General features: G+C 38.2%; 8 protein-coding genes, 2 long non-coding RNA genes and 1 other non-coding gene across 13 annotated transcripts; 9 read left to right on the top strand and 2 right to left on the bottom strand.

Moving 5' to 3' along the window:
- Positions 1–17548: 17548 nt before the first annotated feature.
- Positions 17549–19298, bottom strand: LOC131022627 (uncharacterized). The gene is made up of 2 exons (XR_009101367.1): positions 19186–19298; positions 17549–18112 (listed from the first exon to the last, which is right to left on the bottom strand). It is a non-coding gene; the product is annotated as an uncharacterized LOC131022627 (long non-coding RNA).
- Positions 19299–36840: 17542 nt separating this feature from the next.
- Positions 36841–42916, top strand: LOC131022626 (RNA polymerase II C-terminal domain phosphatase-like 2). 2 transcript variants are annotated; one of them, XM_057952131.1, is made up of 16 exons: positions 36841–37326; positions 37707–38177; positions 38476–38686; positions 39022–39179; positions 39262–39332; positions 39441–39546; positions 39619–39708; positions 39815–39953; positions 40128–40402; positions 40490–40547; positions 40619–40749; positions 40831–40884; positions 41340–41436; positions 41563–41969; positions 42227–42305; positions 42510–42916. In XM_057952131.1, the coding sequence occupies exons 1-14, from the start codon at positions 37042–37044 to the stop codon at positions 41754–41756; spliced, it is 2340 nt and encodes a 779-aa protein (XP_057808114.1). In that variant the 5' UTR covers positions 36841–37041; the 3' UTR covers positions 41757–41969; positions 42227–42305; positions 42510–42916. The 2 variants fall into 2 exon arrangements, with proteins under 2 accessions (XP_057808114.1, XP_057808115.1); XM_057952132.1 differs by having other exon boundaries at positions 36847–37326; positions 42251–42305.
- Positions 42917–45600: 2684 nt separating this feature from the next.
- On the top strand, positions 45601–49371 carry LOC131022966 (protein FAR1-RELATED SEQUENCE 5-like). Its single transcript, XM_057952506.1, has 6 exons — positions 45601–46384; positions 46503–47312; positions 48017–48165; positions 48850–48949; positions 49052–49218; positions 49318–49371. The coding sequence occupies exons 1-6, from the start codon at positions 45601–45603 to the stop codon at positions 49369–49371; spliced, it is 2064 nt and encodes a 687-aa protein (XP_057808489.1).
- A 6203-nt stretch (positions 49372–55574) lies between these two features.
- On the top strand, positions 55575–57618 carry LOC131022625 (uncharacterized). Its single transcript, XM_057952130.1, has 3 exons — positions 55575–55871; positions 57036–57213; positions 57320–57618. Exons 2-3 carry the CDS (start codon positions 57043–57045, stop codon positions 57392–57394), a joined length of 246 nt encoding a protein of 81 aa, XP_057808113.1. The 5' UTR covers positions 55575–55871; positions 57036–57042; the 3' UTR covers positions 57395–57618.
- A 4202-nt stretch (positions 57619–61820) lies between these two features.
- On the top strand, positions 61821–76029 carry LOC131022624 (uncharacterized protein At4g19900-like). 2 transcript variants are annotated; one of them, XR_009101366.1, is made up of 3 exons: positions 61821–63001; positions 75580–75859; positions 75926–76029. XR_009101366.1 is itself a non-coding variant. In XM_057952128.1 (2 exons), the coding sequence occupies exons 1-2, from the start codon at positions 61991–61993 to the stop codon at positions 75631–75633; spliced, it is 1065 nt and encodes a 354-aa protein (XP_057808111.1). In that variant the 5' UTR covers positions 61821–61990; the 3' UTR covers positions 75634–76029. The 2 variants fall into 2 exon arrangements, 1 of the variants encoding a protein (XP_057808111.1); XM_057952128.1 differs by having other exon boundaries at positions 75580–76029.
- Positions 76030–77698: 1669 nt separating this feature from the next.
- Positions 77699–79756, top strand: LOC131022965 (uncharacterized). Its single transcript, XM_057952505.1, has one exon. The coding sequence runs from the start codon at positions 77699–77701 to the stop codon at positions 79754–79756; it is 2058 nt and encodes a 685-aa protein (XP_057808488.1).
- LOC131024024 (small nucleolar RNA R71) lies at positions 78071–78177 on the bottom strand. The gene has a single exon (XR_009101620.1). It is a non-coding gene; the product is annotated as a small nucleolar RNA R71 (small nucleolar RNA).
- LOC131022964 (uncharacterized) lies at positions 79757–82928 on the top strand. The gene is made up of 3 exons (XM_057952504.1): positions 79757–80699; positions 80768–82187; positions 82316–82928. Exons 1-3 carry the CDS (start codon positions 79757–79759, stop codon positions 82926–82928), a joined length of 2976 nt encoding a protein of 991 aa, XP_057808487.1.
- A 4751-nt stretch (positions 82929–87679) lies between these two features.
- Positions 87680–88864, top strand: LOC131022963 (uncharacterized). Its single transcript, XM_057952503.1, has one exon. It carries the CDS (start codon positions 87680–87682, stop codon positions 88862–88864), a length of 1185 nt encoding a protein of 394 aa, XP_057808486.1.
- A 1807-nt stretch (positions 88865–90671) lies between these two features.
- On the top strand, positions 90672–96026 carry LOC131022962 (uncharacterized). Its single transcript, XM_057952501.1, has 3 exons — positions 90672–92221; positions 93936–94526; positions 95540–96026. Exons 1-3 carry the CDS (start codon positions 90672–90674, stop codon positions 96024–96026), a joined length of 2628 nt encoding a protein of 875 aa, XP_057808484.1.
- A 13624-nt stretch (positions 96027–109650) lies between these two features.
- LOC131022623 (uncharacterized) lies at positions 109651–110266 on the top strand. The gene is made up of 3 exons (XR_009101365.1): positions 109651–109764; positions 109877–109949; positions 110136–110266. It is a non-coding gene; the product is annotated as an uncharacterized LOC131022623 (long non-coding RNA).
- The last annotated feature ends 14366 nt before the right edge of the window (positions 110267–124632 follow it).

The raw sequence follows: 124632 nt of genomic DNA, 5'->3' as shown, positions 1-124632 counted from the left end.
ATCGGCATGCGTCAACTCAAAGATATTCAATGATCTCAAGTTCAGGGGAAGCAGTTGTACTCTTTTTCCTTCGACTAGGTTTTGTCCCATTGGGTTTTCCTAGCAAGGTTTTAATGAGGCAACATTTTGTTTTAGGGATTGGTCAATCAAGGGAAATTGTTGTAAATATATCTTCTAGATATATCTTATGTGTGTTGACCAAGAAATCTCCCTAAAATCCTAGCTTCCTACTTGTATAAATAGAGGCATTTGGCCCTCATATTGAATACGCTTAATACATATTCTCTTCTCTATTCTCTCATTTCTCTCTAGTTTATAACACCATTGAATATAAACAAATAATTACAACGTAAATATTTTTCGATTATTGGATAAATGATATCATCTAGAATACTACAAGTTTATATACACACAATTTTATAGGAGAAAATTAAAAAAGTTAATATCTTTTATATAATTGTACAGGCGAATAAATACTAAAAATATAACCACTTATCAGTTGATGAGAGTTTAGTACAGATTATATATTCACTGCAAGCTACATGAAGTGTATAATACAAGCAGAAAATATTAAAGTCGATGGTATAATAATATGCGAAGATGATAGCAAATGGAGTATTAAATTCGATGATATAATAATATGTGAAGATGATAACAAAATTGAAAAGGAAAATAGCCATAAAACCCATAATGGTGGTATCAACTATCAAGAAATTAATCAAATAACCCAAATTTGACAAAACAAAACGATGGGATAAAAGTTATACGAGGCTTTTTCATAATTTTTTTTTTCTTGGGAACGTTGGAGCATCTTTCACAGCAACTGATGTTGATGGATAAAACCTTGGTCTGCATCACACAAGATTAAGAGAAAATTTTATGATGTGCGAGGAATTAAAATTAAGGAATCGTGTACAAGTAAATAAATAAATTACGTGATAAGGGAGGTGATTTTTCATTGAATGAAATATGAAATTCAGTAGTCTGTGCAGAACAAAATCTCAATAGAAATAAAAGGTTGGTTCTATTATGACCAAAAAGGAAGGTTCTTTTCTTTCCTTATTTTTCAGTAAATTTTAATAACTTTCCTTATATTCCTCGCAAGATTGTAGGTTCAAATTTCATAGAATTTTTCTCTGCTTATACACATACATCACGGTATATAAGGAAACTCTCGTATTAATTGCCAACAAAATCATTGTCATATGTATTAATTTTAGAAACAATAGGGCCATCAGGGCCGGATGGCCCTATTGAGCTTACAAACTCAATTTTTAGCCCTCAATTGAAAAAAATTAAAATTTGGCCATTTTTTGGGTGGTATGACTAACTTACCCTTTTAACTTGAATCCATCTCCAACCCATCTCCAACCCACGTGTGATCCAAGCTTCCCTCCACTCTCTCTCGCGCTCTCTCTTTCGCGCTCTCTCTCTCTTCCGCGCCAATGATGAACGGTAGAAATCGGTCGTGATTCTAATTCCGGCGGCGTGCTTCTCTCTTCTCTCTCTCTCTTCCGCGTCGATGAAGAGCAGAAATCGGTAGAAATCGATCGTGACTCTAATTTTGGCGGCGTGCTTTCCTCCTCCCTCGGCGGCGGCGGTGGATCTGATCTGATGAGGCCGCGACGGTGGATCTAATCTGATCGTTGCGCCGCCCCCTCCCTCGGCAGATCTGATCTCCGTCTCCTTCGATTTCAACCATCGATAGATCTGATTTGATCTGATCTGTCGATGGTTGAAATCGAAGGAGGCGGAGATCAGATCTGCCGAGGAAGGAGGCGGCGCAACGATCAGATTAGATCCACCGTCTATTGCCATAAGTGCCATACGTGCACACTTCCCCCTAGGGTTTAGATATTTCATTTATGGTTTAGATTATCCATTTGGGGTTTAGATGTTCCATTTAGGGTTTAAATGATGTTGTTGTTTCTGTATTTGTGCTGCACGTATGGCACTATTAGTGCCATAAGTGCCCAAATGACCATTTTACTTGGTTTTATTTTGGATTTCCGTTGGTACTTATGGCACTAATAGTGCCATAAGTGCCAACGGAAATCCAAAATAAAATCAAAGTAAAATCTTGGCACTTATGGCACTAATAGTGCCATAAGTGCCTAACCCGACCCGGCACGCGACCCGCGTGCCTGATCCTACCCGGTCCGCCTCATTAAGGGTAAAAACGTCCAAATCAATAAAAATGACCAAATTTTGTGTTTTTTCAATGCGTAGCCATAAATTGTGTTTTATGATTCATTTTGGCTACTTCAAAATTTTACTCTTAATTTTAACTAGGAATCCCTCAAAACAAAAATATCCCCAGAAATCAAACATAATCGAGAGAAAATCGACCTGCAAAACGTTGTTGCAATAGCATGTGTTGCCGAAATATCTTTCACCTTCGGGAAAATGGTCGCCCATTTATAGGTTGTTTACGTTTTTTTAATTTGAATTAAGTTAGGATTTTCCTTTTATTGTAATGTAATTTTAAATTTCAATCAATGTAGGATTAACTTTTAATTTATATGAAATTTATGTTGTTTAATTCAATGTTAATTTTAATAAAAAAAATAACATTAAAAATAAAGGAAAAATAAAAATAAAATTAGAGAATCAGGTAGGAGGCTGTAGTGTCCCAATCCCTTGCGAATCGGAGATGCTACCAAATATTCATTCATTTCATTTCTTTAATATTAATTTAAGTATAGACTATAATGAAATTATAGAAAAAGAATTTCCTTTTTGATATTATAGCAATATTATATAATAAATATTATTATTAAAAATAATAATACTTAACCAACGAGCCATTATAAATATATATATATATATATATATATATATATATTTCAAAGGCAACGAAACTATAAGTTAAATAAACGACATTTAATAAATAACTCATCTAAGTATCATATTTATATATATATATATAAAGGTGGGGTACGTACAAAATATAACCATAAAGTTTTATGGTATAATTGACCTATTCGAGGCACAACTCATAACTACATATAGGGCTGGGAATCGGGTCGGGATTGGGTACCCTACCCGAAAAAATCGGGTACCCGATCCCGAATAAGGCCAAACCCTATACTCGATCCTGAACCCGAAAATAAATCGGGTACCCTAATACCCGACTCGGGTACCCTAAATTACCCGGTCAAAATTGCAACTTTCAAGTCAAACTGTGAAATCTGGTATTTCGGGTATTAGGGTACCCGAATTACCAGATTTGGCTTAATCGGGTATTAGGGTATTTCGGGTATTAGGATACCCGAATTACCCCGATTTGGCTTAATCGGGTAATAGGGTACCCTAATACCCAAAAATAGGGGTGGAGCAAAATACCGAAAAATCGATATACCGCACTTACCGTACCGAAAATACCGAAATTTTGGTATACCGAAAATTTCGGTACGGTATTGTGCCGTACCGAAAATTTTCGGTACGGCAACGGTATCAATTTTCATCATACCGCGGTATACCGATATATACCGATACCGCGGTATATGCCGAAAAGCCGGTATATACTATTGTTCCGGTATATACCGAAAAAACTCGTATACCGTCAGAATAAATTATATATATATATATATATATATAATTAGTGGTAAATTATTAAAAAGTTTTTTTTCATAATTACTAAAAAATTAATGACAACTTATAAAATATATATTTATTAATAATTAAAAACATGTAAATAAATTGAATAAATATAAAATAAATTGCATCTATGTTATTTAACTAAAGGACTTTGAAAAGTATACAAGTATATTACATAACTATACAATTATGAGCTACATATATATCTATATTTATATGTCTACATACTATAATTCTAATTCTAGAATAACTATATCTCTAGAATAAGTTACATTCGTGTTATATATAAAAAAATAACTAATAGATAATAATAAGTCATAAGTAAAATTTGAAAAGTAAATAAATTGAGTAAATATAAAACTCAAACAATAATTATAAGATTTACTAGGTTATTGATGAAATTAGAATATCAATATATAGTCAATTATAATATATAACTATATAAGTGTGAGCTATATAGTTATATTGTATATGTAGACTATAATTTTAGAATAAGTTAATTCTACATATGTAAAGTAAACAAATCAAATTGAAGCGAATATTATTGGATTCGATTCACATTCGTAAAAATAATTGCATATTTCAATGGTTACTTGAATATCTTTCAAATTTTATTTGCTATTCATATTCGATTCGTACACTGATTCGTGAATATTAGAATCGAATCAAATATTCGTTTCATTTTTTTACAAGTTTATTTTAAACAATATAAATCGAAATACTTCCTACTATTTCATTTGACTTCTTACTATTTAACTCAAAATATGAAATACTTTCGTATGAATTGAATTTGAAATCAATGTTTTTAATACTTTGATTAATATTATTTTTAAGAGTAAATATATAAAACTATCCACTTTCATATTGTAAAGATAAAAAATGTCCACTAAGATAAAAATAATAAAAACTATCCACTTTGTGGTTGAAAGGACGGAAATGCCCCTCAACCTAAAATAGCCCTTTCATGTCCTCTCCCTCTTTCACGGTTTCACGGTTTCACTCTCTCTCTATATCTCTTCCTCTCAGATCGCCGGTGAAGCGCCGCTGCCCCGACCTCGGCCTCGTCGCCTCCGCCATCTCCTGCATCACCCCCCGCCGCGACTTTAGCCTCCCATGTAGAAGAGCATACCAGAGATGTAGAGAAGAGGCGCGAAGAGAAAAATCCCCTGGCGCTTGAGGAGGAAAGAGAGCAGGATCCAGACGAGGCGCTGCGTGGGGAGTTTAGAGAGAGAGAGAGATAGCTGAGGGAGGCGGCCGTTCCTCGCTGTCGCCAAGGTGAAGGTCAGTGCTGGGATTTTTGATCTGAGAGAGAGCTATAAGGAGAAGGAGGGGTGAAAGGCGGCGATTGGCCTTATCGGCTGATGCGATCGCCGGGGGGAGTCCTGGTGTCGGTGTTTGCGGAGGGTAGATAGAGCAGGGAAGGCAAGGCACGCGGCGGTGCCGTTGCTGCCCGGCCACAATCAGGCGGAGGCGGCAGTGCGGCTGGTGTCGTGTCACCGCCGGAGTCAGAGGGTGGCCGGCGCGCCATTGGAATCAGAGAATTAGGGTTTTTTTATGGTTGATGGATTGGGGAGGAAATGAAGAGGTGAGATAATACGAATTTAATTTCTGATTCTTCTGAATCTTCAGCGCGCGCCGGCGGCGAGCTGGTCGTAGATGGAAAGGTTTTGGCACTGGGCGACGGGGCGGCTGATGAAGGGGATGCCGATTTTGTTGGTGGTGGAGTCGTGCGTGCCCGTCCACACGATCTGGTTGATGCGGAGCTTGTCCGGGTTGAGGGCGGACATCCAGTTCTCCAGGTCGGTGGCGCGGTAGTTGCAGCAGAGGAAATCGCAGCCGCAGCCAATTGAGATTACCGCCGCCGCCGCCACCGAGCTCTGCCCTCAATAGTTCGTCGTCGAATAGATTTTTGGTGAGATCTGCAGAGTAGATTAGACTCGTTTTTGTTAATTCTATGGAGGAACAAATATTGCGGAGGGAGAAGGTGGTTTCGAAATATGGTGAATTTTTAGCTGCGGATGGGAACTCTTTGTCGTGAATCTATCTCTTAGCATCTGAGACTTCTTCGCCAACAGCTAGCTAATTGATATTACTCTCTGTTGATCATGAATCTAGAGGGAAAGAATGTTGGGAAATTGCATAGCTAATTGGGATTTCCTATCTCTTGATCATTAATTTTAAAAAAATAGCTTTAAAATTTTAAATTCAAAACTAGATCTATGAATTCACAATTTAATGTTCTTAAATTCACAACTATAACTATGAATTCATAACTTAATGTTGTATTTTAATTGTAGATTGAATTGATTCGAATAATATTTTGTTGTATTTTGATTGTTGATTTAGAGGAATTGATGTATTTTGATGGTAGATTGAGTTGTTGTATTTTGGTGTTGTACAGCAATTTGATTGAGCTATATAATTATTTTTTTAATGTTCTTAAATTCACAACCAAATTTATGAATTCACAGCAGCTTAATGTTTTTGAATTCACGACCACATCTATGAATTCACAACTTAATATTCTTGAATTCACAACCAGATCTATTAATTCACAACTAAAACTCGAATTCACAATCAAAATAAATTACAGTTTTAATTGTGAATTCAAACTTTAAAAACTCAAATTCACAACTACTTGAATTCACAACCAAAATAAATTCTAGTTGTGAATTAAATTCAGGTTGTGAATTCGACTGATTGTGAATTCACAACCAACATAAATATGGTTGTGAATTAAATTTTGGTTGTGAATTCGTTTGGTGTGAATTCACAACCAAAAAATTCTAGTTGTGAATTAAATTTTGGTTGTGAATTCGACTGATTGTGAATTAAATTTTGGCTGTGAATTCGACTAGTTGTGAATTCACAAACAAAAAATTCTGGTTGTGAATTCGACTGGTTGTGAAATCTCAATTCACAACTAGTGTAAATTCACAACCAAAAAATTTTGGTTGTGAATTCACACGGGTTGTGAATTGCGAGATTTTTTAAAGGGGTGATGTAAAGTGGACATTTTTTTAATTTTTAATGTGAAGGGTATTTTGGTAACAGTGGACATTTTTTAAGTTTTTTATCTTAGTGGACATTTTTTATCTTTACAATATGAAAGTGGCCATTTTAAAAATTCACTCTATTTTTAATTTAAGTAAATATTAATTTTTTGTTTATTTTACTTTTTATCTATTTTATTCTTTATTTTTAAATACTGAATCGAGCATTATGATTTTTTAATCATATTTGATAACTAATCAAATCAAACAAAATATTCATATTTGTATTCGAGTTAATCATAAAATTTCGTATTCGAATATCAAAAATTTGAATTTAATACCAAACTAAACCAAAAATATTTGATTCATTTAATTAAGGGAAAAAATATAATTATGTTATTTTTCTAATATAAATAAAAGCAATTAATATCAAACAATGAAATACTTACTATATTTTCGTTAAATTATTATTCAATACTCATTAAATCCTTGAATATAAATAAAAACAATATAATGCATTATTTAACAATATATCTCATAAAAAGATAAATAATAATATAACTATATATTAAGTATTAGATACATAATATATATAATTTCATTGTTATCTAAGTTGATAATTTAACTTAATTATAGGGTACTAAAATATTTTAAAAGTTATAGGGTTACGTATATATTATGTCTAAAAACTATATACGTATTTGTAATTAAACACAAATTTTATTGTATTCAATTTAATGAAATACAAAAATGTGTACAAATCCAAAATATATGGATTGGGGTGAATTTGTTGCGGGTTGCGAATCTCTACTTGATCCTCTGATTATCCTCTTCGAAGTTTCTTGAAATCTTTGGAGGGAAGTACGCCTTCTTGATTTCCTTGGATTTGTATTTGATTTGATGACTTGACTTTGGCTTTGATAACGTCGATCCAGAGGGCTTCCACCTTATTTCTGAATCAAACGTTGACTTGATGAATTTGATGAAGACCTTGTTGACTTGCTTGTAGAGCGCCTTGATTGTTGGAGATGACTTCGTTGTGATGAATTACTCCTTCAATGCTTGAGCTCTCAAAATGATTTGTGTGTCTCCTAATGAGCTTCCTACATCTCATATTTATAGTTGTAGGAAAAGCTAATTAAGGAAGTTTAGGGTTGGGCTTCAAAGCCTGAGCCCGTAAATCTTGGGCCTAGGGCTGAGGTGGCACAATATGATTGGATCTTCTTGATTTATTTCCTTTTATGCAGAATTTGACACATGGAAGCTTATGATTGGCCAATAAATCCACATAATTAAATACCAATTATATATCTATTTAATCTTGAAATTATATTTAATTTAATTCCAAAATATAAAATAAAATATATAATTTAATATTTAATTTATAATTTCCACATGGCACAATTTAATTGGCCATAAATTTTAATTGCCTACAGTATTATATATTCTATATTATATATATTAATATTAATATACCAATAATTTCGATATACCGTATGGTATGGTATACCGACTTTCGGTATGGTATACCGCATTATCGGTACGACAACGGTATGGAAATTGTCATACTGAAATTTTCGGTATGCCGATCTTCGGTATACCGAAAAGTACGGTACGGCAACGGTATGAAAATTTTCATACCGCAATTTACGGTATGGTATACGGTATGACGAAAAATTTTTGGCATACCGTACCGATCCACCCCTACCCAAAAATACCCTTTTTTAAAAAAAAAATCAAAAATAATTTTAAAATATATATATTAAAATTTTGGGTAGGACTACTAGACTAGGGTTTGAAAAATTGAAAGTTGTGATTCAAACTTAATTTCAGCTTTTATTTTTAATTAAATTAATTAAATAATTTTAAAATATATATATTAAAATTTCGGGTATTCGGGTATACCCGATACCCGATTTTTTGCACCCTAAACTATCCGATCCCGATCCCGAACCCGACCCCAAAATTTTCGGGTATAAGGTTGTAAACACAAATTTTATTGTATTCAATAAATGAAATACAAAAATGTCTACAAATCCAAAATATATGGATTGAAATGAATTTGATGCGGGTTGCGATTCTCTATTTGATCCTCTGATTATCATCTTCGAATTTCTTCAAATCTTTGGAGGGAAGTATGCCTTCTTGATCTCCTTTGATTTGAATGTTGGCTTGAATTTGATTTGATAACGTCAATCCAGGGGCTTGCACCTTATTTCTGAATCAAACGTTGACTTTGATGAATTTGATGAAGAACTCGTTGACTTCCTTGTAGAACGCCTTGATTGTTGGAGATGACTTCGTCGTAGAGAATTACTCCTTCAATGCTTGAGCTCTCAAAATGATTTCTCTCTCTTTTGACTCCACAAATGACCCATATTTATGGGTGAACAATGGAGTGGGCTATGGGCTTTGGCCTGTCATATTGGGCTTTTAGGGCTGAGGTGGCGCGATTTGATTGGTTCCTCAATATTTGTATTTATCTACATAAAATATTTAATATTTTATGTAGATATTCCACATGTCAATTTCTGATTGGTCAATAAATCCACATAATCAAATATTAATTATATATTTATTTAATCTTGGAATTATATTTAATTTAATTCCAAAATATAAAATAAAATATATAATTTCATATTTAATAATAGGCTATAAATTTAATTGCCTACAAATTGCCCCATCGAGACTTGTTCATGGACATCTTGTCTTTGCAAATGGACGAGTCTCGAACTTATTTAATAGTTTAAACTCATATTAAGGAGTTATTGAATTTGAATTTGAATTTAACTTTGTAAATAGTTTATACTCATATTTAGGAGTTCTTGAATTTGAATTTGAACTTGACTTTGTAAATAGTTTATATTCATATTTAGGAGTTCTTGAATTTGGATTTCACTTTGACTTTGGAAATAGTTTATACTCGTATTTTGGAGTTTTTGAATTTGGTTTTGACTTAGTAAATAGTTTATACTCGTATTTAGGAGTTGGCACGAATTTTGAATTTAATAACGAGACCATTAGTTTTAATAGTCCATTTCAAAGTCAATATAATCATTTTCGAAGGCCACCCTTTACTCCAAAATAATTAAAGAAATAACCTTATTTCTATTAATCAATTTCTTTATGTTTCGAATGCCATCCTTCATGAATCAAAGTCAAATATGACTTGTACTAAATTTGGGCCATGTAAAGCTTAATGGTCGAAAAAAATCGAAGGCCCAATAAAGCTACATAGCTTATTTAATACTCCCTCCGTCCCACGAGTCTTGACACGTTTTCCTTTTTGGGTCGTCCCACGAATCTTGACACGTTTCCCTTTTTGGCAATAATTATTACCTTCTCTCTCCTACTTTATCACCTTTATTATATTCTCTCTACTACTTTATCACTTTTATTACCTTCTCTCTCCTACTTTATCAATTTTATACTTTATTAATTACATACTTAAAACACTAATCTACAACTCCTTAATTTCCGTGCCGAACCCAAACGTGTCAAGACTCGCGGGACGGAGGGAGTACAAGTAGTTCTTAAAGTAATTTGGAGACACGATTTATGTCTATCAGTTTGCTACATCCTCCATCTTTATCTCTTCGCAAATATACAGACCTGCAGCTTGCAAAGTCTTTCGCTTTAAGGCTTTGCCATGGGGACGATTCCATTCCATCTTTCATTTAGATAACCATTTAACATGATCTTATGAGAATAATAACATCTCGTATTTATCCAAAGCGAATGCACCTATGCAGCAATGACCAACTCATGATTATCCATAAATATGAAATCATCGAGCAAATCCTCACTCCGAATTTCAGTGTATTTGGAGTTATCAGCTATTAATTCTGATAAGAATTCGTAGGTTACCTCCAAGTAATTCAGTAGAAAGAGACTTCTATTCAACATAAGAAACCACCACTATATAAAGGGTGCTAAAACTCAAAATTTTTCTTCAAACTCAAGCTTGGATCGCAGAAATCCTCTTCCTCTTTCAATTTTCTTTCATTGACAACGTTGAGGTTGAATTTTGGTGAGTTCTTCTTCCCATAACTGTGACAAATCGTTTCTTGGATTCTGCCCGCCAAGTGTTCGATGAATTTTCTGAGAGAAGAAATTTCTCATCTTCAAGCTTCCTTCTTTTATTTCTTATTGCGTTTCTGACCAAGCTTTTTTTACAGAACTGTAATTTCTTTTGCAGGGGTTATTGGACTCGACCATCATCGGCTGTCAAATTTAGGAGGAACATCGCAGGTTGACTATCGAGGCAACTTGAGTGCCGATATGCTTGTCGCTGGTGACCGTTTTTTTTTTGTCTTCTCAGGAATTTGACTTTATTGCTGCTGTTTAATATTTTCGATCAAATTCTGATAAGTTGTGCGCTCCAAGACGTGCAAGAAATTAAGCAGCAGACAGACGAGGCTCTAGATATGAGGCCTTGATATGCAAATATGTTAGCTATATAAGTTTGGGGTCCTTATATAAGCCTTCCAGATATTATTTGTTAAGTAATTGCCATCCTCATGTTTTTTATTCGAGTCCTTCGTGGAAAGGAATTTTTTTTTTTTTTTTGCTCTGTTCGATTTTGTGCAGGAATGATTTGACTGTAATTGAATTGGCTTTAGAAGAAACTTAACCCTCCCATTGAGATGAGTTATCATCGCAAATTGGAATCTTCAATTCTTCATTGGATCTTTTGCCGGTGAATTTTATATTGCCCCAACTTCAATTCTTGATCGACGCCATTTAATCGAGGAGTTTCGCTTGGACACACTTTTCTTCTTGCACCCATCAATCAATGAGTTTTGCTTGGCGTTTTTGGAGACTTTGCACCCATCAATCAAGGAGTTTTGCTTGGCACATTGGAGCTTTGCACCCTTCAATCAAGGAGTTTTGCTTAGCGCTTTGGAGCTTTACACTCATCAATCAAGGAGTTTTGCTTGACACTTTGGAGCTTTGCACCCATCAATCAAGGAGTTTTGTTTGGCGCTTTGGAGCTTTGCACCCATCAATCCAGGAGTTTTGCTTGGCGTTTTTGGAGACTTTGAACCCATCAATCAAGGAGTTTTGCTTGGCGCTTTTGGAGCTTTGCACCCATCAATCCAGGAGTTTTGTTTGGCACTTTTGCACCCATCAATCCAGGAGTTTTTGGAGCTTTGCACCCATCAATCCAGGAGTTTTGCTTGGCGCTTTTGCACCCATCAATCAAGGAGTTTTGCTTGGAGTTTTTGGAGTTTTGCACTCATCAATCAAGGAGCTTTGCTTGGAGTTTTTGGAACTTTTCTTCTTGAGAGCCATGGATATTTTGCTGGTTTATTCCGTATAGGAGTTTTATATTGCCCCAATTTCAATTATTGATCGAGTGCATTAAATCGAGGAATTTTGCTGATACAAATTGATCGAGTGCATTCAATCGAAAGATTTTGCTGATTCAAATTCGAGTGCATTCTTGGAAGCGTGGATATTTTGCTTTTGTATGGGCTATCTCGTCTACTCCAATATGGTTTGGGTGATGTTTAACTTGCACTTTAAGCGGCTCAATTGGTTTTTATTCAGATTCTGGGTGCGCTCGGATCTGGGCCACTGCGAGTTCGACCTTTAAAGATTACTTGTTACATTTTCTCTTGCCGTGATTCCATGTGGACTAGATGACTCAATTCTTTAATAGGTCTTGGGTGCGCTCGAACCTAGGATTGCTCGAGTCTAGTTCCAATGGAGTTGTTACTTTTGGTGAGCGCATGCTTCTACTCTGCTGCTAGGTGTTATAAAGCTCGAAGTTCGGTGTATATTTTGGAAGCAAGGCGAAGGTCTGCATCAACGTTCCCTTTGCATCAACATTATATATAAAGTCCAAAGTTCAAGCCAGATCCAACATTTGAACAAAGCGAAGACCCTCCACGTCAACGTCATGAAGCTCAAAGATCAAGTCCAAGAAGATCGGATGCATATTTCTTCAACAAATCTCAAGGACTACTCAAAGATCGTCCAAGAATCAACTTGAATATTGGAGAGAGCTCTTTCAAAGTGTGTTGAAGAGATGTGGAGACGCGGAGTTTAAGTTTGATCAAGAACGCTTTGAAGGTTTGGACCCGTTTTATTGAAGTTTTGTCAACTATTGACTCTCTTATTGTTTTGTTTCTTCACTTGCCTTCTTTCATAACTTTCGCGCAACATTTTTTGTTTCTTTTGGATTAATGCACCATTTGACTTCAATCATCCAAGCATAACAATCAATATGCCCACCATTCATTTTACTCACCAAATTTAAAGGATGGACAACTCCAAATCATGACTGAACTCAGAAATATCTAAGCTGCCTACGTACCCTTTTGAAAGGGATCAAGTCAAAACGTAGTTCAATGATCAACTTGAATTTTGGTTGGAGGGGGGGCCGTACACAGTTTATACTCTTGCGGGCCAGGAGTGACTATTTATTTTACCACTATATAGACAAAGTGGGGCATATAATAGTTTAACCACATAATTTACCTTTTGGTGGGAGAAGTTTAGCAGTTTAACCACATACACTTTCTTTGGTGGGTGAAGCTTAGCAGTTTAACCACATACACTTTCTTTGGTGGGTGCCGTACATAGTTTATACTCATATGGGCCAGGAGTAACATGTAGTTTAGGCTCATGCGTCACGGAGCTGTCTTTTTTTTGTGTTTTCAGGGATAGTATCGCTTCAAGAACTTCCCGTTTATGGGTCCAACTCTCACATTGTCTTCCGAGAGCAGCTTGTATACCCCATTGGTGTTGACTTCTTTGACGATATATGGGTCATCCCATCTTGATACAAACTTGTTTCCAACACGATGAGTGGTCATGATTGGCCTTCTTACCGCAAACACTAAATCTCCAACTTGGAAAGAGCATGGTCGTATCTTCTTATTGAAGACTTTTGAAAGGTGAGCTTGATAACACTCCAATCTTTGTTGAGCTTCTAATCTCTTCTCATCCAAAGCTTCCAATTCTTTGAGGTGCAAGCGTGCATTCTCCTTTTCAACTAGTATTTCTTCGCAAGAGGTGATATGGTTTGATGTGGCAACATATTCCTCTTGCTGGCGAGGACCCTTGAAATCAACACACATCCTTATTCTTCCATTTCTCTGGTGTATGAAGACTATATTCTCTGTAACGCTTGTTGTGATAACCCCACTTCTAATGAGACTTGCAATTTCTCGACGCACTTGACTTTGAGCAATATAAGGAACTGGATTACTAGCACTATTAGTAGTGTAGTAAGATGAAGCCACGCTTTCTCTATCTTCTTCGTCTTCGAGCATCTTTGAATCGGAAGAAGCTATACTTTCTCTCTCTTCTTCATCTTCGACCGTCTTTGTAAGGATAACAGTCTTCATTCTGGCTTTCAATTCTCTCCCACATGTCACAAGTAAAGTGGTACATCTTTTCATACGAGAAGGGATCGAGCTCCTTAGCTTCTTTGTCATGTGCAGTCCATAACTCCCTTTTGTCTTGCCTCTTTTCCATGATTTGCCTTTGCCAAGTCTTTTAAAGACAGATGCTCGCTGAACTTCTCTTGTACCTATCCTTTTGAAAACAGAAACTCTTTGAATGCTTGAATATTCCTGGATTTGTTGGGTGTTGGCATAGTTACTAGTAGCTTTTTTAATTGCAATACGAATGGGACTCTGCACTGCATACCCCAAGCCTGCTTTAGGGTTTTGGCTTGTGTTACTGGTCTTTGACTTTGACATAGAGCTTTCTTGAGGATTGTATCCAGCATTCACAAGAAGTGTATATGCCTTCGGACCAAAGTGCTTTGACAGTTCTTTGTCTGAGAGATCCTCGTGCTCTGTGGTGCCATTTTTCTTTGGTCGGACAAACTCTTCAAGCGGTTGGAGAATTGACTTCTTGGCATCAATCTTCGTTAAAGGCATTGTGAATCCTTCCATCTCCAAAAATGATTCTACCTTCTTCTTCTCCTGGCAAGATCCCGACTCATCATGCGGTGTATCATCTTTCACCATTGTGACTTTGGTTCTCTCCAAATAAAATTTTGCATCAGCAAAGTGTGACTCTGCTTCCGTAAACGGCATTTGATCACCAACCACTTTTCTTACAACACCATTTTGATAATACTTGAAGCATTGATGCAATGTTGAAGGAATAACACCATTCTCATGAAGCCATGGTCGACCGAGAAGCATGTTGTAGGAGGTCTTAGCGTCAATCACGTGAAGCAGCGTCGTCGAATCCATATCTTGCATTAGCAATCGCAGCTTTATAGTGCCAAGAGCTCTCTGTCCTTCATGGTTGAAACTTTGAATCATTAATCGACTATTTGATAGTTCGTCCACTTGAATCCCCAATTGCTTCAAAGTCCTTAGCGGCAAACTGTTGACCGCCGAGCCTCCATCGATGAGAATTCGATTGACCTTCTGCTCCTGGGTGTAGCAACTCACGAACAATGGTCTGTTATGGGGTTCAAATCCAAGCTGCAAATCTTCATCGGAGAATGTGATTGCCAAGACATCATCATCTTCATTCGTATTTAGCTTGAATTCTTCATCTACTTGATTGGATGTATCATACAGAGCTCCAACACCTTCTATTATGTCACTCAAGTCATTGGTGGCGACATTTGCAGCAGCACAATCTTCTTCAAGGGTTATCTTTCCTTCTCGAGCCAATCGCATGACTTTGTCTTTGAAGATAAAGCAATCATGTATGGGATGTCCAACCAATCGATGGTATTTGCAATATTTTGGGTCATCCGTTCGTCCTGCTTCATTTGGTCGCTTCATTTCTGGCAAATCGATAAGTCCTTCTTTGATCAAGTCATAAAAAATTCCTGAAACATCAGAGTCTAAGAATGGGTATTGTTTTTGCTGCATTTCCTTCAAAGTAAGCTTTCTTTGCCCCATATCTCGGGAAGAATTTTGGTTGCCTTCCTGACTCGCTTCTTTCTTTAGAAATTTCACAGACGTTGCCTTCACTGCCATAGATTATTTTGTTGGTTCTTTGGCTTTGAATTCTTGCTTGAATTTACGAGGCTCTTGGATTGGTGGCCCTTCGATTCCGCTTACCGCCATACTCAATTCCATGTCATGAGCTCTAGTGGCCAGTTCTTCGAATGTTCTAGGTTGAATTCCTCGCAAGATGTATTGTAAACCCCAATGCATCCCTTGAATACACATCTCAATAGCAGATGATTCAGATAATCGGTCTTTGCAGTTGAGGCAAAGGTTTCTCCATCTATTGATATAATCAATCACCGGCTCTTCCTTGAATTGACGAGAACTTGTGAGTTCCACCATGCTGACAGTTCTTCTGGTGCTGTAAAAGCGGTTAAGGAACTCGTGCTCCAACTGTTCCCAACTATCGATCGCGTTCGACTCCAAATCTGTATACCAGTCAAAAGCATTTTCCTTGAGTGAGCGAACAAACTGCTTGACCAAATGATCTCCGTAGGTGCCAGCATTATTGCACGTCTCAACAAAATGAGCCACATGTTGTCTAGGATTGCCTTTTCCATCGAATTGTTGGAATTTGGGAGGTTGATAACCAATAGGCATCTTTAATTGATCAATCCTTTTAGTATAAGGTTTGGAGTAGATCATGGATGACTTGGAGCTACCACTAGCCTTCATAGTTCCTTCGATGAATTCTTTGAGTTGGTCGATTTGAATGAAACCATCGGAAGAGACTTGGATGTTCTTTGAAGACGTTTTTTCTTCATGGTGTTTCTCGGGCGACTCTGAATCATCGCTTTCTTCATCTTTCTCATCATTCACTCGACTTCCTTCTCCTTTCTCTAAGATGAGCTTTGAGATCTTAGCGTCTTGCTCCAATATATGCTTGTTCATGTTTTCAACAAGCTTAGCTAGGCCAGCAATTTGTTCCTCCAGAGTAGAAGCGTTTGTCACCATGACGGGAGCTTCAAGAGAGTAGCTTGCGGTTGAATACTCCTCCCTTGCTGAAGCAGACTTGGAAATTTCCTCCAATAACCTAGCTTTGCCTCGAGTGATAACACCAATGTTCTCCAAAGTGATGTTTAGAGCAGCACTTGAAGCTTTGTTCTCCATTTGAATTTGCTTGAGTTATTGTTGGTGAAGAAGAGAGATGAGAGGTAGAGAAGTCCCACCGGGCGTGCCAAAATTTGTAAACACAAATTTTATTGTATTCAATAAATGAAATATAAAAATATGTACAAATCCAAAATATATGGATTGAAATGAATTTGATGCGGGTTGCGATTCTCTATTTGATCCTCTGATTATCCTCTTCGGATTTCTTCAAATCTTTGGAGGGAAGTATGCCTTCTTGATCTCCTTTGATTTGAATGTTTGCTTGAATTTGATTTGATAACGTCAATCCAGGGGCTTGCACCTTATTTCTGAATCAAACGTTGACTTGGATGAATTTGATGAAGAACTCGTTGACTTCCTTGTAGAACGCCTTGATTGTTGGAGATGACTTCGTCGTAGAGAATTACTCCTTCAATGCTTGAGCTCTCAAAATGATTTCTCTCTCTTTTGACTCCACAAATGACCCATATTTATAGGTGAACAATGGAGTGGGCTATGGGCTTTGGCCTGTCATATTGGGCTTTTAGGGCTGAGGTGGCGCGATTTGATTGGTTTCTCAATATTTATATTTATCTACATAAAATATTTAATATTTTATGTAGATATTCCACATGTCAATTTCTGATTGGTCAATAAATCCACATAATCAAATATTAATTATATATTTATTTAATCTTGGAATTATATTTAATTTAATTCCAAAATATAAAATAAAATATATAATTTCATATTTAATTTGTAATTTCCATATGGTAGGATTTAATAGGCTATAAATTTAATTGCCTACAAAGGTACCCGATACCCGATTTTTTCGGGTCGGATAATCGGGTACCCTATACCCGAACCCTATCTTCCTACCCCTAACTACACATACGATAAGCAAAACATATATATATTCGGTCACAGTTGTCATCAAAATGCATAATCATAAACCAATATATATAAGGTCTCGACCACCAAAATTAGAAGAGACTAAGTTAGCCAGTAGCAAAATATATTTACCAAAAATAGCAATATATAATACTTCATCATATAATAGAACGGGAGAGTGTGGAGCTCCATGTCTATCGTCTCGCCGCTAACTCTTTAACCGGAGAAAGAAACATAAACAATAGGGTATGAGTATGCAAACACACTCAGTGGGGTAAACGCTGCAAGCAGTTATAACCAATTGTATAATGAATCATAACATATTGAATTCTTCTTTTCACTTAGCTGACATTTTGTGAGACTAGTCTCGGTCCCTTGTGGACCTGACCCCTTGTGGGCCGTTAAGCTCTTTGATCCCTTGTGGATCTGACTCTTTGTGGGCCCATCAGTTCATATGAATGACGCACGACACAACAATGATTATAATCATGAAACAATTTATGCTTACAGATAAAAACCTCATCTTAAGCGATTAAATTCAAACCTCTTCAAGTTTGCTTCGGTTGTCCTCCTGAAGCCTTGGATGCGCCGCTCCTAGCACTTGAAAAAATTTTAGACTTAGTTGTTACTTTTTTCTTGAATAAGTGTGATGGCGTTAAACTCAATTTCACAACATCTCTATAAATTTAGATCGTTTTAAAACAATACATTTAAAGCTTTAAGATGCCCAAATCTTAGAAACATAAGGAATTTCTACTCTAATATAATTAAACCGTTATAATATAACAATTCAATTACTAGCAATACTATGTTAAACTAAACTTATCAAATACATCTACACCAATTATCAAGTGAAAAAGATTTTAGACTTTCATATAATCTTACAATTATTCCATATCCTAGTTAAGAACATTATGAGCTAACGATTTAATTATTTACTTAGAGCTTAGAGACGAGCTTCTTATACAATTTACTCGAGTATTAAGTCTTAATAAAATAATATCAGGTTCAGCAAGTTAATCATAAAAAATCATAAGTAAAAATCAAAATAAGCATACGTTAGATCTCATATTCAACACCTATGGAGCTACTTCTCGATGTCCATTCCGGCCAAATCGACCTTCGATTTTCGGAAGAGAAACTATGGTTTGAAACTCTACGACATGAACTACAAAACACCTAAACTCTTTCTTCCTTACGGCGTCGATTTGACGCCGGAAAATAGTCTCAAACTCGCGCGGAGACAATCCTGCACAGACTCGACACCCTGACTTGATTGGCTCATAACTCCGTCGTCTGGTGTCGGATTGACGATCCGAAGGTACCGTTGGAAAGCCAACGACGATAGCTTTCCAATGGTACCTATATTGATGGGGTTTGATGAAAGAAAACAGATGAAAAACGGTCCACAAGATACGATCCTGCTGCTGTAAAAAAAACAGGGAGACAAAACATAAAAAAAAAAAAATGGCGGCAGCTACCACGCCACCGCCGCCGGTGATGCACGCCGGCGACCTCTCCTCCTCCCTCACACAACTAAACCTCAGCCCATCAACCTCCATATATAATGCCCATAGCCATCAAACAAGAACGAGAATGGAAGAGAAGTGCAAAACCTTACGAACTCCAACAATCAAAATTGAAGAAACAAGAAAAAGATTAGGAGAAATTACCTTAGTTTGCTACTGGGATTCGAAGACAAAGAGAGGGATGAGAGAAAAGTGAAGAACGCACAGAAATTGGAGAGAGAGAGAGAGAGTTTTCTGCACTATTTTCTTTTTAGCTTAGGAATGATTAAACCCCCCATCTATATTTATATTTAAGTATTACAATTAAAATAATCTAGATATTTAAATTGTTAATTATTTAAGAAAAAATCTTAGATATTCAAATTCTTTATTCCTATTTTTCACTAATAAATCTTAGATATTTCTTAAAAGCAAATTCTAGAATATCAATTTATTGATATTATTTATTACAAAATAAATCTTAGATATTTTCATTTTTTAAAGGGTTAATGCCGTGAAGAACCATAAACTTTGGCCCCATTTCCAAATTTTCCATGAACTTAAGGGGTTGAACAATTTTTCCATGCTTTTTGCTCCGGTGAAGCTCCGAGCTGACGTGTCGCTTACGTGGTAATACCAAGTTGACCTGTCGCCTACGTGGTAATACCGAGCTGATGTGGCACGTAGTGGGGGGTCGGCATAGCTGAGTTGTAGAGTCGGGGCAGAGCTGAGTCGGCAGAGCTGCCTCTGGCAGCTCTGCACTCTGGCAAGGCTTAGTCAGCTCTGGAACTCTTCATCATCTTCAATTTTAGGCTCGCATCAATCCAGTCTCCTCCACCACCATTAACGGCAGTGCAACCATCTGCCCGCCCCTCCACTGCCTTCCCCCCCACCACACCAGATTCGCCGACTTCTTCTTCCCCCAACAACCTCCGCAGATTCGCCGCACCCCTCCGTTGTCCTCCCCCAAAAATCAGATCTGCCATCCTCTTCCCCCAAATTAGAGATTTATTGTATGGGTATGCTCCTAAATTGAGAAATTGAGAAGAGAGATCGAGATATGGATGTATAACTTTACGAATTCTGTCATTGAGAAATTATGTGAGTGTGCTCCTGAATTGAGAAATTGAGAAAAGAGAGAGATCGAGAGATGGGAGTAGAAGCTGTAACGGCGGCGCAGCCATCTGCCCGCCCCTCCGCTGCCTTCCCCCACCACCACACCAGACCTGCCCCTCCAGCGAAAATCTGCACTCGTTTGCTTCGTTTGGACTCTGGCGAGTTTGCTTCATTTAGACTCCGGCGAAAATCTGCACTTCGGCGAGCTCGGCCACCACCTGAGAGAGAGAGAGGGGGGGTTCAGATTCAAAACGACGTCGTTTTACTCCTAACTAAACAACGTCGTTTTGATTCACCGCCGGTGACGCCATGTCACTTTTCAGGTCACTTAAAAATGCCATGTCAGCATTCAATTTGGGGATTTTTGAAAATCATGGAAAAATTGTTCGAGTGTTTAAGTTCATGGAAAATTTGATAAAAAAAATAGTTCATGGAAAGTTTGGAAATCGCTCCAAAGTTCATGGTTTTTCACGGCATTAACCCTTTTTTAAATAAGACTTAATTCCTTTAATCTAACCTAGCATATTCTAGAATTATCAAGAATTTCATTTCATCAATCTTACTGTTCTAGAATTTATTTATACGCAAAATTAAATTTTTCTAGGGGCGGATCCTCGCTCTAAGTCGGACAACCTGTAAAACATTTAAAAATCAAATCCGTTAATTTTAGTGAAGTCATAAAATAATTAATTTAAGTATAAACATTTTTAATATATAATAAGCAAATTATAAATAAATTAAAAAGGTTCGGTGTATTACAGAGGCTTTCCCACTATTGGGAGTGGGCTCTTAAATGGTCTTAAATGGCGGGGACCAGTTTTAAGAGCCCAGGTTGACTCTCTATTACGGATGCTCTTAGTGTGTAAGTTTTGGTGAAAGAAATAAACACACTTCTCTTTTCTTAGCTCTGCTATTTCTTCTTCTTCACGATACACACAAATTTGACAAGATGCGTGGAGGAAAGAGAAAGCAAGAGGGATAGAGAAACGCCAACTCGTCGGCATTCATTTGGGATGTATCTTTACCCAAGAGCATGCTATCCACAATGTCGCGCTAGGTTTGGGAGAAAATGGCCATAACCGTGACCATATTTTCCATGGCTTCCACTGCGCGGATTTGCTCCGACGACGATTCCACATTTTTGCCTTTTCCCTTGTCCTTTTTCGTCACCTTTTGGCCTTGGGGCCGTGTAGAGATGTTTGGCTCGCTCGGTGGTTGTGTAGCCTCCGGCTGAGCCCTTTGAACGCTTTGAGGAGTGGACATCCTCGCCAATGGACGCGAACTTTGGAGTTTCGCGCAGCACCATCCAAGCATGTTGATACTTGAACATTTACCATGCTCGGCAGAGTACATCGTCTCGGCTTGAGCAATGATTTGTTCATCGCTCATGCCGAAGCTCCTTCAGCACTTGTCATATGCTGACTCCCACAGCTTTACATCTTTTTGAACTCGTTGGAAATGAGACTTTATTTGCCTAACGTCGCGTGGAATGGTATTGAATGGTCGTTGCATGTTGTACTTTTTAACGATTGCACTCCAATACATAGCTCCACTTTGGTCGTCTCCTTTGACGGAGTCGCATGTTACCTCCGCATATAGTTGAAAAATGAGTGTCGTCTCGGCCGGAGTGTATCCACCTCGTTGTTTGGTGGACGATGGCACCGATATCTCCTTCACTTTGGGATCCCCTGCTGTTGCCCTAGCTGCCGGAGCTTCCGCTGTCTCGTCCAAATTCAAATTGATGCCTTCAAGACCCGTGCAAGGAGCCGAGAAAGATTCTTGCGAGAAAGGCGAGAATGCTCCGCCCGAAAAATTGCCGGAGGATGGATTTTGTGGGTGAGTGTTCCATCATTGCGAGAAATTTTCATCCATATTTGAGGTGAAAGAACTTTTACAAACAAAAGTAGGAAAAAAGTGTAGAGAATTGTTTGAAAATGAAATAAAATGAGTTGTTGTTTATAGAGGTAGAAAGTGAAATATTTTTTTTTTAAAATAGAAAAGGGCTCAAAAAGTCGTTTGAACGGTTCAAATTTTATTACCGTTTTTTTATTTTTTATTTTTTTTAATGGTGGAATTTTCTGATTGGGCGGTGCAAAGCACGCGCCTAACCATTTCCTTGTCCAAGCCGGGTGCATGGGGGGATGCGGGTGCATCTCATGTTTATCTCTAACATGCTATGCATACTTTCCTTTCCTTCACCCTGCCCTTCTTCATCTCTCAGTCTCCATCGCTTCTCCGTCTTTCTTCTCATCTCTCCACCTCTCCACTGGCGTCCTCTTCCTTCTGCATCTCGGGATCAATTCTCCATTTCCAAGCTCTCCCACAAATGCTTGGGAATCGGAGCTGAAGTCCCATCCGATCATAGCCTCCATCGTCAGCTCTCTTTTTGATGTTGCCAAAAAGGGGGAAAGTCAGAAGTCAGAGAGAAACCTTCCCTAAGGTTACTCCTGTCACGACCGGCCCTTAATTAAGGATAATTAAGCAGGAAAAACCGTGACTAAGGAAGGGAGATTAGAAGCGGGGTAGAAAGGGGAATAATTAAACAAGGAAGGGTAGTATCTAACCATTGTTAACAGAAGGAATATTTATAATATAATGGTGGTTTAGTCGTATTGACTCAAATATACTAGTAAGTTCGGATAATTCCGACTTAGCCAAAATAACATAAAACTTCTGAGTACGCAGCGGAATAAGGTTCTGATTACATGTATGAAGACATGTATCCCCAGAGTTCATTAATACATAAGAATAAGACAAAAGAATTTCCGCTCGTCACTTCATCACCACCGGCAGCTGCTCAACCTGCACATTTAGAAATATATGCAGGGCTGAGTACAAAAGTACTCAGTGGGCACGTATGCCTAAGTATAAAAATACATGCTTCAAAACTGTAAATTGTCATGCCATCATAAACAGTACAGCAAGGGAGTTTTTCGCTAAAAAGGCCCAAGCTTACTAAATTCATTTGTGATTCTTAAAGTTCGTCTGCAGACTAAGTTCTCATAATCTGTCATATCTGAAGCTGTGTGCCGGAGAGGTGGCCACCTCTCACGGACACTTGACCGGCCAACCCGCTCGATGACTCACGGTCACTGGTGTACACTAGCCCTGGCAGGATAGCTATCAACTGCTCAGGACCCGAATTCGATTACATAACTTGGCAAAGCCACATCAGATAGATATCATACTGAAATTGAAACATTTTATGGCAAGACAATACTTGAAATAACTTTCAGTTCAAGGATTTTGCAATGAAATAACTGTTCAACTGTTATTTGAAACTCATTTGATATATATGAAAGTAATGCCCACCTGATAGCAACTCTTGCTGTGGTGTAGCGGCTCTTAATCTATTTATTGCCTTACCCGACCAGAACTTAGTTGAGACATTGCTCATAGCGATGAGAGTGACTTATGCAATTAGCTAGCGGTTGTGTGATGAGCTAATACTCATTTCTAACCTTCGATTATCACCAACTACGGCATGAAGAGAACCTTCATGATTTATGTTCGAATTTCAGAGCTAGGCTCACGTGGGGTTATAACGCTTTGTATATGATTCTTTAATATTACGATTAGAACTATCAACTTACAATTTTAGATTCGGAAGCTTTTTATTAGAGTTACCTATTACATTACACGTGAGCATAATTTAGAACCCCTATTAATTACGATCACCTACTACGAATCGGAAAGATGAGATGTGACATGGGTAACTATTAAACACAAGCCCAATCTATCAAAAGGTAAAGGCCCAACCCTTCCTTATCTCTCCCACTCGGTCTCTCTCTCTTCTCAACAGACGCCCCTCTCTTTCTCTTTCTCCCTCTCGCTCCGCCTCCAGCCGGCTCCGCCGCGAACGGCCCCGGCGCGGCCGCGCTGGCCGAGGCCGTCGATCGTCGGCCGCTTCTTCCCCTCCTGAATCCCTTTCTTCCAAATCGACAAAGACAACGAAAGCCCTAGATTTCCTTTTTCGAAATTGAATCTGCCTCCGCCGCCGCCACCATGCAATCGGCGATCGGGGCCGCTGCTGCAGTCCCAGCGACTTCTAGTCGCCGTTCTCCTTCTCAATTCGACGGCGCCGATGTAGAGCCTGAGCCCGACGCCATTCCCCATCTCTTCCCCGAAAATACGCACATACACATCTGAGGCAGAGGTCGAGTCCTTATAATTAAACAACAATTATTTATAAATTTCCCTTCATTAACAATGAGTTGAGTCCGATCCTTCATTAATTATTCACTCCCTTTCTAACCCCGCTTCTAATTTCCCTCCCTCGGTCACGGTTTCACAGCTTAGTTATCCTTAATTAAGTCCGGTCGTGACAACTCCTGTCCTCTAACTCTTGACTGATGATGGGACAGCAAAGGATCACCAGAAGTTGTAAGGATGACGTTCCAGTAAAGACCTCAAATCAACGGAACACAAGTGAGAGTGGAACAAGCTTAGGAACATGAAGACACGAAGACAGAAGATAAAGATCAAGAAATTCAAGGCGCAGCCAAGCAGACTGCTGGAGTCCATGGGTTTCCCATGATGTTTTTGTTTTTCTTTTTACTCAAATGTAAGTCTTGCTCTGTACCTCGACTGATGACTTATCAGTCTTTTATTAATGAAAAGAACTTCTTTATTGATCTCAACCTGAAGACAATGACTCTTTGTCCAGGCTCTGATTATGTTTTTCTGTCTTCTCCTTGTTCTGTTTTAGAACTGTTTCGTTCTTAACTCTAAGTACAAGTTTTTAGGTTCTATTGTTAAGGGGGAACTGTTTTCACCCCAGGTTTAGAACTTGTACTGTGAGTTCAGTCTTTTTGTTGTCTAGAACTGCTGTGTGGTTTTGGCATCATCAAAAAGGGGGAAATTGTTGGGAACCTTGTGGAATATTCTAATCCTTGTTTTGATGATACCAAAATTCATAGGACTTTATTGTAATAGACTAGAATTGTTTTGAACTCAAATGTTAGAGTTCGTTTCTAGTTTAGCTTGCGGTGTCGAAGACTGAAGACTGAAGAACGAAGGACTGAAGACTGAAGAAGACTGCAGATACCAACTGAAGTATCAGTTGAAGAATCAGTTGAAGACTGATTACTTAATGCGCGCAATGGACTGATACTAAAGTCAAGTATCAGTTGAATATTCCTCCTCGGACTGATCTTCCAATGTTCAGAGGAAGCCACGTACGCACAAGTACAGCCGCATTAAATGCAGAGATCTCAGGATCTTATCTCTGCATAGGTCATTCCTATCTGGTGGTTACTTTTCAGAGATGTCACATCTCCTGTCCATCAAAGAGAACCGTTTCCACTCAGACAAGGAACCTCGAAGATTGAAAGCCTCAGCCCAAATTCGAATTGCTCTCCAACGGAAGAAATCTTGAGGACGATTTACGCCAACGGATCTATTCAAGAGTTCTCCTACAAATAGGCGCTCGAGGATCACTTCAACCTTCACCGATTCAACAACATAAGCTGAAGCTCTGCCGAAATTGCTACTCATCCTTAAGCTTAAACTCCCCAAAGCTTGAATGAAGAAGAGAATTGCAAAGCCAAAATCAGTCACTGCTGATTACATACATTCTCTTAGACCTTAGGCAAAACTCTGTTCACCCAGAAGCCAAAGGTCAAACTTGCTTCAAAGAACTTGTTCTTTGTAAGTATAGTTGGCACTCGTTCAAACCTCCCCCCCATAAGAGTGTTTTGAGTGATTCGGAGGTCAGAAGGGTTTTCTGTCTCTGAGAGTCTTAGCACGGGTTGTGTTAAGCAAGAGAAATCCGACGCGAGTGAAGCGTGGGTACTGAAGAAGGGTTTTCTTCAGTGTACGGTTGTGTGCACCCGGCAAGCACACGGTTTGGTTTGCAGTGCACCTGTTAAGCACTTGCGGAGTGGATTGTTGGTCTGATCAACCAACCGTGGATGTAGGAAAGGGTTTTTCCGAACCACGTAAAAGTCTCTGTGTTGTTTACAGCTTTCAGTTTTACATTCCTACTTGTGTTATTTCAATTGATAAATTGAATATTGATTAACGGTAAAGAGCAACCTAATAACCAACAACGTGCTCCACCGAGGCTATTGCGAAACTAAGTTTAATTTCCGCTGCGTATGATATCAGTCTGACTGATCTATTCTCTAATAGTCAGAAAGCGTGATATCATCTCTGTTTTAGCAAACACGACTGATGCCCTTACTTGCATCAGTTAAGTTCCAGCAACTTAACTGATGAACTCTTTATTGAAGAGCTTTCAGTATCAGTCGTCAACCCTGTTTGGTCAAAACTGATTTCAGTAAAACAGGCGGCTTTGTTTGCATGCAAAGTTTCGTTTTGATCTCTGACTGAGATCCCTCTTATTGAGGATTGTTGAAAAATAGCCTATAGGTGTATTCCCCCCCCCATACACCTATTCGAGACCCTCTGGACCTAACAATTGCAAATTTAATAATTTATTCAAACTTTTAAAGTTTAAGTCATTAATGATATTATTTAATTTATTTTTTTTTCTTATTTTTTAATTATTGGTTCCAACTACCGACATCTAATTAATATAGATACGTTTCAAATAATTATTTTAATTTCTTTTTTAATATTTTTTGGAACGAAACTCTGCTTACATATAACTTTTATAAGACATTTAAATTAGGTCAATTTCAAATAAATATTATAAATTTTTTATTTTAAAATAATTTTATTAAATTCTCTGTTTTTGTAAAAAAATAATTCATAAAATAAAAAATACATTAATAATTTCATAAATTTATATTTTAATAGACCCGTCGAATTTTCGACGGGTCACTTACAAATAGCAGTATCTACATAACATAATTTGGATAAAAGTGGACACCAACAACTCAAAAAAAATGACCGCCGACTAATTTAGAATGAGCAATTTAAAAGATAATTTAAAAAAAAATCACGAATCTTTACATATTACTTTCTTTTCGTAACAGAAATCATATATAAATCTATAGTTTTGAAAAATATCCTCATTTTTATTGTTTAATAAAATATCATTATTACTTTTTTTAAAAAAATACTATTTTTACCTTCTATGATCATACACCCTAGAAAGTGCAGAGTTGAAAAATACATGTGTGTTGGTGTAATAATAAAGTTTTTAATGATTGACGTTGAAGATCTCAAATTCGAGTTCACCGTCACACAATTTTTAAAAAATATTTAATTTAAAATTTAAAGTTTTACGTAAAATTAATACTATAATAAATGAAATAAATTATTAGACCAATCCAAACACATGACAAAATGTATGGAAACAATAGGTACTCTACAAAATGGGGGAGAAAACTACATAATATTGATGAAAAAATAAATCATAAATTAAGTGGAAAAAATAATGCAGATACTTTAATAACTAAAATTACACACTATTTTTCTATAGCGATCGTGCGTAAAAAACTGTGCGATTTTTTTTTTGAAAAAAAAGAAATGCAACAATTAAATAAAATCAAAAGAAAAAAGGAAATAAACAAATGATAAAAAAGTAAAATGACATCGTAATGAAAATAGATAATTGAAGATAAACAAATAAAATAAGAGAAATAATAGAGAAAAGAATTTGTTTGAAACTTTTAATTTGTGATAACTTTCTTATTTTAAATTAGTTTGTACATTATATATCAAATTAAATAAACATAAATAAAATAAGAGAGATAAGAGAGAAAATAATTTTGTTTAAAACTTTTAATTTGTGATAACTTTATTATTTTAAATCTATTTTTTATATACTTTATATAAAATTAAAGCTCTTGTTATAATCTTTAAATTGATATACATATTGAATATATTATAGAAGAAACAATTAAAAAATAAGAGGTAAACGAAAAAGGGAAAAATAATAAATAAATAAAGTGTGCCTCGTAAGTATAACAGAATTGAGCTAAATGAGTGGAAATGAAAGCTGAATTCTCGTTTAATCTCCTACAACTGATGTTTTAAATAATGGGGGCAATTTTTTAACGTTGGAAACTGCCTTCTTATATTATATATAGATATATAGATATGATAAAAAAAAGGAAGAAAAAATAACATGTTTTCATATTTTTTTTATCTAATCTATTTTCAATAAAAATGTTATAACCAAAATAGACGAACCCTAAAAGTAAATCATATATGGGACTCAAAACCCTCCCATCAGGGGACTGCCTAATTTACAAATTTGGATATTTTATGACAATGACTTTCAACAATACTCCTAAATTTACAAATGGTAGCATGTCTAGACACATTAATATAAGAATAATATTAATAATATTATAACAATATACATTGTCATGTGATTGATACTTTGTAGTTTGTTCATAGGGAATTTATATTTTATTCGTAACAAATAACAATGCATACTGACACCGCCGGAGAGGAGCATTTTTCCACCTAAATATGATCAAAATTAAGTTCACCTAATATGTGTCATATAATTTTTGTGGGAATAGGGTTTCTATTTTATGTTTGGTTTTGACATTTATAAATAAAAATACTGTTGTTTCAATTGTTTGTGTAAAAATACATAGTCCAGTTTAATTCAATATTATAATTTTAGAAAATTTTATACTCCCTCCGTCCCACCATTTTAGTCCCTTATTCCATTTTGAGATGTCCCAAAAAGATAGTCCACTTTATTAATTAATACTATATAAAAATGTTATGTTTACTAAATTAACCTTATTTAATGCTTCACTTAAATGTGAAAAGGATGTGTGAAAATAATAAATAAGGGTATAAAAGATAAAAATATAAAAATTAAATGCATTTTCTTAATATGTGTGAAAAGTGGGAGGGGACTAAAATGGTGGGACGGAGGGAGTATGAACTTTTCAGCATTTAGCTAACCGATGCACGAATATGATACTTCTAAAAGTTGAGTTGTCATGTATATACAATAATTGAATGCCACATTTGTATCAATTACAATTTGTAAATATGATGTTTTGAGATTTAGTTTCTAGATTATAATTTTTAGATTATATTGCAAAATATGACAAAGGCATTTTAAACTTTTTCAAAATATCATATCGTACAAATTTGTAATTAAATAAGCTACTCGCACGCAGACGAGATCACTACTTACATACAGGTGAAAAAACTATACCTGCGAGACCTCTACATGCACCACACGCACGCAGACAAGATTGAATCCAAGATCTCTCACAAAAAAAAGTATTCGGATGCCTCCGCTTTACCACTTGAGCTAGACTTCATTGACCTATAAAAATAGTAGTTATTAATTGCACACATTTGGAGCCATAATTAATTGATAGAGTACAAAAACAAGAATCGAATTATCAACAAGTTTATAAAATACAATTACTTGTTACCTACTCCATATTATTAGCATAATGCAAAGGATGTTTCCCATTTTTATTTTGTCAAGTATAATGAGGTAGTACATTAGCTTCCAAAAACGTGGGAGTCAAATTCAAGCGAATTGTTTGGAAAAATGTATCCAATATAAGACATGTTGTAATAATTACTCTATATGCCTCATAAAATTCTAGATCATTTTACTATAGCAAAGATAAATTCTACAATATATTCTAATTATAAAATACACATGATACAAAAATAAATATGCTCATGCACTAACTAATGTATTGGTTCGCTTTTGAACAAATAAACGAGAAATCTACTCATGCACTCAAACCCCAACCATCGTTCTGAGGCGGTGAAGTGACATTCACCTAAAAATTAATGTATCTTTTATACTACATTTTTATATTTATGATTGTTTTATATTTATTAAACAAAATAGATATATTCACTATTAACTCAAACATATTATAAATCATATAAATATTGTTTCTGTGGGATAACAAAGGAGACGGGTTTGGAATGTTTTTTTTTGTCGAATTTGAGATTTATATCACGATAACCTTCAAGAATACATAAATAAATTTGTGGATCTAAAATCCAAATCATCATTCACATCACAAATTTGATGAGTAATAATTAGGGGTGAGCAAAATCGGACCAAAACCGACGGACCGAACCGAACCGATCGGTTTTTTCGGTCCGGGTCGGTTTTGGTCCATGTATTGGTCCGGTCCGGTCCTATTTTCTTGGACCGAAAATATTTTGGTTCGATCCTGGTCCAGGAGAGGCCAAAACCGACGAAAATCGAACCGAACCGAATATATATATTTTAAATATATATTTAATATTTTTATTAATATATTAATATTTTTTATTAATTTCTAGTATTTTTATTAATTTCTAATGTTTTTATTAATATTTTTATTAATTTTTAATATTTTAAAAATGGTCGGTTTTGGACAGAACCAGACCGAGAACCGATGGCGGTTTTGGTTCGGTTTCGATTCGGTCCTAGGGTTTCAGTTGGTCCGGTTTGGTCCAAAAAATATTGAAAATTCGGTCCTTCGTTTCGTCGGTTCGGTCCGGTCCGGACCGACTGCTCACCCTACTAATAATTACATTGCCATTTTCCATCAAGAGAACATTTTTTTTATTAGATAAACAAATAATTTAAAGATTGTACATTCAACTTTGAAATTTTGGCTCAAATATTAATCACTTTATTTATTTAAAAATATTAATTACCAATAAAAAAAATATTATGCACATCTCTTTGGGTCAGGTCTAATGAATAGAAAATATGAATCAGGGCAAGAAGTCAAACTTGATGAAGATAAATTATCAAAGAAAAAAGTCAAGACACTTGCATCACCCATCACGGACCAAGGTCACCCCTGACAGGTCAGCTCTACCGAAGTCACCCTTGACGTATCAGCTGTGCTATACTCGACAACTCAACTCTACTCCAAACTTGGCAGCTCGGCTCTGCCATACTCAACTCTGGTTTATACTTAACAATTAAGCTCCAAAACAAAGACTATTGTAATGAGGCGTATGCCTAATTGCCTTAATGAATGAGTCTTTAAAACTAGAGTTTCATTCTAAACCATAAATATGACATTCACTTGAAAACTTAGATTCAGTCTCTATTCATCAGGTGAAAACTTGTAAATGTAAACTCTCATCAACAATAGTGAAATTCTCCAGCGATCTCCAATGGACATAGATCATTTGATCGAATCACGTAAAAAATTATAATGTTCTTTTTTATTTTAATTAAAGGTGTTGATATACATCTCATCAATTATGTACTTTATCATCAGACCACCACCGGCAGAGTTAAGAAAAAACTATTTTATGTAAATTTTTGTCACTTATATATATGCACATCTATTGAGAGAAGATCACATAATTTCACTATCCGTGTACTTTGCAAAAAAACGTGTTAAATAAATTAACGAGATAATGTTGTGAACCTATACTATATCTAACAAAAGAAAATACTTTTTTGTACATGAAAAAAGAAAGAAATGCATAACTTAAGAATATGAGTATTTGATAGTCGGAAATTTTTTTCCTTTGAAACCCTAGCCGCCTTGGGTTTTAGGAGCGGTGCTTTCCTCTTCTTCAGGAATGGTGTTTTCATCCAAAGTTTGGGATCGGTGTTTGGTTGTCTGTTGTTTTTTCTACTTCTGTTTGTTTCTTTCGTGATCATGGATCCAAACGAAATTGCTAAAAGAGTGGAGGAGCTTCGCCTCTCTTCAATGGAACAATCTAAATCAGTAACGATCTCAGCCACAGAGGCTTTACGGGGCCAATCTCGAGCAACAAGGATGGTCATGGGCAAAATATTTTCAGATCGACAAGTGAACAGAGAGGCACTACGTGAATCCCTTCCGGCGCTGCTTAAACCACGAGGAACGATGGATATTGAGGTGGTCGGCCGCAATATTTTTGCTATCTCACTGGATTTGGAAGCGGATAGAGAGAGAATAACATCTGATGGTCCGTGGCACTATTTCAATGAACTAATGATTTTACAGAAGGTAGACTCATCGAATACGGCAATGAACACTATCTTTGACCAAATTCAGATCTGGGTCCAATTGCATAATATGCCCATTGCTTTTATGGACCCCCAAGTTATATGTCGAATCGGGGAACAAATCGGGACGGTTCTTGAGATCGATGACAACAGGGGAGGCTCTTATGTGGGAAGGTATGCCAGGGTGAAAGTGCACAGATCCATAAAGGTTCCCCTCATCCGCTGCATCCCTCTAAAGATTGAAGTGCAACTGAGGATGGCATGATCCTTGTTTTATACGAAAAATTGCCGGATCACTTTTGCTTTGCGTGCAGACGGCTCGGTCATTTTCTGAGGCAATGCGAGGGAGGAGATGAGATCAAGGCCAAGCCAGTGTTCGGAAACTGGCTAAAGGCGGGGAGGGAACTTGACTACAGAAAGAATACATATCATCATATCCCTTCTCCTCTTGAGAAGAGAGGATCCCCAAAAGGCTTCCTCGACAAAACCTTAATGGTCCACGGCCTCCCCCTAGAGGACTCATTGAGGAGATGAACATGAATACGAAAAACTCTGATGGGCAAAGGGGAGACGACCATAACCCCCATTCTGGGAAGGATAAAGAGGTGGAAACTGAGACCACACGGACAGATATGATTGAGGTTTTGAGACCAAACAACAACACCACGATGGATGGGGAAAATGTGTGTTTAACCCCCCCTCCTACTAAACTCTTACTTCCTTTTAATGAAATAAAAATTACAAGTGAGGAGAGTGGTGATAATTTGATGATTGAGGCGGGTTTGCTTAGCGGTACGATGGTCGCCGAGAAAAGATCTTCTTGCTCCCCTAAACCAAGCCAAAAATCTTCATTGAATCTGAACTCCATATCTCCTGCTAAGCCTAAGATGATTCCCAAAGGGAAAGGATGGAAGAGAAGGGCTCGTTTTACAGCAACAACCTCTGTTTCGGGACATGGCGTTGGGTGTCTTCTCGAGGGTTCGTTGACTGGACAAAAACGACAAGAAGGCGAGGGAGTATTGGAGTTAGGAAAAAATCCAATTTGATTCTCATGGATGGAGGTTTGGAGGCGAAGGCTGTTACAACTTATATCCCAACGGCGGCGGCTTGAGCATTCCACGAGCTACGCCGGCTTGTATCCGGCTACTCCCCAAGTGTGATGTTCATCTCTGAAACGAAAGTTACCATGCGAAAGGCTTCTTGGTGGCGGTCTACTCTTCAGTTCGATGGGCAATTTACTGTTGGCTCTAAAGGAGCAAGTGGAGGTTTGATGTTATTTTGGAAAGACATGTGCTCTATTTCAGTGTCTAATTTCTCCGATGGACATATTGATTGTGTGATTAAGACCAATGAAACATTGTGGAGATTTACTGGCTTTTATGGCAATCCCGAGGCTAAAAAACGGCAACACTCATGGGCACTTATGAGACGTTTGGCTTGTAGTGGTACCATGGACATCCCATGCTTATTTGGTGGGGATTTTAATGAGATTACTACAAGAGCCGAAAGCTGTGAGAAAAGTAAGCGGCCCTGGGCTCAAATGAGGGAATTTAACAATGCCATCCAGTATTGTGGCCTTAAAACTATCCAATGCAATGCGACATTCTATTGGTATAACCAACGGAAGGGTGATGAAGCACGCCTTCTTTGGTTGGATTGATTTCTCGGAAATCGTTTGTTGGACGATGTTTTTGATTTCAAGGAGGTCCAAATTCTTGATACACATGGGTCTGACCACAACCCGCTCCTTCTCCGTTTGCTTCCCAGGGTTGAAACACTTGAGCGTGACTCCGGAGGTAAACGGTTTTCTTTGAACAAAAATGGCTGCTTGAGAAAACTTTTGCTGCAGATTTGCTGATGAACTGGAATAGGAATGGTGGCTTTGACCTCCATGATCGACTGGCAGGGTGTCAACATTACTTGGAGGTTTGGTCTCGGGACAGATTCAACAAGATTGCCAAAATTCTTGTTGAGCTTCGGAAAAAAGGGTGAATCTCATTAAGAACCATCACTCCATGAAGAACTTTGAAGTTGAAATGAAAAAACTCACCAAGGAAATTGAGAAATATAACGAGGCGGACGAGATACACTGGAAACAACGATCCCGAGCCAATTGGCTGGGATTAAGGGATAGAAACACAAAGTACTTCCATGTTTTTGCTAGCCACTGTAAGAAAAAGAATACCATTTCCCGCCTGCTGACGGTCGAAGGGGTGGAGGTATAAAAAACTAAGGAAATTGCTATTGTGGTGGAGGCTTTTTTCGGGGAACTGTTCCAGTGCAGTTCGCCCTCTCCGGAAATTATGGAGGAAGTTTCCAATTCATGCTCCCGTTTTCTTGGTGAAAGTGCGCGATCAGTGCTTGAAGAGGACTTCACAGTGGACGAGGTCAGAAAAGCATTATTTCAGATGCACCCACATAAGGCGCCCGACCCTGATGGCTTTCCTCCGTTCTTTTTTCAAAAATTCTGGGGCGAGATTGGTGAGACGGTTACAGTAGATGTTCTTCAGGTGCTTAATAGGGGCACTAGCATTCGAAATTGGAATAAAACGCTAGTTGTTTTAATCCCAAAGATAAAAAAAACCAAGGGAGGTGAAAGATTTCCGCCCCATTAGTCTTTGTAACACAACTTACAAGATTGTGGCGAAGGTTCTCGCGAATAGACTGCGCTCAGTCCTGGACTTTGTTATTGATGAGTCTCAAAGTGCTTTTATCCCGGGACGGCTTATCTCCGACAATATTATCTTGGGTTATGAATGTATGCACTGGATCCGTAATAAGAAGCAGGGAAACGAGGGATTTGCTGCTGCAAAACTCGATATGAGTAAGGCATATGATAGGGTGGAATGGAGGTTCTTGAGGGCTATGTTGGTGCATGGTTCTTCGTTTTCCCCTTCACTTGGTTGATTTAGTGATGCAGTGCGTGACCACTGTTGAGTTCTCGTTCGTGATTAATTCCAAGGTTTTTGGGAGCCTCGTTCCTTCTAGAGGCCTTAGACAGGGCTGCCCTCTATCCCCCTTTTTATTTGTTGTGTGTGCATAGGGATTCTCATCACTTATCCGAAGCTACGAAAATCAGGGTTTGTTTGGGGGCATCTTTCTTGCTCGGTACTGTCCTTCCATAACAAATCTTTTCTTTGCCGATGATAGCTTGATTTTTTTTCGAACATCAGAGGTGGTGACAAGGACCTTCAGTGAGGTCCTTAAGAAATACGAGGAAGCATCCGGGCAGACAATAAACTTTGACAAATCAACCATCACTTTTAGCCCGAATGTGAAGGATGGGGATGTGAAGATGGTTACAGATACTTTGGGGATTAAAGAGACGGCTGGGCACTCCTTTTATTTGGGGCTGCCCACTTTTATTCCAAAGCAAAAGAAGATGCAATTTGAGTACTTAAGAGACCGCGTCGTTAAAAAAATTAATAGCTGGGACCGGAAACTCTTCTCAGGCAAAAATTAATTTGCTGAGCTGTTTTCAGCGGGCGAGAGAGTAGGTTTCTCTCGATCAATGTCTCATCCCGATGGAAGGTTCTCGACAATGGTGTCCCCCACCAGAGGGTCTGCTGCGTGTGGATATTGACGTCGCTTTCCAGGATGAAGGTTAAAGAATCGGTTTGGGTTTTGTTGCTCGTGATTCTACAGGTTGCATCAAGATGGCGGGGTGCCGAACTGCTGGATCCACGGCCATTGTGTTGATGGGGAAATTACATGCACTTTTGAATACGATTGGTTTTTGCCTTGAACACGACATCGGCCCGGTGATTATGTACACCGACTCTCTTCTTGCTGTCCATGTTCTCTCGGATAAGAATCATGGCTCGGACTGTCTCTGTGATGACCTTTGGAATGCTTTCAATCACGCTAGACAATTCGTGGTCGTGGATTTTCGTCACATGCGCCGCGAGGCAAACCGAGCAGCTCATGAGTTGGCTCGTCGCTCTTTTCTCTTTTCTGATGTAATGCTCTGGAAGGCCGATTTTCCGGATTGGCTTCTAGAGATTGTTTTCTCTGACTTGTCGTAATATATATGCTCTTCTTTCAAAAAAAGAATATGAGTATTTTTAGTACCACTACAAAAAAAAAGAATATTGTTTAGTAAATTGATGAAATAATCATAGGGCCTGTTTGATATGGGTTTATAGGTAGGATAAATTAAATTAATACAGGTTAGTGTGATGTTTGATATCATGTTCTATTAATGTGGTCAACTCCTACTTAATCCTACTTCTACATGCTATTTTGTGGGAATAACCCATACTAATAATCCGGCCCCCCTCGGATAACTTTAATACTGCGAAGTTGGATAAAAATTCTGCTACCATTCCTCACGCATATCGATGCAAATGCCCAAGTAATGGTGGACACACATGATATTTTTAAAATTATATGAGGATAGTTTTGGTATTAGATAATATAATCCAACATAATCCTATGGATATCAAACACAATATAGGATTAAGTAGCCATGATATCAAACACTCATGAAATAATATAAATCCACACTAATTTCTCAAGATAATTTTAATCCTAATCAATCATAAACTGCAAATCAAACGGCCCCATATTATGTATATATATAAAAAGTCGACATAATAGTAACATCGAATCGACGGCTAAAAATGTCATCTAAATCGATGGCTATTAGAATCACGCAGCCCCATCGCTTGCCACGTGTACAGTATATGTATGACCTCCCTACTTTACCTACTTTACCCCCAAACCCTCCGCATGGACAAAGCGTGGCACATGCGTAAATTCACTCAACACCAGGGGTATTTCTGGAACCGGCACCTCCCCTCTCTCCTATATAAAGCCACCGCACCCCATTGTTTGAAACCGCTTGTTGAGGAGGGAGTGTGAGAGAGAGTCTCTAGAGAGAGAAAAAAGGTAGTTTTAGTGTAGAGAGAGGAGAGAGAGGGAAGAGAGCAAAATCATGCAGGGTGGGAGGAATTTTACCCAGAATTAATATTTTTTTGTAAAATTGTTGTTGTTGCTTTCGGAATTGGCACAATTCGCGCTTGTTTTTTTGGCAGAAAATAATGAGTCGATTAGGGTTTAAATCAGTGGTTTATCATGGAGATGTGTATCTAGGGGAGCTGGAAGCAGTTCCAGTGAAGGTTGGGAATTTCCAGTTCCCCAATAATGAGATTCGAATTCATCACATCTCGCATAACAGCGAGAGATGCCATCCCCTCTCTGTTTTGCAGACGATTTCATATGGCTCTGTTGTATGCAAACTCGAGCCCTGCTCTAATGGCAATATAAATCCCAACGAGCAGTCTCCGTTGATCAATCTCCACGCTTCATGCTTCTACGAGCTTAAGGTTTCGTATTTGATCCTTCCGTTTATTGTAGCAGTTAATGTTGCTTTACTTTTGAGCGACAATGTCTTTTGCTCATTTGAATTAATTTTTGTTTGCGTTTGAAATTGGCGTTGATGGTGATATTGTATGAATTTTGTCCGGATGATGTGATTTGTGTGGATATGATGGCGATAGTTTATGATTATTTATAAATGCTTAGCTATGTGTTTGCTAACTCCTAACGATGCAAAATGATTAGATCCTGCAATTACACGTGTATAGCCACACTCAGAAATGAACATATCTTGTTTATTCTTTATTTACGTGAATAGATATGTCTCTTGCTACATTTACTTTATTTCTCTTACTCATAACATTGTAACTTTATTTACTTTTTGTAGACGGCAGTTGTATTGCTCGGAACTGAGGAAATTCATTTAGTGGCAATGCCTAGCAAGCAGAAGAAATTTCCATGTTTTTGGTGCTACTCGGTGCCATGTGGTTTGTATAACGCTTGCTTATGGATGTTGAATACCCGTTGTTTAGCGATAGTATTTGATCTAGACGAAACTCTTATTGTTGCGAACACTATGAAGTCATTTGAAGATAGAATTGAGGCTTTGGTGGGTTGGATTGCACGTGAAAGTGACCCTATTCGGGAATCTGGGATGACAGCAGAGATGAAGAGATACGTTGAGGATCGTGCATTACTGAAGCAGTATGCCGAGACTGACAGTGTTGTGGATGGTGGTAAAGCATATAAGATGCAACACGAGGAAGTTCCTCTTCTATCTGATGGAGTTCATCGTGTTGTTCGGCCTGTAGTAAGATTGCCTGAGAAAAATATTGTGCTTACTCGCATTAATCCTGAGGTTAGAAGAGATCTTCAAAGCTTATTCATTCATGGGTTGCTTACTCTGTTTTTTTGGTAATGTACTCACCAATTTGTTGACACTACAGTAACCTGTAACGTATTGTTGTCAGCCTTTCCAACTGTCGGACCCTTTTTACCTATGTGTCGTTTAAAAACTATTGTACTTATTTTCCGATTCAGAAAGACCTGCAGGTTTTCCTGCACAATAATTCATATTCTGTTATGACTGCATTTCTCTAGTGACATCCAATTTGATTAGTTTTCCTGCTTTCTTATTTTGGATGTCTTTTCTACAGAATCGTGATACCAGTGTGTTGGTCAGGTTACGACCTGCATGGGAAGATTTAAAAAATTATCTAACTGCAAAAGGCCGGAAAAGATTTGAAGTTTATGTTTGTACCATGGCCGAGAGAGATTATGCCCTGGAAATGTGGCGGCTGCTTGATCCAGAAGCACACTTAATTAGCTCAAAGCAGCTACTTGACCGTGTTGTATGTGTCAGATCCGGTAAATTCCTTATTATCGTGAGCATGAACTCCAATGTTAATCTACTAGTACCCATTTGAGGTCTTTAAATACTTCTAGTCAATTGATGGAGCATTTGGAGTTGTGAACAATAATAATCCACTGGTACTTGGTACACTTGGGAAATTTTTATTAGTGATATTGCAGGATTTTGTGAATATCTTTGGGAAGAAGTGCTCTCTTGGACTAGATCACCTGTTTGTAATCATCTAATGTATCTCGTAATGAGTGCTTCGTTTCTATCATGATGAGTTGAGTTCCATCCTTTATATTCTTGCTACACCCGATTTTTAACACTATTTAGATCTTTATTTTAGGCGCTAGGAAATCTTTGCTCAATGTCTTCCAGAATGGAAATTGTCATCCAAAAATGGCGATGGTTATAGATGACCGGTTGAAGGTGTGGGAGGACAAGGATCAGCCTCGTGTTCATGTAGTTCCTGCATTCACTCCATATTATGCTCCACAGGCTGAGGTACTCCATTTTTGTTATAATTTTCTTGATTACTTACTACTTGACTGAGACTGTATTGATCTAAAATTCTTTTCTCATATAGACTGCCAATGCTGTTCCTGTCCTTTGTGTAGCAAGGAATGTAGCATGCAATGTTAGAGGTGGTTTTTTCAAGTGAGTTTCCTGTTAGAGTTTTAGGTCAGTAGATAATTTTAGTCCTTCTAGCATTTTACTGGAGCGATATTTAATGATATCTCTGGATTTTTGTTTTTCAACAAACAGAGAGTTTGATGAGAGTGTCTTGAGAAGAATATCTGACATATTCTATGAAAATGAGGTTTTCAACTTACCCTGTGCACCGGACGTGAGCAACTATCTGATTTCAGAGGTATGGGAGAATATCTTTTGTAGCTCAATTTTCTGTCCTGGACAATTAATTATGTCGAGATAACTTTGTCAGGATGCTAATTTGATACCAAATGGGAATTTAAATGCTCCAGTTGCTGATGGAATGAATGGACCTGAAGTTGCACAAAGATTGCTTTCTGTGGTAGTTTCTTTTTTCTATTCTTTGTTTGCCATGTAATACATATCTTCTGCACTTGATTCAGGAGTATTCTCACCATGTCCATGTTTTCCTATCCAATTCTGTCCAGGATGAGAAGAATGGCACCCATGCTGTTTCCCTTCCCATTGCTAATAACCTTGAGTTGAAGTTTGAAATCTCAAAGACTCCTGTAATGTCTGTTGCAAATGCTACTGCTCCACTTACCAGGGCAATTTTACCTTCTGAAAGTATGATTTTGTTTTGAAATGTTTTGTTTCCGAGATATGGAAATATTGAAATATTGTAATAGTGGCCATGTGCCCATTTAAAATAATTCAATGTAGTTTTATTTGTCTCCTCATACTTCTAATGCATATTTGGTTTTTTCAAATTGACATTTGTGAATATATATTTCATTGCAGAACCTAGTTTGCTTGGTGATCCATTTCGAAGAGATAGCCGGTTTTCAGCTTCATCTGAACCACCTTTGTTGTCTAGGTTTCCTTGGCAGGCGCCACACCTGCAGCCACAAGGTGGCTGGATAGCTGAAAATGATTCTAGTAGAGGGAATTTTAGCAATCGGACCCCAGGAATAGTTTCAGAAGGTCAACGAGGTCTTCAGAACTCACTCAGTCATGGTACATCATCATCAGTTCCTCCTGAACTTTCACATATAAATCCAGTGAAAGCCGAAGAGGTTAAAACAAGCCATTTGCCTTCTTTCATATCATTATGTGCCCCGCTTTTAACATTTGTTTCATGGGTGATTTTTAATATTGTTCAGGCTAACTCGGTCTGTGACAGCCTGAAGCAGGGCCCTTTATTATCAAATCAGTTTGCAGGTACTTAAACTACTGTTTGTATTTGGGAGTCCATAACATTCTTGCTCAATTTTGTTTGTATTTCTTGGTAGATGTTGCTGTGTCAAACAATCAACCTCCAACTACTAGTAAAGAGTTAAAAAATGAAGGTGATAAAATGAACCTGTTGCCATCTATGTCTATTAATGTGCTCCAAGAGATTGGAAGAAGATGTAGATCAAAGGTAGTTCTAATGCTTTAGAACTGTGTTTTTCTATCATCCCTTCCGACTGGGTATCTTCTCATATGCATTGCTTCTGCTCAGGTTGAATTCAGGCCTGTTGTCAGTACCAGCAATGATTTACAGTTCTCAGTAGAGGTTAGTATCATGAACATTCTACTCATATATTGGTCTTTTTTGAGTGCATGTGAACTTGCTCTTGAAGCTTTCTTTAACTGCCATTCTTCCATTTTTAGGGTTGTGTATTTATACATGGTTTGTAATTTACACATTTTTCAAGTAGTCATTTGTAGTCCGGTATTGCTTATTTCAGCATAACTGCTTTGGTATCACCAATAGGAATGAATTGTTTGCTTTCTTAATCTGTGGTGATACGTTATTTACAAGGACAAACTCTTGTTGGCACTTGTTTCAAATCTTTTGCATGTTTTATCATTTGTCCCCATATCTGAGGGTTTGAAGGTCTTGCCAGCTTCTGCAGTTCTGCCTCAATAATTCTTGAACTGTTGAACGTTATCTGAAATATTCCGAGCTTTTCTAATGTTTTATGAGTTGCTTGGAATTCGAGACTTATGAGCTGAGTCGATATGTAGGTATTCTTTACAGGTGAGAAAATTGGTGTTGGAATGGGGAAAACGAGGAAAGATGCCCAGCAACAGGCTGCAGACAATGCTCTTCGTAGCTTAGCTGGTAAGGCCAGTCATTTGCCACTCTCCTCTGTATCTTGTACGAACAAACAGCATATGCACCTAGATAAACTGACATACTATCTATTGTGATTGTAGTATTTCATCATATCTTCTTTTGCTGTTGCAGAAAATTATATATCTTATATTGAACCTCATTCTACCGCTGTGGATAATGATTTTGATAGACTCATTTTGGAAAAAGAAAATGGGTTTCTTTGGGACGTTGCCAAGCCTGGACCAGAAGAACTACCAGTTAGAAATGGATTTCCCAAACAAAATAGCTCTGAAGTGGGGAATTTTGAGAATACTTCCCATGGCTGATCTGATTTTTTTTTTTTTTTCTTACGACATCTGGGATGCTTGCTTATGAGCTCTGTGGATGTACGACAGTAGGAGTTGTGATTGTCTTTAGATAAACCACTCCTTTGAATTTATACCACTTGGTTTGGGAGCAGAAAACAAAAAAAGCGAGATTTATTGCCTTGTTTCTCAGCCGGTTCTCCTCAATGTTTAACAATGTGTTCCATCTTGGAGGTAAGAAATTTTAAGTGTTGAGCACTACTTGTTAAATGCTGTTCAGAATAGGTGTGTTCAATTCCACCAAGTAATATATAATTTTATTCCACTAGGCTGTTCTTTTTGTTATTTTCGGGAAAATATTTGGTCATGCTGGCTTGTCTGTTATTTGGTGGCAACTTTTTTGTGTTAAATAACCTCTTCAAGATTTGTAGCTGTTATTTCACAGTGGATTTAAGAGTGTTTCGTGTTCTTTCTTTGATGTTTGCTCATAGATTACTTGACTGGGTCATGAGCAGTGCTTCCTTAAGTGAGCAAATCCTCGGAGCATAAAAGCGTTCCAGTTTTCCCAAGGTAAAAATCTTTTCGAGTATTCATTTTATGGTCAGTTTTATGAATCTTTCTCGAGCAGTTAATTTTTTTGGTACGCAAAATTAGTTTTTAATTCTTTTTTTTTTTTTTTGCTTTTAAATGGGAAGAACACCCTACTGTGGAAAATCTGAAATCAACATTTCTGATGTGTGAATTGTGTTTGATTGAGAAAATTTTCACCTGCAGAGAAATAGCCATGAGGTTGTGTTCGGTCGGCAGTTTCTCTATATCAAACAAGAAGACTGCATTGATTACGAGGCAAATGACAACTACATGAAGCCCAAAGGGAAACATGTAATTTTTCAAAAATAATAACCAAATTAAAGATTCACACCCACCACAAAGGAAAGTGGATGTGAAAAATGTTATGATTCGTACATACTTGTTGAATGTAGAAGTGAATTCTAACAGCATAGTGGCTTTGAGTTTGAAGGACAATCGTTGGCGGCGACCACTGAAGAGGCCGGGTCTGCAATTGCGTGCGTGTCTTACTATTTACGGTGTATTCTTTTAATCTTATTAGTAGTATGATTTTAGTATTAGTATTCTTAAGAAACAATCCTTATATATCTTCATCTATTCTTTATCTATTATTATAATGTGTATCACATTTTTCGCGTAGGGGATAAAAGTATAACCTCTCTATTAAATGTACTAAGTATCAACATGGGATAGTTTATAGTTGGATCACAAGTTTGATTTTTAGCGGAGACTTGAGTAGAGCTGAAGATTATGTCAAATTGGTATGATTTCGACTTTTGGGTCCAGGAATATCTATTTTTGTAATAAAGATGGAAACTTATTCTCAATTATTCTTTTAATCGATTTACATAATAATTATAAATAAATGAACATATGATTTGTCCAATTTACAAGTTCCTGGCTTGACAAAGGACCCAATAATTTTGACGATTTTTTCCACTTAACCATATTCCTAGAGATTGATAGAGAAATGTTATGCTACATAGTTTAGTGATCATTGTTTACTTTTAATTTTTGTTAGTATTATTTTTTTATTTTATATATTTATTTTAATATTTTATAAATTGTTACTGACATCAGTAAATTATTAATTTAAAAATGATAGAGAAATGTTATGCTACATAGTTTAGTGATCATTGTTTACTTTTAATTTTTGTTAGTATTATTTTTTTATTTTATATATTTATTTTAATATTTTATAAATTGTTACTGACATCAGTAAATTATTAATTTAAAAATTATATAAAAATCAAAGTTTAATTGTTCATTGTTCATATCTTCTTTTAACTTCAAATAACTATTAAAAGAACAAATTGAATTTTAATTGTTATATAAATTATAAAATTAATGATCTCAATAATAATTTATGAGGTATTAGAATAAAAATAAATATATAAAATAATGCTAACGATGGTTATAAATAATAGAGGCGTGTAGCATAATATTTTCATAAATAGGTGATAGGTGTCGAGAGCAAATGAATCGTTAGATTGATTTTCTCAAAGAAGAAATTGATAAAATTCATTTTTTTGAGAGGGAAGAAAATAAATAATTAGATCGAAAGAATCACAGCCATGTGCTTCTACAAGGCCATGCGCTTCTGGTCTATATTTCACTAGTATTAAAATGCTCTTCTCTTATTGCATCTCCACCTTCAGTGTCTCTCTCAGCTCCTCTTCATTTTCCAAGTTCAAAGATGGGTCAACAACATGCATAGTATGCTTGGGCAAGGGCCATGGCTACATATTTATGCATGCTTACACCAAAATGTTGATCTTTTGGAATGACTCCACCCGTCTTTAATAAACTAAGGCTTTTATTAGGAAAAGAAAAAAAACAAACCTAAAAGAACTCTTGACAGCACAACAAACGTAGACTAAGGGTCGAGCCTCATTAAAACCCCTTTACAGAAAATCCAGAGGGAAAAACCGTAAAGGGAAAAATATGAGAAAATACGTCCATAACATAAAATATGAGAAAATAAATTAAATTGCTAGAAAAATATAAATTTAATAACTAAAAATGACACATTTAAAAAATATATAATAAAAAAATAATTACAAAAAATAGTAATGGTGAAATTACATCACAATGAAATTCATAATTTTTTTTTTGTTTCTATTCATCAAAAAATTTAGGTCCCACGTCAAACATTTAGTAGACATAATCATTTAGATAACTTAAACAAAAAAAAATAATAAAATTCAATTTCGATATCACAAGATAATATATTTGTTTGAGGGTAAATTCTACCCCGCACAGAGGTGCCCGACACCCTCATACTTTGATTGTCGACACGTGTCCCTACCCTATCCCTATCCTATTTATCAATTTTGAATTTTCTTTTTCAGAGTTGAGTTAACGCTGTTAACTCTCCTTCTGTCAAGCATCATTACGTTCTTGGGGACTGGTATGTCTTGGCATCAGAATTCTGCAACTTATGTTGGCCAAACCTTCGGACAACTAAAAATTATCCATTTTTGGCGCTCTTTTTCGAATGACACTTTTTTGTTGATGAATTTACGAGACTCTTCGACTACTTTCGTCTCTACGAATCTATTAGCTCATTTTAAAGCTCTTCATTGTTTTCATATCAAAACAAAATCGTAAGTTCTGTAAGCTCGAATTTTCAAATTAAAATCGTGAGGTTGTTCTATCATTTGTAAGGACCGCTTTATCACCTTTTTGGTCGCGAAATTTTTTGTTCTTAATCCATGTTTGAAGTTTCAGTTTTTATTTTCCATTTTTTCGGTTGTTGTTGCTCATTTTATCTTTTGCAAATTAGATTCGTCCAATTTTATTCATGATTATTATATTATGATGTTCGTAAATTTTCTTTTTAAAACTCAATATGATGATGTTCTTATCTTGTTTCATGTTTCATGGTTTTTCCTAATTTCGGCAGCTTTTTTTATTGAATATGGGCGTGGAGTATCCCGTTTAATTTATTATTGACAGCTTTTCAAGTCTGCCAATTTTTCTTTGAATTGCCTATAATTTTTTAATATATAATATAATCATGCCGAGCAAACCTGCCGATATATGATTTGTATATAATAATTAAAGCATTTGAATTATTCCAGCAATATTTGAAATGTTTCGGCAGTTATTGAAAGTTTGGGCACTTTTTAAAAGTTTCGGCATATTTTGAAAAGTTTCGTCGTTTGTTGTTATTTCGAAAATTTTGAAACTTTTCGGCAGCTTTTTTGTATTATTTCGGCAATTGCCTTGTTATAATGATATCAATTAATTTTGTTCGTATTGCGAATGACTTTTGTTTCATTATAGGTTAATGATGGATTTTGATTTGAACGAGTATCCATCTAATGATGTTGGCGATGAAAATGGAAATGAAGATTGTGATGATAATGCAGATGTTGGATACGGAGATAAGGATCAAAGTTTTGAAGTAGTTGAGGAAAATGTTGAAGATGAGCAAGATGTTGAGCATGATTATCAAGATATTGCCGATCTACTTAATAGGATTGATGTACTTGAGATGGTATTAGAGGTTGGAAAACCTGTGAAAGATCCCGAAGCAGCCCATATTTTATATTCCGAGTATGCAAGACTGATGGGATTTAGTGTGACAAAAGATAACCAAGGTTACTTTGTTGGCACTAGAATATGGCGCTACAAAACTTTTCTTTGCGCTTGCCATGGTAAGAGTGAAACGAAAACATCATTGGATAGCGGGATGGCTACTTACAAGAAGCAAGATCGGAAGACCATGTGTAAGGCAAAGCTAAGGGTGTCACGCAGACGTAATCAGCCATGGAAAGTGAGGTCTTGGTACAAAGAGCACAATCATGAATTATTCCCCTCTGACCAGTCCTATTTGTTACGCTCAGTCCGTTCTTTGTCTGGATCGAAGAAAGCTTTGATAGAAGCAATGAATTCAGCAGGCATTAGCATCTCTCGTGCTTGTGCATTCATGGAGAAGGAGTCAGGCGGGGCACAAAATTGTGGTTTTACACGGAAGGATGCATATAATCACATTAATGGCATAAAGATGAAGATAAAAGTGGAAAACAGTGATGCAAATAGCCTTATTCAATATTTCAGTAAGATGTCGAATAGTGAGGCATTCTTTTATTCTGACTTTCAAGTAGATGATGAAGGGCGACTTATGAATTTTTTCTCCAGAGACTTGCAGTTCTTTGTATTACGATTATTTCAGAGATGTGTTGTCTGTAGATAGTACATATCGGACCAACATATACAAGCTTGTTTGTGTTCATTTTGTTGGTGTCAACCATAATTTGAAGAATGTTATGTTTGGAATGAGTTTCCTATCTGATGAAGCCACCCGATCTTACGAATGGTTACTTTCCACTTTCTTGGAGTCTATGCATTCGAAACAATCGGACATAATTTTTACGGATCAATGCCAATCGCTTATGAATGCAATTGATTTCGTATTCCCGAGCGCTAGTCATCGTCTATGTCAGTGGCATATCAACCAAAACGCGCCATCGCATTTTGGAAAATTGAATGGAAATACACTCTTCAAGAATGCTTGGTTTCATTGTATGAACGGATGTGACACTGAGGATGAATTTGAAGTAGCGTGGATGTGTATGATTGATGAATACGGGCTTGGCGAGAATAGATGGTTTAATACGATGTACGGGCTGAAAAGGAGGTGGTCCTCTGTCTTTACAAATCAGCGATTTTGTGCCGGCCTACATGCAACATCGTGTAGTGAGGTAACAAACAAAGTTATTAAGAACCTTTGTAGCGTAAGCACATCATTACATGATTTTGTGCTTAAGTTTGAAGAAGTACAAATTCAATGGAGGCGAAAAGAAGCAGGAGATGATGCACTTTGTATAGGAATGTTAGGTCTATTTGTGCAAAATAATGAACTTTTAAATAGTGCAGCTAAATTCTTGACAAGTGTCTTTAAAAAATTGGAGCATGAGGCTAGTTATTCAATGAATGTTGATTTAATCAAAGGCCCATCAAGTTATGTTTCGGATGACATAGAATTCACTGTGTCGTCTGGTAGGTCAGGTGGGAACCCGAGGCTTGTTAAATTCAATAGGGCAAGTGACCTTGCTACCTGCACTTGTTGCCGTCTTGAAACAACGGGATATTTGTGTTATCACATTTTCAAGATTTATTATCTTATGAATGTGAAAAGCATTCCAAAAGAATATTTGTTGACGAAACTTTCTCGGTTGGCGAAGAATAGAATTTCGATGAATCTAAGTTTCGTCAACCTTGTAGAGAATGATCCGGAACTACATATCTCTAGTTTGACATTTGTGAATCACTTGATGCGGTCGATATATGATCTTGCCGAATATGCAAAACTGCATAGTGATAAGCGTGGCCTTATTATGAACCGCCTAGCATCATTCCGTAAGGAGATTTATGTTTCGAAAGAACCGGCAAATCCTCGACAAGTAAAAAAATTGACTTGCCGAAAGGAGGTGTTGCATTTCGAAATCCAAAAGTGGCAAAAACACGTGGTGAAACGAATGCAAGAATTAAAAGGCATTGTGATAGATCTAAAGGCAAGGGCAAACAAAAAATACCGAACAAGAAAGCAGGTGAGGTTGCCGAAACAGTTTGCCGCTGATCGAAAACTTTTGGCACTGGCCGAAAAATATCGAACAAGAAAGCCGAATACATCTAGAAGAATATATTGTACTATTATTCTCATCTTTTATACTAATATTTATACCATCAATTATATGTAACAGGTTGTCAAACTCGTGCATATCAGAAACGTAAGTTGCCCCACTCCGACGATGTTAGTAACCGTGCATCCTTTGATATGCCATGTGGTTCTCAGGGTAATGCTAACCCTAATGACACACCTACTTCTCCATGGACTCATTCTGATTCTATGGTATTTTTTCTCTACTTTGTGATATTCAAATACTTACTTATTACTACTTATATATTCGGGGTAATTTTTGACTTAATTTATATAGGGGTGTGCAGCGGGTCGGACCCGGACCGACCCGGACCGACCCGCCGGGTTTGTAGACCCGAAATTTTTTAAAAAAGGGACCGACCCGGACCGAAAGTAGCGAGTGGGCCGACCCGGGACCGGACCGAACCCGAGCAACGGGTTCGGTTCGGTCCGGGTCAGACCCGCTAAAAACCTGATTTTTTTTATTTATTTTTTTTCCTATTTTTCACCTATTTTTCAGATCTAAAACATTAAAAATATGATACCAAAACACATATCATAGTCTCAAATTCAAGCAATCCACAATCACAAAAAACAAAACATAAAAAACAATCAAACTATAAGTTAGATTAATATTATATTATTATTATAAATATTAAATATAAATATTAAATATTAAATTTTAAATGGCATGGGTCGGTTCCGGGTTCGCCGGGTTTCGACCGGGTTCGACCCGGACCGACCCGAAAATCTCTCGGTCCTGAAAATAGGACCCAACCCGGACCAAACACCTATACTGGGCCGGTTCGGTTCGGACCGAACCCGTCGGTCCGGGCGGGTTCGGCGGGTCCGGGTTGGGTTTGCACACCCCTAAATTTATATTTGACATAATTGTAGGCATATGCGAATATTATTAATAATGAAGAAGCAGTAAACCCCACTCCAGCTGACATCTCTAAAGGCAAGGCTAACCAACAAATACCCGTCAAGAAAGCATGTTGGGTTAAATATATTTTACATATTTTGTGTCAGAAAAATATATTGTACTATTATTCTCATCTTTTATACTCATATTTATACTATCGATTCTATGTAGCAGGTTGCCAAGCTCGTGCATCTCACAAACGTAAGTTGCCCCACTCCGATGATGTTAGTAACCGTGCACCCTTTGCTATGCCATCGGGTTCTCATGAAAATGATGTCTCATATGACACAACATATGGCACTTGGGATGATACTTTTGGTTGGATTCATGCTGATTCTAGGGTTTGTTTCTTGTACTTTCTGAGCTTTAATTTTTCAGTTAATACTAGTTATATATATTCGGATAATTTCTGAACTAATTTATATTTTACATAATTGTAGACATATGTGAATATTATTGATAATGAAGAACCGGTAATACCCAATCTGGAGTGACACAATGGGTGTTTGGCTGAGTGGCGGGTGTTTGGTGAGAAGTATTGAATGAGCGGCGGGTGTTTGGTGGATGAGCCTTTTCAACTTACAATAGGAAAATCCTAAGGTTTGGTGAGAAGAATTTCATGAAGCATGATGATTTGATACGTTTGAAAGAAAATATAGGAGAGAGAGACAAAATCAGATTTTGTGGGCCAAATTTAAGGAATAAAATGAATTATCTTTTTCAAATAAAAGTGATGTTGCTGCGATTTTAGAGAGAGAGAGAGAGAGAGAGAGAAAGAGAAGAGAAGATAAGAGAGAGGGAAGAGAGATGAGAGAATAAATCGAGAGAGAGGGAGAAGAGAAGAGAAGAGAGAGAGAGAGAAAGAGAGAGAGAGAGAGCAGAGAGGAGATAGTAGAATTTGGTGGGTTGTCCGTTTCTATTTATTGAATCAATTCCGTTTTTAATTTTTTTAATGTGTTGTTATATTATTTGTGGGCCCCATTGAGGATACAATTGTCTTTTCATGTCAAATTAGCTACTTTTGTTATAGTTTTATACTTGTGGCTTTATATGCTAATTATGCATTTTCCCCTTAATTGAATGTTTTGCAGAAATTGGTCAGGTTGGTCTGGAAGGCCGACTAAGATTGTTAGTCTGAATTTGTTAGGCCCTTGAGGGTCTCGAATAGGTGTATGGAGGGAGGGGGGAGTACACCTATAGGCTATTTTAAATCGAAAACAAACTGACACAACCTTTTTCAGTAAAAAGAGTTTAGCAAAACTTAGGTTGACGACTGATATTGAATATTCTTCAGTACAGAGTTATCAGTTAAGTCAAAGACTTTAACAGATACCCGTTAGGCTTCAGTCGGGTTTGTAAAACAGAGGAGTGTTATGAATCTTACTGACTATCCGAAGATTTATCAGTTAGACTAATAACACTGGCAGCGAAAAACTTTTCTTTCGAAATAGCCTTTATGATTTAAACAAGTTGTCAAGATTTATATTTCACTTTGCTATTAATCAGTTTCAGTTATCAAAAGGTTTGTGCAGAGACAAGGAAAGTAAATACTGAAAGCGATAAACAACAAGAGGATTTTTACGTGGTTCGGAAAACACTTCCTACATTCACGGTCAGTTGATCACACTGACAACTTCACTGGGCTTGTGCTTACAGGTGCACATCAAACCTAAACAACCGAAGATCCAATCTTCAGTAACAATACACTGGGTTGGATTTCTCACTTTTAGCTTCATTGAGATAAAACTATGCCTTTCCGCAAAGACTAAGATCTCTTCGGAGTCAGAACACTGGTCTGAACTCCTCTCGGCTCAAACTCTCGATTCGGTCGGTTGAAAAGAGGTTCGAAAACTTGCCAACTAGATTACAAAGAATAGATTCTCTGTAATCAGTTATGCCTATGCTTTGGATATACAATATTTGCCTAAGTTTTAAGAGAATGTATGTAATCAGCAGTGACTGATTTTTGGCTTTGTAATTCTCTTCTTCAATTCAAACTTTGGAATGACTTTGAATTGCTGAGTGACGAATTCGGCAACGTTTCAGCTTGTGTAGTTGAATCGGTGAAGATTGAACTGATCATCGAGCTCTATTTATAGGAGAGGTCTTGAATAGATCCGTTGGCTGAAATGGTCTTCAAGAATTCATCCGTTGGGGATAAATTTGAACTTTACTGAGGCTTCAATCTTCGAGGTTCCTTGTTTGGTGAGAACGGCTACAAATGAGCAGGAGATAGGACATATCTGAAAAGGTAATCACCAAAAAGGAAGGCTCTACAGAGAAAGGACGATCCTTGAGATCTCTGCATTTAATGCGGCTGTACTCTGGGAGTGCGTGGCTTCCTTTTAATTATGGAGGTTCAGTCCGAGGAAGAATGTTTAACCGATACTTGACTTTAGTATCAGTCCGTTGAATCCACGTGGCCCGTATTAAGTAATCAGTCGTAACTGATTCTTGGATTGTTCAGTCAAATATCAGTAGTTGACCTGCCTTAATTCGTTACATTAGTCGGCAACTTCAGTCTTCAGTCTTCAATCCTCCGATCTTCAGTCTTCAGTCTTCAGAACACTAACTAAACTAGAAAAGAACTCTAACACTTGAGTTCGCACAGTTCTAGTCTATTATAAGGAAAACCTAAGGATTTTGGTATCATCAAAACAAGGATTAGGATATTTCATTAAGTTCCCAACATAATTATTTAAGGATTATTTATTTGTATTCAAATAAAGCTATCAAGGCTTATGTAGTTGTTTGGTATTCAACATAAAGAAAACGCAAGGCCCATACAAAAAATATTGTTTATCTTTAGTAAAGGTGTCCAACAAAGACCTTCGGATGCATTTTCTAGTTCAAACAGTAATGTCATCTTCTTTTTGCATAGACAAGTTTACCCTCTTCTCTTAATATGCTCATTATCATCCTTCTTTGAAAGATCCAGAGATCCATCCATAGTCTTTGATACGCCGGACTGTTGCGACAAGCGAGAAGATGATGGCCAAACCAATGCCATTTTAGAACAATTCATGGATTCTTGGTTTTAAGCCAATTGCGTTCAAATTGAGCAGACATGCAATTGCGTTCGAATTAAAGAATTTGAAGCGTTACTTCAAATTGAAGAACCCATTCTCGCCCAAATTGCTATGATCGCTAAGACACATTCAAAGAGAGGAATGACAAAAGAACATTGAGTTCTTGCGTGTTTGAGAAAAATAGGAGAAACCCAACTGTAATGTTAAAGAAATGGAGAATGAGTGGTGATAGATTCATACCGAGCATGTATATATAGCTAGAGAGAGGGGTCAGGGCAAGCTTACCAGGGAAAGACGTACGTGTTCAACTGGGCCGCGATAGCGATGGGGAGAAAGGAGCAGTGCGACGAGATTCCATGGCAGAGGGGGCAGCGAGTTTGTTTAGGCTAGGGGTCGAAGGTTTTGATGCTGAGGAATTTTCGGTTCAGTCAAGGAATGAATGTTGGGGAAGAAAGGGAAAGGCGGTGTGTGTGGGGTGATGGAATATTAAATTGAATTAACGTTCCGCTTTGCCCAACGATCGTTTCTTGGTTATTATTAATTTATCATACAACGATTAATCCTAACATGCTCCTATGAATTTAACAGCTGCACATAGGTGTTAGGAATTACTTACTTGTAAAGCGGATGCAGAGGCTGTTGATGATCGTGTCGAAAGACTCCAGTTCTGATCTTCTGAACTGTATCCCGCTCAGCTTTCACCGTTGGATGGACAACGTTCTATGAAAGTCCCAAGAGAGAATGCTCCACACGATTTCCTGCGCCCCACACAGCTCTCAAAACCCTAATTTTATCAGTGTGTATTTCCTGAGAGCTGACAGCTGTATTTATAATAAAATAAATACGTAGGAGGGGCAGATTAGGTGTAGGAGGCGTGTTTTCTCTCTTCTTGGGCTAGGAGACATTGGGCCAGTCCAGGGACCAGATACAAGGAATAAAGATGGGCCTCAAATAAATTAATTTATCTATGGTCAGCCCAGACCATAATTAATTTATAAATATCAATTCATTCCACTAGAGAACCAATATTGACTTACCCCTTTATTGCCGGTGTTGAGTCGGGGCTTGTATTTAGACTTTTTAAATCCTCGTATTTAAAATATCCGACATCCATTAATTAATTAGAGCTCTGACAGCCTAAATTAATTAATCTCTTTGTAATCCTTAAGCAGTACCACTCAAACCTTATTATTGCGCCTGAACTTAATCAACCTGCAGGGTTTAGCGCAATAAACATTATTGAGCTCCTTAAGGGGATGTCATTATCCTATACCGGATACGAGTACTAATATAGATAATCAAATATCATATATTAACCGTTATCACCCAAGATACATAGTACTCAAGTTACTATATAACTCTCGCTCATAGTAAGTCAAAGTGATAAACGAATCAACATATATATCTGAAATCTTATTAGTATTAAGATCTTATAAGTCACCGAGATCTTTAATTCTTCACTTAAGTCAGATAGAAGAATATATCTCACTGTGGTCCTATCAATACGTATAACGTACCAGTATAGATAAGTAGTCAAGACAAACTACTTCCATCTATACCGCAACCTAAACCAATAACTTGTCCTAGAGTTATTTCGGCTGTGATCATATTATATCTCTTAAGGTTAATCCAATTATATGGTCTTCTGTGATCTACAACACACCATATAATCTACTTATATAGAGATAAAGAACATACATATGCAATCATGAACACAATCAGATAGGAGATTAGATAGTGAACTTAGGTAACATTGTATACAAGCATAAAACGTTCTTGCTTTCAGTATACAAATCTAACATGGGGTGAGGGAAGGGGAAGATGGGGAGACAAAGAAAGGGGTTGGGGTTTGGGAGACTTAGCGGTGAGCCAGTAAGGCAACAATTAGGGATGTCAATTCAGCCCGAAATCCGTGGGCCGACCCGAATAACCCGACAAAATTAGAGGGTTAGGGTTGAAAAATTGCAACTCGATTATAAATCGGGCTGGCGGGCCAGCCCGTTGGGCTACTGATTTTTTTTAATTGAATTTTAAAATACATTAGAGTTTAGGCTTTTAGGGTTTGAGATTTTTTTAGATGCTTTTTTTCTTTAATTTCAAACTAATGTTGAATATTTTTTTTTATTTTTTTTTATCAAAGTTGAACATTTTATTGTTATTTTATATAGTCTAAAAAAAAACTTATTTTATATGTTATGTAATCTTGAATATATTATATTTTTGCATTTCATGCTTTGCATTATACATTAGATAATTAAGAATAATAAAATACAAATGAATTTTATTTTTACGCCTTTAACTTGATTAGCCCGATGGGCTAGCCCGAAACCCAAACGTTTAGGGTTAGGGTTAAATATTTACAATCCGAAGCCCGATTAGCCCGCACTCGATTAACCCGAAACCCGATAGGGCTAGCCCGAAAATCCGATGGACTGACCCGATTGACATCCCTAGCAATAATGTAGAATTAGATTTTTTATTTATTAATTAATTTAAGGTTAAAATAGTAATTTGTTAATTTAGTTTATAATTATATTTTATCTACCAAACAAGAATATTAGTTATCTTGAGGTTATTGCTTATCTTTTTTTTTTTTTTTTGATCAGGAGGTTATTGCTTATCTACCAAACATATCTAAAAGAATAATAATCTCACCCAATCTATATTATTTTATCTATTGCTCTTTATCCCAACTTAGATATCAAACGAGGCATAGTGCCCATAATAGGAAAGCAAGATCACATAAGCATCACAATGTCTTCAAAAGATGGAGAGAGAGCTGGAAATTAATAACAACCAATTGCTGCAGTGATACCATTTTCAACATTCTTTTTTGATATATTCACATAAAATAGTACATGAAGAATAGGAGTGCTTAAACAGCTTCGGTATAACAGTATTTATGTAATCGAATAATATTCAAATTGGTTTCGATTTATTAATACCGATTTTTTAGATGTTGGGTCAATAATGATAAAACTTAGATTTTTGTTTTTGTTTTTGGATTAATCGAAATCGATCTGTAAAAAGTTGATTTTTTATTAATGATATATTATAATTAACTAATTATTTAAATTTTGAAAACAACCCCAAACCCATGACCTAACCACACATTACTGCTTATACAATACACAACACAACCAGTACATAAATTGAAAGTTTCAATTTGAAATGGGAGTCAATTTATTTATTTAAATTAATTTAATTAAATATTGAAAATGATACTAACTACTTATTGAAAATTATATTAACTAGGATTCGTTGATTTGTTGATGCATGACTTGATGGTATAATTGTGAATTTAATTTATTTGTTGATTTATTGGTTGATGGTTTGATGGTATGATTTTTATGTTAATTAGGATTTGTTGATTGATGAAAGTATAATTTATTGATTACTTAGGACTTAACTAATGATGATATTTTTTTTATGGCATTTTTGTTGTGTTAAATATTGATTTTTTTAGAATTTCATATTGAATAAAAAAAATTCAAAACAATCATTAATTTTTTAAAATATTTAGTTTTTTTATTTATCGAAAACCGAAATCGGTTAACCAAGTGATAAATTGGCAATTGAGATAATTTTGGGATGGATAACGATTTACCGATCGATACCTCTAAGAAAGAGCTTATAAATCAATCATTACAACCCATTTTCGTAACAGAAGCCCAAGCTTTTTGGGCTAAATCAGCTCTTTGAATTTCCAATTTCTTTTTTGTTTGCGGGCTTTTTTACCCTTCACCTGCAAAAATCAGAAACCAAACTCCTCACCCTAAAGCAGAAACCTATCCACACGCCGCCGTCGAGGCGCCACTTCCAACCACCACCGCGGCGCCGCCGCCAGCTACCAATCTTCACTGTCTACCAGCTTTTTCCCGAACTCGCGCCGGAGTCCCCATCGAGGTGCCGCAACCTTCTGATTACCACCGTTTTTGCGTACCAGCAATCCGCCTCCGCATCGTGTAATTTCTACTCTCTATCTGTTCGTGTAGTTTAAATTAGACTGTTTTCTTTTGTTCTGTCATGTTTTTGGGGATCGGTTGCTTCTTGTTTGGGGTTTAGGGTTTTTAGATTTGATGTAATTGCATCTTCGTCTGATCCATTCAAATCTGAGCTGTTCCATTCGTTTGGTATATCATTTTGTGACTTTTTTTTTGGATTCGTATATCTGAGAGGGTTAGGTTTGGAGTAGCTAATTGAGTTCAAAGCCCATCAATATTGAATCTTAATGAAGATTTGGGAATAGAAATGGAGGGGTATTTTCTCTATTGGGCTTATAATGCTTCTGTTCACAGATACAAGTCTTGAGTAATATGTAGATAGATTGATGTGTACATTACCTACTACGAATGTTTCTGTTGCTTGTCTCAAAAAAAAAAAAAAAAAAAAAAAAAAAAAGAAGAAGAAGAAGAATGATTCTATCCCTTTCTTTAAAGGGATTAGGGTTGAAACTTGAAATTAAGTTTGGTTGGCTTCTTTGACGGCTGGTTATGCACCTTTAGAATGATGCCAAAGTGATTTTTTGAACATTTATTTCATCAGCAATATGGTTGATATTGCAAGGCATCTTAACTCTTCTTTAGTCATACTGTCATATTTTGGCTATGCGGAATTGAGTTTTTCCTTCCTCATTTTGTTATCTAGAGATGATATCTATGAGATCACATGTTAAACTTTTCATAGGTTATAACACATTTAATATCACAAATTCATGGTTCCGCAATAATTAGCCCTAGATGTTTTATGTTATTCTATACGAGTGTTAAAACATTTCTATACTTCAATTAAAATTATACATACTTCTTAAGAAAATCGATCTGAGACATAGAAATTGTTTTTATAGATCATACTAATCTTTCAGTTGTGGTTCCAAAGTAACATTTTCTGGTGACTAAATTGTTTGAACTTTTCTGGTCCGAATGTGAGTTAAGAAGCTCAACATCTAATGATTTCTTTGGACTGTACCTTCATCCAAGCGCCTGAATAGCTAGTTGGCTAGTTAACTTATATGGTGCATGATCTCTAACACTTGTGATATTTATCTGTATATTGCTGCTCGTATTTCTGGAGCAATGCATGCATTATAACATTGTCTTACCCGTGTATTATGTGTGGGGTTTCACCAGTGAATAAATGGGCAGACAAGCTTCTCAGCTGAAAATCAATCCAAAGAAATTTGGGAACCTTCAGAAACCTTGCATGAGAGAAATGATGCAGTTTCTCAGTTGTTTGGCTTTAACTCAAGGCGATGATAAAAGATGTAGCCGACAGAAGTCTTTGTTGAGCTCGTGCATGGATGCTCAGGTCTGGCAGAAATGTTGAAATGATTTTGTATTCCATTCTATTTTTCTCAACTTCTGTTCATCTCTACTGAAAAAACGGCTATTTTCTTTTCTTTTCTTTTCTGCAGGCTACCAATACCAATAAGCGAAAACCTTGGGGCAGCATTAACTATCACCTTCAAAAGGGCAGGGTTAAGAAGTAATGACTTTTACTTTAGAGTTTTTCTTGTTTTTTGGCTCTTGACTTAAACAAATGGTATCCTGATTGAGAGTTCTGTGTAATTTTGTTTATGGGTTTGGATTTTTGGTGGGAGAGAATGAATAAGAAAAAAACTGGGGTAAGTATTTTACTAGGAAATAGCTGTTACCACCTCATATTATTTCTTTGGAATCCATTTGATGAAACATAAAGTTCAGTTTCTCAAAATGTTGTGTTTAGTTACTACAACATGCTTTCAACCTTCAAATACAACATTATATCGCAGTGGAAATTTGTAGTTATCGAGTTTGTTTAATTTTTTGGTTGATTGTGTTACCTAATAATTAAAATATTTATAAAATAAAAATAAAATAATAGTATATCTATATATAATTAATTTCGATAATCAGTTATAACCTAACCATCCTTTCGATAATCGAATCGAAATTGATGGGGTCCATTATTATGCACATCTAATACTTGAATATTCCCCCTCAAAAAAAAAAACCTTGGAATAATCGATACCAATTTTCCACTCCCAGGAGTAAGTAGGCCCAGTTCTAATTATGGCCTGTTAATATACGGTTTGAAATTTATTTGGGGCGGGGTTAGATTATTGAGACGGGTTTGTGCTTCTCCTTTCCGTAAACTCCCAAGGGGGCATTTATTATTAAAGATTACTCTTATTTTATAAAATTAGTAAAGCTAATTTTATGTTTAATTAGATGAATGGAACTTCATATTTACTTAACTGAATTGGGATAAAAAATAATCAATCTAAACGTACTTAAAAAAATGTTAAAAATCCCTAAATTAAGTGGGGTAGTAAGGTTTACATTTCTCCTTCGTTTCATCAGCACCCATTTCGTCGAGTGATTTGGTACGTTAACGATGTTTAATCATGTTTTATTTGCACATTATTTATGGTTTCGTCATTGTTTGTTTTTGTTTATTCAACGGATCTTCTGAATCTCGTTCTTCGTTTATTTTTTCTGCCTCGTTAATAAAAAAAAGAAAAGGAAAAAATAAAAAGAAAATAAAAAAAAAAATAATCAAATATTAGTTAATATTTTAAATATGTATTTAAATTTCCAAATGTTAAGCTTGATTAAACTTGAATAAGTCAAGATATTCGATAAACAAAGTTCGAGACTTGACTCGATACTAAACGAATCAATTTGACTCTATCACTGTCAGGGACGGATCTAGAAATCTTTTGTTATGGGGGCACAAAATAACTATAAATATAAAATACATTAAAAAAATTACTAAATAATAATCCAAGTCTATTATAATTGAAACCAACGAGTTTTCATTGACTAAAATATTTATATAATTGACTCGTTATCAACACTATCAAAAACCTCTTTATCAATATATACAATGAAAATATATATCATTTATCTATTAATCTTCCATTCGACCGCGTAGACGAGTCTTTATGATATTCATTGCAAAAAATACCTTTCAAGATTAAAAGGAGGAGAGTTTCGATTTTATTGGACTACACCTTTATTCAGCTCGCTAACAAATAAAACCCTCCTAACAATGTGTGTGTGTGTTGGCCAAGTGGTGCCTAAGGCCAAAGGTCTCGGGTTCGAGTCCATGTGACGCTGCTTTTAAATTTCTATATTTAATACTATTAATTTATCAAAAAAAAAAAAAAATCTCATAACAATCACTTACACACATATTGATTATTTAATTAGGAATTTTTTTATCTTTATTAACTGAAAATGGGAATTTGGCTCAGGCTCTACGTTAGTCGTTGGATTGGGAATTTAGCCTTATGCTGAATTGGAAAATAGGGGATATATATAGTAATATATTTTTGGGATTGAAATGTAATACTGGGAGTACTATATAATTAATAAAAATAAAAATAGAAGTTGTGGGGGCACGTGCCCCCATACCGGAGAGGGTGCGTCATACCTCGCCATAATCCAAAATATCCATCACCAACCCAACATACATTTGTAAACATCATTAATAATTTTCAATAATCAATCTTAAAGAATTAAAGTACTAAAAACTAGATTGCTTCCATACATACTCTTTTCTTTCAACAGTTAATTAGTCGATTTAATGATGTAATAAATACACGGAACGCTAATTAGAGGGTAAAGTGAAAACTAAAAATTTAAAACATTTTGGATAATGGAGGAATAAAAAAGTGAATAGATAATTCTTTATATATTTTTAATGTAGTATTTGAAAATGAAAGCTTAATTAGCCAGTGCAAAAGAAAGCGAAACCACCGACGATTGATTATAAGAAAGTCATGAATTTTCTTTTTTGGAAGCATTATAGTAAATCATAGATGAAATTAATGTTGCAATAAATTATTACATCAATATCACGAAAGTGATTTTTCGGACACATGGAATGCCAACATCATAATTGTGGCTTGGTTATGAATTTAAGTAGGGGATTGATTGGGTATAATATTGAAAAGAAAAAAAAAGCATACATCATATAAATAAGTATATAATTTTTTTTGAATTGATAAAATTCATATATGACTTTATTACATAAATACATCTAAACTATATTTACTCATTGTAGCCTAGTAGGCATTATATTGAGTTTTACAACGCCTAGTTTCACTGGATGCATGTATCACTAATTCACTATTATTTAAATTCTATATGTTCAAAAGTTTAAACATTTGAAATTCGAATAGGAGACGACTGTTAAATTATATTGAATGAGGCGTTTATTATATATAAACAGATATATGAGAGCGTTTAAATAAATTTGCAAGAATTGAATGATCAAAGTTCGCTCTAACACACATTATACATGTACAGGTGCATTGAAAGTGTCAAAGCAAAATAGTGGTGATTTTTTTTTTTTGGAAAAGTAAATAGTGACCGGTGATCTTTATATGAGCATAATATTTAATTTAATTGCCCTATATATAACCCAACTAATTCTGTTTTTATGTGTTAGGTAACATTTATTATTATTATTATTATTATTATTATTATTATTATTATTATTATTATTATTATTATTATTATTGTTGTTGTTGTTGTTGTTGTTGTTGTTGTTGTTGTTGTCGTTGTTGTTGTTGTTGTTGTCGCCGTCGTTGTTAATCATCATCATTACAATATCTACACGAGGATTAATTGCGCCCTAATTTTCATCTACAAATGCATAATATATCAATCTCCAAGACGAAAACAACAAGGCGCGCGCCTCTCATTATTCAGATGAGATCCTCTGTCCTACTATTTTAGGGATAAGAGTTGATTTATGTGAAATTATCATTATATTTTATTGTTTAAAAACCAACTAAATATCAGTTACATCATCCCAAAGGGCAAACAGGTAAAAGTCCCAAACTCAAATAAAAAGAAATAAATAAACAGATAGAGGGAGAGAGTAGAGGCATACACACTTTCTAAATAAATAAATAAAAAGTTAGTAAACGTCACAAACTTATTAAATAAAAAGTTTTCATCCCACGGGTGGCTCGCTTATCATATATTACTATTAGTCCCTTCGTTCACAAAAATTGCACGTTTATATTATTTTCGTATATGTTTACAAAAATTACATATTTTTATTGTTTAAAAATTATTTTTTATAAATTAACCTCATTCACACTTAATATTTATAAAACACTTAATCATTTAACACATCAATTTTAATGGTCCCTTTCCCCACTTAATTTGGATCAATTCTCTTCTACACTTTATACACATCTTCCAATTATTTATTAAAATATTTGTCCTCTACTCCACCATAAAATCTTTGATTATTTTACTATTTTCAATCCAAAAATATCTGTTTGGTTTGATGAATTTGAAATTAAAACTTCTTAATTTGTAATAAAACTCAAATTCCTATCTCTTAATCTCTTATTCGTACTAACTATAACAAATTGGGATAATTGCGTGAAAATACACAAACTTTGCCAAAAATCCATATTTGACGTGAAGTTAGGATTTTACATTTTAATACACCAATTTTCGTTGTTGTCCAAATTTGACACGACTTAATTCTTAAAAATCCAAAAAACAACCCCTTTTTGTAAATAATTATACAAAGACCCACTTTTGTTATTATTTGGGACATTTAAACCAAAACAAGATATTTCCTAATGATGTTTTCTTTTAATCTTTGATCCGCGCCTAAAATGGTTTAAAAGAAAACATCATAAGGAAATATCTTGTTTTGGTTTAAATGTCCCAAATTATAACATAAGTGGGCCTTTGTATAATTATTTACAAAAAGGGGTTGTTTTTTGAATTTTTAAGAATTAAGTCGTGTCAAATTTGGACAACAACGAAAGTTGGTGTATTAAAATGTAAAATCCTAACTTCGCGTCAAATATGAATTTTTGACAAAGTTTGTGTATTTAGGTGCAATTTTCCCTCACAAATTTAAAATCCACTTTTTTATCCTTTTCTCAAAATCAATTTAACACCAAACAACATTAAAAAAAATACAAATTCACTTCCTCTCCTTAACCTTAACCCTTCCTCTTCCCTCATCCCAATCCATCCACTTTAAAAAAACAAATTCACTCAATTTTCTACGAATCAAGAAAGCAATTCTCTGTCTCTCCTCCCCTCCTAGCTAGTGAGATAAAATGTTGGAATCTTGGAGATTCTCCCACATGAAATTCAACTTGTTCACCACCATCACCCTCGCATCGATCATCTTGGTCCTAATCTTCGCCGACAGCATCTTCTCGAAGGTTCCAATCCAGTTCGAGAATCTCAGCGATCATCCCAATCTGCTGCAGACTCATCAAGCTGCCAGAATGCTCAAAATCACATCAGCAGCAGGCTTCGAGAAGATTCCGCTCCGGCCCGAACGGAATCTCCTCAAGCCCGAGGAGCTGAGAATCTTCTCGGAATCTGATCCCACCGGAAGATTCGATTCCCGAGTCCGAGGATTCCTCCGCGGGAATCAATGCAGATTCCAAGCATTCATGACGTGGATTTCGCCGCTGGATTCCTACGGAGAGAGGGAGTTTTCCGGATTGGAAACGTTGTTCGAAACAAATCCCTCCATTTGTCTCATCATCCTGTCCGAGACCATGGATTCCGACAAGGGTCTCAAGATTCTTGAGCCGTTGCTCGAACGCGGCTTTCGCGTTCGAGCAATGGCTCCGGACTTGTGGGATTTGATCAGAAACACTCCCGCTGAGATTTGGTTTAACGAGATCAAGAATGGAATCAGGAATCCCGGTGAGATTCCCCTCCCACAGAATCTATCAAATTTGATCAGGCTTGCAGTTTTGTACAAGTATGGAGGAATCTATTTAGACACGGATTTCATAATCTTGAAGAGTTTGGAGGGTTTGAGGAATTCGATTGGTGCACAGAGTGTTGACCTGTTTGGGAATTGGACAAGATTGAACAATGCAGTTCTTGTTTTTGACAGAAATCATCCACTTGTTTACAAGTTCTTGGAGGAATTTGCTTCAAATTTTGATGGGAATGTGTGGGGTCATAATGGGCCATATTTGGTCTCTAGAGTGGTGGAGAAATTGGATAGGGCAGAGGAGTTTAATTTGACGATTTTGCCCCCGATGGCGTTCTACCCGGTCTCCTGGACGAGGGTGACCGGGTATTTCGCCAGGCCTAGTGGTCGAGTGGGTGAGAGATGGGTCGAGGCAAAGATCCGACAGTTCGGCGGGTCAACTTATGGGGTCCACTTGTGGAATAGCAAGAGTAGTAGTGTAGAGATTGAAGAAGGGAGCATTATAGAGAGATTGATTTCTCATGTGGTATGCAACAAGCTTACTTCTTGGAGTTCTTAAAGAGGAAAATGGATACATAGGTATTTATCTCATGAGCATCCAAATGTGCAGAATTTTTAATTAATACTTAATTAGGGATACATAATCCAATCTTTTTGTTACAATATTTATTTCATGTTTATTTCTGTAAATTTCTAAGCTATTTGCTTTTTGCAAGGATTTAATTTCCTTTCTTGTCTCTAGCTTTCTTTACTTGAGAATTGAGAAACACTACTATTTTAATTCTTATTCTAGTATTCATTTCTGCTTCCTCTAAGTGACTAATATAAAGATATAAAAGACCAAACCTTGGTGCTAAAATAAAAAATAGCCTTAATTAAACTCTGTTGCATAAAGAGTTCATCATTAAAACTCCCTTGTGAAGCAAGCACACTGCATTATCATAAAATATTTCTGACTCAAAAGCAACTCCAATTTGCTTACAGTTTTGGCTGTGGATCACAATGGATAGATATCATTTGATGTCAAGTTGCTTAAACAATAATGGAAATAAGCTAATCCAAGTGTTAATTGATTATTTAAACTTTGCTTAATTACTTTAATTTAATTATTGGCATGCTTAGCATGATCAGCTACTAAAAACTGGTAAATTATGATTAAGATGATGTAGATTGTTGATATTCCTTAACTATTAGACAATTGACTATATTAAAGGCACATAATCTTAGGCTTCTCCGGTAAGCCAGTTTGGGATATTGATTTTCCATTTTGCACATTGTCGATATAGAATTTAGTACTTTTTTTTTATCAGAAAAAAAGCATATTATTGAAAAAGAAGAAGGTACCAGTGGTACCAAAGTCAGCTTACAACACAGAGCTAAAAAGCTTTGATGAACTGAGGGATGGCTCCCATGCAAAAAAATCAAAAATCTTGTTCCAACTCCACATTATAGTTTTAATCTTCATGATAATGCTCTTAAACTCCCACACCTTGTCTTCGAATCTACTTTCATTCCTCTTTCTCCAAATCACCCAAATTGTGCACATCCATAAGGCCTTTAGAAACTGAGTGCTCTTCTTGCCATTTGCCAAATACATAAAAGAAGAGAAATAGTGTAGGCAGATATATATATATATATATATATATATATACATTATTACTATGTATATGTAATATGTATGATTGCTGCATTAAATTCAAAATAGGAATCCTGCCTCACGAGTATCAATTAGATTCTTGGAGAAAAATGAACAAGGAAAACATAGATATTCACTATAATTCACATGAATTTGTGTTACATTGGAAAAACAATTAATCTTACCTTGTCCGAAAAATGATACTAAATGTTTCTCAATCATGGAATGATTATTGTGGGGTTATTAAGGGAACAATTTGTTGTTTACTAAGTCAATCATAATATATTTGCCCATGAGGCCTTGCTCTAGTGCCAAAGCTGAGGCACCCAACGACTCTTCTTTATGAAAGGTCATGGGTTCAATCTCGCCTGCGTGCGATGATGTTTTCCCATTTTAGGTGGTCCTTTGTAAGGGAGGTCTTGGTTTCAATTCCATTTGCGTGCAGTGAAGTTTTGCCACTTTAGGTGGTGTTGCATTCTCGCCTGCGTGCAATATTGTATATTTATATACCTCTTATAATTTCAAAAAAAAAAAAAAAAATCAATCATAATATTTTCTTGTAAGCTTCGCATTTTCCAAATTTTGTTTTCCTATGTTGACCCTTTTTACAAAAAAATATCAATTAATCCATGTATACATATTAATATTATGTATATACATAATACCTTAAAATTTGAAGTTAATTGTTTTGTATTTAATTCGATCATTAATATTTAACAGCTTGACTAATTTAACCCTAGACTAATTTGGCGGCTGTGTAATTAGATTTGCTTATTTGTTATGTCTTCCTTTTTTTTTTTTTTTTTTTTTTGAGGGCTTGTTATGTCTTCCTTATTCCTACGAAAATATTTTAGGAAGCAAAACAATTACTTTGATTCTTTTAAAATAGCTACTATCATAACAATTATTTGTTTTGGAGTTAAGATAGAAATGGCGCTTTTTTTTTTTTTTTTTTTTTGAGGGAGAAATGAAGGCATATTATTAAACTAAATCCCGATGAATCAAATATCACAAATTCTTGTGTGCACATAGGTGCACGGTGCGCCCGGGTCAAATCTGACCCGAATCCGTAAACGATGGAATATTTATTAAACGGCCTAGAACATTTATCAATTAAGTAATTAGCTCAGCTGGTTTGGACACATTCTTACTATCTTTGAGGTCGCATTTCTACTTCTTCTCCCTCTCTTAATTTTTTTTATTTTCAGTGTTTTTTTTGTAAAATTTTGTTTTTTGTTCTTTTAAAAATATAATTTTAATATATTAAAGGTGTCACTTAGTGATACTATTTTAAAAAAAATTACAATATCTACATTAATAAATGATATTATATTTATATTTGAATTACACTTTTAATTTATGTATAATGATAATGATACTATTGCTGTTACTAAATTACACTATCTATATTATTAAATGATAATACTATATTTTTATTTGAATCACACTTTTAATTATGTATAACAATACTAATTTTATTATTAAATTATACTATCTACATTAATTATTGATACTATATTTATATTTGAATGACACTTTTAATATATCTAAACAATACTCCCTCCGTCCACGAAAAAGTGCCCCATTTGGGTGCCGGCACGGGTACTAAGAAAGCTGATAAAGTTGTTTTGAGTGAGGTAAAAATTACAACAGGGGTAGTGCTAATAATATTGATTAGTTTGTTAATATTTTATTGTTTTTTAGTTGTTGAGAGTTTAAACAATCCTACTCTTTATTGAGGCCGATTTTAATGTTAAGACTATTTAATTTTTATGCCTATTTTAATTCTTGTGTTTTTATTTAACATATTCATTCTTGTTTTTTTTATGCCTATTTTAATGTTAAAGACTATGTAATTTTTATTTTATTGTATAATTGTAGAGAAATTAATTGATTAGTTGGCAACTAGAATTCACACGTGAAGTGGATTTAATTTTCAGAACATATTTATTATTCCGGATGCGACCCGCCGAGGCCGGAATTATTTTTTCCCTATTTCTCACTTTTTTTCCCCCTATTATCGACATTTTATCACCTACAATAATAACCAATTAATTTACAGCTGCAGTTCAGTTCTTTGTACATTAATATAAGTTCAGTTCTTTGTACATTAATATATCATCAATAATCAATTCACTTAATATATTCATCAATCGCGTAAGAAGCAGCAGCATTTCAAAATCGGTTAAGAAGCAGCAACAACATAATATTGATGAAGTATCATCATTTCAAAATCTAAAAGAAGCAAAATCATGAATCGAGACTTATGAAGTCAAACATGAGATTGATCTAACTTCAATAATTTTTAGCATCTAATGTCATTTCCGCAAAAAAATTCCAATTGTAATCCACTCAAACAAGGAAAGACTCCATGTTTTATTTAATGTCATTTTGCATCTAAAAAACATGAGATTGAATATATAAATTAAATATTAAATTTAGAGTATGGGGGTTCCGGGTTCGACCGGATTTCGACCCGGACGGTCCTAGAAAATAGACTCAATCCGGATCGAACACATATAGTGGGTTGGTCTGGTCCGGACCGAATCCGTCGGTTCGGGCGGGTTCAGCGGGTCCGAGTTGGGTTTGCTCACTCCTATTTGTGTGTATTTCTTCCACTTGTTTGAGTTCAGAGAAAGAGTAATTTAATTTTGGGGGAAATGGGATTGATTAGGCGTGGGAGAGTTGGATTCGTAGTTTTAATTAGTGAGTTAATTGTGTGGGTTAATTGCATAGATTAAATAAAAGGGTGGATTTATTAATGACATAAGTTGTAAATAAATTGAAAAGTAAAGGGTATAAATGTACAAAAAGGTAAACATGGCACTTTTTCGTGGACAAAAAAAGGGTAAGTAGGACACTTTTTCGTGGACAGAGGGAGTATTATTTTCTAACTCAATGACACTATCTGCATTAATAAATAATACTATTTGGATATACAAATGACACTATAACATTGAAATTAACACTATAACATTGTAAACGACACTACGTATAAATGACACTATATGAAAATGACATTATCATATTATATAAATAATACTATTATGTTCCCATTCAAAAAAATAATACTATTATGTTCTACAAATGACACTATATGGAAATGACCCTAATATTACTATAAAGAACACTTTTATATTCTACAAATGATACTAACATTATATGAAAATGACACTAACACTATCATGTTATATAAAGAACACTTTTCTGTTCTACAAATGACACTAACACTATATGGAAATGACACTAACACTATTATATCATATTACATAAATAATACTAACGTATTCTACGAATAACCCTATATAGAAATGACATTAACACTATTATAAAGAACACTTTTATGTTATGCAAATGACACTAACACTATATAGTTCTACAAATGACACTGTATGAAAATGACACTAACACTATCATAAATGATGCTATATAATTCTACAAATGACACTATATGGAAATAACACTCACACTATTATAAATGACACTATTATCTTATATAAATAACACCAACACTATTATATTTTACAAATAGCACTATTATGACACTATCATTTCAAAATGTTAAAGTGTCATTTGAAATGTTTCGTTCGTAATGACGTAGTGTCATTTCAAAATCTTAAAGGTGTCATTTCAAATCTCATAGTGTCATTTTAGAAATGTTAAAGTGTCGTTACGAATCTTATATTGTTGTTTGAAATCTTAAAGTGTCATTCCAAATGATTTAGTGTCATTTGAAATATTATAGTGTCATTTCAAATCATGTAGTGTCATTTGAAATCTCATAGTGTCATTCGAAAGGTTATAGTGTCATTCCAAATCTTATAGCGTCATTCGAAATCATGTAGTGTCATTCAAAATCTCATAGTGTCATTCGAAACGTTATAGTGTCATTCGAAATTTCATAATGTCATTCAAAATCATGTAATGTCATTTCAAATCTTATAGTGTCATTCCAAATCATGTAGTTTCATTCGAAATGTTATAGTGTCATTCGAAATTTCATAGTGTCATTCGAAAGCATGTAATGTCATTCGAAATCTCATAGTGTTATTTCAAAATCTCAAAGTGTCATTTTGAAATGTTCAAGTGTCATTTCAAATGTTAAAGTTTCATTCGAAATGACGTAGTGTCATTTCAAAATCTTAAAGGGTCATTTGAAATCTCGTAATGTCATTTTGAAATGTTAAAGTGTTATAGTGTTGTTTGAAATCTTATAGTGTCATTCGAAATCATGTAGTGTCATTCGAAATCTCATAGTGTCATTCGAAACGTTATAATGTTCTTTATAATAGTGTTAGTGTAATTTCCATATAGTGTCATTTGTAGAACATAATAGTGTTATTTATATAGTGTTATTAGTAGAACACGATAGTATTATTTATATAACATAATTGTGTTAGTGTCATTTTCATATAGTGTTAGTGTCATTTGCAAAACATAAAAGTGTTCTTTATATATAATAATGTTAGTGTCATTTATGTATAGTGTTATTTGTAGAACACAATAGTATTATTTATATAACATGATGATATTAGTGTCATTTTCATATAGTGTTAGTGTCTTTTGTAGAATATAAAAGTGTTCTTTATAATAGTGTTAGTGTCATTTTCATATAGTGTTAGTGTCTTTTGTAGAACATAAAAGTGTTTTATTTATAATAGCGTTACTGTCATTTCTATATAGTGTCATTTGCAGAACGTAATAGTGTTATTTTTTTAACATGATAATGTCATTTGTAGAACTATATCGTGTTATTTATATAATATGGTTGTGTCATTTAAATATTAATGTGGTATCATTTATTAATGCATATAGTGTTAGTTATTAAAAAAATAGTGTCATTTAAATATATTAAAAGTGTTATTTACTAATAAAAATAGTGTTATTTATTAAAAAGAAAAAAAAATAAAATCAAAAATATAATTTTAAAAAAAATGAATAAAAAAGAAAATCACGATGAAAAAGAAAAAGAAGAAAAAAACAAAAAGAAAATGCAGATATATTAAAAGTGTCGTTTAATAAGAAAAATAATGTCATTTTTAGATATTTTAAAAATATCATTTATTAATCTAGATAGTGTAATTTACTACGAAAATACTATCATTATACATAAATTAAAAGTGTCCTTTAAATATAAATATAGTATCATTTATTAAAATAGATAATGTAATTTACTAAGAATCAAAACTGAAAAGAACACAAAAAATAAAAAAACTGACACTAAACACAAGAGAAAGTAGCAACTCATCTGTTAGCCAATTGAGTTGTAGGTTCTGATGTTAGATAAAACGCGAATTTTATATATATTGTTGATTTCTAACAGGGTCAGATTGACCCGGGTGTACCATGTACCCAGGTACACACAAGAGTGCCTAATCAAATATAGCAGTCAACCGGGAAAGTTCGACCTCCAAACCATTACATCGTCACAAGAATTAGCAAAAGACGCTAGCAAATTTTTTTGAGCATTCTGTACATTTCATTTTCATGCATTTTTTTTTAACAATCACTTAATATAATAGATAATTTTTTGTAATTCAATTAATTTAATATCAAGTAGATTGAAAGCATATAAAGACATACCTTTATGCATTTAAAAAAAATGTTTCATCTTCTAAACAAATAAACTAATTTTCATTATTAATAATTTGTAATTTTACTTTTAAATTGAGAATTGACTCAAATTCAACATTAAAAATTAAATAAGAAAGAAAAAAAAAAACGGATAAAAATAACATAAATGTAACAAATCGTACAATATTTAATATGGATAGTTGAACAATAAACAATGTATTATATTTTTCTCTTGTATTTCTTATTTATTACACATATATATAGATATATAGATTAAAATAAAAAATACTCCCTCCGTCCATGAAAGAACTTCCTAGGAGGGAGTGACACGGGTTTTAAGAAAAAATATTGTTGAGTGTATTAAGAGTGGATAAAAGGTAGTTGAGTGTATTGGGAGTGGTGAAAATTTGTTATAATTAATATTGGGAGTTGTGAAAAGTGAAAAGTGAAAAGTAAGAGGATTATAAGTGGTGGGATATAGTCCAAAAATAGGTAGGAAGTTCTTTTGTGGACGTCCCAAAAAGAAAAGATAGGAAGTTCTTTCGTGGACGGAGGGAGTATATATCTATATTAAAAAAAAATGGGAGGGGGCTTCAGTCCCCCTAGCCCCCTGGATTCGCCACTGTCCATACTAATACAATCATTGTGAACCACATGGATAGCAAGCAATGAGTCCGAGTAAGCTGCCACCGGACCAATATCATTGTGGATACAGAACCCGACACGAAGGAGAAGGGCGTTAAGCCCCCCATCAAGGTTGTGCTTGTACTCCCTACTTTCTGGGCGACAACTGCGATCGAGACACCCTTCCGGTCTCTAACCACAAAGCCCACCCCGATGCGGCTGCCATCGTCCTACCGGGCCACATCCACATCAACTCGGAATGAGTTCTTCCTCAGTGGTACCCATCGCCTATCTCCATCTTTGGGAAGAAATTGTGATTGAGCATTGGTAAGAATTCTAGCCTCCTTATAATTCTTGACAAACATGGCGTTGTACTCCCACATATCCACACCAAGAAGCGGCTCTTTCCCATGTTTGACGTCACAGAGGCGACGCCAGATCTACCAAAAACAGACACAAAGAATATCAAGATCCTCCTCCCCCTACTAGTTCGTCCAGACTGTGCAAAAGCTCCCTAAAACCCAGTTGGGAGCATGATTTCATAAGAGACCACCAAGAAGTATTTCTCCAAAATGAGCTCACCATAGGCCAAAAGATTAGACAGTGAGAAGTATAGCCCCAATCCGCCTTGCACCAGGAACAAATACCCAGCATTGGTATATGGTGACAGCGAAGATTCATATCCATTGTGAGCCAATCGTTAACCGCCCTCCAAAGGAAAACCTTGATATTCGGGGGTAAGTCATGTCCCCACATCACGCTCCTGTGCTTCTTAGCAGCCAAAGACGTCGTGTGAGGGTTCGAAGTGTAGTAAGCCGTCTCAACCAAATAACCAGATTTAACACTGTAGCGCCCATTTTCATCATAGCACCAGTATCGAGAATCACACCCACTATCTTGGTAAAGTAAACCCCGCACACATCCTCATTGCGCATGTAGCTTAGGATTGTGCCACGTCGCACAGCTTAAAAATTTCGGCTTTTACACTAAAGTTGAACCAGAATTGATTTTTTCCTAACATACCGCCGGTTGAATTGTAAAGTAGTTTTTGTTGTGAGTTGACTTTTTTTGGAAGTTGTGCTCCATTTAAAATCAAACACGTGAGCTAGGCTATGATATTCCATGCTTCTACTCTTATGTAGAAAATATTCGAACAAATCCATTATCTCAACTGGTGTATCTTTGTCTCCAAAACAATTATCCTCCCATTAGAGGACACAACACATCATGGAAGGCTCAAGCTTAAAACCACCGGGTATGTTATAATTATTTTGCCTTTTTAATTATTTCGAAATGCAGCGGCTTGAATAATGTTGCTCGTGACGATTTTGGAAATTTTTTTGATGTGTTCTATCTTGTTCATTTTTTGTTTGTAATCCATTTGTTTCCATTTTGATTTATTTGTTATCAGAATATTAACTGTTGACCATTGGTAAGAATTTAAAATGTTTATTTGTATAAGTCCTCGATTTATTTCTTCATCCTAGGGTTGAGTAAATTTGGTACTATCGTGTGATGTTTGGTTTATTTGTTTGATAATTGGTGGTTGAAACAAAAATATGTAGCTCGTGTCGTGGAATACAATGAATATCCGATAACTTATATTTTTGGCTTTCTTGAAAAAGAGTAGTTTTTAAAAACAGTAAGAGCTACAATGGTGACTATCATTAACATCGTCTATTATTTATGTTTACATTAGGAGGCGATTTCACTATTGTCTGCCAGATGAGGTATCTAGATGATGTGAGACAATTATTATCCAAGCATAAATTATCTACCTTGAGTACCTCATGTTTTGGTCATTTGCTTGATGCGAGCGAAATTCATTTTCAAGGTGAATTGTTCAACAAATTGTGTCGAATGTTACACTCTAATGGCTTGTGTCGAATGCTACACTCTAATAGCTTGTAGAGTTTAAGCGTGAATGCGCGAAAACTAATGGTTTATACGTAGTTTGAAACTTGCCTATGCATTAATTGCGTATGGCTTATTTGTGATGAATGGCCCCAATACATGGAAACTTGATCCTCGGTACTTGCATTTGGTTGATGATTTAAAGAAATTCAATGAATTTTCTTGGGGTCATGTTGGTTACGAATATCTTGTTACTTGGACACATCTTGCGAAACAAAAAATTCTAAGGCTGGAATGTGAAAATAAAAATATATCATGGGATGCTAATGGTTTAGTGTATGCGTTGCAATGTTGGGCATATGAGGTCATACCTTCCTTAGGTACATTTTGTGGTAGCTCGAATCCGCATTATTTGATATTTCCAAGAATCCTTAGATGGTCAGTTCCAAGGACTCTACAATCCATAAATGATGATGTGTGAAAGTTTTTCCTTGCGAAGAAGGGATGTGATCCGGTAGGAACATTTGATATTTTTAATCTTAATTGCGAAATATTTCTGTTGAATGAATATCGTCCTTCTTTCATTTGTACAAATGTGTTAACCTATAACTTTACTTTCAGGTACACATTGCATTATCTAGTCTTGAAATGAAAAAATTGGGGTTGCTCTGTGTGACTTCATCAATGCATGTGGCATCTCCGGTTACGGTAGTTGACATAACAAAATAGGTTGGCCGGAAACTCGACTTCAATAATGATAACAAAGAAGATTCACAATTGAAGAGGCATCGGTCTCATAGATCGTCTATACATAGTAGATCCTCGAAAACAAAAACGTGAATGACTCAAGTGGCAAGGGCACAACAACAAAAAAAGAATGTGTTGGTCAGAATCAAATATCTCCTTTAGATGGCCTCAAATGTGGCTGTTGTTTATCAAGTCGTAGTACTCCAGATGGAAGCAATTCCAATTTGGTCCATGGAACACCCAACCTTTGCAATGATGTTGACGGCGCAACGAACAAAGTTTGGTTTTGTTTACTTTAATATATCGATTCTTTGCATCGTTATTTTCACTGATTTCTTATTTGAAACATGTGCAATTTTTTTTATTTACTTTTGTAGGATATGATGCTGTTGCTATTGAGGATGAAGGATCAGTTGAACTCTGTAGAACAATACACGAAAGATAAGTTCAAAGTGTTAGAACATTGTTTAGAATCGTGTGTTTGTGGGTTTGGTAATTCTAATTTCGTAAGCTTTTCAAATGATGTTGACGTTGGAAAACCCACATTTATGCAGAAGGGTCCTAGAGTACATGAGACGTATAGTTTTTTGCCCGAAAAATCTCCTATGTCGGTCGAAGAAAGTGATTTTGTGTGTGAAAAAAACGTGGAAGAATTGATGCATGAGGTGCATCCAAAATGTCCAAATTCTTCTAATTTTGGAATTGATTGTAATGTACCACGTAGATCGAAAAATAGATATTTTGATAGAATGGCTAGTCTCTTACTCTATGATCCTAACAAAAATGATTTCGGTATGTCTGAATTGAAGCCGTATATTAAGTGAATTGAATCTGAAGTGAATACGTAAGTTTATGCTAATGAATAACAGTTAATATTTATTTTTTATACAATAACTTTGTGTATGCTTATTTATATGTTTGTGTACATTTTGTGTAGGGACAAATTTGCTAAGCTGCCAATTGAGATCCTACAGTATGTGGTTCCGCATTGGTTTCATCTCATATGGAGAAGCAATGGATGGCTTGAAAATACGGTGAGTGTGGAAAAAAAATATGTGATGAGGAGTAATATATGCGGAGCAGAGGAATGGATGCGGAAAAAGGACTCACTAGGATCAGAGGAACGGATCTCGCCAGAGGAATGACCTTCGTCAGAGGAACAACCCTGGCCAGAGGGATGACCTTCGTCAGAGGAATGACCCTCGCCAGAGGAATGGTCACAGCTAGAGGAATGGCTCTCGCCAGATGAGTCATTAAAGAACAGAAGGATGATCTGCCCACGTGCCAGAGCAGAGGAATCGCCTGCCTATGGGTAAATTTACTATTATGCCCTCGACCACGCGGGGAGCATGTTCTTAGAGATGAAGTTACTATTGTACCCCTAGCATGTAATCTATAAATACCCATGCACCCGTATCTTGTAAACACACGCTCTCTTTCTTAATACTGCAGCAATTTTCTTCAATTCTCAAGCAATTCAACCTTTCCTTTCGCCTCTCACGATCAAACGCTAGGTAAAACTTGTGGTTTAGATTAGGTGTTGATAAAATACTTTATCAGCTGGCGCCGTCTGTGGGAATAATGAGTTAAGGCGTGAGTTTCAACCACCTACGCATGCAGATCTACAATCGCGAGCGGATTTGCATGCGCAGGCCCCGATTGATACGTTGTTTCGAATACCCAATTGAATCTGGACCGATAAATCCGTTTCTCGCTCCGATCTGTCCGTAAATTCATAAGATTCATGGTTTTATTATTTTCTTCGTATGTGCATGTTGGGCAAATGGGTGATATCGAAAGTGAGGTGTCGATCTATGTTTGTTTTCCATACGATCATAATAATTGCGTGCGATCATCGTATTATCTCACATTATCTCTATTTTTCTGACAAATCTAACGTGTTTTACTAACGATCTTCTGATTGGTGCTCTATTTTCTTTGTACTTTTGGGTTTTTATGGTTGATTTATCAGGCAATATGTTCTCTCTACCAACAGTGAATCCGGATCTGGGAGGAAATCTCTGTTATTCTTTATCTACGTCTGAATCCGTGTCCTGGGTTTATTTCCTAGCACACGGGGGTATTTCGAAAGGGATTTCATAATGGCCTTCGCACCAGTGTTCGGGATATCTTATATTGCGGATTCCTCTGACAAAAGGGGGGTTCGATATGTTTTTATGGAGGTTTTTTCTCATATTTTCCACATGCAGGTACTATGGATTCTTCTGATGCTCGCCGCACCCTTGAGAAGGAGTTCAACAACACTGGGCTCAGCTCTGGCGCCCGCACTGAGATACCCACCTCGCTGCTCAACAGTCTGCCAGCCAGCACTGTCTTCATTACACCGCCGGGTTTTCTCAATACTTCCGCTACCCCGCTGACGGGTCAGAACATCACTCCCCAGAGATCTGCTCTAGTGGCCACTGGATCTGAACTGTAGGGTATGGTCCCCACGTCTGGTGGCGGTCCGATGGACTTCATGTTAACAGAACAGATTATGGCTCTGCTTAATTATGCTGATATACGACAAGTAGGGATGGCAATCTACCCGCGGGCAACGGATATCCGCGAAAACCCGAACCTATTAGGGTGGGTTTGGATACCATTTGATATCCACGGATAGTTTCATGGTTGCAATTCACTATCCATTTAGTTCGTGGGTATGGGTTTGGATACTTACTATCCATACCCGCAAAACCCGTTTACCCGCGAAAAATACCCGCCAATTACCCGTCAATTATCCGTGAATTACCCGTCAAATATCCACCTAAAATTCCATAAAATATGGGCTTTGAATATATATTTTGAGATTATGTGCTAGCATATTATATCTTAAAATAGGCCCAAACAGAAATTGAACTAAGGCCCAAATTCTAATAGTCTAATTTAAATTTGAATTTTGTTGAGCAATTATAGAATTTTGTTGGATTTTATATTTTAGTTGATGAATTTGAATTTAAACATTGTTCTTTGTGGATTTCAACATATGGATTTGAACTATGTTATTTGTGTTGATTTTTTTTCTATTAAATTTGTTGTAAATTTATATTTAAATTGTGTTTCGTGAGTATCCGGCGGATAGTAGGTGGCGGGTGTTTCGTCGTGTTTATGCCATTGTCTATTATTAGTTTAGTCATATTTTATTGTAAAAGTTGTGTAGAGTAGTGGTGATTTCGTGTTAATTCGAGCTTAATGGTTAATTGTGATGCTTTAGGTGTTAAATGAAGAATGTCGATGTTAAAGCATTTGAAGATTATGAAGAAAGCTCACAACGACGCAAAAGAGAGTGTTTAAGACATGCTAACCATGACTCACAATGAATCGGGGGTGATTAGAAGAAGATTGAGAAGAGAAGGCAGTGAGCCGCGGCGTACTAGCCAACCGGGTTGACTGCTTGAAGGAAAATGGGCAGAATGTGAAGTGAGCCGCGGCGCACTAGTCAACCAGGCTGACCCTGACAGTTTTCTGACGGGATTTCTCATAAGAATGGCGGTTTTTAGATATTCAAATACACTTTTTTCACTTAGAACTTCCATCCTTTTCCCCTTTTGAAGGAAGAACAATAGGAGAACTTTAGTTTTTCATTTTATTTCACTTTCTTTACGCATTGGAACGGATTTGCACTTTGAATTTCGTAATTATTTCTTTATCTTTCTTCTTAGTTTTAATTCCATGGTTTACTTTTCTCCTACTTTGAATTCTACAGCATGATGAACTAATTTCCATAATCTAGGGTTGGAGATTCAATTGGGTTTAATTGATTTGCTTGTGATGCATTGATGCACTTTATCCGATTCAATTGTTTGATATTCGATTTAGCAATTGATCACTGCTTGATTGTGTTTGCAACGTGTGAGATCGAGAGAAAAACTCGTTGCTTGACCGTGGTTGAATTGGAATTAGACTTAATCGGAAACGTATAGTCTAATAATTGATGAATTCATGTGATTTAATTAGCGTAGACTCATACTTGAATGTGAAAACTATGGTTTGAGCACCTACGTTAGGAGGAGAATTTTGTGAGTTTATTAATTGTGCATGATCTTCACTTGTTTATTGATTTCCCGAGAAGATGATCCATCGCCCTAGAATCTTTAATCATTGCATTTCCGTTTGTTTATTACTTTGAATTTATTTCTCGTTGTTTTAAATACTTTACTTGATCACTTGAAAACTGGTTAGAATGTTTAGGTGTTTTTATTTTTACGTGTTTAACACATAGATAATTAGCCCTGCTAAGTCTTTCTCGTGGAATACGACTTGGGTCAACTTGTCACTCTACGATTGACCTCGTTCTCTTGCGAGCAATCTAAAGAGTACACTTTAGGTTGAACAAAATTTTGGCGCCGTTGCCGGGGAAGGCTTTAGGCTTAGTATTTGTGTGTTATTTTATTTTCTGTGTTTTGTTTTATTTTCTTTTCCTTCTTTCTGCAGGTGTTTTTGATCCGTTTCTTTGTTTGGTGATAGATTTTTATGCAGGGTCGACGAAGCCTTAAAAGGAAGTTGACTCCTGAAATTGATTATATACACCAAACACGGGAATTGTTAGCAAATCTGGAGGAAGAAGAAGATCAGTCATTTAGTCACGATAGCCTTGAAGTAAGTACAGAAGTTTTGGAAGAGACTCAAAACTCCACAACTCAACCAGCAGGGATGGCAGCAGTAAATCAAAGGAGTATGAGGGATTTTGCTCGTCCGGTGGTTGAACCGAAAACCTCTAGTATAGTTCTTGGAGATGCTGCTAAGAATTATGTGCTCAAGCCTATGCATTTTAGCCAGCTACCTTCTTTCTATGGAATGCCTTCAGAAGATGCATTGAACTTCATCAGAGAGTTCTATTCTGTGGTTACTGATTTTCCTCCACAAGGACTCAACACGGATCAATTGAAGATGAAGTGTTTTCCATACACTTTGAAGGACAAAGCTAAGGTGTGGTTCATGTCTCTTGAACCAAATTCTCTACGGAATTGGGATGCTGTTTACGAGAAATTCATGGCTAAGTACTACTCCAACCAGAAAACTCAAGAATTGAGAGCACAAATTGTCACATTTGCTCAAAATTCTGGTGAGACTTTTCATGAGGCATGGGATCGATTTCGGAGTCTTCAGCGACAATGTCCACATCATCATCTACCACCTGCATTGCTTAATCAGTTTTTCTATGATGGTTTGGCTCAAAACTTTCAATACATGGTGGATAACGCTGCAGGAGGAGATATTGGTAATAGGACAGCCGAAGAGGTCAATAACATATTTGAGACGATGGCCTCGAATTCTCAACAAAAGAGTGCTAGAGGAGGAAGGAGGGCAGCCGTCAATGAAGCTACGCCAAGCTATGATGTTACAAGGCAACTTGCCGAGTTGACTAGGCAAGTGGAACTTTTGAGGGTGAAAGACTCTAAATCTCAACAAGTGATGTCAGTCGAGACTTGTGGGATTTGTGGAGAATCTGGACATGGAGCAAATTTATGCCCGAAAATGGGAGAGCCTATATTTGAGGATGAGGCACAAGTTAATGCTTTGCAAGGTTTTCAACCTCGTCCTAAACTAGACCCATTTGCTCCAACTTACAATCCGGGTTGGAGGAATCATCCAAACTTCTCTTGGAGACAAAATCAAGGTCAATGTCCGAGTCAGAATGCTCAGAATTTTCAGCAGCCACAACAACCAAATCAGCCACAGTATCAGCAGCAACAACCGGGATTCTATCGACAACAGCAGTATCCCAACCAACAAGCTCCACCGAAGAAGCCTTCATTGGAAGATTCACTGAATGCATTTATCCAGTCAACTAATCAAAGATTTGAGTCCGTTGAAGCTTCAATTAAAAGAATTGAGACTCAAGTTGGACAGATTGCAGGAACTGTAGGAAAGCTAGATCAGCAGAACACCAGGGACAAGTTGCCGAGCCATTCTGAACAGGCTCATGCTATTTCTATTCTTAGGAGTGGCAAAGTGGTTGATAACAAGGTAGAATATCCACAGGCTGATGAATCAAGTTCTCAAGAGGCAGAATCAAGCAAGTCGGGAGAAAAGAAGGAGGATGCAAAGGAAGAAGAGGAGAAGAAGGATAATGGGCTTCACAAAGCTGCTAATCCTTACACACCACCTATACCTTTTCCGAGCCGACTAAGAAATGCAAAGCAAGATCAACAGTTTAATGACTTTTACAAGCTGCTATCAAAAGTGAATGTGAATCTGCCTCTACTGGATATGATTCGGAATGTTCCGGCGTATGTAAAGTTCTTCAAAGAACTAGCATCGAAGAAAAGGAAATTCGCCGATGATGAGAAGATTGTGGTGTCTGAAGTGGCAAGTGCAATATTGCAGCAACAACTTCCACCAAAGCAGCGAGATCCAGGAAGCTTTGTTATCAAAATTGCTTTGGGGAACGGGAAAGAGGCGTCAGGTATGTTGGATTTGGGAGCAGGTATTAATCTAATGCCATTTTCTATATTTGAGCAACTTGAATTAGGGGATCTTAAACCTACTCGTTTGTGCTTGCAATTAGCTGATAGGTCTGTTCGTTATCCTAAAGGGATTGTCGAAGATATATTAGTTAAAGTTGGTGGTTTAATTATTCCCGTTGATTTTGTTGTCTTGGATGTGGGGGATGTGAGAGAGAATGGAAAAGAGCATACCTTGTTGTTAGGTAGGCCGTTTATGGCAACAACCAACACGTTAATTGATGTTAAGAATGGAACTTTATAAATGACTGTGTTGGGGGAGACCGTGTCTTTTTCTATTCGAGATAATAGTGTTATACCTGCTACATCTCTTATGGAAAATTGTTCTTTCGTTGATGCTATTGATGCCGCGGTCGAGATAGTATTTTTGCAGGAGAATAGCCTTGATAGAGTACTTGCAGATTCAGAGGCTATGGAGGAGGAAGAATTACTCCTTGAAGAAAGCATTGGAGTGATGGAAATTCTTGGGCTTGGAACTCAAAAAGAACTTGCTCAGCCTAAATTAGAGCTTAAGGAGTTGCCAAAACACCTTAAGCATGTCTTTTTGGAGGAAGATGAGCAAAAGCCCGTGATTATTTTCGCTGAGCTCAATGAGGAGGAAGAAGAAGAGTTAGTGAAAGTTTTGAAGAGAAATAAAAGAGCAATAGGCTGGAGCTTATCTGACATTCGAGGAATTAGTCCTACTACGTGCATGCACCGGATCATACTCGAGGAAGGAGCAAAACCTGTTCGTGATGCACAGAGAAGGCTAAATCCAAATCTTATGGAAGTGGTCAAGAAAGAGATTTTCAAGCTTCTTGCTGAAGGAATCATCTATCCGGTGGCTGATAGTGAATGGGTCAGCCCGATACATGTGGTGCCAAAGAAAGGGGGTATCACCGTGGTGGAGAATGATAAAGGAGAGTTGGTCCCTACACGAGTCACCACTGGGTGGCGAATGTGCATTGATTATAGGAAATTAAATGCAGCCACGAAAAAAGACCATTTTCCTTTACCGTTTATTGATCAAATGTTAGATAAGTTAGCTGGGCATAAGTTTTATTGTTTTCTTGATGGATTGTCTGGATATTATCAGGTGGCTATTGCTCCAGAAGATCAGGCGAAGACAACTTTCACGAGTCCTTTTGGAACTTACGCCTGCAGGAAAATGCCCTTTGGATTATGCAAGCACCTGGGACGTTTCAAAGGTGTATGCTTTCTATCTTTACTGACATGATTGGAGACTTTATTGAGATTTTTATGGATGATTTTTTAGTTTTTGGGTCTTCATTTCATGATTGTTTGAATAAACTTGAGCGTGTTCTTGAAAGATGCATTGAAAGTAACCTCACATTGTCATGGGAAAAGAGTCACTTTATGGTAACAAGTGGAATTGTACTTGGACATGTTGTCTCAAGTGAGGGGATTGCAGTAGATAAGGCTAAAGTGGATGTTATTGAAAAATTACCTCCACCGGTTAATGTGAAGTCTGTTAGAAGTTTTTTGGGTCATGCGGGTTTTTACCGTAGATTCATTAAAGATTTTTCTAAAATTAGCCAGCCTTTATGTCGATTGCTAGCTCAGGATGTTCCTTTTGAGTTTGATAAAAAATATTTACTTGCATTTAATACTCTTAAGGAAAAGTTAATTTCTGCTCATGTTGTTATAGCCCCCGATTGGTCTTTACCATTTGAGATAATGTGTGATGCTTCAAATTCTGCTGTTGGAGCTGTCTTAGGACAACGAGTTGACAAGATGTTGCGTGTAATATATTATGCAAGTTTGACACTGAATTCTGCTCAAGTGAATTACACGACAACAGAAAAAGAGCTTCTTGCAGTTGTTTTCTCATTGGATAAGTTTAGATCTTACATTCTAGGGTCTAAAGTTATAGTTCATAGTGATCATGCAGCTCTTAGATACTTGTTGACTAAGTCCCAAGCTAAGCCTCGTTTGATTAGATGGATTTTGCTTTTACAAGAGTTTGATGTCGAGATAAAAGATAGGAAAGGTAGTGAGAATGTTGTTGCAGATCATTTATCTCGTCTTCCTCTTGTTGATTATGATGAAGCATTACATGAGCATGGAATGATTTTTGATTCTTTTCCATTTGAGAATGCTTGTGAGATAGGTGCTATTCCATGGTTTGCTGACATTGTAAATTTTCTTGCTTGTGGAAAAATGCGCCCTGACCTTTCTTCTCAGCAGAAAAAGAGATTTTTGGCAAATTGCAGGTTTTACTTTTGGGATGATCCCTATCTTTTCCGCCTTGGTAAAGATGAGGTGATTAGACGTTATATTCCTGATGAAGAGATACAAGATGTGTTGGCATTCTGCCACGAAGCTCATTGTGGAGGTCACTTCGGGGGTCGCAAGACGGCTTTTAAGGTACTTCAGTGTGGATTGTATTGGCCCTCTTTATTTAAGGATGCCCATAATTTTTGTCTTGCATGTGATAAGTGTCAAAGAGTTGGGAATATTGGTAGAAGAAATGAGATGCCTCTTAATAATAATTTGGTTGTTGAAGTCTTTGATGTGTGGGGTATCGATTTTATGGGACCATTTCCCAAGTCATCTGGATATGAGTATATTCTTCTTGCTGTAGATTACGTGTCTAAGTGGGTTGAGGCAATCCCCACACGGACATGTGATGCTAATGTCGTTATCAAGTTTGTGCAGGATCATATTCTTTGCAGGTTTGGATTTCCTCGTGCTATTATTAGTGATGGGGGAAAACATTTTTGCAATAAACTCTTTGAGAAGTTGATGAGAAAGAACGGCATTACGCATAAGGTGGCTACTCCTTATCATCCCCAAACTTCAGGCAAGCTGAGACGAGCAATAAGCAAATTAAGGGGATTTTGGAGAAGACGGTTAAACCATCGAGGAAAGATTGGTCAACCAAACTTGGAGATGCATTGTGGGCGTATCGTACCGCCTACAAAAGTGTGTTGGGAATGAGTCCTTACCGGCTTGTTTTTGGAAAAACGTGCCATCTCCCGGTTGAAGTGGAGCATAGAGCTTATTGGGCTATTAAGTCGGTCAATTTTGACTTGCTTAATGCAGGAAAAGAACGAGCTTTGCAAATTTTGGAGCTCGATGAGTTGAGGAATGAGGCGTATGACAACGCCAAGATTTACAAGGATAAGGTGAAGAAGCTCCATGATCGAAACATTGTGAGGAAGGAGTTACGCCCTGGAATGAAGGTTCTTCTATTTAATTCTCGATTGAGATTATTTCCGGGTAAGCTACGGTCACGTTGGAGTGGACCATTTGAGATTGAAGAAGTTTTTCCATATGGGGTGGTTAAATTATTCAATCCGTGGAAGCAAGAGTCGTTTCAAGTCAATGGTCATAGGGTGAAGCCGTACATTGAAGGAGGAATTCGTCCAAAAGGAGTCGAGTCCATTGTACTCGATGATGTGATCTATGATTGAGCATGAAATGGTCGAGCTAACGACATTAAATAAAGCGCTATGTGGGAGGCAACCCACAATTTAATTGCTTTGTTTATTTGCTTAAGTTTTAGTTTAGTTTTATGTTGTCTTGCTTCATAGTGATTTGATGGAGTTTATTATTTTTGTGGTTGGAGGAAGGGGTTTCTATGAAGTTTTAGTGGTTTGGAAAGGAGATGAAGTTGATGGAATAAAAGTTGGCAAATTCGAAATTTGGAATTATTTTAGAGCGAGCCTCGGCTCGCAGCCAGCCTGGTTGGCGCAATATCTCAATTTTGGGCAGAACGCAGAGTGCGCCGGGGGGCACTAGTCAGCCTGGCTGACTCGCGTTTAAGCAAAAATGAGGTGATCCGGGCAGAACGCAGTGTGCGCCGGGGGTGACTAGTGAGCCTGGCTGATTTCAAAAAAAAAAAAAAAAAAAAGAAGGAAAAATCGTGACAAAGAAAAGAGGAGTGGAGCCCTAATTCAAAAATCTGCAACTCCCTCCTTGTTTCACCTCCAGCCGCCTCCCATCTCCAGCAACTTTCACCATCATTTTCCGACCAACACCGGCCATCTTCACTGTCGGAATCCGCGCGCCGTCGACCTCTGTGCGACTCAGCAGCCGCACCGCATCCGCGCGCCGTCGACCTCGCGTCATCAACACCTCTGCTCACTATCTTCGCCACCACCAGACGTCGCCGTCCGTCTCTCCTTGCGTCCTCAGCGCCGTCCGCCCGCTAGTGTTCCAATTTCCATCTCCGGAGCTCCCTGAACTGGCCGCGCTCTCCCATCTCGCCGCCGGCCTCTTTGCTCGCCGTTTGCACTTCCGATCTGCTGCTCCTGTTTTGGCTTCAATCCAGCCGCCGTCAGCAATCCAACACTAACACTTGAAGTGTTTTTCACTCTTGTAGCCACCATTCCTATTTGTCCATCATTAGCTCAGTCATGGGACGAACGAAGACAAGACCCGGCACTACTTCTAGAGCTCCGATTGAGCAACCCGAACCTATGGACGAAGATGCTACACCGCAAGATATCCGTGAAGAATTCCATGCACCTTTTGCTATCTTCAATGATGACGAAGGTAATTGTTATTTGCAGTTGAAAAAGAAAAAAATCTCTTGCCCACGATATCTTGATTGGTGGTTGTTGGGAAGCTTGGGAGTAGATAAGAAAATGGATGAGTATTTGGGATATTTGGGATTGAGTACATATGCTCATATGAAGGATTTGGTTGGCTTTGAGCCTTTGTGTTTTGAGTTTTTCTCAACTTTGACGTTTGATGAGAACATGAAATTTTTCACTTGTCGAATGCTTGGGAATGAGGTCAAAATAACATTGAAGTTGATGAAAGACGTGTTTGGTTTTCCACTTAGTGGGACACGTTCTAGACCGAAAAACTTTAAGTTGAAGGAGGCGTGGCTTGATTTATCTGGGTGTGATAATTGGAATGCGTCGGGTGTATCCAGTAGTTTCATCAAGGATCTGGCACTAGCTTTTGTGCATAAATTTCTTGCCTACAATGTTTCAGGGAAAGATCAAGGGAATAAAGTTAATGCCAATGAAGTTTTCTTGTTGTCGAGTGCAAAGCGAAAGGAGAAAATTTGTCCTATATACTTCATTTGGTCTCAGCTTGATCTTATTAAGCGTCGGAGTGCTTTCCATGTTTCTTTGACTCCAATCATAACATGTTTAGCGATTCATTTCAAGCTTATTCCAAGCGGCGCAGAATTTGTTCCGGGGCAAGATTCAACTGATTTTCGGTTCATTGATGACAAAGAGCTTATGAGGGGAAATTTCATCAAGGATAGGCACACTATTGTTCCCCATCATAAACGGCACTGCGTCATCGAGTATTCGAATGCTAAAGCTGCCGCAGGCATTGCACAAGGCGCTGGTCCATCTTCTCATTCAGACGATGAGGACGAGGAAGCTGAGGCGGAGCCCACTGCTTCACCCGAGCTAGCCCTCACATACCCTGATGCACCACTCACACAACATCATTTTGATGCATCTATGACTGTTTTTCAATCTCATTTTGACAATGTCATTGGTGATTTTCGCCGAGTCCTGTTAGCGCGTTTGGATACTCAGGATCAGAGGATATCTGCGTTGGAGACTAGCTGGGATTCTTGGACCCAGCGTTATCCCCATCCACCACCCGCGGGCGATCAATGAATCACATCGTTGCCGGCTCATCGATTTTCAGGGAAGTTTCGTTTTTCTCCTTTTCACTACTTCATTGCACTTGAGCATTGAGGACATTGCTCAGTTTTAGTGTGGGGGGTCGTTGTTTCTCATGTGAATTGATGAGTTTGCATGTGTTGTGATTTTTGTTTTGTTTTGTTGATATGTATCAGTATTTGTGAATCCCTGCAGTAATTTAGTTTTGCATAGTAGAGGCTTGATTTAAGTTAGTTTGTTTTTGGTTTAGTCGGCTAGATTTGAGTTGAACCTTTGGAATTCATTGTTGATTGTGACTTAACTGAGATGAGACCATTTTTATACTTGTTGCTGTGGGGCAAGTTTATGAAATATGATTGAGGTGATTTGTCCGGCTGAAATTTGAAGGAGTGTTATCATTGCAGTTGCTTAAATACTTGTCTCTAATTCAGAAGTGTTCCATCTTGTACGAATCGATTTGGTTGTAGTTCATTCTTGAGATTTTGTACTTGTTGGAATTTGAGGAGTTGCCTTTGAAAAAAAAAAAAAATAAAGAAAGAAAGAAAAGAATGAAAAGGAAAGAAAAAGAAAAGAAAAAAAACACAAATAACAAAAGAAAGAAAGAAAAAAAGGTTTGAGAGTTTGGGAATAAGAGGGATGTTCCTCATTTAGTTTTTCGTTATTGTTGAATAAATGTAAAGAGATTTGTTGATAAAAGCAGCTGCATTAGGTAACTCGCTTCTTATGGGGGGCTGGGTCTGATCCGATTAATTATCTCATATACGAGTAACATGCTTCGGGTTAATTGTGATTTTCATTGATGTTGGGAAATGGTTGACCATGGTTCTGAAGAGGATATGATGTCTATGTTGAGTTAACCGGAAATGAAGTCTCTTAAGTTCAAACTCTACTATGTTGAACTAGATTTTTGCTTGAGGACAAGCAAATGCTTAGTGTGGGGGGATTTGTTTCGTCGTGTTTATGCCATTGTCTATTATTAGTTTAGTCATATTTTATTGTAAAAGTTGTGTAGAGTAGTGGTGATTTCGTGTTAATTCGAGCTTAATGGTTAATTGTGATGCTTTAGGTGTTAAATGAAGAATGTCGATGTTAAAGCATTTGAAGATTATGAAGAAAGCTCACAACGACGCAAAAGAGAGTGTTTAAGACATGCTAACCATGGCTCACAATGAATCGGGGGTGATTAGAAGAAGATTGAGAAGAGAAGGCAGTGAGCCGCGGCGCACTAGCCAACCGGGTTGACTGCTTGAAGGAAAATGGGCAGAATGTGAAGTGAGCCGCGGCGCACTAGTCAACCGGGCTGACCCTGACGGGATTTGAGCCGCGGTTTTTAGAGATTCAAATACACTTTTTTCACTTAGAACTTCCATCCTTTTCCCCTTTTGAAGCAAGAACAATAGGAGAACTTTAGTTTTTCATTTTATTTCACTTTCTTTACGCATTGGAACAGATTTGCACTTTGAATTTCGTAATTATTTCTTTATCTTTCTTCTTAGTTTTAATTCCATGGTTTACTTTTCTCCTACTTTGAATTCTACAGCATGATGAACTAATTTCCATAATCTAGGGTTGGAGATTCAATTGGGTTTAATTGATTTGCTTGTGATGCATTGATGCACTTTATCCGATTCAATTGTTTGATATTCGATTTAGCAATTGATCACTGCTTGATTGTGTTTGCAACGTGTGAGATCGAGAGAAGAACTCGTTGCTTGACCGTGGTTGAATTGGAATTAGACTTAATCGGAAACGTATAGTCTAATAATTGATGAATTCATGTGATTTAATTAGCGTAGACTCATACTTGAATGTGAAAACTATGGTTTGAGCACCTACGTTAGGAGGAGAATTTTGTGAGTTTATTAATTGTGCATGATCTTCACTTGTTTATTGATTTCCCGAGAAGATGATCCATCGCCCTAGAATCTTTAATCCTTGCATTTCCGTTTGTTTATTACTTTGAATTTATTTCTCGTTGTTTTAAATACTTTACTTGATCACTGGAAAACTGGTTAGAATGTTTAGGTGTTTTTATTTTTACGTGTTTAACACATAGATAATTAGCCCTGCTAAGTCTTTCTCGTGGAATACGACTTGGGTCAACTTGTCACTCTACGATTGACCTCGTTCTCTTGCGAGCAATCTAAAGAGTACACTTTAGGTTGAACAGCGGGTATCCGGTGAATAGCGAGTGACGGATACTCGCCTGATAGCGGGTTCGTGGATACCCTATGGGTAGCGGGTATCCGCGGGTAGCGGGTTTGGATACCATTCGATATCCATGGATAGTTTTTTGGTTAAAAATCACTATCCATTTAGTTCGTGGGTATGGGTATGGATAGTCACTATCCGTACCCGACGTACCTGATTGCCATCCCTAACGACAAGCACTAGGGACTCCGCTGCTATCAACAGTCCCCGCCACGACTCATTTGTTGGGAATGCTCAACCAATAGGGCACCGACATTCCACCTCCCACTGCTGTGGAGGTGAACGACCAACTCGCCAACAAGCAGTCCACACTGCCTAAGGAAACCCAGAGGTTCCCTGCTGAGAGGGAACCGGAAATGAGGCCAGAGGGGAGCCGCGTCATGCTGAGTAGCATTGTCAGGAAGGAGGGGGTAGACGAGTCTGACAGTCGCTCTATCACTCCCATGTTTGAAGAGGAGAGACCAAAGGAGAACGCGAAACTAAAAAACCAGGTGTCGCAACTGAAGAACCAGCTTAAAGATCTGGAGGATACTTTGAGAGAGAAATCCCAGAGGGTCGAAAGAGTGCAGAGGTCAGAGAGATCTCACAGGGCAGAGAAATCGTACCGGTCAGAGAAATCGCATCGGTCAAAAAGGTCACATCAGACTAGAAGGTCAGAGGGACGAGAACAGGAGTACTCCTCTGGTAAACAGGAACACAGGGTCCACAAGCGCCATCACGCTCACAACTCGCCAAAGAAAATAACGGAGCACGGGAGGTATAAGGATGATAAGCGGGCTAGGACATCAAAAACCCATACCACTACCAGCCGGAGCCCATTCTCCGCTGACATCCTCGCGGACACTCTGCCGAGAAATTACAAGCCTATTTCACTGGATTATGACGGTACCACTGACCCGGAGGTGCACCTCAGCTGTTTCGAGGGTTTAGTATCATTACATATGTACATAGAGGGCATCAAGTGCCGATTATTCTACACCACTCTGACGGGACCTGCCCAGCTGTGGTTCGGAACGCTAGCCCCGAACTCCATTCACTCATTCGAGGGCTTGCGGACACATTTTCTGAGACAATTCGCGAGCTCGCGAAGGGTAGGGAAGTCAGCCATCTCTTTAATGGACATCAAACAAGATCAAAATGAAACACTACGGGAGTATACCACCCGGTTCAATCTCGCTGCTCTGGAGGTACCAGAGGAGGAGTCACAGATAAAGAATTGTGCATATGTCAGAGGATTGAAGCCGGGACTTTTCTTCGACGAATTGCAAATCAGACCAGCCAGGGATTTCGATGATATCATGGCAAGGTTACCTGGGTATTTACAGCTGGAGGACGCCCGGATGGTGCGAAAGGCTGAAAATGATAGACATAAGGCTAAAAGGGCAGAAGCTACACCGGAGCAGAATAACAAGAGTCAGGACTGGGCACCTTTCAGAGGGTTGCCCCCGAGGGTTATTCAGCCTCAAATAGAAGTGCCACCTCGCCAACAGCGCACTGTAAACGAAGTCAACCGTTTCGACGAATACACCCCCCCTGAATAAGCCACAAGAAGAATTTTTTCATTTGGTTAAGAATCAACCATTTTTTCGGGCACCGAGTACCTATAGGGACGGACAACCACAGCAGGGGCCCAACAACACGCTATGTGAATACCACAATGTCTACGGGCATTACACCAAATACTGTGGACACCTCAAGCATCAACTAGAACTCTTCGTACGCCAAGGCAACTTGGACCAATTTATCGCCAGGGGAAATGAGGATCAAGGGCAGCCACCGCAGAGAAACGACCATAGACAGGATCAAGGGAATGACCGGGATCGACGCCCGGAGGAAAACCGCGATCAACATAGAGAAGCCGTGCAGGGTCGGGCACCTCCCCACCCGCCCAGAAGGGAGGTGCACATGATTTTCGGTGAGAATGGGATACTAACTTCCAATCGGGCTAAGAAACAAGTAGTGCGGGTAGTAAGATCAGGGTATTATCCCAAACAGGTAATGGAGATCACAGGTGCGGCGGAGGAGCCGGCCATCAGCTTCGGGACAGAAGACCTGCGAACGCTCATGTACCCCCACGACGACGCATTAGTCTTTACAGCCGATATAGCATCTTGATTTGTACATCGCGTGTTTGTAGATTCAGGGAGCGCGGTGAATATCTTATACTTGGAATGTTTACAAAATATGGGGATTGACGCTAATATTGAACCCACGAATGCCCCTCTGTTTGGATTTGGGGGGGGGGAAATCGTCATGCCGCTGGGATTCGTGGAGCTACCGGTCACCCTCGGCAGGGTTGATGCTTGCAAAACTAGGATGATACGATTCCTATTGGTAGATATGCCAAAACCTTCTTATAATGTGATATTTGGGCGCCCTGCTCTGATGGCATTCAAAGCAGTTATTTCAATGTTCCACCTGAAGATGAAATTCCCCATTGGAGGAGGAAGAGTAGGAGAAGTATGGGGTGATCAGCAAATGTCAAAAGAATGTCACGTGCGGATGCTCACGCATTCCTCGGGACAGAAGAGAGAAAGGATAACAGAGGGACCAGATTCCAGGAAAAAGGGGAAGACGGGTGATGTTACGGCTCCAGCAGAGGAGCGGCGGGAGTTAGCAGAGTTATCAAACACTCGGGAAGATTCAGAGAAATCATCCTTAATATCCACCGGCGACGTATGCCATAATCAGTTGCCTCCAGAGGAATGCGGATGTGTTTGCATTCAGCACAGCCGACTTGAAGGGTATCGACAGAGGGTTGGCAGAACAACGCCTCAACGTGAATCCCAATGTCAAACCAGTGAAGCAAAGAGCGAGACATTTTGGAGCTGAGAAAGACGCTGCAATCAGAGAACAAGTCCAGGGGCTACTGGACGCGGGCCATATTGAGGAAGTACAGTACCCAGAGTGCATTACGAACGCCGTAATGGTGGCAAAAAAGACAAATACTTGGTGCATGTGCGTGGACTATAGAGATTTGAATGCCGCCTGCCCGAAGGACCACTATCCTCTGCCGATGATAGATCAACTTGTGGATTCTACCTCAGGCTGCGCTCTATTATCTATGATGGACGCTTACCAGGGATATCACCAGGTTAAGATGCACAGAGAGGACATCGCTAAAACGACATTCGCAGTCTGCTGCGGGGTTTTCGGTTGGAGAAGCATGCCGTTTGGTTTGAAAAATACGGGAGCTACATATCAAAGGATGATGGAGAAAATATTCAAAGAACAAATTTCGAGGAACATATCAGTGTACGTAGACGACATGCTCGTACGAGTGTCAGAGCAGAGGATCATGTCTCTGACTTAGAGGAAGTCTTTGCGGTCATTAGAAATCATAGGCTTATGCTTAACCCAGCGAAATGCACCTTTGGGGTCTTTACTGGAAAATTCTTGGGATACAAGGTTACCCCGGCGGGAATCGAAGTTAATACGGATAAGGTCAAAGCCATCATGGATATGACACCACCCAAAGGGATCAAAGAGGTACAGACTCTGAACGGGCGTATCACTGCTCTGAGCAGGTTCATCTCACGATCGGCAGAGCGGAGCTTGCCATTCTTTAAAATTCTGAGGAAGGGGACCAAATTTCAGTGGACAGCGGAATGCCGAACAGCCTTTGACGATCTTAAAGCATACCTGGCAGAACTCCCAACTCTGACCAAGCCAATTCCGGGTGAAGTATTTTACTTATACATAGCAGTGGGAGAAGAATCAATCAGTTCCGCACTTATCAGAGAAGAGGGGAATCATCAAAGGCCAATTTACTTCGTTAATCGGGTGATTCAGGGCCCCGAGTTAAACTATACAGAAATTGAAAAGGCTGCTCTGGCAGTCATGGTCACGGCTCGTAAGTTGAGGCCCTACTTTTTATCACATCGGGTAGTGGTACGAACTGCTTTACCTTTCAGACAAGTGTTGGGGCGACCGGATTTGTCAGGGCGAATGGTGAAGTGGGCTGTGGAATTAGGGGAATACGACGTGGAATACGAGCCAAGGATGGCCATCAAGGTGCAAGCCCTTGCGGACTTCATTCAGGAAACTACTCGCCGTCCTGCACAAGAATTTTGGATAGCCTTTGTGGATGGATCTGTCACGAAAGAGGGATGTGGGATCGGGGTGTATGTCGTCTCTCCAAGCTCAGAACTGTACCAGTTTGCTATAAAGTTTACTTGCAGAATGTCCAACAACGAGGCTGAATATGAGGTTGTAGTCAGAGCAGCGCACACGTTGTCAGAGCTGCGGGCTGAGTGTGTCATCATTAGGACTGATTCGCAATTGGTGGCTCAGCAATTCTCGGGGGGCTATCATATTAAGGAGGATCGGATGCGGCCATATCATAATAAGATCAATGAAATGAAGACGAAATTCATGGAATTCAAAATCGAACAGATTTCTCGGGAGGAGAACACCAAAGCAGACCTATTGGCACGAGTCGCCAGTGCAGTGGAACAGACGTGGAGTGATGAGATTACGCTGCTCTGCGACACCAGAGAAATGGGGACTTCTCAGGTTTTTGCGGTAGAAATCCGGGATGATTGGCGGGCACCAATTATACACATTCTCAAGACAGGGGAACGGCTGAACAAAGAATCCAATCAGAGGGCTCGATACGAGAATTATTGCTTGATTAATGATCAACTCTACAAACGTTCTTTCACCCATCCTCTATTAAAATGTTTATCTCCTGAGGAAGCTAATTTTGCATTAAAAGAGATTCATGTAGGTTGTTGTGGTGGGCACACGGAATTCAGGGATCTCATACGAAAAATCATCCGGGTAGGGTTCTACTGGCCAAACATCACTAAGGACGCCAGAGAGTTCGTTTGCAAATGCAAAGCTTGCCAAAGGCATGCGGGAAAAATCAATATTCCAGGGGAAATCATGGGAATAATGTATGCTACTTGCCCATTTGATAAATGGGGTATATGTTGGATTTGTATACTGAAAGCAAGAACGTTTTATGCTTGTATACAATGTTTCCTAAGTTCACTATCCAATCTCCTATCTGATTGGGTTCATGATTGCATATGTATGTTCTTTATCTCTATATAAGTAGATTATATGGTGTGTTGTAGATCACAGAAGACCGTATAATTGGAATAACCTTAAGAGACATAATATAATCACAGCCGAAACAACTCTAGGACAAGTTATTGGTTTAGGCTGCGGTGTAGATGGAAGTAGTTTGTCTTGACTACTTATCTATACTGGTACGTCATAACGTATTGATAGGACCACAGTGAGATTTATTCTTCTATCTGACTTAAGTGAAGAATTAAAGATCTCGGTGACTTATAAGATCTTAATACTAATAAGATTTCAGATATATATGTTGATTCGTATATCACTTTGATTTACTATGGGTGAGAGTTATATAGTAACTTAAGTACTCTGTATCTTGGGTGATAGGGGTTAATATATGATATTTGATTATCTGTATTAGTACTCGTATCCGTATAGGATAATGACATCCCCTTAAGGAGCTCAATAATGTTTATTGCGCTAAACCCTGCAGGTTGATTAAGTTCAAGCGCAATAATAAGGTTTGAGTGGTACTGCTTAAGGATTACAAAGAGATTAATTAATTTAAGTTGTCAGAGCTCTAATTAATTAATGGATGTCGGATATTTTCAATACGAGGATTTAATAAGTCTAAATACAAGCCCCGACTCATCACCGGCAATAAAGGGGTAAGTCAATATTGGTTCTCTAGTGGAATGAACTGATATTTATAAATTAATTATGGTCTGGGCTGACCATAGATAATTAATTTATTTGAGGCCCATCTTTATTCCTTGTATTTGGTCCCTGGACTGGCCCAAAGTCTCCTAGCCCAAGAAGAGAGAGAACACGCCTCCTACACCTAATCTGCGCCTCCTACGTATTTATTTTATTATAAATACAGCTGTCAGCTCTCAGGAAAACACACTGATAAAAATAGGGTTTTGAGAGCTGTGTGGGTGCAGGAAATCGTGTGGAGCATTCTCTCTTGGGACTTTCATAGAACGTTGTCCATCCAACGGTGAAAGCTGAGCGGGATACAGTTCAGAATATCAGAGCTGGAGTCAGATTTTTCGCAGGAAATCAAGTTCTGGCAGATTCGGGAGAACGGCCATAACTTCCTCCACAGAACTCCGATTCAGGCGAAACAGGCGGCCACGGAAATCTCTCTCGAAGATGAAGAAGTCGTATTTCTGGGCAGAATACGATTTGAGGACGTTTGAGGCTTCAAACGAAAGCTTGAAGCTGACTGGTCTGTTCAGCTGCGAGTTTGACGAATTCTTCTGAATTCTTCAGGTATTTCTGAATTCCAACGTGCAGCAATTAAATTCATAGATGCATGTTAGGGATTAATCGTTGTATGATAAATTAATAATAATCCAAGAAACGATCATCGGGCAAACGGAGCATTAATTCAGTTTAATATTCCTTCAGTATAGACATTGTTGGGAAGCTGCCCATAGCACCAGGGGGCAAATGCTTTCTCATTGTGGCAGTAGATTACTTCTCCAAGTGGGTAGAAGCTGAGGCCGTGGCAAAGATCGACGAAGTGACAGTGGAGCGATTCATCTGGTGAAACATATGTTGCCGATACGGAGTCCCCAGAATCATCGTGTCAGACAATGGAACCCAGTTCACAGGGCAGAGGATCGCTGATTTCTGTGATCGAATGGACATAACACAACGTTTCGTGACAGTGGCTCATTCACAAGCAAATGGGCAAGTGGAGTTGGCGAACAGATCAATTTGTGAAGGGATCAAGAAGCAAGTGAACCAGAGCAGAGGGAAGTGGGTCGAGGAGTTGGATACCGTACTCTGGGCCTATCGTACTAGCCCAAAAACAGCAACGGGAGAGCCACCTTTTACCCTGGTGTATGGATCCAATGCAGTGGTACCAACGGAAGCTAGATTGGAGTCATACCGAATAACAACTTACAACACAGAGCAAAACTCGGAACTCCGCAGAGCAGAGCTCGATCTTGTAAAAGCGCAGAGGAATGAAGCCCAAGTCAGAGCAGCGAAATATAAAAGCATCATCAAGGCAAGATACGATAAGAGGGTCAGAGCACGAAAGTTATCTAAAGGCGACCTAGTCCTCAAGAAGGCCGATGCATTGAAACTAGTGGGCAAGTTTGAACCTAATTGGGAAGGCCCTTTCATCATCACCGAGGTTCTGGGTGGCGAAGCTTACACATTGTCGGACCCAGACGGAAGAGCTCTCCCCAGACCATGGAATATTAATAATTTGAAAAAGTTCTATGTGTAATCTTGTTCCACAACATAACAAATTGTAGACCGAATACTCTTTCTCCCCACAGGGGTTTTAACGAGGTTCGGGACCATGTTATCAATAAAATCGGATGTGTGGTTCTAGGGAATTTCCTGGTGTTGACTCGTTTACTTTAAGTTATTTCTTTTCCAGTTACATATTTTATTTAACATGTTCATACAGAGCATTGCACATGTCACCAGAGGGCGGAGTAGGGTATATACCCACAATTCACAATTGCAATCCACAATTGCTGCCTAGCAAGTCAAGGGAAAAACAAATTCAAATTGCTACTTAGCAAGTCAAGGAAAAAACAAACATCAAGGGAAGAGCAGAGGAATCACTTCAATCGTAAGCCGCGAAAGTTGGATGCGTCCCCCGGATCATCCATGCTCCGCGCAGAGGGTTTGATTTAACCGTAAGCCACGAAAGTTAGGTGGGTCCCTCTGACCGTCTATGCTCCGTGCAGGGTGTTCTTTTAATCGTAAGCCGCGAAAGTTGGATGTATCCCCCAAATCATCCATGCTCCGCGCAGAGGGTTACTATTTAATCGTAAGCCGCGAAAGTTGGATACATCCCCCGGATCATCCATGCTCCGCACAGAGGGTTCGATTTAACCGTAAGCCACGAAAGTTAGGCGGATCCCTCTGACCGTCTATGCTCCGTGCAGGGTGTTCTTTTAATCGTAAGCCGCAAAAGTTGGATGCATCCCCCGGATCATCCATGCTCCGCGCAGAGGGTTACTATTTAATCGTAAGCCGCAAAAGTTGGATGCATCCCCCAGATCATCCATGCTCCGCGCAGAGGGTTACTATTCAATCGTAAGCCGCGAAAGTTGGATGCATCCCCTGGATCATCCATGCTCCGCGCAGAGGGTTACTATTCAATCGTAAGCCGCGAAAGTTGGATGCATCCCCCGGATCATCCATGCTCCGCACAGAGTGTTCCAGCCAAGAAGGGAAGCGTCAGAGGAACGCCAAGAAGGGAAGCGTCAGAGGAATGCCCAGAAGAGAAGTGTCAGAGGAACGCCAAGAAGAGAAACGCTTGGAAGGGAGCGACTAGAGGAATGGATAAAAGAAAAGCGTCAGAAGAGTGCCCAGAGAGGAAAGGGCCAGAGAAATATACAGAGGGAAGAACCACAGCAGCAAAAGGAAAAACCCAAAGCAAGTCATCCAGGAAGGAGGTCAGAGCAGCAGTTCCAACAACATACTCAGAAGAATCATATTGTCAAGACAAGGCTGCCGGTTTGGTCAAAGTCAGAGGAACCGCACAAAGGGCAGCCGACCAGAGGAATCATGAACACTTCAACAAAAAATAAAAAATTCTACTCTACACAGAAGAAACAACTGTCATATCTTGAGGTTTCGGAATGCAAGTTCACATCAAAGACAAAGCAACAACAACATGATAGCACGAAGAACATATAAACACAGAGTTAGATCAAAAGGCGAATTTACAACATTGAAAGTCAAGGAAAAAATCATCCCAAAGTAACATTCGAATATGATAAAGTATTTACAAAGATAAAATTTACAAGTCCTGGCAAAAAGAAAAAAAAGTAATGACAGCTGGGAGGGAGGAGATAACAGGAGCAGCTAGGAGGGAGGAGTAGGGGCAGAGGAGAGCGGAGCCAACGGACCAGCAGCAGTACCAGAGGCCTCGCCAGAAGGGCCACCTTCCTCGAACACCGGCAGCGTGTCCGAGTCATCCACTGCTCTACGTCCAACAGCTTCAATGCCTCTTGGGTATACACTGTTTCATCCTTGTACAGGGCAAGAAGTTGGTCCATAGCTGCAGGGCGGGAGGCTTGATCTTCAAAAGCGGAGGCATCGAAGCCAGACGCAGGGGAAGCTCCATGCTGTATTGCGAGAACCCCCGGGAGCTAGCACTAGTCTGACCCCTCAGCTGGTCCACGAACTTCGCCAAGGAAGCGCAGAAAGAAGGCCGGTACTTTAGAGTAGTAGGCACTAGGTCAGAGCAGGCACCAAAGGCGAACTGGGGAAGGGCCTTCTCCAAGACCGGATACCACCACTCAGGCTTCTTTGGGGATTCAGCAGTGATGCCCAGCAGGTCATTGAGGTCCTCGTCCTTGATGTTGTCCATCAAGGCCCCTAGGTCTAGAGCAGCAGCCTGTTCCACCGATGCTCCCAACACTTCCGCCGTCTTCATGGCTGTTTCTTTAATTACATGGGCGAAAAGTTGGGAGAAGCCTTCCAGATATTCCGGGGTCTTCTGGAAGGCCGCCAGAGTGCCCTCCAATACCAAGTCCAGGAATTGTTGACCTTGGGAAGAGATGAAAAACTCTAGGCGCTGATCCCTGGCACCCAGCACATAGTCCCGGTTTAGGGCACCCTCACAAGCCTTCTTCCAGCGGCGCCTTGACTCTCTATGCTCCTCCTCGTACCTTATCCGGAACCAGATAAGGTTATCATATCCCTCCTTCTTGGCCCTCTCCAGCTCAGAAGCTAGAGAGGCCTTCTCCACCTCCATTTGGGCAATGTGGGCCTGCAGCGCAGCTATATCCGCTTCAGCCTTGCTGTAGCGCTCCACCATGCCCGTGACATCATTGTCGCGCTTCACCTGCGCCGCCCTCTCTTTTTCTAGGTCTTTCTCCAGTGCATCGTAATCATCAATGCACTGGATCGCTTCGCCAACCCGGGATTCCAACTGCAGGGAACCAGAGGGAAAAATGTCAGAGCAGAGAAATCAAAGGGCTAATAACAAAATCACCAAGGCAAGGTAAATAATGCAGGGTACCTGAATCCACAGCTGGCCAAGGTTGCTAGCCAGTGTCGCCCGCTTCATCTTCCTCGTTGCCTCCCGATCCTTGGGATGGATCTGGGTAAGCAATTTGCGGATGAATTCTCGCCCCTTCATGGACGAGACTGGCTTGGAGCCAGAGGCCTCCGACGTCCCCGCAGTCAGGACCAGAGCCTTACTCCCTTCAGCATCCACGGAGGTAGTCTCCGCTTCACTTGCCGGTTCAGCTTTGGGGTCCACCAACTTGCTGCCCTTTTTCAGGCTCTCCTTGCGTCTTTTCTCGACAAGGGCTAGCAGGGCGCCCTTCCTCTTCTTTTGGATAAAGCGGGAGTCGGTATGTCTTGGACTTGTTCGGGAGCAGGATTATCCTCGGAGATGACCACCACAGGAATGGCGGATCATTTCTCGGCTCTGCCAGAGTCAGAGCCACCAGCCCCCTGGCTATCGGGGCTGAACATGGATAAAACTTCCATGTCTTTCCCCTTGCTAGGGGGAAAACGCTGAACGGGAGTAACTGCTTCCGCAGCCTCCGACATCTTTCGGGAGGTGTCCGCCCCGAAACTAACGGGTTACGCCGGTACGTCCGTCCCGGAGCCGCTACCTCCAGAGTCTTGTCCCCCATCGCCAGAGGGGCGGTTGGCTATAAGTGTAGCCCGACACTTCTGTCTCCACGACATCCCTGCAAACAAACAAAATCTTATCACTAGAATCAAGGTAATGACAATTTATACATGCTTAGTAACACTTGATTTTACCTATAGATGTGCGAGGGAACAGAGGAAACAAGTCGTTGGCAGCTAAGGCCGGATTATTTTCAGCCAACTCTTTACAGGGGAAAGGCTCGTCCCTATTAAGGGTGTTCAGGAAGCCTATTACCCCGAGATCAAAATCACTAGGCTTTTCTAGGAAAGGGGGCTTATATGTGGTTCGGGTGCCGTGCCACCTCAGTTCTTGGGCACCATATTGGCGCCAAGTACCTTCAGTGGTCACCGCAAAGCAATAGAAGGACAAAAAGCCCTTATCGTGAGAATTAAGGGAGTTGAGGAAGGTGGTGGGATAGGTTTTACGGGCGGCAAAGCTATACAGAGGGCCGCCCTGCAATCTAAGGGATTGGGTCTGAAGAAATAATTTTTGGGTGTCCTGAACACCATGAGCTGTACAGAGAATATGGAAAGCATATAACCTCCGAATGGCGGAGGGAGTTATTTGGTAGAAAGGGATGCGAAAATGGTTGCACACCCCCACCAAAAGTGGAGGAGGAGGAAGCCTTAAGCCAGCCTCAACCTGGGCTCGCCAGATAGCTACGGTATTTATTTGCATTTTTCGGAGGGGCTCTAGGGATTTGGACTGAAGTTCAAATCTTATGCCGGCGGGATTCCTACACTTCTCCGCCATTTTGCAAAGGCCCGCGACATCTAACCTAGAGTCGGGGATAGGTTTAGGCATTTTGGGGGTAGATGAGGAAGGTTCGGGAGAGCTCGGAGGATCTTGGGGATGTAAAAGAACGGGAGGAGTTGTAAGGGCGGGAGGACTCTGGGGGTGAGGTGAAGAAGGCGGGGACGCCGGAGGAGAGAGAGAAGGAGAAGGGGAGAAGGCAGGGCGGGCGTCGGAAGAAGAGGCCATGGAAGGAAAAACCTAGGGTTTCACGCTCAGTCAGAGCACCAACAGATTCAATTTATTCTACGCTAAATACAAGTACCAGGGGAGAGGAATACGCGATTTACCTAGGTAAACTTTCTCTTAAAGTCTGCAGAGGAGACTGGAGAAGAAAAGTCGCGGGAATTACGCCGGAGTTGAAGATGGAGGATCGCCAAAAATTGAGAGAGCAGTCGAAAGGGTTCGAGGAGAAAATGAAGAAGATGAAGTGAAAATTTAAAACTACTAAGTATAACCTACGCGGGCAACGGCAACATAGTGGGATGAGTGACACGTGGCATCGAGGAGATGATCGACGGTTGAGAATTTCTACGGAAACACGAAAAGACGGAGGGTCTGAAAAAGTAACCTTGAAATACGGAAAAATACACTGCACAAGGGCGGGCATTTAATGCGGGTGACGTCATCTATGCGGGCGAACACTCTGACTAGTTACTCCGCTTCAGAGCGAACTATTCAGACCAGGGGGAAGTAGCTGATGAGGAGTAATATATGCGGAGCACAGGAATGGATGCGGAAAAAGGACTCACTAGGATCAGAGGAACGGATCTCGCCAGAGGAATGACCTTCGTCAGAGGAACGACCCCTGCCAGAGGGATGACCTTCGTCAGAGAAATGACCTAGAGGAATGGTCACAGCTAGAAGAATGGCTCTCGCCAGAGGAGTCATTAAAGAACAGAAGGATGATTTGCCCACGTGCCAGAGCAGAGGAATCGCCCGCCTATGGGCAAATTTACTATTATGCCATCAACCACGCGGGGAGCATGTTCTTAGAGATGAAGTTACTATTTTACCCCTAGCATGTAATCTATAAATACCCATGCCCCCGTATCTTATAAACACACACTCTCTCCCTTAATACTGCAGCAATTTTCTTCAATTCTCAAGCAATTCAACCTTTCCTTTAGCCTCTCACGATCAAACGCTAGGTAAAACTTGTGGTTTAGATTAGGTTTTGATAAAATAAATGGCTACAAGGCTACATGGTTACTGGCGAACCCAAGTTTTGTGCTCTTTTTCTTTGTTGTGTCTAGGTTTAGATCGAGTCTTTATGTATGTTTTGTGTTTGTTTTTATGTCTGGGAGGACACTTGTCTGGCAGGGACTCGTGGATGCTATAATGGGCAATATGGAGCAAATCCGATGAGAAAATGAAGGCACCTCAATGATAAAGTCTAACGAAGCCTACAGGTTGGATGCAATCCAAAGATCGAGAGTCACATTTGCTGACCTGCTGGGCATGATGTTGATCGAGTAGGTAGTACCACTCATAGCAGGAGTTCTATTGCGTTCTGGGCAGTTAGAGCTATTTCTGGGAGAGAGTGTTGCAGTTAAGGCTATTTGTTGAAAAATGAGAAAATTGTTGGAGGATAGAAGAAATATCTGACTCCAGTTTTGATGATCCCAAAACCCTTAGACTTAGTTTCTCCAGTCTTCATGCTTGAACTCAACTGTTAGATTTCAATCTTTTGACTGAAATGAAGGTAACTAATAGTTGTAGTTTCTCGACGTCAAAGACTGAAGAAACTGAAGACTGAAGACCTTGAAGATCAAAGCTCAACTGAAGACTGAACAACAGAGGAAAGATGTTGGTGATACAAAGGACAGCTGTACTGAAGTCAACGACTGAACAACTGATGTGTCAAGCCTTAATAGTCAACCTTCTACTTCGGACTGAAGCTCAGAGATTCGCATTAAATGCTCATGCAACGGTATTAAATGCATCAGATTTGAAGATCGTCCTTTCCAGTACACCAACTTTCCGTTTTGGTGCCAAAGTACTGGCGCACCATGCTCCTAGGACAAAAAGGACTCAAACTCTTAATCAATTAGGAGCAAAGCAGATTGAAGCCTCAGCCCAAAGTACGGAATGTCTCACAACAGCAGAAATCTTGAAGACCATCTCTCCAACGAATCTATTCAAGACTTCGTCTATAAATAGAGCTCGAGAAAAACCTTCAATTTGGGGATGACCGATTCGAAAACATACGCTGAAGATCTGTCGAATTAAAGAGTCAGCATTTCCATAGATAGACAAATTTCGAATCGAAGAAGAGAGTAAATCATCTTTGTAAAATCAGTCTAGCTGATTATCAAAACTCTCTTAATAGACTAGGCACCTCATGTTGTATCATTAGCCTAGTAGAGATTACCTGAGAGCATGTTCTCAGTAATCTAAGTTGGAAGTGTTCAAACCTATTTTCAAAGAAGAGGAAAGTGCGTTTGAATGGTTGTTTAGTATCAAGAAACTAAAAAAAATGGTTCCTTGGCACCAGTCAAGTCAAGTGATTGTTGTTTAGTACCCAAAAACTAAACTGTAGTACCGGTTCAAAACTAAACCGTTCGATTTCCTTGGCACCCAGAAAGCCAAGAGCGAGTTCAGCTTAAAGGTGCTGGCTCCAATTACCTTAACATTAGCTGAGTGGGCACGACAGTGTCAGGGCGTGCTAACGAAATGACTCGAAATTGGATCTTAGTCTATTTGAGATTCTTTCTTTTAATCGTAATCAATTCTTGTCTCTCCTTTCTTTTCTGAACAAATCGAAGAACCTAATGGATCGAACTCATCCTTGGCCTCCCTCAGTTTATGCCATCTCATAAGTATCAACCGATGAAACGAAGTCGAATAGGTCAACTCCTTCTGTGAAACATTATTGATTTCTGCCAGTTTGACTCAAAAGCCGAGTCAAGCTCCGCAGCATCAGCCGACTATTCGGGAAAAAACCTCTGACTAGGAATCCGAGTTGTTAAATCCAATTTAGGGTGGATTGGTAGGTTTGTTGTGCACCTCTAAAGCATAAGCCCAGAATGTTTGTCAGACAAATAATCTGGCTGTGGATGTAGGAGAGATGTCTTTAACCACGTTAAAAATCCTTGTGTTCTTTACTTGCTTTCAGTTATTTCCTTTATCTGTGCTTAACTGTCTTCAACTGAACTGGATTAACTGAAAAGTGTAACTAAGGATTTTACAAGTGACAAACATTTTCTAAAGGTTATTCGCACTAAGTTTAAATTCCGCTGCTGAGTTATTAATCCTACTAACGACTGATAGTCAGAAAAGATTAATAACTCTACTCTGTTTTACAAACTAGACTGAAGGATAACTGAAACTGGTTAAGTTTGTTTGACTTGCGAAAAATAGCCCACATGTGTATTCCCCCCCCCCCCCCCATACACCTGTCAGTCAACCCTCCGGGACCCCAATATTCCCCATCCCCTATTTATTGTAATTGTATAATTAAGTCGAAAGATGTATGCACTTAAAAAAAAGGTAACCTAGATTGAATTCAATGTATGCAATTGAATTCAAAATACATTACAAATACCAAATTAAAATACTTATTGTGCATAAACTAGATTGATAAAAATAATAATAATAATAATAATAATAATAATAATAATAATAATAATAATAATAATAATAATAATAATAATAATAATAATAATAATAATAATAATAATAATAATAATAATAATAAATTAATTAATAATAATTTTTTTTGACATAAAAATAAAGACGGAAACAAGACCGATCAATAATTAACGACATCTCTTGGATATCATCTCGACATATTCTAAGGTTATGAATGTATGATATTGTATATTGAAATAGAGTTTAAATGAGTTAATAGGTACTAGATATATCAATAATACGAGTGTTCTATAATGGTGACCACTCAAAAGAAACTTCAAAGCTAAGCGTGCTTGACTTAGACCACAACTAAGATGGGTGACTGACTGGAAAGTTCGTCTAACGCATGCACTACTGTATAAATACAGAAATAGTTGTGGGGTATAAATAAAATAAATAAAAATACCGGCGGCAATGAGTCGCCGCTAATCACCGGCGACCCCTGCCATCGGTATTACTCCGGCCATCCGGCGAGGGGCGCCACCGCCGTCCGATCAACATTACCGGCGGTGGAGCGTCGCCGCTAATCACCAGCGGCCACCGCCGCCGGTAAAGTCCAGTGAAGCTCTGCCGATCAACAGCGACATTCACCGACGGCGGTTGTTTACCACCAGTAAACGATTCACTGACGAGGAAATTACCGGCGGCAACCCGCCGCCGGTAATCGTTTTTTCGGTGGCCGCCTCACGATTACCGACTGCAAATGTCACCGGTAATCGCGCATTTTTTGGAGTGAGAAGATGTTAATGAAACTAAAAAAATAAATGTGATGATGACAATAATTGTGAGAATAATATTACAGTACATTCTCTTCATTATTGAAATAATAAATTCAAGTGTCCGCCCAACATCCGAGGATATCCATGACAAACATGATTTTTGTACCTCAATTCCACACGATTTGTTGTCATTTCCCTTCATATTTTGCTTGTGAATGCTTGTTTGTGCCCTAATATTTTTTATGAAGATTTGATGATTCCTGGATGTAGTTTTGGTGTGATTTCAAGGAAAAATCAAAGATAAATTAGAGAATTGTGAAAATATGAGGTTGAAGTGCATCTCGAGATAAATTCGTGAGCGCAAACGGCGACCAAATCGAAGTTCGAACGAGAGAGAACGAAGCCAAACGAGCAGACTGCGCATAAAGCCTAGGATCCCGAGGTCCGGGCCGCGGCCACGGGCCCGACCGTGAGCCACTTCTCCAAAATCGTCCAGAACACATGAACGCACCTGCGGTCCGTGCCGCGCCCGCGGGCCTCTCCAACAGCTCCCCCACGGTCCTACGCCGCGGTCATGGCCGTGATCACGAGAGAAACACGGAATTGATGCTTTTGGTGGAGCCCAGACGCGATTTTCAGCCCTTAACCCCTTTTCTTCCCTCATTTTTCCCATCATTTACCATTCCCACACATTCAGCACTCCCCCAACACTCAAATTCCAAACCCTAGCCTCCATTTCTACCATTTTCTCTCCCCCACACACAAAAAGAACACCAAAATCAAGGGAACAAGGGGAAGACTTGGAAAGGAGTTCATCAAGACTACATGATTGAAGATCAAGATTATAGGATTTGTCTATGAATCTCTATCTCTTTAGAGCATCTCCACTCGGCGTGTCGAGTGGAGTGTAGATCCGGGGCGAAGGGAGGGGCGCTGCACTGGAGGGTCGGCCTGATGCGAGGCCGTGTCGTAGCGGCGACCCGGGGCGAATGGCAGAAATGTGTGGTGCGATTGAAAAAAAAAATTCGAAATTCGGTTTTTTTAAAAATTTAACCGTTTGAAATATTTATTTAAAAAAAAAATTGACCGTTGGGGCCAACAGTCGAATTCAACCATTTTTTTATTTTTTTCCCCTTTATCTATATATATCCCAACTTAATTCCATTCATTTCATTATCTAAAAATCATCTCCACATCAAAAAATTCTCTACAAAAAATGTCTTCCTCCTCATCAAGCCACGAGGACGAGAGACGTGCTCAAGAATTTTCCAATCTTGTGCAAGAATTTAATCAAATTGTTCAAGCTATTGGTGATCCGGATGAGCAACCTCGTCGTCGGCGATGAAGAGTGGCAAAGAAGGCCTACATTCGTCGGGACCGTGAAGTCGGAGCTCTACGTTTACACGCGGATTACTTTGATGAATATCCGGTCTACACCGACAACATCTTCCGCCGCCGATTTCGCATACGTCATGTGTTGTTTTTGCGTATCGTTAATGCCGTTGCACCCGATCCATACTTTCAACAACGTACGGATGCACTTGGGAGACCCGGCTTCACACCAGTGCAGAAATGCACTGTTGCTGTTCGTATGCTAGCTAAAGGTGGGGCAGCGGACCAATACGACGAGTATCTCCAGATTGCAGAGTCCACCTCGTTGGAGTGCTTGCGCAGATTCTGTCGAGCCATTATCCAACTCTTCGACGCGGAATACTTGAGGAGGCCGACTTCCACTGACTGCCAACAGCTTCTAGCAATGCATGAAGCAAAGCACGGCTTCCTGGGAATGCTAGGGAGCCTTGATTGCATGCATTGCCCGTGGAAGAATTGTCCAACGGCATGGCAAGGCGCATACACTCGCGGCGATCAGGGGAAACCGACCATCATCCTCGAAGCCGTCGCATCGCAAGATCTATGGATCTGGCATGCTTTTTTTGGGACTCCTGGTTCGAACAACGACATCAACGTGCTCAACAACTCGACGTTGTTCAACGATCGGCTGCAAGGAATGGGGGTGCCGGTCACATATCAAGTCAACAACGCCTACTACACAAGTGGGTACTACCTGACTGACGGTATCTATCCCAATTGGCATGTATTCGTGAAGAGTCCTACACATCCGACGGATCCGAAGGGGAAGAGGTTCAAAGTGATGTAGAAAGAGGCTCGCAAGGATATTGAACGAGCCTTCGGCGTTCTTCAAGCTCGTTGGGCAATCGTCAAAGGCCCATCGCGTCCTTGGAGCAAGGAAGAGATGGGCGACATCATGTTCACGTGCATCATTTTGCACAACATGATCATCGAAGATGAAGGTGAGCATGCAACAAGTGGGAAGAAGACACCGACGTAGCTTCAAGTAGCGCCGCATCTCAACCTCGTGCCGGTGCTCCGCTGGATTTTCGTGCATTTGTTGCACTACAAGCATCCATGCGAGACGCGGAGATGCATGCTTGCCTCACTTTGGACTTGAAGGAGCACATTTGGTCTCGTTTTAGTCCGATTGAGCCCTAGAAAATTATTGTAATTTTTATTTTTTTATTGTATTTAAATTATGTCTTTAAATTATTGTAATGTAGAATTTTAATTTTAATAAAATATGAATTTTAAAAATAAAAGTGTAGAAATGTGAATTTTGTGGAAATGGGGATCTAAGCACCCATCTAAGACACAATGCATTGGAGAGGGGTGTGTCTTAGGTGGGGACCACCTTCTAAGACACCCCCTAAGTACCAATGCATTGGAGATGCTCTTATATCTTTATTTATGTTTTCTTATGACTTGAGATTTGTTTTTATTATGAATATGCTTGGCTAAAATCTCTTATCTTAGGGACTAGATTAGATGGATTTGTAATGGATTGATTTCTTTGTTCAATATATATCTTGATTGTGCTTATTAATTGTTATCTTTTCAAGCGCTATATTTATCTCTTGTATATTTGGTTGGCCACCTTTTGTGAATTTCTAACTTGTGATTTGAATCGGGAGAAGATAATTACTCCCTCCGTCCCAACGAAAGCGGTGCGCTTCTTTTCGGCAATGAATTTAAGGAGAATAAAATTGTAGTGTAAAAGTGTGTAAAGGTATGTGGGGCCCATTATTTGTAGTGTAAAAGTATTACCAAAAAAGGAAACGCACCACTTTCGTTAGGACGGCTCAAAAAGAATACGCACCGCTTTCGTTGGAACGAAGGGAGTATAATAGATTAGGAGTTTGAAACATATCATCTCAATAAACCGGGAGGTTGAGAGTTGGGTGAGGGCTTGTTGATCTTTTGTGCTCTTGGTAGTTATAGGTTTGAAATTGATCGGGGACGACAATTATGACCCGTAATCTACTGTTTTAGTCGTCCGGAAAGGAGCTAAAACTAGTGGGGAGATCGCTCTAGATAAGTAGGCCATATCAAGATTAATATTGATTTAGATTAAAATTTATTATGCTCCATCGAAATCTAGTCCCTATGATAACTTTCCTTTGAGTCTTTCCCCAATTTATTAACTAAGTTTATGTTATTGCAATTTAGTTTATTTCTTTAATTTAGTTTTGTTTTAGTTATTAACATCCCTTGATTTTGGTTGTCTAAATAGATTGAAAGCAAATTATTAATAGTATTTAGAAGTTTGAATTCACCAATTCTTGTGGGATACGACCTTGCTTTGACTTATTGCAACTACACCGTATACTTGCGGCATAGCGAAAATAAATTGCGAACAGTCCAGCGCACGACACCCGTCACCGATATCAAGGATTCACCATATTATTCGTCAATTAGTTCTTCACAATTTGATTACTTTTTTAATCTTAAATTATATATATATATATATAATCAAATATAATATTTTCACCGTATATGTCTAGTTAAAAATTGTTATAGATCTTATAACCACTACTACAAAAGTTTACATACATAACAGTGCATAGATAACGGTTTTTTTCAAAAACCATTATCTATGAGCGCACTTTTAGGAATAGATAACGGTTTTGCAAAAATCCGTTGTCTATGTAGTGTTGTCTATATGCATAGATAACGGTTTCAATTAATTCGTTATGTTTTTGCGTTATCTATTAGTTAAATACATAACGGTATTACAAACCGTTAAGCCGACCGTTATCTATGTGCGTCTTTTTATAACGGTTTTTCTAACCGTTATATATGAGCGCTTCAATACTGTTATGTATTATTTTTTATAGTATTTATTTTTAAATTTAATAATATTATATATTAAAACCCTAATTATCACTAGAAGAATTCTCCATTTCCCACTTCCATCTTCTCCCCCGAATCCGTGATTCAGTTCCCAAACCCATCTTCTACCCCGATTCAGTGCCCTAAAGGCTCCGGCGCCGACTCACCCCGGCGTCGATCTCTATTCCCCGTTGTCTCAACCGTGGAGGCAGCCACAAACCACATTCCTTTTGGCCTCCAATCTTAAAACCCTAGGTGTCCCCGTCGCCGCCGCCAACCCGATCTCCGCCGGTCAGCAAGCAACGAACATCGACGCTGCTGTGAGAATTTTTCCAGTTTCCCTAGCGTTGTTCTTCGCCCCTGTTTCCAGTTGCTGGTTTGCCTTGCTTTACCCCAGCAACGCCTCCGGTAAGAGCATCTCTGCTAAGGAGAGGAAGGCCGGCCTCGTTCCGAGCATCGTCTTCGAGGCTGAGGATGGCCAGCACGGCGGCAACAAGCGCATCATTTCTGTGCAGAGCAATCAGGTTAAGAAGCTCGTGAACCATTTAGGGCAGTCTTTCTTTCTCTGGCTGATTTTGTGAAATATTGGTCTGATTTTGTGAAATATTGGGGTTTTCTGTGGTGAGATGTGGCTGAGCTAGCTCTAAATGGCTATTGAACTTTTGCTTTTGTTTTTCCATCAGTAGACATGAAATGAAAATAATTCTGCATTTAAATAGTGAAATGAGCGAAGGGGTTTAGATAGATAGGAAGGAATGCGAGCTGGATTACATAAATTTAAAAAATATTTTATTATTTCTATAATGCTATTGAGTTTTCACACAGCACTGGTTGGAAATTCTTAGGTTATGCACTGATATAATCTTTCTTGATAAATGTCGGTTCCATCTTCATCCTGTCGGCTTCATCTTCATCCGAGCACAGATGCAATGCTTAATGTTACATTCATAAGGGCTCCATCTAGTGCTTGGTTGAAGGTTGATGTTCCTCTAGTATTTAGAGGAGATGATGTTTCCCCTAGGCTCAAGAAGGGTACGTAGAAAATCTTATCCTGGGATTTATTACCATTTTATGCAAAGCTCACATTTCTCTTACTATTTACTAATGTAGGATTCATATTACCGTAATCGAATGTTGTGTGTTCTCCTTGAATCTAAAAACTCTACTGCATTGTGAGGTTTTACTTGATGCTCGTGTAGTTGCAACCTAAAGGTGACTAGTATTTCTTCTTTTATGTTCCTTAAGTTTGTTCCTAGCAAACACATGGTAACAGTTTTGTGATCTGGTGAGTACTTAGATTTGTTCGATTCTTGCTCACGGTTTATCTGTGGTATTTATCTATTGCTAATTGAAATCAAAGTGTTTGAATCAAAGTATTTATCTATTGCTAATTGAAATCAAAGTATTTATCTATTGCTCTGTGCTCTCTCTCCCTTCTTTGTTTTCTGATATTAGTCTTTGAGAAGTCATAGTGTGGATGCTGATAGTTGCATTTTGTTGTGAAGATAATGGTAATTGGTGATGAATTTTGTCGTAGAGAAGTATGGATGACATCTTCAATTGGTGATGAGTTTAACTGCTTTGGGAATATCTTTGTTTGACTTTGATAATTCTCACTAATCAACATGAATATCAAGTGATATTTGCTACAATTTTTCAGATTATTTATGTTAATGTGGCTATGCGTTTAATAAATCAAGTGCTTAAGTTCTCTTTATTTTCGTTCCCTTACATCTGCATAAATAAAGTGAAAACTCTCTTTCTTAAGTTCTCTTTATTCTAGTAGTGACGTGAGAATAAAAATGGAAATCTTTTACACTAGATGACTAATAAGCTCCACTTACATATAGACATGATATACTATTGATTCTGTTTAGAAAGGGAGTAATCATCAAATGTCTTAATTTTAATTCATATATGAGTAGATTATCACTTCTTAGCATTAATTATATATTGTTTGTGATTTGAGATACCATAAGTTTTATATGATTGTTTAGAAACTGTTTCTTTTGGAAAAAATTTCATAGCGATGCTGAGTTAATGTTAAATTTCATAACTGCTAACTCGCTACATGCGGGGTATTTTTGCTTATCACTTCTTATTTTTCTATTGTGCAGATGGAGCTCATTTTCTATTGTAGTTAAAATCTCAATTTAATGCAATACCTACTTCAAATCGTCTCTTGTTTTGCTTGGAGAGGTTAGATGATGGCGGTGTTTGAATTAGTATGGTGATTTGTGGTTGTTTTAGCTTGGGCATTGCTTTTAATTTCTTCTACTTTGTTTATCCCCTTTTTTTTCACAGCGAGATTATTCGATTGTTCAGAGGATTTATTGTTGCTTAGTGTGAAACTGTTTTTGGTGTCTCAGGATGTGAACCCAAATATTTTACAGATGGTGTTAGTGTTGCAAGTGGTAATTTCCTGGCAGCTAAGGTTAGAAGACGTCTTCTTCGGTTTCGTTTCTTGTTCAATATCATGTCATTCCTACAACTCATTTGTTTCTTGATCATTGGTATGCTGAAATTTGGTGTCCTTGGCTTTGCAGAGAAGAGGAGTAGTAGAAGGAATTGATTATGGATCAACGGGTGAAGTTAAGAAAGTAGATGTTTCTCGTATACGTGAGTTTTACCCATCTCCACTGCCTTGACATATCTACGCTTTCATAATTTATGCATCTATTTTTATTGTGTGCTATTAGAATTCTTCATTGAGTTCCTTTCAATATGACGATTGAAAGAGCTCCAGCTCTTCTTGGAAAACTATGCACTGTTCATCTTAATTAATTATGTAAATTTTTGGTGCAGAACTATTGGGAAAGATTTTTGTCCAATCGGGAAACAATATTAGGTCTGTTTATTAATTTGGTTTGACATTTCATACTATTTGTCAGGAATTACATTCATTATCTTTACTTCTGGGGGATTCTTGAGCGGGATTCTTAACTGTTTTTGTAGGCTCTGCTAGCTGCTCTTGCTGTTATGTCGGATCTTATGTTCGACTTCTTGGGAAGGTGCAGTAACGAAGCCCTCAAGGAAGAGATGGAAGAGAAAAGAAGGGCTCAGGTGCACTTTAAGCTACCTCATACGATTGCCTATATTGGTGCCTATTTTTTTAGTTTGTCACTTTAATAATTCTGAAGGTAACGGTCATTCTTCATTTTTCACTAAATCTCTATTGCAGATTACTTTCATGAGGAAGAAGGATTTCAGGAAAGAGCAACTAGTTCTTGAGGACTTAGTGCTAGAATACATAGTATGATATATTTTTGTTTTAGCTATAAGATAGTTGATACTTTCAATTTTGAATCGAATATGCAATGATGATGTATACTTGATACTTGGTTCATTTGGATGGTAATGAATGAATATTTTGGATGATATATAAAATTGTTATTGTTGATTTTATCATTTTGTCGTTTTATAAAAATTGCAAAATTTAAAAATATACTACAATCATAAAAAGTGCAAAAAAACTGTTATAAAAAGTGCAAAAAATAGTTATGTATTCTAATCAAAGATAATGGTTAAAATCGTTATAAAAAGTGCAAAAAATCGTTATAAAAAGTGCAAAAAACCGTTATGTATTCTATCAAAGATAACGGTTAAAACCGTTATAAAAAGTGCAAAAAATTGTTATCTATGATTAAAAAAAATAAAAAAAATTCTAATACATAACGAAAAAATCTTAATACATAACGGTGAAAAACCGTTATGTATAACCTTTATAGATAACGGATGCGTACTGTTATGTATGACACATCGTACCGTTATCTATGCTACTATACATAACGGTTTTAAACCGTTGTCTATGATACGTATCATAGATAACACCACTATACACAACGGTTTTTTTGCTCATAGATAACGAAAAAAATCCGTTATCTATGAGCGTTTTTCTAGTAGTGAACTACTTTAACTTAACTTAACTTTGGAAATCATCTCTACAATGTGGAGCTGGAACAAAATTTTTAACTTTTGTATTTGGGAGAATAACTTCTCCTCTTGGTGTTCTTTGAGCCCTATGGCTTCTTTTTGTACTTGATCTTTGGTATCTCTGGTACCAGTTTTTAATATACTTCTTTTCTGATCAAAAAAAAAAAAAGTTTGAGATGATTATTGAGAAAATTAATTTTGTCCATTTCGAAACCTTAAGAAGGTGATTGGTATGATGGAATAGGAGTGAAAACGGAATGGTGATTCCTACATTTCCATTCCTTTGCTTGGTATGTTTTCTATGTAGGAATCACAATTCCATTTGGAATCATCATTCCTTTCATCTACCATGGTATTAGCCATTCCATTACATTCTTAATCCTTCTAAATTTAAATTTTGACATGTATATTTGTGTGAAATTATTATTATTATTATTATTATTATTATTATTATTATTATTATTATTTCCTCAAAATATAAAAAGTAGTTTTTTTGAATAATTTTGTAATTAAATAAAATATTATCAACTTTATATAAGCAATAGTCTAATATATGGATTGAAATTGATGTAACACATTACATAATTATATATAATAAGATTCTATGTACTTATGTTATATAATTTGTTATCCTTCTTTCTTTCACGTATCTATTAGTATATGAATGGAATCAACAAAGAGGCACAACTCCATTCCTTTGGTATTCCTTACATACCAAGCATAGGAATCATTAAGGTTTATAAATTAATAAAATAAAATTTTGGCAAAAATAACCTCAATTATTGATAATTAATTCTTTGGGTAAAGCACTAAAATCTCTATGTGAATAGGTGGGAACTCTCAAAATCTGCTTCCATTGAATTAAATAATGAGGTCTATTTTGGCAAACGAAACCAAAACCAAAACGACTTTTATTTAACAAATTAGTCTATACCCTAAAACGAGTTACTATAATTAAAATGGGAGGGAGTATTTCATTGAAGATTAATTAAAAACTTACTAATTAACTACTCCCTTCGTCCCCAAAATAAGTTTCTCTTTGGGGCCGGCACGAATTTTAAGGAAAAATGATAAAGTGTATTGATAGTGGAGAAAAATATATTATAATTAGTATTGGGAGTGGTGAAAATGTGAAAAAGTATTATAATTAGTATTTAGAGTGGTGAAAAAATAAAAGTAAGAATAAATAAAGTATTATTAGTGGTGGGGTAGCTGTCCAAAAATGAAAAGAAAGAAATGGGAACTTATTTAGGGGACATCCCAAAAAAGAAAAGGGGAAACTTATTTCAGGGACGGAAGGAGTATAATGTAGATCGACAGAAATAACCAATTATGTATATACATAATAAGTATGATTAGCCCTATTCAAAAAATATTTCTACTAGCTCTCAAAAAAGAAAAAAAATACTAGTACTAGATTTATTTGTACGTCCAAACAGATAAATTAAAAAAAAAAAAAAATTGAGGCAAGACTTGTATTTCTTTTTCCGAGCAAGTCGTTAGAATGTTCAGGTCATGGCACCATCCCAATTCCCACGCTTAAATCTTTTTCTGGTTCTGTTTTGGGGAGGAAAAAAAAAAAAAAAAAAAAAAAAAAAAAAAAAAAAAAAAAAACAAACTTTTGTCTCTGTTTCTTGAAAAAAATAGTCAAAAGACGAAAAATATAGTGAAAACAGTTGACAGAAAGTGTAAAATAATTAACTTTTAGGGAAAATTGCACCTAAATACACAAAGTTTGCCGAAAATTCATATTTGACGCGAACTTAGAAAGTTACATTTTAATACATGAATTTAATAAGTTGTTCAATTTTGACGAAATTTTCATCTCCCCCAATTTAATATCCGACGTGGATCCTACGTGTGTACCCGGCACATGCCATTCCGTTCGCCGGACTAAAGAAAGAACGGCGTCGTTTTTTCATGCGCAAAACTACGTCGTTTCATAGGTGATTGTATTTAATCCAAACCTAATTCAAAATCATCCTCCCCAAATAGAAATTCTGAACCCTACTTCCATCCCCAATGAGTCTAAACGGCGGTGGTTAGCCCAGCTAGCTGCTGCGGCCGCCAGACTTCGGAGCCAGGTGACGGCGGGGTTGTGAGGGAGCGGTCAAGGTGGCGCCTTTCATCGACTGGGACGACGTGGAGGCGAGTTCGCCGGAGACTGAAATGGAGGGGGAGAATTGGGGGTTGGTGATGGCAGTGGCTCGCCGCTGTTAGCGACAACCTTGTCTTTTCCGGCCGAGGCCGGGGTGGTCGCCTGATGGGTTTTGAGATTGGGGATCTAGGGTTTAGGTGATGATAGAGGGAGAGGAAGCGACGCGAGCGTCGTCGTGGTGGCTGGGTGAGACACGGGTGGTTTGTTGGGCGGATTCTTCGCCGTTTGAAGGCGGAGGAGGCGGTGTCGGCTTGTGATAGGTGAGAGAGAGAGGGAGTCGGGCAGAATTTTAGAAGGGGGACGACAGAGTCTAAACGGCGTCGTTTTGTTTAAATTAAATCCTATTTTAATTAAGTTGTTACACGCCAACCAAAACGGTGTCGTTTCATTCGACGTGGATAAGTCGTAAGACACGTAAGTGCCACATCATAAATGCCGGTCACCGGAGATGAAAATTTCGTCAAAATTGAACAACTTATTAAATTCATGTATTAAAATGTAACTTTCTAAATTCGCGTCAAATATGGATTTTCGGCAAACTTTGTGTATTTAGGTGCAATTTTCCCTAACTTTTATTGTCCAGAAGTTCTAATGGGTTAAAAAAAATAGAAAAATTACTACTCCCTCCATCCCACAAATCTTGAGTCACTTTCCTTTTTCGGCCGTCCCACGAATCTTCAGTCATTTTTTTATATGGCAAAAAAAATTCCCCTTTATTCACTTTTTCACATTTTCAACTACCATACTTAACACACTAAGCCCACGTTTGGTTGGGTGTTTTTAGAGGTTGGAAATGGATTCAATTAATTGAATTCATTACTTGTTGTTTGGTTTGAGTAATGAGTTCATCATTACCCTTACTTGAGGGTAATCCAATCACCCAATTAGTTACCCCTCAAAATAAAGGGGAAACAAAATAAAGGGAAATTCCTTACTAATGATTCATTTCCATTGTTAAATCAAACACTCAATAAAAGTAATGGTTATTGTTACCATTCCACTCCTTTATTTGATTTCATTCCCTTTCCATTTCTCTACTTGAACCAAACGAGCACTAAATACTATTTTCTTAATTCTCGTGCCGAAAAAAATTGACTCAAGATTCGTGGAACGAGGGGAGTAATAAAGTTTTAAGACTCAAGATAATTTCTCAATTACGGAGAAATCCAAGTAATTTTTTCTTGTATTTTGCTAAAAATTCATACTTCTCCATTCTTTAATTATACCTAAGTATAGTGTGCGTGAGTTGGTCAAGCAGTATGGGGTTAATGTCTAAGGCTAAAGATCTTGGGTTCGAGTCCCTTGTGACGCGGTCTTTTAATTTCTTTATTTAATATTGTAAATTTATCAAAAAAAATTATAACTAAGTATAATAGTTTGTAAACAAAATATTACGTAGTTTAATTAATCGATTAATGATTTTAGAATCGTCAAAGAGTAAACCCTACTCAATTATTGGCATGCAGAAATAGGCCCGAATTTATTGGGCCTATAAATAGATAGGTCAACAAACAAGGCCCATAAAAAATGTCAGAATGGGAGAGTTTTGGTGAGCTACTTGACATCTATATCCAGAAATAGTATTGTTATAAACTAAATGCTAAGTGAACAATCCAAATGCATTTACATTTATATATGGAGGTGGGCTAAAATAAAAATACTTAAAAAAAATAGTAATTACTTTTAGCTATGAAATTATCAAAATCTATTACTCCCCCATCCACCAATTTATTAGTACTAATTTATTACTTTGTTGGATAAATTTATGGTCATAAATTTGAATCTCATAGATAGCAAAAAAATTAATTTTAAAAATTTAGCTATTTACACAGCGAATTCATACGTATTTTATATAAAATTCATACATTTTTAGTTGATTCTTATTTTTAATTTTAAGAGTTGTTTTTAGTCTAGCCCCTCCCTATGCTGAAATAACATTTTATTAAAAAGAAAAGAAACAACAACGGAGAACCAAAAAACCCCTGAAAGCACAAAGCTGCAGACTAAGGGCCGAGCCTCGTTAAAACCTCATAACAGCTGAGGAAAAAGAGTACTCGTCAAGGACCAAGGTTGACAGAGCTGAGTTAGGAGGTCTCAAGGATTCCGGCCGAACCATTACCCTTAGACCTCCCGGCTCACAACCGATCCAGAACCAAGAGAAAAAAACCAAAAAATCAAGCGAAACGAGTAAAATAGGGAATAGCAACATCCTCCTTGACAAAATCATTTAAACCAGCAATGGCATGAGGACAAAAACCCTCCTCCGAAGCTTGAGAAGCCAAAAAATCCGCCGATCTGTTGCCCTCACGAAAAATGTGAGAAATGCGCCACGTGAAAGAATGGAGTTTGGAGAGAGCAAGCTGCCACCGAGGCTTGAATCTCCAAGGAACCGTCTCAGAGGGCGACTGAAGAAGCTGAACCACGTAAGAAGAATCTGACTCAAACCAAATTCTCTCCCATTTGGCGCGATGAGCGGATTCAATCGCAATAATAATAGCTAAAAGCTCTGCTTCGAACGCAACCCCCTGTGAAGGAATATTAAATTGAATTAATACTCGATTGCCCGATGATCGTTTCTTGGATTATTATTAATTCATCATACAACGATTAATTCCTAACATGCTCCTATGAATTTAACAGCTGCACTTAGGTGTTAGGAAATACTTACTTGAGAATTGGATGCACAGATGATTGATGATCGCGTCGAATGATTTAGACTCCAGCTCTGATCTTCTCGACTGTATCCCGCTCAATTCCTAACGTTGGATGGACAACGAGCTATGAGAACTCCCAAGACAGAAAGGCCAATCACGTTCCTGCGCCTCCCTCTGCTCTCAAAACCCTAATATTTTATCAGTATGTTTTCCTGAGAGCTGACAGCTGTATTAATAATACAGAAAAGAGGGAGGAGGCGCCACATTAGTGAGAGGGCCGAAAATTACTGTCTTCTAGGGCTTGGAGACATTGGGCCAGCCCAGGGACCAGATACAAGGAATAAAGATGGGCCTCAAATAAATTAATTTATCCATGGTCAGCCCAGACCATAATTAATTTATAAATATCAGTTCATTCCACTAGAGAACCGATACTGACTTACCCCTTTATTGCCGGTGATGAGTCGGGGCTTGTATTTAGACTTATTAAATCTCCGTATTTAAAATATCCGACATCCATTAATTAATTAGAGCTCTGACAGCTTAAATTAATTAATCTCTTAATAATTCCTTAAGCAGTACCACTCAATCTTTACGCCTGAACTTAATCAACCTGCAGGGTTTAGCGTAATAAACCTTATTGAGCTCCTTAAGGGGATGTCATTATCCTATACCGGATACGGGTACTAATACAGATAATCAAATATCATATATTAACCGCTATCACCCAAGATACAGAGTACTCGAGTTAGTATTTAACTCTCGCCCATAGTAAGTCAAAGTGATATACGAATTAACATATATATCTGAATACTTATTAGTATTAAGATTTATGAGTCACCGAGATCTTGATTCTTCACTTAAGTCAGATAGAAGAATACATCTCAACTGTTGGTCCTATCAATACGTAATGACGTACCAGTATAGACAAGTAGCCAAGACAAACTACTTCCATCTATACTGCAGCCTAAACCAATAACTTGTCCTAGAGTTATTTCGGCTGTGATCATATTATATCTCTTAAGGTTATTCCAATTATATGGTCTTCTGTGATCTACAACACACCATATAATCTACTTATACAGAGATAAAGAACATACATATGCAATCATGAACACAATCAGATAGGAGATAAGAATAGTGAATAACAGGAATCATTGTATACAAGCATAAAGTTCTTGCTTTCAGTATACAAATCCAACAATCTCCCACTTATACTAAAGCAAAACTTTTAGTATACAATGTGTCTAAATACTAGCTATTACAAGACTTCACTTCATCTCTCCCACTTATACTGAAAGTTTTTCTCTAAGTGGGTGGCATCAACCGCAATCCCATCCCTCGAGCATGCTTCTCATAGGTCTTTTGCGGTAAGCTTTTCGTGAAAGGATCAGCTAGGTTCTCCAATGTATCAATCTTTTCTACTAGCACATCTCCTCTGTTTACGATTTCTCGTATGATGTGGTACTTTCTCTCTATGTGTTTTGACGCCTTGTGGCTCCTGGGTTCCTTAGAATTTGCCACTGCACCCGAGTTATCACAATAAATTATGATACTCTTAGGCAAATTAGGGACCACTCCTAGATCCAAGAGGTAGTTCCGGAACCATACAGCCTCCTTAGCAGCTTCCGAAGCAGCTACATACTCGGCTTCCATGGTGGAGTCTGCAATGCACTTCTGCTTTGCACTCCGCCACGATACGGCTCCACCTCCCAAGGTAAACACATAACCAGAGGTAGATCTCTTCTCATCCCGGTCAGCCTAGAAATCCGAATCGGTGTAACCCAAAGGAAATAGACTGTCTGACTGGTAAACTAGCCTATAATCTCGAGTCCGTTTCAGGTACTTGAGAATATGCTTTACCGCAGTCCAGTGTCCTGGTCCAGGGTTCGACTGATATCTTGCAACCATGCCAACGACATAGCAAATATCAGGTCTCGTGCATAGCATCGCATACATGAGGCTACCTACGGCGGAAGCATAGGGTATCTTCCTCATCTCCTCAACCTCACTAGGCGTCTTAGGACACATGTCCTTAGACAGAGGAATGCCATGTCTAAAAGGTAGCAAGCCTTTCTTGGCATTTTGCATGCTAAAACGAGCAATCACAGTATCAATGTAAGACGCTTTAGATAAGCTCAACATCCTTTTCTGGCGATCACGAACGACCTTGATCCCCAGGATGTACGCTGCATCTCCTAAGTCTTTCATTTGAAACTGTTCGGATAACCACTTCTTTATGTCCGATAATAGCTCAACATTGTTGCCAATGAGGAGGATATCATCTACATAAAGTGCAAGGAAAACCACGTCACCATTGGCATCTAAACGGTACACGCAACTTTCGTTCTCACAACGAGTAAATCCGTAGGATTTAATGACCTCGTCAAAACGTTTGTTCCATGACCTCGAAGCTTGCTTAAGTCCATAAATGGACTTCTTAAGCTTCCACACAAGATGCTCTTCGCCCTTCTTCACAAACCCTTCAGGTTGCTGCATATAGATGTCCCTTCCTTCTTCAAGGAAACCGTTTAGGAAAGCGGTCTTGACATCCATTTGCCAAATCTCAAGGTTCATGTGGGCTGCTATGGCAAGGAGTATTCGGATAGACTTGAGCATGGCAACCGGCGAGAAGGTCTCATCATAATCTATACCCTGTTCCTGGGTATAACCTTTCGCCACCAGTCTAGCTTTAAAAGCTGCGACTTCGCCATCCGAATCTCTCTTTCTCTTGTATACCCACCTACTACCTATAGCTAAGAAGCCATCTGGTAGTTCGGTCTTCTCGTATACATCCATAGCACCCATGGATTCTATTTCAGAAACCATGGCCTCGTACCAAGAATCTGCATCTTGATCTTTCATCGCTTGTCTAAAGTTGTCAGGGTCGATATCCTTTTGTTCATCAACAGGGAGAAGATCCGAAGATTCTCCCAAGAACATAAATCGATCGGGTTGAACTACAACCCTCCCACTACGACGAAGCGGTGGTGGTACAGTTGTGACAATGGTTTGTGCAGTGTCTTGTGGTGCATTCACTTGCACACTTGGCTGGGGTGATGGAATCGCCTGTCCATTGCCTTCGATTTCTTGAAGGACAATCTCGGACTTAGACTTGTGATTACTTTCATAATCGTGTTCCAAGAATCGTGCGTTGGTGCTAACAACCACTTTCTGATCCTTTGGATTATAAAAGTAACCACCTTTCGTTTCCTTAGGGTATCCTATAAACAGCATTAGTTCGCATCTCGGCTCCAATTTCCTCGCTTCCTTGTCTAGCACGTATGCAGGACAACCCCATATCTTTATATGATTCAAGCTGGGCTTACGCCCTGACCATAACTCAATAGGAGTTTTAGGAACCGATTTGGACGGTACCCGATTCAGCAAATAAACCGCTGTTTCCAAGGCATATCCCCAAAACGAAATAGGCAATGATGCATAGCTCATCATAGATCGTACCATTTCCATAAGAGTCCTGTTTCTTCTCTCTGCTACACCGTTCTGTTGGGGAGTACCCGGTGCAGTCAATTGGGATGTAATCCCAAAATCTGACAAGTATTGCAGAAACTCGTTCCCGAGGTATTCGCCACCGCGATCAGACCGCAATGACTTGATAGATTTACCCGTTCTCTTCTCCACTTCCGCCTTGAATTCTTTGAATTTCTCAAAGCATTCAGACTTGTGTTGAAGTAGGTAAATATACCCATATCTTGAGTAATCGTCAATGAAAGTAACGAAGTACTCATACCCTCCACGAGCTCTAGTGGACATTGGTCCACACAAGTCAGAGTGAACCAATTCTAACACATCCGAGGCCCTATTCCCCTTTGCCTTAAAAGGCCTTGCCGTCATCTTTCCCTCTATACAGGATTCGCAGGTTCTAAATGGCACAGCTTGAAAATCTTTCAAGATTCCATTTGAAACGAGCCTTTGGATCCTATTTAGATTGATGTGGCCTAATCTTAGGTGCCAAGTATGTGTATATTGTTCATGAGAATAATATTTTCTCTTATTTGGATTTGGAAGAATTTGTGATGTAGATGCAACATGGACAGAGTTATTCATTGGACGTGTAATAGTATAGAGAGAGTTGTTCAAAATTCCAGAACAAATAATCTTGTTATCTCTCATGATAGAGACACCCCCATCAAAAGTAACAGAATATCCATTCAAAAACAACTTTGAAACAGAAATTATGTTCCGCCGAAACTCCGGCACATATAAAATATCTCTCAAAACTAAAATGTCATCACCAAAACATAAAGATAAATCTCCAATAGCAACAGCTGCGACCTTCGACGCATTGCCCATGGAGATGGTGATCTCATCACTTGCCAGCTCCCTTGTTGGGTTGAACCCCTGCAAGGTGTAACAAACATGGTCAGTTGCCCCCGTATCCACTACCCACGAATGAGTAGAAAACGAAGCTAAACATGTTTCTGTTACTAAAACTTGTGACGTACCTTGTCCCTTTGCCTTGAGCACTGGACAATCTTTCTTCCAATGCCCAACCTTGCCGCACTTGAAGCACTTTCCCTTGGCTGTCGGCTTGTTCACGCCGCCGCTAGGGCCATCAACTTTGGCTTTACCGCTCCCACTAGCCTCATGGTCATGCTTGCCCTTTGGACCTTTCCACTTCTTTTTCCCGCCTTTCGACGAAGAAGTAGATCCCTTGGCAGCAACAAGGACCTCTTTCCCATTGCGCGTGCCCATGACCCCCTCTGCTGAAACTAGAGCATTCAATAACTCATTAAGAGTATAGTTGGCCTTGCTCATAACGACATTGAGACGGAAATGCTCAAAAGTCTTGGGGAGAGTATTGAGGATGATATCGACCTTGGCTTCGCCTTCGATACCCCCTCCTAGCAGATCAAGCCTGTCAAACAGGTTTGTCATATGCATGACATGATCGTGCACCGAGCTGCCCTCGCTCATTTTACAAGACAAGATTTCTCTCATCAAGTTAAAACGAGCAGACCTCTCGGACTCCCTATAAACCTCGCTGAGGTTTAACATGATGGTCGCTGCGTCATCCATGACCTGATGCTGGAGTTGCAAATTTTGCGACATAGTCATCATAATATAGCACTTGGCCATATTATTCGACTTGTGCCACCTTTTATGCGCCTCACGTTCCGCATCAGTCGACTCATCAGTTAAGGCCGCGGGACGTGGAGTGGTAAGCACAAAACTGTGCTCATCAGCGTCAAGAATATACATAATATGGCGTTTCCATTCGGTGTAATTTGGACCGGTGAGAGGATTGTTTGCTAGAATGTTAATAATCGGAGACATAGACATATCTGAAAGTAAACAAATAAACATGTAAGAACATGAAAAAACATATAGTTCGTAACAGTAATATTGTAACCTTTTGATAAAACAATATTAATGAAACCTCCAACGGCTCAAAGAATCCCATGTGCAAGCTACGTTGGGTGGACGTTTACACATGAACTCCTCAACCAGACTATTTACCTAGTCATTTAATTTCCATCCATGTCAACTTAACCTTTCGACAAAGGAAATTAATAGTTGGCACCTTAACTAGACCATATCATCATCAAGAAGGGACTCATTTGGGAGTTGTACATTGTACTTGATATGATATCTAAGCAATGACCACATTTTAACCTTGAAAATTAAATTCTCGAAATTAGCATACTCACTAGGACCATGCCGCTTTCAATTTAATTTTCTTGGTTATCTTATTTAATTCCATTCTCCAAAGTACTTGTGAAAATTACACAAGTAAGCCACGTTGGGTGGACGTTTACTGCATAACTCCCACTACTTTAATGGTTTAAATATTTTTTATAGAAACCTCTTCTGACAAACTTATGAAAAACAAATATGAAGTAAGCCACGTTGGGTGGACGTTTACTCATATTGCTAATCACTTTGTCTAGAGACCGCATGTGGAGGTCTAAAATAATTTTTAATTACTATAAAAATTATTAAACTGCTTAGTCTTTTTCTTTCAAAAGGTTTGTTATGCTCAAGCACATAAACCTAAACATGCTTCTCTAGAACGCAACATGTAAATCATGCTCGCAGAATTCTAAAACATGCTTAAGAAAACGGCAAACCTACAAACATGCTCGTCTAAGCACAATTAATAAACAAATATTAACAAGCAAAGACGTGCAAAAAGGCAGGTAAAGAGCATAAGGGATTAACAACCACGACATGCAAAGAACAGTAATAAAAGAATTAAAATTCTTCGTGACCCATTCGTGGAAACCCAACATCTATTCTATTACAAAATAAAATAGAAAAACAAGCCCAAAAATTGAAAATAAAACTCGGCCCGAACACATGGGCCCGTCAAGCTAGGGTTTGGGCCCCCTAGGGTTTGAAACGCAGCCACCTAGGGTTTGGAACCCTAGGCGCCGCCGCCTCTCTGCACAGCCGCCCCGGCGCGCGCGGCAGACCGGCGTATGCCGCACCAGCAGCCCGGCGAGCGAGCAGCCCAGCGGCAGCAGCCTCTGCGCGGCACCGGGCGAACAGCAACAGTCGGCAGCAGCCTCCGCGCGCCTCCAGCGCGCGCACAGCGGCAGCAGCATCAGGCCCTCGGCGATCTCGGCGGCAGCTGCTCCAGCGGACGTCAACAGCAGCGGCAGCGCGCCGCCCGGCGGGCGCGCAGAGCGCGCAGACGCAGCCCCGGGCGCACACCGCCCCTGCCCGCTGCTTCCAGCCGTTCGCCCAGCCCTAGCCGAGCCCTCCTCGGTCTGCCTCGCCTCGCCACGCCTCGCACGCAACAGCAGCAGCAGCAACCGCCCTCGGCATCTGCGGCACCCGGCGCTGCTCGGCAGCCCGACCAGGCGCGCGCGGCACAGCGCGCAAGCGCTTGTGCGCGCGCCGCCCTCGGCGCCGGCAGCCCGTGTCGCGCCGTGCAGTCCCGCCCTCCTTACACCTTCCTCGTCGTTGATTCGTCGTCATCCTCGTTTCGTTCCTCGGTTTTACAGATTTACAACGGAAAAACAAATACAATTGAAATCCTAATCTAACCACGGATTTTCTCGTGGTGAAAAACGATTACAACGTCAAAACGACGTATTCCACGAATCAACGAATCACGAAGAACAACAGCAGTTAAAAAACAACGCACATTATTAATCGTACACAAATTAATAATAGAGCCAAGAAATTAATCCTGGGCTCTGATACCAATTGAAGGAATATTAAATTGAATTAATACTCGATTGCCCGATGATCGTTTCTTGGATTATTATTAATTCATCATACAACGATTAATTCCTAACATGCTCCTATGAATTTAACAGCTGCACTTAGGTGTTAGGAAATACTTACTTGAGAATTGGATGCACAGATGATTGATGATCGCGTCGAATGATTTAGACTCCAGCTCTGATCTTCTCGACTGTATCCCGCTCAATTCCCAACGTTGGATGGACAACGAGCTATGAGAACTCCCAAGACAGAAAGGCCAATCACGTTCCTGCGCCTCCCTCTGCTCTCAAAACCCTAATATTTTATCAGTATGTTTTCCTGAGAGCTGACAGCTGTATTAATAATACAGAAAAGAGGGAGGAGGCGCCACATTAGTGAGAGGGCCGAAAATTACTGTCTTCTAGGGCTTGGAGACATTGGGCCAGCCCAGGGACCAGATACAAGGAATAAAGATGGGCCTCAAATAAATTAATTTATCCATGGTCAGCCCAGACCATAATTAATTTATAAATATCAGTTCATTCCACTAGAGAACCGATACTGACTTACCCCTTTATTGCCGGTGATGAGTCGGGGCTTGTATTTAGACTTATTAAATCTCCGTATTTAAAATATCCGACATCCATTAATTAATTAGAGCTCTGACAGCTTAAATTAATTAATCTCTTAATAATTCCTTAAGCAGTACCACTCAATCTTTACGCCTGAACTTAATCAACCTGCAGGGTTTAGCGTAATAAACCTTATTGAGCTCCTTAAGGGGATGTCATTATCCTATACCGGATACGGGTACTAATACAGATAATCAAATATCATATATTAACCGCTATCACCCAAGATACAGAGTACTCGAGTTAGTATTTAACTCTCGCCCATAGTAAGTCAAAGTGATATACGAATTAACATATATATCTGAATACTTATTAGTATTAAGATTTATGAGTCACCGAGATCTTGATTCTTCACTTAAGTCAGATAGAAGAATACATCTCAACTGTTGGTCCTATCAATACGTAATGACGTACCAGTATAGACAAGTAGCCAAGACAAACTACTTCCATCTATACTGCAGCCTAAACCAATAACTTGTCCTAGAGTTATTTCGGCTGTGATCATATTATATCTCTTAAGGTTATTCCAATTATATGGTCTTCTGTGATCTACAACACACCATATAATCTACTTATACAGAGATAAAGAACATACATATGCAATCATGAACACAATCAGATAGGAGATAAGAATAGTGAATAACAGGAATCATTGTATACAAGCATAAAGTTCTTGCTTTCAGTATACAAATCCAACACCCTGGCCGCCTGAAAAATGATAACAACCAAGAACGTCGTTGAAGGCATTC

Source organism: Salvia miltiorrhiza, chromosome 4 (genome assembly GCF_028751815.1).
Source record: "Salvia miltiorrhiza cultivar Shanhuang (shh) chromosome 4, IMPLAD_Smil_shh, whole genome shotgun sequence".
NCBI lineage: Eukaryota > Viridiplantae > Streptophyta > Magnoliopsida > Lamiales > Lamiaceae > Salvia > Salvia miltiorrhiza.
This window is presented reverse-complemented; position numbering and strand designations above follow the sequence as displayed.

Coding starts and splice junctions, on each gene's coding strand:
- LOC131022626 (XM_057952131.1), top strand. CDS start 37,042: ATGAGTCGATTAGGGTTTAAATCAGTGGTTTATCATGGAGATGTGTAT. Junction 38,178..38,475: donor TTACTCGCATTAATCCTGAG/GTTAGAAGAGAT, acceptor TCTTTTCTACAG/AATCGTGATACCAGTGTGTT. Junction 40,403..40,489: donor ATCCAGTGAAAGCCGAAGAG/GTTAAAACAAGC, acceptor AATATTGTTCAG/GCTAACTCGGTCTGTGACAG.
- LOC131022966 (XM_057952506.1), top strand. CDS start 45,601: ATGGATTTTGATTTGAACGAGTATCCATCTAATGATGTTGGCGATGAA. Junction 48,166..48,849: donor GGACTCATTCTGATTCTATG/GTATTTTTTCTC, acceptor ACATAATTGTAG/GCATATGCGAATATTATTAA. Junction 49,219..49,317: donor GGATTCATGCTGATTCTAGG/GTTTGTTTCTTG, acceptor ACATAATTGTAG/ACATATGTGAATATTATTGA.
- LOC131022625 (XM_057952130.1), top strand. CDS start 57,043: ATGGGCAGACAAGCTTCTCAGCTGAAAATCAATCCAAAGAAATTTGGG. Junction 57,214..57,319: donor GCTCGTGCATGGATGCTCAG/GTCTGGCAGAAA, acceptor TCTTTTCTGCAG/GCTACCAATACCAATAAGCG.
- LOC131022624 (XM_057952128.1), top strand. CDS start 61,991: ATGTTGGAATCTTGGAGATTCTCCCACATGAAATTCAACTTGTTCACC. Junction 63,002..75,579: donor TCGCCAGGCCTAGTGGTCGA/GTGGGTGAGAGA, acceptor TACGACAAGTAG/GGATGGCAATCTACCCGCGG.
- LOC131022965 (XM_057952505.1), top strand. CDS start 77,699: ATGGCAGCAGTAAATCAAAGGAGTATGAGGGATTTTGCTCGTCCGGTG.
- LOC131022964 (XM_057952504.1), top strand. CDS start 79,757: ATGACTGTGTTGGGGGAGACCGTGTCTTTTTCTATTCGAGATAATAGT. Junction 80,700..80,767: donor GCACCTGGGACGTTTCAAAG/GTGTATGCTTTC, acceptor ATGATTTTTTAG/TTTTTGGGTCTTCATTTCAT. Junction 82,188..82,315: donor CAGGATCATATTCTTTGCAG/GTTTGGATTTCC, acceptor CCCAAACTTCAG/GCAAGCTGAGACGAGCAATA.
- LOC131022963 (XM_057952503.1), top strand. CDS start 87,680: ATGAGGCCAGAGGGGAGCCGCGTCATGCTGAGTAGCATTGTCAGGAAG.
- LOC131022962 (XM_057952501.1), top strand. CDS start 90,672: ATGCTTAACCCAGCGAAATGCACCTTTGGGGTCTTTACTGGAAAATTC. Junction 92,222..93,935: donor GGGGAAATCATGGGAATAAT/GTATGCTACTTG, acceptor CGGAGTCCCCAG/AATCATCGTGTCAGACAATG. Junction 94,527..95,539: donor GGTGGCGAAGCTTACACATT/GTCGGACCCAGA, acceptor TGCTCCGCACAG/AGTGTTCCAGCCAAGAAGGG.